The 144,179-nt window shown below is 39.7% G+C and overlaps 4 protein-coding genes and 2 pseudogenes across 12 annotated transcripts; 3 read left to right on the top strand and 3 right to left on the bottom strand.

Moving 5' to 3' along the window:
• The first annotated feature begins 4,480 nt into the window (after window positions 1-4,480).
• LOC100392702 (RNA-binding motif protein, X chromosome-like) lies at window positions 4,481-6,057 on the top strand. Its single transcript, XM_035253659.3, has one exon. It carries the CDS (start codon window positions 4,523-4,525, stop codon window positions 5,867-5,869), a length of 1,347 nt encoding a protein of 448 aa, XP_035109550.2. The 5' UTR covers window positions 4,481-4,522; the 3' UTR covers window positions 5,870-6,057.
• Window positions 6,058-35,585: 29,528 nt separating this feature from the next.
• KLHL7 (kelch like family member 7) lies at window positions 35,586-107,296 on the top strand. Of its 5 annotated transcripts, none has more exons than XM_009002286.6 (12): window positions 35,586-35,943; window positions 36,695-36,786; window positions 54,991-55,093; window positions 55,960-56,053; window positions 56,319-56,443; window positions 70,137-70,312; window positions 73,212-73,386; window positions 82,448-82,590; window positions 96,985-97,225; window positions 98,510-98,711; window positions 104,815-104,912; window positions 105,894-107,296. In XM_009002286.6, the coding sequence occupies exons 3-12, from the start codon at window positions 55,015-55,017 to the stop codon at window positions 106,175-106,177; spliced, it is 1,617 nt and encodes a 538-aa protein (XP_009000534.1). In that variant the 5' UTR covers window positions 35,586-35,943; window positions 36,695-36,786; window positions 54,991-55,014; the 3' UTR covers window positions 106,178-107,296. The 5 variants fall into 5 exon arrangements, with proteins under 5 accessions (XP_009000534.1, XP_002751540.2, XP_078198696.1 ...); XM_078342570.1 differs by lacking the exon at window positions 35,586-35,943 and adding an exon at window positions 36,242-36,571 and having other exon boundaries at window positions 36,707-36,786; XM_035253658.3 differs by lacking the exon at window positions 35,586-35,943 and adding an exon at window positions 36,242-36,571.
• On the bottom strand, window positions 73,925-74,889 carry LOC103794783 (signal recognition particle 19 kDa protein pseudogene; annotated as a pseudogene).
• Window positions 107,297-114,377: 7,081 nt separating the features above from the next.
• NUP42 (nucleoporin 42) lies at window positions 114,378-133,849 on the top strand. 2 transcript variants are annotated; one of them, XM_009002285.4, is made up of 7 exons: window positions 114,378-114,600; window positions 117,680-117,773; window positions 119,760-119,854; window positions 126,213-126,289; window positions 127,054-127,140; window positions 131,106-131,190; window positions 131,756-133,849. In XM_009002285.4, exons 1-7 carry the CDS (start codon window positions 114,480-114,482, stop codon window positions 132,331-132,333), a joined length of 1,137 nt encoding a protein of 378 aa, XP_009000533.1. In that variant the 5' UTR covers window positions 114,378-114,479; the 3' UTR covers window positions 132,334-133,849. The 2 variants fall into 2 exon arrangements, with proteins under 2 accessions (XP_009000533.1, XP_002751544.1); XM_002751498.7 differs by having other exon boundaries at window positions 117,545-117,773.
• On the bottom strand, window positions 127,460-128,397 carry LOC144578351 (small ribosomal subunit protein eS1 pseudogene; annotated as a pseudogene).
• A 2,636-nt stretch (window positions 133,850-136,485) lies between the features above and the next one.
• On the bottom strand, window positions 136,486-139,046 carry LOC144578352 (ATP synthase F(1) complex subunit epsilon, mitochondrial-like). 4 transcript variants are annotated; one of them, XM_078342568.1, is made up of 3 exons: window positions 138,703-138,937; window positions 137,659-137,774; window positions 136,486-136,819 (listed from the first exon to the last, which is right to left on the bottom strand). In XM_078342568.1, exon 3 carries the CDS (start codon window positions 136,816-136,818, stop codon window positions 136,663-136,665), a length of 156 nt encoding a protein of 51 aa, XP_078198694.1. In that variant the 5' UTR covers window position 136,819; window positions 137,659-137,774; window positions 138,703-138,937; the 3' UTR covers window positions 136,486-136,662. The 4 variants fall into 4 exon arrangements, with proteins under 4 accessions (XP_078198694.1, XP_078198693.1, XP_078198692.1 ...); XM_078342567.1 differs by having other exon boundaries at window positions 138,674-138,905; XM_078342566.1 differs by lacking the exon at window positions 137,659-137,774 and having other exon boundaries at window positions 138,674-139,046.
• Between the last annotated feature and the right edge of the window lie 5,133 nt (window positions 139,047-144,179).

Below are 144,179 nucleotides of genomic sequence, written 5' to 3'. Positions count from 1 at the left end.
CAGACTCCACTTTTCTTTCTTCTTTCACTTCCGCGCACTCTCTCCCTCAGGTTGAATGAGACATCTACATTGGTGGTCTCAGGGAGTCCCGCAGGTCAGTAGCCCCCCAGCAGATGTGTCGGACCCCAACATCACACATTTCTGCAAGTGACTGTGTTTTGTATTACTGTGAAGATAGGAAAATGTAGTTAATTAAAATTTGAAGAGTGTTCCACATAACTTCTTAATTTCCACTTTCCCTCCCTTGCTCCTCAGGGGTTTCCTTTAGATAAGCCACTTTTCCATGTGCTTAATGTATTCCTTTTTAGTAGGAATCTAGACGTATTAGATTGAATGGAAAAGCGCTTGCCATCTCTGCCTAGAGGTAACAAATTGAAATGCCTCCTATGTCACATAAGGAGGTCATGTATATCTGTGACAACAGGAAGTTTCCTTATTCACTCTTTATTTGCTGCTGTTTAAGTTGACAACCTCCCTTCCCAATAAAAATTCACTTACACCTCCTGCCTTTGTAGTTCTGGTATTCATTCACTTTACTATGTAATAGAAGTAGCATGTTGCTGCCAGAGTACAAACATTGCTTTTGGCAAATTAAAGTACTTGTCATTTCTTAATACACTAGAAAGGGGAAACAAAGTACACAAGTCCAAGTTAAAACTTTAGTACTTTTCGTGCAGATTTGTGCACATGTGAGAGGGTGTCCAGTTTGTCTAGTGATTGTTATTCAGACAGTTAGACCACTATTGCGTGTTGCTAATCATTGACTGTAGTCCCAAAAAAGTCTTGTGAAAATGTTATGCCCTATGTAACAGCAGAGTAACATACAATAAAATTACATTTTATAAACCATTTACTACAGCTTTGTAACAATTGCATACCCATATTTTAAGACAGGTGAATTTACTACTTTCTAAAGTTTATTGATACTTCCCTTTTATGTAAAATGTAGCAGTGATACCTGTATTTCTGCACTGTGCATTGTGAAACACTTGTCTAGGGATGCCTGGAAATGTATAAAATTGGACTGCATTTCTTAGAGTGTTTTACTATAGATCAGTCTCATGGGCATCTCTTCTTCAGATGTAAATGACATCTGGTTAAGTGTTATATGGAATAAAGTGGACATTTTAAAACTTAAAAAAAAAACAAAGAGTTTGAAGGTGGTAAGGCTGGGCCACTTTTGGTGTTGGCCCATTAGCCAACAAATTGTACATCTCTCCAAAGAGTACAACATAAGGAATGGCCATAGCCTGTGCTGGGGTCTACAATAATCCTGGTGGTAATAATTAGAGTAGGTGGCCCAGCTTGAGCCACAGTTACTTGGCTCACCCTATTTAACAGCAACCTTGAGGTTCAGCTTCAGCAACAGTAGCCACAGTATGGGTGATCACAGGGCAATGGGAGTATGGCCTGGTTAGGGCACATCTCCAGACTGCCAGTATTACAGGAAAGGGGTCCTGATCCAGATCCCAAGAGAGGATTCTTGGATCTTGTGCAAGAAACAATTCAGGGCAAGTCTGCAGTGCAAAACTAAAGTAAGTTTACTAAGAAAGTAAACTGGTAAAAGGACAACTACTCCATAGACAGAGCAGGACGTTCCTGAAAGTAAGAGAAGAAATGCATTCACCCGAGGTACAATGCTTGTATACATGGGGAGATGTGTTTGTGAAAAAGGATTGATTTTCTTAATTACTATATTTTGAAAGAATCCATATTATTCTCTCTCTCGCTCTCTTTTTTTTTTGAGACAGTTTTGCTCTGTCACCCAGGCTGGAGGGCAGTGGCAGGATCTTGGCTCATGGCAACTTCCGCCTCCCAGGCTCAAGCAATTCTCCTGCCTCAGCCACCTGAGTAGTTGGGACTACAAGCATCTGCCACCACGCCCAGCTAATTTTTGTATTTTTAGTAGAGATTGAGTTTCACCATGTTGGCCAGGATGGTCTCAATTTCCTGACCTCGTGATCCACCCACCTCAGCTTCCCAAAGTGCTAGGATTACAGGTATGAGCCACTGAGCCCAGCCAATATTATTATCTTTAAAGCAAAATTAGGAATGCCTTTGTTTTCCAGATATCAGGATACCTGGACCCTCCCAAGTCTTGGTCTGTTTAGTAAACAATATTCATCTATTCCCTTAACCATAAAGTTAGGAATGCCTAACTTTCTGAGAATGCAGCCCACCAACTCCCAGCCTTATTTTCCTAGCCCTCACTCGAAATGGAGTTGCTCTGTTTCGAACTCTGACTTCCTCTTACATATCTCCCTGTTCCCTTTACAAGAGGACCCTTAATCCTAAGGGTTGCAGAGGAATGAAGATCCATCTTCTGTAACTTCGTCACCCTGAATAGGGGTGATTATATGCCTGCCTAACTATTAGGGTTTCTTGCGTTCAGGGTAGACAGGAGCTCAGTCAGAGAGCATTGGTATGGTGAAGGTCATTCATAACTCTAAATTCTGTCAAAAGGTGATATCTGGAAGATTAGTAGTTGTCCAATTTAAGAAAGCGTTGAGAAACTTGTCTTGCATTTCTACACAAAGAGTACAACCACAATATATTCCACAACAGCAAAGCAAAATAAGTAAAATCATTCCAAGGAAACTAAACAAACAAGAAGGCTCTTGGAGAACTGGGCAGTTGATGGAACCACACCGATATAGGGTGGACTGATAGTGCAACAATGGTAGAGTGTCTAAAGCTTCCATAGCCTGGGTAATATTATGTGAATAGTCTGGAACATACACACAACATTTGGTTTTGATCAGAGCACAAGTTCCCTCTTGGGCCACTGTTAAAATATCCACATACCCAACAGTTTGTCTGATAATGTAGAGAGGCTAAAGCCTATTTCCACTCAGTAAATAAGTTACTCTCTGCATGATTCCAACTTGTACCCAAAAGTAGAATGTCAATCCATATCTTTATGTTACCCATCCCTTTCATTTCTTCTGAACAGAAGTCGGAGGTCACTGATTGGCTCAAAGGAATAAACGGGATCTTTCTGTTGTGTTCCATCGGACTGTGAGACTTCCTAAGAGACAGGTTTAATGCAAGATAAGTGGACGGGGCTATTTATTCCCAGAAGTTTAACTGCAGTTGGAGTACTAAGGAGAACTTGAGAGGGTCCCTTCCATTTTGGAGAAAGTTGATCTCCTCGGGATCCTTCCTTCCAAGTTTTTAGTAGGACCCAGTCTCCTGGCTGGGCTGTAACAAGATTCTCTTCCTTAGTTGGGGAAGGGACTCTGGTTTCCATATTCAAGGACGGTGTTTTGCATTTGTCCTAAGTTGATCACATAATTCCGTAGCTTGAAAGTATCTATATCTATTAGGAGGTCTGTCATTAAGCAAGGCCTTTCATACATTATTTCAAAAGAGCTGAACTGCAGATTTCCTTTAGGGGCCACTTGAACCCTTAATAGGGCTACAAGTAATAAAGACAGCCAAGTTTCTGACGTCTCTTGGCATAGTTTAGCAAAAGTCCTTTTTAGAATTTGATAAGCTCTTTCTACTTTTCCCGAAGACTGTGGCCTCCAAGCAAGTGAAGACAGTATTGAATTCCTACGACTGAAAATGTGTTTTGGGTAACTGTCACTGTGAAAGATGGGCCATTATCACTCTGTGAGCTCTTAGGCAGCCAAAATCTTGGAATTATTTCCTTTAGTAAGAGTTTAGAAACCTCAACTGCCTTTTCAGACTGGGTAGGAAAAGCCTCAATCCAACCAGTAAAGGTGTCAACAAATACTAATAAATATTTAAACATTTTACGTGGGGGCGTCTAAGTATAGTCTATTTGCCAATCATCCCCTTTGCTGAACAGGTCTTACTAGAGGTAAAGATTGGTTATTTGGGCCAAGGGCCGTGTCTCATGCCTGTAATCCCAGCACTTTGGGAGACGAAGGCAGGCAGATCACAAGGTCAGAAGATCAAGACCATCCCTGCCAACATGGTGAAACCCCATCTCTACTAAAAATACAAAAATTAGCCAGGTATGGTGGCGTGCACCTGTAATCCCAGCTACTCAGGAGGCTGAGGCAGGAGAATCTACTGAACCAGGGAGTCAGAAGTTGAGTGAGAGTTGAGATTGCGCCACTGTACTTCAGCCTGGTGACAGAGCAAGACTCTGTCTCAAAAAAAAAAAAAATTACTTATTTGGGTTATTCCAGGCACATGGTTCAGGTCCAAGTTAGTTACGTATATTCTTGTTTTAAGTAAGCCTTTTCCTATAAAATGCCAAGACATTAACTAAAACAGGGAATCTCTTCCCAAATGAGTAGAGTCCTGCAAATGCTGAACTATTTTCCACTGATTAGCACCTGGTATTGGCAGTTTGTTGTTCTGTTTCCCTGGTGCACAAAGCTACTTCCATCTGTAAACCACTCTACCTCAGAATTATCTGGAGGCTCATTCTTTACATCTGCTTGGCTGGAGTAAACTGGCTCTGTAACTTGTATGCAAGAATGATCGGCCAGGTGTGGTGGCTCAAGCCTATAATCCCAGCACTTTGGGAGGCCGAGGCGGGCGGATCATGAGGTCAAGAGATCGAGACCGCTCGTTGCGCAGTAGTGCTAGCGAGTTCGCGTTTCGGTTGTCGGACCCGGCAGCCGCTTTTGGTGCTAAGCTGCTAGGAAGCCCCTCTCGGCCAGCTCGTTGGAGCTTGAACCCATTGTCACCCCTCCGACTCACCGGCAAAAAAAAAATGGTTGAAGCAGATCGCCCAGGAAAGCTCTTCATTGGTGGGCTTAATACAGAAACAAATGAGAAAGCTCTTGAAGCAGTATTTGGCAAATATGGACGAATAGTGGAAGTACTCTTGATGAAAGACCGTGAAACCAACAAATCAAGAGGATTTGCTTTTGTCACCTTTGAAAGCCCAGCAGATGCTAAGGATGCAGCCAGAGACATGAATGGAAAGTCATTAGACGGAAAAGCCATCAAAGTGGAACAAGCCACCAAACCATCATTCGAAAGTGGTAGACGTGGGCCACCTCCACCTCCAAGAAGTAGAGGCCCTCCAAGAGGTCTTAGAGGTGGAAGAGGAGGAAGTGGAGGAAACAGGGGACCTCCCTCACGGGGAGGACACATGGATGACGGTGGATATTCCATGAATTTTAACATGAGTTCTTCCAGGGGACCACTCCCAGTAAAAAGAGGACCACCACCAAGAAGTGGGGGTCCTCCTCCTAAGAGATCTGCACCTTCAGGACCGGTTCGCAGCAGCAGTGGAATGGGAGGAAGAGCTCCTGTATTACGTGGAAGAGATAGTTACGGAGGTCCACCTCGAAGAGAACCACTGCCTTCTCGTAGAGATGTTTATTTGTCCCCAAGAGATGATGGGTATTCTACTAAAGACAGCTATTCCAGCAGAGATTACCCAAGTTCTCGTGATACAAGAGATTACGCACCACCACCGCGAGATTATACTTACCGTGACTATGGTCATTCCAGTTCACGTGATGACTACCCATCAAGAGGCTATAGCGATAGAGATGGATATGGTCGTGATCGTGACTATTCAGATCATCCAAGTGGAGGTTCCTACAGAGATTCATATGAGAGTTATGGTAACTCACGTAGTGCTCCACCTACACGAGGGCCCCCGCCATCTTATGGTGGAAGCAGTCGCTATGATGATTACAGCAGCTCACGTGACGGATATGGTGGAAGTCGAGACAGTTACTCAAGCAGCCGAAGTGATCTCTACTCAAGTGGTCGTGATCGGGTTGGCAGACAAGAAAGAGGGCTTCCCCCTTCTATGGAAAGGGGGTACCCTCCTCCACGTGATTCCTACAGCAGTTCAAGCCGCGGAGCACCAAGAGGTGGTAGCCGTGGAGGAAGCCGATCTGATAGAGGGGGAGGCAGAAGCAGATACTAGAAACAAACAAAACTTTGGACCAAAATCCCAGTTCAAAGAAACAAACAAAAAGTGGAAACTATTCTGTCATAACTACCCAAGGACTACTAAAAAGAAAAATTGTGTTACCTTTTTTAAATTCCCTGTTAAGTTCCCCTCCATAATTTTTATGTTCTTGTGAGGAAAAAAGTAAAACATGTTTAATATTATTTGACTTTATGACATTGCTTTTCAACAAGCAAATGTTAAATGTGTTAAGACTTGTTGTACTAGTGTTGTAACTTTCCAAGTTAAAGTGTCCCTAAAGGCCACTTCCTATATGATTTTTCCCAGTAAGTGAGGCAAGCAGTTCTAAGATCTTCCACAAAACATCTAGCCATCTAAAATGGAGAGATGAATCATTCTGCCTATACAAACAAACTAGCTGTTAGAGGGTGGTTGGGGTATGCTACTCATAAGATTTCAGGGTGTCTTCCAACTAAAACCTCCATGATCTCAGTATGAAAAACCTGAAATCAGATGCCTATGTAAGGAAATAATCACCCAGTAAACCCAAAAATGCAAATGGATAATGCTGGCCATTTTGCCTTCCTGACATTTCCTTGGGAATCTGCAAGAACCTCCCCTTTCCCCTCCCCCAATAAGACCATTTAAGTGTGTGTTAAACAACTACAGAATACTAAATAAAAAGTTTGGCCAAAACCAAAAAAAAAAAAAAAAAAAAAAAAAAAAAAAGAGATCGAGACCATCCTGGCCAACATGGTGAAACCCTGTCTCTACTAAAAATACAAAAATTAGCTGGATGTGGTGGCGTGCACCTGTAGTCCCAGCCACTTGGGAGGCTGAGGCAGGAGAATTGCTTGAACCTGGGAGGCAGAGGTTGCAGTCAGCCAAGATCATGCCACTGCACTCCAGCCTGGTGCCTGGTGACAGGGCAAGACTCTGTCTCAAGAAAAAAAAAAAGAATGATCTAGGGTGCCTATGAGTTCAGGCAAATAGGTAGCTGGATTCAAAGTCTGACATACTTTAAAAATTTTATCAGGATGTTTAGCAACAAAGCCGGATACTTACTCACAGGAAAGGAGTAATTCCTCAGCTGCTTTGTGATTTCCAAAAGATACTACTATTTTCGGCTGAGTTAACAAATCCCTTCCCAACAAAAGGTGGGGCATTCAGGAGAAAACCACAGTCCCCGAAGAGCAGCTCAAAGGATAGGTAAATGTCGTCTGGGGGCTTATCCATTTATTCCCGTGACCATACAGATTTGGGGTGACAGAGGCCCCCAAATTTATAATGGGTCAAAATAGAGTAAGCACTTTAGAAGGAAGTTAATATTCTTACCTGCCATGTGAAGGGTTGCCAAGGACCCTCCGGAGATATGGCTAGTTGTCCAACAGAAGCTATGACAGAAGGTCTCAGGCCCGCCCCATCACTCTTGGGTTTGACTGGCTATTTCAGCCATAATTGGTTCAAGTGCTGATGGCTCCCTTCAGAACCATCCCTCTTCCACTGGCCAGTTTCCTTACAGTGTGCACACTGATTCATGCCCAAGGCACAGTGACTCAGCTGTGGGTTTCCCACTTTTCAGCTTCCCTTGTTCAGGCCAAGAGTAAAGAGGACAACCCCATGTGGAAGGTGAGCTTAAGGCTGCAGCCAAAAACTGCACCTTGTGGGAGGTCCTTCTTGCTCTTTCTGCTTCCTCTGCTTTGTCCCTATTATTAGAAATTTAAAATGTCATATCCAAAAGCTGTTCTAGGTTGGGCACGGTGGCTCATGCCTGTAATCCCAGCTCTTTGGGAGGCCGAGGTGGATGGATCACCTGAGGTCAGGAGTTCGAGACCAGCCTAACCAACATGGGGAAATCCTGTCTCTACTAAAAGTACAAAAAAATTATCTGTGCATGGTGATGCATACCTGTCATCTCAACTACTTGAGAGCCTGAGGCAGGGGAGTAGCTTGAACCCAGGAGGCAGAGGTTGCAATGAGCTGAGATCATGCCATTGCACTCCAGCGTAGGCAACAAGAGCGAAAATCTGTCTCAAAAAAAAAAAAGCTGTTCCATAGGAGTCTGGCGACCCACAGCTGCATCTGCAGTAATATCCTGTGGATATTAGGGGCAGACTGGAATATAAAATGTACTCCCAAAAGGGTTTGTCTCTCCCTTGAGGCAGGATCAGTGTTAGTATATTTCCTGACTGCCTCAACTAAATGCCCTTGAAACAAAGCTGGATTCTTATCTTTGCCCTGGGAAACTTCTTTAACCTTTTCATAGTTAATAGGCTTTTTCATACATTTCTTCATCTCTTCCGACAAACAAATGACCATATAATCTCTCCTCCCCAAGTCCTCACTGGCCCTTTGATAGTTCCATTCTGGATCTTGATCTGGAACTGCTATACCTCCTGCCTGATATATATAACGGTTAGAGTTACAAACCAATACCTCATCTGCATAGGTCCTAGCTGTCCCCAAAATGTGTTGTTTTGGCCGGGCGCAGTGGCTCACACCTATAATCCCAGCACTTTGGGAGGCTGAGACGAGTGGATCACAAGGTCAAGAGATAGAGACCATCCTGGCCAAGATGGTGAAACTCTGTCTCTACTGGAAATACAAAAATTGGCTGGGTGTGGTGGCACGCACCTGTAGTCCCAGCTACTCAGGAGGCTGGGGCAGGAGAATCGCTTGAACCTAAGAAGCAGAGGTTGCAGTGAGCTGAGATCGTGCCACTGCACTCCGGCCTGGCAACAGAGCAAGACTGTGTCTCAAAATTAAAAAAAAGAAAAAAGCATTGTTTTTCTTCCACTGTACAACACAGAGACAACAAAACATGCAGATCCTGCCAAATTCAACTATAGGTTGGAGTTAATTTCTCAAACTCATCTATGAATTTTCCTGGATCTTCAGGGAAATGACCAAACTTCTCTTAACATAGAGCCAAATCAGACATCGAAAAGGGAACGTGTACTCTCACAGTGCTGTGGTTCAAACGCCTCTGACACCAGGGATTCAGAAGGCAGCACACTGGGTGCCTTAGTTAACACTGCATCAGCAGCACCTTCTGGAGTTATAGCTTGGTAATGGCTCTGTGGAAGCCTTCAGCCTCAAGGGGGTGCACTGAGTTTGGGGTTTGCCAAGAGGAAAATAATAGCTAGCTGAACAGACACTTGGACATGAATCAGCACCCCTGGGGCTTTTTGGAAATACTTGGGGAGGCAAACTCAAAAAAAAAAAAGACTGGACTTCCTGCAGTCGAGCATGCACGCTAAATAAAAAGTAAAAGGCAGTGTGACTGGTAAGGGTCATATAAGGACATGTTTTTCCAGGTCACTCTGAATACTTCTTTGCCTTCACTGGATCTGTTTCTTCTTTGAACTCTGATTCAGTAATCTGCTTTTGCTCATTTGTTTTCTTTTCCTTGGAGACCTCATCCTGCATCTTCAATGACTTACTGGACATTTTTATACGTACATTATCTCCAACTCAATTTGTCAAAAATCCACCTCATCAAAAAATGCTTACAAATCAATAAAGAAAAAAATACAAAAGAAAAATGAACAAAAACATAAACAGGGAACTCACAAAAGAAAAAATGCAAATAGTCAATAAATGTATGAAAACATGCTTAATCTCATTAAGAATTTTAAAAATACAAGGAAGCTGGAGGATTGCTTGAGACCAGCAATTCGAGACTAGCCTGGGCAATATAGTGAGACCCTGTCACTACAAAAAAAAGTTATCTAGGCATGGCAGTGAACATCTATAGTCCTAGCTACTCAGGAGTCTGAGGCAAAAGGACTGCTTGAACACAGAAGGTCAAGGCTATATTTAGCTATGATTGTAGCATTGTACTCCAGGTGACACAGGGAGACCCTGTCTCAATAATAGTAATAATAACACTGAAAAGTCATTTTTTGTTATATTGACAAAAATTTCCAAAACCTAGGATTCCATTGTCATAATATGTGAATATTATGACTATATATATCTCTATATCTATATATATATAACTCCTTTTAAAAAAGTGATCCCAATGTCTCCAAGCTTGTTAGCAGCTTAAATCTGTTAAATCTTTAGATGCTTTTAAAAGTACTAAGGCAGTTCAAATAACATTTATTGCTCAAATGTACAAAATCCCCCATGGCCTCATAGTTGTTGTTGTTGTTGTTGTAGTTTTTTTTGAGATGGAGTTTTGCTCTTGTCACCCAGGCTGGAGTACAATGGTATGATCTTGGCTCACTGCAACCTCCCCCTCCCAGGTTCCAGCAATTCTCCTGCCTCAGCCTCCCAAGTAGCAGGGATTACTGGCACACACCATCATGCCCCGCTAATTTTTGTATTTTTAGTAGAGATGGGGTTTCACCATGTCAGCCAGGCTGTTCTCAAATGCCTCACCTCAGGTGATCCACCCACCTTGGCCTCCCAAAGTGCTGGGATTAAAAGTGGGAGCCATCACCCCCAGCCCAGTTGGTTTTTAAAAAACAATTTTATTGAGGTATAATGGACATACAATAAACTGCATATATTTAAAATGTACGATTAGATAATTTTTGCATCCATGAAATCATCACCACAATCAAGATCATGAACATATCCATATCCCATAATGCTTCCTCTATCCCTTTATCCCTATCCTCATTTTTTTTTTTTTTTTTTTTTAGACAGAGTCTCACTCTGTTGCCCAGGCTAGAATACAATAGCACAATCTCGGCTCACTGCAACCTCTGTCCCCTGAGCTCAAGTAATTCTCATGCCTCAGCCTGCAAAGTATCTGGAATTATAGGCAAGCACCACCACGCTGGGCTAATTTTTGTACATTTAGTAGCAATGGGTTTCCACTTTCCACCATGTTGGCTAGGCTGGTCTCTAACTAGATGGCCTCAAGTGATCCACCTGCCTCAGCCTCCTAAAGTGCTGGGATTACAGGTGTGAGCCACTGCACCTGGCTTCACACCTGTTTTCAATTCTGTCTTCTTATTCCTCCTTTTCTTAAACCCATGTCCCAGGCAACCACTGATTGCTTTCTGTCACTAAATATTAGTTTGCATTTTCTAGAACTTTCTATAAATAGAATGAAACAATGTGTACTCTTTTTGTCTATATTATTATATATATATATATATTTTTTTTTTTTTTTTTTTTTTGAGATGGAGTTTTGCTCTTGTTACCCAGGCTGGAGTGCAATGGCACGATCCTGGCTCAGTGCAACCTCCGCCTCTTGGGTTCAGGCAATTCTCCTGCCTCAGCCTCCTGAGTAGCTGGGATTACAGGCACGCACCACCATGCCCAGCTAATTTTTTGTATTTTTAGTAGAGACGGGGTTTCACCATGTTGACCAGGATGGTCTCGATCTCTTGACCTCGTGATCCACCCGCCTCGGCCTCCCAAAGTGCTGGGATTACAGGCTTGAGCCACCGCGCTCAGCTATTCTATATTATTATAATTATCTTGATATTTATGTATTTTTTGCATGTATCAATAGTTCATTCCTTTTTATTGCGGCAGAGTGTTTCACTATATGGATAAAGTACTTTTGTAAAAATCCCTTTGCCTACTAATGGACAGTGGGTGTTCTCAGTTTTTGGCTATTATAAATAAATCTGTTTGAACATTTATATACAGGTCTTTGTAAAGACATACATTTTATTTCTTTTGGGTAAATACCTAGCAGTGGCATACAGGAGGCATATTGTGTAACCTTGATAACTGCCAAACTGCTTTCCAAAGCAGTTGTACATTTTGCATTCCCACTTGGCAATGTATGAGAGCTCCAGTGCTTCCATATTTTCATTAACACTTGATATGGTCACGTGTTTTAAGTTTAGACATTGTTTTAGTTGTGAAGTGGCATCTTACTGTGGTTTTAATGTGTAATCCCCTAATAAATAATAATGATGAACATCTTTTTATGTGCTTTTTTTCCTATCTGTGTATATTCTTTGGAGAACGATCTGCTTAAATCTTTTGCCCATAGTTTCCCCAAATGGTTTGTTTTCTTCCTACTGAATTCAGAGTTCATTATATGTTCTAGATACAAGTCTTTTATCAGTATGTGATTTGCATATATTTTCTCCCACTATAGTTTGTCCTTTTGCCCTCTTAACAGTGCCTTTTGAAGAGCAGATGTCCTTAATTTTCATAAAGCCCAAATTAACAGTGCCAAGCTCAGAGAGGCATGTAAAGGTAAAGGGGGACTCTATAGAGAAAATATGTAACAATGATTGGCACATAGTGGGTGCTCACTAAATGTTAGTTTTGGTCCATTTTACTGAAGGAAAACCCGGCTTAACTACTTAAGACTAGATATCAGCTTAAATCCCTCATTTTCTTACTATATATGATTGTGAGCCTTGTGTGCAGGAATTGAGGATCAAGGCAGTTTATTTGGTTCTAATACGTGAAAATTCATAGCCATGGGTAATTCTCTTTCATTGACAATGATAAAATTCTGTTTGGTAGACAAAAGCATATACTAAATAATTTCAAAGCATTTTATTTTAAGAGATATGATCTAGTAGAGATACTGACAACTATTTAACATTAATCTAAATAATACTGAAATAAAAAAGCAGACCAAACTTGTGTTTTCCATTACTGGGTGTTATGATGAATGTAAATGAATTATTTCTAGAAGGGAAATCACTTAGTGTCAATTATATTTATCAAGAAACATTAACTCCTATTCACATTATTCTTTTATGTCACATCAAACTGCTTTTATCTTTTATCACTGTCATTTTCTGACAGTTATATGTGATAAAGTTGTAGTAGCTGGTGAAATAGATAAAACAAAACAAAAAAAGGTAGTAAAATGGACAGAGTAGGAAGCACTATATGTTACCCTTGAGTCCTGAAGAATAAAGAGCATGTTTATTCCCTGTCATGCCAGGGCAAAAGGAGTAATAACAATTTGTTTTCACTGAGAAAGGAGGAATTGATGAACAATATGTGCCAATTTGGGTGCTAAATGGTATTAACAGTTTTGAGTTGAGTTTTGAAATTCCTACCACTAACCCACTGCCCTACCAGGCAGAGTACCCACATATAAAAGCCATCTGCAGACATAAGAAACAAGAGTCAGAAGGGAGAAAATACCATTTTATGAATAGCTAGAGAAGCACTCATAGCCCCTCAAGGCAGAGCTCTGGCAGAGCCAGGCTGGAGAACAGAACTTGGCAGAGAGCCGCCTTCCTGGCCAGCACCTGCTAAATCAGAAATGGCCCTGTCAGAGGGGCAGAGCTCAGACTGACTTACACATCCAATTGCAGGCTGGAAGAAGCTCAAATAAATAGACCTGCCCAAAAAATACAGCCCCTGCCTGGACATTTTTACAACTTCATAGAATTAGATGATGAGTGATGAGTATGGGTGCTGTTTTTTAAATGCGTAGTGGCCCTGCCCACCAGTAAAACAGTACCCAGTGACTATTAGGTTCTGACCAATTAGATTAGCAACTACTCCTTCCTTGGGGCAGAGCAATTTTGAAAGGTAAAAGAAGTGGATATCTGGGAAAGAGGCCAAATATTTTGGCTGGTTAGGCAACAGTAGGCAGACATTTCCCCCATTCATGTTCCCCATCCCGTCCCCCATAAGGAGCACCTTTCAACATGAGCAGGAATATTGAAGCTGTGACATTTGGTGGGAGAAAACAGTAGTTAGTGTCCCAGTGGATTAAAAATTAGAAACTGAGATTTAATCCTGCTTCAACCACATGCAAAGTGACTTTCAAAAAATGACTTAGCCTTTCTATGATTATATTCCCACCCTTAAAAAGAGAAATACATGTATCGTAAGAAATAATAAATATGTTAATATCCTATGAACAATAAAATAATATAAAAACATAAGGAATATTGTTTCTGATGGAGCAGACATATAATAGGGGAAAATGTTAATTTGTAATCTGAGAAAAAAAGAAGGGACAAGAGCAACTACTGGGCCATGCTGTTTGAGACTGATAAAACTGTGACATTCACAAGTGGAAATTTTAAAAAAGGAAATAACTGGGAAAATTTTAGATTCTGGACTATAAATACTGTCAGAATCATACGCCTAAAGTGACGTAAGGATAGTGATGTTTGTTTTTAGAGTGGTAAGACTTTGAATGATATTCCTGGTTTCCAGGTTTATTGCACTTTTTTTGTTTTTTGCTAATCATTTATTTGTTTTGGTTTTTGTATATAAATTAAACTTAAATAAACCTAATATTATATAATTAGATGATTAGATATGCAAAATGCATAATAAATAGACAGGTACCTAGCATCTTGCTTAAGAAAAACAAAACAAAAATAAAATACACATTACCAAAAGTGTCAAAGCTTCAAGTGAACTCATCCTAAAATTCACCCATCTCCCTCCCTCACATGTCTAACCATTGTATTATTTGGTGTTTATCATTCACATGGTTTTTAAAAAATAATACTTTTACTACCTATGCATCAATTTATTTTTCTTTTCTTTTTTTTTGGGACAGAGTTTTGCTCTTATCACCCAGGCTGGAGTGCAGTGGCCAATCTCAGCTCACTGCAACCTCCACTTCCCAGGTTCAAGTGATTCTCCTGCCTCAGCCTCCAGAGTAGCTGGGATTACAGGCACACAACATGCTCAGCTAATTTTTGTATTTTTGGTAGAGATGGGGTTTCACCATGTTGGCCAGGCAGGTCTCAAACTCCTGACCTCAGGTGATCCCCCTGTCTTGGCCTCCCAAAGTGCTAGGATTACAGGCCATGAGCCATCATGCCCAGCCCATATGCATCAATTTCTAAACAATATATTGGTTTACTATTTCTTACACCTCAACACCATTTTATTATGTGTGCATCTTTGTGCATCTTGCTTTCTTTCCTTTATGTTATTGAATCCAAGCTATGTTAATCCATGTGGCTCTAACTCACTTTTTTACTGCAATATAATTGATTATGGTATTAGTGTTCATTTTTTATTATGTTCCTATAAGTGGACATTTAGATTGTTTATAACCAAAAAATACTACCACAAATGTGCTATTCCCATATATCTCTCTTTGTATGAGCCCTGTCTGGGTGAGGAATTGCTTAGATGGGGAGTGTGCATTGTCAGCTTTACTAGATTTTATCAAATTGTTCTCCAAAGTGACTGTACCAAATTATAATATTGTCAGCAATGGATAAATGCTAAACATCCTTAGCAATATTTGATATTGTATCCCTGTAGAATTTTTGTCAATCAGCGGGACAGATGGATGCCAAAATCTATCTCATTTTTTTTTATATTTATTTAATTTGCATTGAAGTCTTGCTGTGTTGCCAGGCTAGAGTGCAGTGGCATGATCTTGCCTCACTGCAACCTCTGCTCCTGGGTTCAAGTGATTCTTGTGCCTCAGCCTCCTGAGTAGCTGGGATTACAGTCACCCGCCACCACACTTGGCTAATTTTTTTTTTTCTCATAGAGACGGAGTCTTACCATGTTTATCAGGCTGGTCTCAAACTCCTGACCTCAAGTGATCCACCACTTCAGCCTACCTCATTTTGGATTTAACATGTACTTCTCAGATTACTAGTGATGTTGAACACATTTTTATATGTTTATTGGTCATTCCAATTTCCTTTTGAGTACAGTTTCTAACTATTTTGTCTATTTTTAAAGATTTTTTATGGATTTGTAAGCATTTTTTATATATCCTAGATACTAATTCATTCTCAGTCACATGTGCTTCTGGGATCACAAGAATTTATCAGGATATGATGCATTATATTGTTAAGATGTGGTCCAATATGCTGAGATGCATAAAATATGAAACTTCACACACAGACAAACTCACTGTTGGTAGGACTGTTATAAAAACATAGTAATTCTGATAAAGTCTATTTCATGCATTTCCCCTCAAAAATGAAAAAAGTTTACATTTATAATTTTAAAAAATATGCCAGACACAGTGGCTCACACCTGTAATCCCAGCACTTTGGGAGGCCAAGGTGGGTGGATCACTCGAACTGAGTTTGAGACCACCCTGGGCAACATGGCAAAACTCCGTATCTACAAAAAAATATTAAAAAGTTAGCTGGGCATGGTGGCACACACACCTGTAATCCCAGCTTCTTAGGAGGCTAATGTGGGAGGATCAATTGTGCCCTGGTGGCAAAGCTTGCAGTGAGCTGAGGTCACACTCCTGCACTTCAGCCTCAGTGACAGTGAAATCCCATCTCGAAAAAAAATAAAATAAAAACAGCTATATTAAATATAATTTGCATACCGTAAAGTTTACCCTTTTACAATATACAATTCAGTGGTTTTTAGTACATCACAAAGTTGTGCACTCATCACCACCATCTAATTCCAAAACATTTTTATCACTCCAAAAAACAAGGCATACATGTAAGTAGCCAATTCTCATTGCCTCCTCACCACCCACCAATTCTGGCAAACAATATTCTACTTTCCGTCTCTTTGGATTTGTCTATTTCAGGGATTTCATATGAATGAAAACACGGAAGTTGTGGTCTTTTGTGTCTGACTTCTTACACTTAGCATTATGTTTTAAAGGTTCATTCACATTATAACATGTATTGGAATTTCTTTTTATGATTCAGTAATGACTAATGTTCCATTTTATGGAACATTACCATTATATGGAATATACCACATTTTGTTTATCCATTCATGAATTGATAAACATTGGAGTTGTTTTCACTTTTTGGCTATTATGAGTAAGAGTGTTACAAACATCGATGTGCAAGTTTTTGTGTGGACATGTTTTCAATTGTCTTGGATATATATCTAGGTGTGAAATTGCTGGGTCATATGATAACTCCTCTTTTTTATTATTATTTTTTTTAACATTTTGAGGAACTACTGAACTGTTTTCCAAAGTGGCTGCATCATTTACAATCCCACAGGCAACGTATGGGTATTCCAATTTCTCTACATCCTGCGAACACTCGTTATCATACATGTTGAAAATTACAATCACACTAGTGGGTGTGAAGTGGTACGCTATAGTTCTGACTTTTTTAAATTTAGTCTCAGATGACTAATGGAGCTGAGCATCTTTCATTTGTCTGTCTTTTGGGAAGAAATGTCTCTTAAGATCCTCTACCCATTTTTAAATTGGGTTATTGGTGTTTTTACATATTCTCGATACAAGTTCCTTTTCCAATATATGATCTTCAAATATTTTCTATGTTAATATATGGGCTATCTTTTCACTTTTTTGATGGTATCCCTTGAAGAACAAAAGGTTTTTTGTTTTTTGTTTTTGTGTTTTGTTTTGTTTTGTTTTGAAGCGGAGTCTCTTGCTCTCTCGCCAGGCTGGACCACAGTGGCGCAGTCTCGGCTCACTGCAACCTCCGCCTCCTGGGTTCAAGAGATTCTTCCGCCTCAGCCTCCCGAGTAGCTGGGATGACAGGCACGTGCCAAACACTTGGCTAATTTTTGTATTTTTAGTAGAGACAGGGTTTCACCATGTTGGCCAGGATGGTCTCGATCTCTTGACCTCGTGATCCACCCGCCTTGGCCTCCCAAAGTGCTGGGATTACAGGTGTGAGCCACCGCGCCCAGCCTAAAAGATTTTATTTTTATAAAGTCCAAATTATCTATTTTTTTTTCTTTCGTTGCTTGTGCTTTTGGTGTGTAGGAAGCCACTGCCCAATCCAAAGTCACAAAGATTTAAGCATATTTTTTCTTCTAAGAGTTTCACAGTTCTTTTCTCTTAAATTTAGTTCCCATTCGAGTTAACTTTCGTATATAATGTGAGATAGGGGTGTCAATTCATTCTTTTGTATGTGGATATTCAGTTATATTAACATCATTTGTTGAAAAACAAACTATTCCTTCTCTCATTAAATGGTCTTGACACTCTTCTTGAAAATCAATTGACCATAAGTCCAAGAATTTATTTCTGGCCTTTCAGTTCTATTTCCATTGATCTATATTTTCATTCTTATGTTAGTACTACATATTAACTTTGTAGAAAGTTTTAAAATATGGAAGTTTAAAATTTTCAACTTTGCCTTTTTCTTTCAAAATGTTTTGACTATTCTGGGTTTTTGGCATTTCTTTGAGACTGAGTCTTGCTCTGTTACCCAGGCTGGAGGGCAGTGGTGTGATCTAAGCTCACTGAAACCTTTGTCTCCCAGGTTCAAGTAATTCTTCTTCCCCAGCCTCCCCAGTAGCTGGGACTACAGACACGCGCCACCACATCTGGTAAATTTTTGTATTTCTAGTAGAGACGGAGTTTCACCATGTTGGCCAGGCTGGTCTCAAACTCCTGACCTCAAGTGATCCACTCACCTCGGCCTCCCACGTTCTGTGATTACAAGCATGAGACTCCATGCCTGGCCTCTTGGCATTTCCATATGAATTTTAGAATTATCTTGTTGATTTCTGTTAAAAAAAAAAATAGAAGCTGGGATCTTGATAATAATTACATTAAATCTGTAGATCAACTTGGAGAATACTATTATTTTAACAATGTTTTGGAGAGTACTATTATTTTAACAATGTTAAGTCTTCCACTCCATGATCATGGGATATTTTTCATCTACTTAGGTCTCATTTAATTTCTTTCTATGATGTTTTATATTTTCCAGTGTATCAGCCTTTCACTTCCTTTGTTAATTTATTCCTATTTTCTTTTTCTCTATGCTATGATAAATGGAATATTTTAATTCCATTTTCATATATTTTTTAAGTTAGTATAAACAACTGATTTTTGTATCTTGATCTTGTATCCTGAAACATCACTGAATTTGTATTAGCTGTAATGGTGTGTGTGTTCCTTAATATTTTTTATGTATAAGTTCATGTCAACTGTGAATGGTTTTCCTTCCTGCTTTCCAAGCTTAGTGTCTTTTAAATTTTTTTTCTTACATAATTGCCCTGGCTAGAACCTACAGCACAATGTTGAATAGAAGTGGAGAGATGAGATGAGACATCTTTGTCTTTTTCTTAACATTAGAGGGAAAATTTTCAGTCTTTCAACATTAAATATGATGTTAGCTGTGGGATCTTCGTAGATGCTCTTTCATGGGTTGAGGAGGTTCCCTTCTATTCATAATTTACTGAATGTTTTTGTCATAAAAGGGTGCCATATTTTTTCAATTGCCTTTTCCATATCTATAATCATGTCATTTTTTATTTTATGCTATTAATATGATATATATATTACACTGATTTTTTTATATGTTAAACCAACCTTGCATTCCTGGGATAAATCCCTCTGGGTCATGGTGTATAATCCTTTTTATATATAAAAAATCCCTTAAAACAATAATTATTTTACTCTGCCAAGGGGTTCTACATGTGTGTTGGGTTGCACCTTTAATGGTCCAGCATTATAATTCTGCCTTACCTATCACTTGTTGCTTGCACAGAGCCACAAAAAAAAGTCAGCCAGAGGTAGGTCAGGCCTTCTCAGTCAGGCCTTCTCAGGTTTCTCCTGGCCTTCTAGATTCCCAAGTATATGCCACAGTTTTTAAAGCCAACTATGGACATCTCATTACCTAATTTGGTGATGAATTTAAGGTGTTAATTTGACTAGGCTGAGGGACTAGGTAGCTGGTAAAATATTATTTCTAGGAATACCGTGAGGATGTATTTGCATCAGTAGATTGAGTAAAGAAGACCCACAATCACCAATGTGGGCAGGTATCATGCAACCACTGATGACAAAACAAAAAGAAAATATTTGAATTATTCTCTCTTCTGAAGCTGAGACATCCATCTTTTCCTGCCTTCAGACATCAGAACTCCAGATTCTCAGCTGGATGCAGTAGTTTACACCTATAATCTTAGTACTTTGGGAGGGACCTTACCTGAGGTCAGGAGTTCCAGACCAGCCCAGTCAACATGGTGAAACCCTGTCTCTTCTAAAAATACAAAAATTAGCCAGGCATGGTGGCACATGCCTGTAGTTCCAGCTACTCAGGAGGCTGAGGCAGGAGAATCACTTGAACCAGGGAGGTGGAGGTTGCAGTGAGCCAACACTGCACCACTGCACTCCAGCTGGGGCAACAGAGTGAGACTCCATCTCAAAAAACAAAAAAAAGAACTCCAAATTCTCAGGCAATTGTATTCAGACTTACATAAGCAGTCCTTCCAGTTTCTCAGTCCTTCAGCCTTGGGCTGAGAGTGAAACCTTCTGCTCCCCTGGTTCTTAGGCTTTTGTACTCAGACAATTACACCAACAGCTTCCCTGTTTTTTAGTTTGCAGACAACATATCTTGGGATGTCTTAGCCCCCATAACTGTATGAGCCAATTCCCATAACAAATATGTATATATTTATGTAGGTATGTATGTACGCATGCATTTATGTAAGTACATGTGACAGCAGCAGCAGCCCATCTGGAGTAACCACTGTGAAGACACGAGCTGCAGGAGGGGAGGTGCAGTTGGGGCTGTGCACTCCCCAGAGCTAGTGGGGACCAGGAATAGTTGGGAGCCCCTCGCTCTACCAAGTTCCATGGCTCCAGACCTGGGCATCCCTGTGCTCTCAGGGACCAGGAAGCTCCCGTGCTCCCACAGGTTTGGAAGTACCTGCTCCTGCTCCCTGGCCTCTCCCTGCTCCCAGCATGTACTCTGGGGCAGAGTAAAGTTATGGTTGAGCCCAGGCATTGCCACAACCTGGCCAGCTGTACATGTGCTCAGGGTCATGCTGACACACCAGCCCCCAGCCACCTCGGTCCCCTCCAGATTTTGGGCACCAATGAGTGTGGGAGGGAGGTGGGAGGGGGCAGTGACTGAGGGAAGCTTGGCATGGGCCTGCAGGCACCCCTCAGTGTGGGCAGCCAGGGTGCTGTGTATGACACAATGAGGGCAGGAGGCAGACAGTTTCCTGGATGGGAAGGGGTGGGTCCCCAGTGAAACCCCTCTTTCAAGCCAGGAATCACCTGAAGCCTGGGGGTCAGGCTGCCAGTTCTGGGTAGCATCTGTGGCCAGGAGTGAGAACTTATGGTACTTTTTCTGAGCCCACCCATGGCTGCCCGTGGACATATCCGCATATACTTCCTCCTTTCTGGAGGCCATAAAAACGCCAACTCAGCCAGACTCACACAGATGTCAAGACTACCAGCTGCAGGAAGGAGCTACCCACTTTGGGTCTTCTTGACTGATCAGGACGACCTGCCTGTGGAAAGGAGCTACCCGCTGTATGTCTCCTCTCTGCTGAGAGCTGGACACTCATCAGGATGACCTAACTGCAGAAAGGAGCTACCCACTTCAGGTCTCCTGAGAGCTGTTCTGTCACTCAATGAAGCTCCTCTCTGCCTTGCTTGCCCTCCAGTTCTCCACATACCTCATTCTTTCTGAATGCAGGATAAGCCTGAGCTGAGCACAGCTTGCCAGGCCAAGTAGGCAGAAAGAGCCCAGCAGGTGCAAGCAATACTCAGACAGAAGGTGCCACCAGCCACAGAGGTTTCTGGCTGGTGAAGCAACACTCTAAGGTTCTGTGATTATATATGTGTGTATATATGTATCATCTATCTGTTTATCTGTCCATCTATCTATCTATTCATCCATCCATCCATCCATCCATCTTAGTGCTTCTGTTTCTCTGGATAACTCCTGATTAATATACTCAGGTTTTCCTTTTAAGTGTTTAGGTCAGTCTTTTGCTAGCCCCAAATGACAATACTGCCTTTGGCAGCTGCAATATTAAACAACTGCGACTTACTGTCTTTGTTAAATGCCCTGCTGGCAGATCTCTTTGCACAAAGTGAGCTCTGAGTCATGTCAAATAAATACAACCCATGAGAATGGAGCTTTTCAGTAAGGTGTCAGACAGGTTAAATACTAAAAATACCCTAGGGATGAGGCTTTGGAGGACCTCTTAACGTGTTCTGTCTTCTCCAGTGACTATGGGCTGGTGGGTTTCACAGCTACCATAGTTGTGAAGCTGTTGGTTTTTAAGGCTACTGCAAAGCTTGGGAGAAGGAGAAGGGATTAGGAAGACTTAAAATACCACAAGTCTCATTGTTCTTACTGAGATTCAGCCATTTGTCTTAAATAAATACTTCTTGGATTGTTAGAAGCTTTTAGTTTGTTTCTAGCATTCTGAAGAGTTAATTTCGACGAATTCCCAGTGTTCTTGTTGCTTTTATGAAAGAGTAGATTTTCAGAGGCCCTTACTTCGCCATTCTGGAAGTTGAGGTCACACTTATAATTCATGTGTTATATTGTAAAATATATGCATGACTGGCTGAGCATGGTGGCTCATGCCTATAATCTCAGCACTTTGGGAGGCCAAGGTGGGCAGATCACCAGAGGTCAAGAGTTTGAGACCAGCTTATCCAACATAGTGAAATCCCATCTCTACTAATAATACAAAATAAAAGATAGCCCAGTGTGGGGTGTGGTGGTAGGCACCTGTAATCCTAGCTACTCAGGAGGCAGAGGCAGGAGAATCACTTGAACCTGGGAGGCAGGGGTTGCAGTGAGCCAAGATCACACAACTATACTTCCTCCTGGGCAACAGAGTGAAACTCTATCTCAAAAAGTATATATACGCGGGCATTGTAGAGGGGAGGACTCAAGATGGCGCTGTGAGAACAACCCAGGATTGGAGTTCTTGTTGTGTCCGCGGAGAGGTGAGTCTGAGCTGCATTTCCAGACTGATCTTTGTTGCCCACGGAACGGGGAAATTCCCAAGTGAAGAGGAGACGCGGGACGCCAGGCAGAACCTCCGCCTGGCGAAGCCGGCAGCCGGGGTGGCGGCGGCCGGCCCCACCCAGCGCTCCCCACAGGGCGCGCTTGTCCGGGTACCCCGTTGAACCGGCAACCAGAGACGTGAGAGGGCTGGACTTGAGACTTAGCTAGACTTGGACAGTTGGCCAGCCCAGGGGATTGCCGGGACAGAGCGTTAGGGGTGGCCCAGTGGGACGAACAAAACCGCGATTTCAAACAAGCCCCGTGCAGACGGCCCGAGACGCTCTGAGGGGGAGGGGCGGCCACCATTACCGAGGCAACCCGCCCCAACTGAGATACACGCCCATTGCTGACGCAGCCAGCCGTTGCCGAGGCAACCCGTCCCTACTGAGATACACGCCCACTGCTGACGCAGCCTGCCGTTGCCGAGGCAACCCGCTACAACAGAGAGACTCCACCGCAGGGCGTGGCGGAGAACAGCAGAACAGCAGAGCCAGGGCGAGCCTCACAACAGCAGGGCGGAGCCTCGGCAGGCAAACAGTGGCTAGTCTGCGTCCTAGCTGGGCAGGACCTCAACGGACATCCAAAAATAAAGCCCAAACCCCTCAACACAGAGCATTTGAGAAAAAAAAGGGTTTTTTTATGAGCTCTGTTGCAGCAGAATGAACAACAGAGCTCACAGCTCAGCAAGTAAGCCCCTATAAAGTACAAACTGTCTCCTCAAGCAGCTCCCTGACCCCTCTATATCCAAAAGACTGACATTAGGCAGGCACCATCCTGGGACAAAGACAGCAGAAAAAGAAACTGGTAGCATCCCTCGCTGTGCCACAGCTGCTAGAGGTGCACCCCAGACAAGCAGGGTCTGGAGCGGACCTCAGCAGTCATACAGCGAAGGGGCTAGACTGGTAGAAGGAAAACCAAGCAACAGAAATACTTCATCATCAATATTCAGGGTGTCCACTCAAAGACCCAATCGAAAAGTCAGCAACTACGCAGACGACCAGCGTACAAATCCACAAAGATAGGAAGAAACCAGCGCAAAAAGGAGGAAAACACCCAAAACCAGAACACCTCGCCTCCTAGAAAGGACCAAAACTCCTCACCAACAAGGGAACAAAGCTGGACGGAGAATGACTGCGACGAAATGACGGAATTAGACTTCAGAAGATGAATAATGAGAAACTTTTGTGAGCTAAAAGATCATGTATTAAATCAATGCAAAGAAACTAAGAACCTTGAAAAAAGATTTGAAAAAAGATTCGAGGAAATGATAACAAGAATGGATACCTTAGAGAGGAATATGAATGAATTAAAGGAGCTGAAAAACACAATACGAGAACTTCGCGAAGCATGCACAAGTTTCAATAGCCGAATTGACCAAGCAGAAGAAAGAATATCTGAAGTCGAAGACCAACTCAATGAAATAAAACGAGAAACCATGATTAGAGAAAAAAGCACAAAAAGGAATGAACAAAGTCTCCAAGAAATGTGGGACTATGTGAAAAGACCTAACCTACGTTTGATAGGTGTACCAGAAGGGGACGAAGAGAATGAATCCAAGCTGGAAAATACTCTTCAGGACATCATCCAGGAAAATTTCCCCCACCTAGCAAGACAGGCCAACACTCAATTGCAGGAAATTCAGAGAACACCACAAAGATATTCCGCAAGAAGAGCAACCCCAAGGCACATAATCGTCAGATTCAATAGGGTTGAAATAAAGGAGAGAATACTAAGGGCAGCCAGAGAGAAAGGTCGGGTCACCCACAAAGGGAAGCCCATCAGACTCACAGCAGATCTCTCGGCAGAAACTCTACAAGCCAGAAGAGAGTGGGGGCCAATATTCAACATTCTTAAAGAAAAGAACTTTCAACCCAGAATTTCATATCCAGCCAAACTGAGCTTCAGAAGTGAAGGAAAAATAAAATCCTTTGCGAACAAGCAAGTACTCAGAGATTTTGTCACCACCAGGCCTGCTTTACAAGAGCTCCTAAAAGAGGCACTACACATAGAAAGGATCAACCAGTACCAGCCATTCCAAAAATCACACTGAATGCTAAAGAGCATCAACATAATGAAGAATCTACAACAACTAACAGGCAAAACAGCCACTTAGCATCAAAATGGCAGTATCAAATTCACACATAACAATATTAACCCTAAATGTAAATGGACTAAATGTACCAATCAAAAGACACAGACTGGCAAATTGGATAAAAATCCAAAACCCATCAGTGTGCTGTATCCAGGAAACCCATCTCACATGCAAGGATACATAAAGGCTCAAAATAAAGGGATGGAGGAAGATTTACCAAGCAAATGAAAAGCAAAAAAAAGTAGGAGTTGCAATTCTCATCTCCGATAAAATAGACTTTAAAGCAACAAAGATCAAAAGAGACAAAGAAGGCCATTACATAATGGTAAAAGGAATGATACAACAAGAAGAGCTAACGATCCTAAACATATATGGACCCAATGCAGGAGAACCCAGATACATAAGGCAAGTTCTTAAGGAGTTACAAAAGGACTTAGACTCCCACACAATAATAGTGGGAGACTTTAACACTCCACTGTCAATACTAGACAGATCAACCAGACAGAAAATCAACAAGGATATCCAGGGCTTGAACTCAGACCTGGAGCAAGCAAACCTGATAGACATTTACAGAACTCTCCACCCCAAATCCACAGAATACACATTCTTCTCAGCACCACATCACACCTACTCTAAAATTGACCACATAATTGGAAGTAAAGCACTGCTCAACAAATGCAAAACAACTGAAATCATAACAAACAGCCTCTCAGACCATAGTGCAATCAAGTTAGAACTCAGAATTCAGAAACAGACCCAGAACCGCACAGCTTCATGGAAACTGAACAACTGGCTCTTGAATGTTGACTGGGTAAACAACGAAATGAAGGCAGAAATAAAGAAGTTCTTCGAAACCAATGAGAACGAAGACACAACGTGCCAGAACCTCTGGGACACATTTAAAGCAGTCTCTAGAGGAAAGTATATAGCAATAAGTGCCCATATGAGGAGAATGGAGAGATCCAAAATTGACACCCTATCATCAAAATTGAAAGAGCTAGAGGAGCAAGATCAAAAAAACTCAAAACCCAGCAGAAGACAAGAAATAACTAAGATCAGAGCTGAGCTGAAGGAGATTGAGACACGAAAAACCCTTCAAAAAATCAATAAATCCAAGAGCTGGTTTTTTGAAAAGATCAACAAAATAGACAAACCACTAGCCAGATTGATTAAAAATAAAAGAGAGAACAACCAAATAGATGCAATAAAAAATGATAAAGGGGAAATCACCACAGATTCCACAGAAATTGAGAATATTACAAACAACTCTATACGCATAAACTAGTAAACCTGGAAGAAATGGATAAATTACTGGATTCCTGTGTCCTCCCAAGCCTAAACCAGGAGGAAGCTGAAACTATGAATAGACCAATAACAAGGTCTGAAGTTGAGGCAGCAATTAAGAGCCTACCACACAAAAAAAAGCCCAGGTCCAGACGGGTTCACAGCCGAATTCTACCAGACACACAAGGAAGAGCTGGTACCATTCCTTCTAAAACTATTTCAAACAATCCAAAAAGAGGGAATCCTTCCCAAATCATTTTATGAGACCAACATCATTCTGATACCAAAACCCGGCAGAGACCCAACAAGAAAAGAAAACTTCAGGCCAATATCCATGATGAACATAGATGCAAAAATCTTCAATAAAATATTGGCAAGCCGATTGCAACAGCAAATCAAAAAACTTATTCATCATGATCAAGTAGGATTCATCCCGGGGATGCAAGGCTGGTTCAACATACGCAAGTCTATCAACGTAATTCACCACATAAACAGGACCAAAAACAAAAACCACATGATGATCTCAATTGACACAGAGAAGGCATTTGACAAAATTCAACAGCCCTTCATGCTAAAAACCCTCAATAAACTCGGTATCGATGGAACGTATCTCAAAGTAATAAAAGCTATTTATGACAAACCAACAGCCACTATCATACTGAATGGGCAAAAACTGGAAGCATTCCCTTTGAAATCTGGCACTAGACAAGGATGCCCTCTTTCACCACTCCTATTCAATATAGTACTGGAAGTTCTAGCCAGAGCAATCAGGCAAGAAAAAGATATAAAGGGTATTCAAATAGGAAAGGTGGAAGCCAAATTGTCTCTATTTGCAGACGACATGATAGTATACCTAGACGACCCCATCGCCTCAGCCCAAAAACTCCTGAAACTGATAAACAACTTCAGCAAAGTCTCAGGATATAAAATCAATGTGCAAAAATCACAAGCATTCGTCTACACCAATAACAGACTTAAAGAAAGCCAAATCAAGAGCGAACTGCCATTCGCAATTGCTACAAAAAGAATAAAATACCTTGGAATACAACTCACAAGGAACGTAAGGGACCTCTTCAAGGAGAACTACAAACCACTGCTCAACGAAATCAGAGAGGACACAAACAGATGGAGAAACATTCCATGTTCATGGTTAGGAAGAATTAATATCGTGAAAATGGCTATACTGCCCAAAGTAATTTACAGAATCAACGCTATCCCCATCAAGCTACCATTGACTTTCTTCACAGAACTGGAAAAAACCACCATGAACTTCATATGGAACCAAAAGAGAGCCCGCATAGCCAAGTCAATTCTAAGCAAAAAGAACACAGCGGGGGGCATCACACTACCGGATTTCAAACTATACTACAAGGCTACAGTAATCAAAACAGCATGGTACTGGTACCAAAACAGAGATATAGACCAATGGAACAAAACAGAGGCACCGGAGGCAACACAACATACATACAACTATACAATCTTTGATAAACCTGACAAAAACAAGCAATGGGGAAAGGATTCCATGTTTAACAAATGGTGTTGGGAAAACTGGCTAGCCATGTGCAGAAAGCAGAAACTGGACCCCTTCCTGACACCTTACACTAAAATTAACTCCAGATGGATTAAAGACTTAAACATAAGACCTGGCACCATAAAAACCCTAGAAGAAAATCTAGGCAAAACTATCCAGGACATAGGAGTAGGCAAGGACTTCATGAACAAGACACCAAAAGCATTGGCAACAAAAGCCAAAATAGACAAATGGGACCTAATGAAACTCCACAGCTTCTGCACGGCAAAAGAAACAGTCACTAGAGTGGATCGGCAACCAACAGAATGGGAAAAAATTTTCGCAGTCTACCCATCTGACAAAGGGCTTATATCCAGAATTTACAAAGAACTCAAACAGATTTACAGGAAAAAAACAAACAAGCCCATTCAAAATTGGGCAAAGGATATGAACAGATACTTTACGAAAGAAGACATATATGAGGCCAGCAATCATATGAAAAAATGCTCATCGTCACTGGTCATCAGAGAGATGCAAATCAAAACCACATTGAGATACCATGTCACGCCAGTTAGAATGGCGATCATTAAAAAATCTGGAGACAACAGATGCTGGAGAGGATGTGGAGAAAAAGGAACACTTTTACACTGTTGGTGGGAGTGTATATTAGTTCAACCATTGTGGAAGACAGTGTGGCGATTCCTCAAGGCCTTAGAAATAGAAATTCCATTTGACCCAGCAATCCCATTACTGGGTATATATCCAAAAGTCTATAAATCGTTCTACTATAAGGACACATGTACACGAATGTTCATTGCAGCACTGTTTACAATAGCAAAGACCTGGAATCAACCCAAATGCCCATTGATAATAGACTGGATTGGAAAAATGTGGCACATATACACCATGGAATATTATGCAGCAATCAGAAATGATGAGTTTGTGTCGTTTGTAGGGACATGGATGAATCTGGAGAACATCATCCTCAGCAAACTGACACAAGAACAGAAAATGAAACACCGCATATTCTCACTCACAGGCGGGTGATGAAAAATGAGAACACATGGACACAGAAAGGGGAGTACTAAACACTGGGGTCTATTGGGGGGAAAGGGGGAGGGCCAGTGGGAGGGGGAGGTGGGGAAGGATAGCCTGGGGAGAAGTGCCAAATGTGGGTGAAGGGGAGAAGAAAAGCAAAGCACACTGCCATGTGTGTACCTATGCAACTGTCTTGCATGCTCTGCTCATGTACCCCAAAACCTAAAATCCAATAAAAAGTTTAAAAAAAAAAAGTATATATACGCATTATATATATTCCTTCCACTTCTGACTAGAAGTGAGTACCAAACCTTCTGCTTACAATTTTACATACTTGATGACTGAAGAATTCTCCACAGACCAACTGTGGCTTAGCTGATGAAACCTGTTTAAAACTAGCTTCTCCTCCACTACTTACATATTTTCAGTGCTGGGTACTGTAAAACATATTAGAAGATCTCAGGGCCTGCATCTTTACCTCACAAGATAGGGTTGGCACAGTGGGACTAGGGACTATTCCTGGATGCCATTCTTACATTAGAAGGGCTAGAAATAGCTTAACTATCTGGAAGTAACTGTGATCTACAAATATATATCCTGCTAGATACCAAAAAATACATCCCCAACTTAATTTGTGATTCATTCCCAAAGTTATATATGGCCATTTCAACACCACCAGATAGGTTTTTTTTTTAAAAAAAAAAAGTATGATAGAGGGAAATCAGGATGAAATGAGACAACAGACTCAAGCAATTGTGGTTAAAATATCTTTTATAAATTTTACAAAACCAAATTGCTATGTGAACACTTTGCTAGGCCCAGAGCTTTGAAATCAGCCTCTTCAAGTTAGAGACTCTGAATTTTAAGCTTAGATAAGCTCAACTCCCTGCTGCCGCCACTACCTGGTCTTTTGTCTGATTTCTCCCTGGGTTTCTGCTTTTTTTTTTCTTTTTCTTTTTTTCATTCTGCAGTCTCTGCAGACTGCCGGCTTTCTCTGCTTATCTACATACACTCTCCAGATTGGCTGGCTAAGCCCCCTGCATGTACTTCCAGTAGAACCGCTGCACACCAGCTCACCAACATCCATCTGTCCAGTGTCCAGAGAGAACTTGATGCTCTTTACTTCAACTTATTAACTGGTTCGCTTTGGTTTAGGTGTTCAACCTTAATCCAATAAACTGAGACCAGGTAGAGGTTAAGTCCCACAGAACAGGTACAGCTTTAGGAATTCCTCCTGTGGGTGAATAGAGGAGTGAGTAATTCACAGAAAATGGGAATTGGCTAAGTTGACACTTCAGAAAGTACTGGACTACAGAAAAGTTGAATAGGTTTAAGTAACAGGTACCGAAGGGCCGGGCACGGTGGGTCAAACCTGTAATCCCAGCATGTTGGGAGGCTGAGGTGGGTGGATCACAAAGTCAAGATATCAAGACCATCCTGGTCAACATGGTGAAACCCCGTCTCTACTAAAAATACAAAAAAATTAGCTGGGCATGGTGGCGCGTGCCTGTAATCCCAGCTGCTCAGGAGGCTGAGGCAGGAGAATTGCCTGAACCCAGGAGGCGGAGACTGCAGTGAGCCGAGATCGCGCCATTGCACTCCAGCCTGGGTAACAAGAGCAAAACTCCATCTCAAAAAAAAAAAAAACAGGTACAGAAAATCTTCTCTAAACACTTAATATGCAAATCTATTTTGGGATTTTTCACCAAGAAGGATATATTTTATATGGCTCCCAAAGTTGTTACAAAGGTTCTCTACCAATCCCATGAGTCTAGTGAGAGAGACAGGACACTCACACAAGCTAGGCAAACAGGTTTATTATGCACAGACAGATAAGCAGCAGGAATAAAGAGAAGCCTAGGATCCACAGCAAGCCAGTCCTCTAAGGCTCAAGAAAGCTGCTGAGTGTGGAAAGACTCTTATTTGTGCGTGCCCCACATCCCACTGCAGCTGAGGGACACTAAAAGCACTGGGTTTTATATTCTACGTGGCACTAGGATCACTGAGAACAAGCACTGAAGTACACTATGTTCTGGGAGGAACAAGGACACAAAATGGATTATTCTGGACATTACCTCTCTATCTCAGAATGTTGCATTCTATTGTTGTTATTCTGAGGACTCTAAGTTGCTTGGAAAACTGGATTGGCCAAGATCATCCAAGGACCTATCCTCCTGTGGATGTATTCCCAGAGAACCAACTCGGGTTAGGGGAATCATAAGACTAATAGTATTCCAAGAAACACATTTTGGGAAAGTCTGGATTAAATAGTAACAAAGTTAATATAGGCACACCTCATTTTATTTACAGTTTGCTTTACTGTGCTTCACAGATACTGCATTTTTTATTTTGTTTTTTGCAAATGAATGGTTGTGGCAACCCTGCATGGATCAAGTCTATCAGCAGCATTTTTTGAACAGCATATGCTCACTTTGTGTCCTTGAGTCACATTTTCATTAACTCTTGCAGTATTTCAAATATTATTATTATCTGTTATGGTGACTTGTGACCAGTGATGTTTGATGTTACTATTATAATTGTTTTGGAGCACCATGAACCAAGCCCATTTAACAGCAAATTTAATCAATAAATGTTGTGTATGTTCTCACTGCTCCAATGACCAGCTGTTCCCCATTTCTCCTTGTTCCCCAGGCCTCTCTATTCCTTGAGACACAACAATTTTGAAATTAAGCCAACTAATAACCCTACAATGGCCTCTAAGTGTTCAAGCGAATGGAAGAGTTGCACGTCATTAACTTTAAATAAATAGCTAGAAATGACTATGCTTAATGAGGAAAGCATGTTGAAAGCCAAGACAGGGAAGCCAGGCCTCTTGGCACCAAGCAGCCATGCTGTGAATGAGAAGTGAAAGTGCTTGGAGGAAATTTAAAGTGCTACTCCAGTGAACATACAAATGACAAAAAGGCAAGCCAGCCTCAATGGCTTGAGATATGAAGAAAGTTTTAGTGGTCTGAATAAATCAAACCAGCTACCACATTTCTTAAGCCAAAACCTAATCCAGAGCAAGGCCCTAACACTATTCAGGTCTATGAAAGCTGAAAGAGGTGAGAAAGTTGTTCTCAAGAAAAGCCAGAAGATAGCAGTGGTTCATTCATGAGATTTAAGGAAAGAAGCCATCTCCATAACGTAAAAGTGTAATGTAAGGCAGCAAGTGCTGATGTAAAAACTGTAGCAAGTAATCCAGAAGAGCCAGCTTAGATCACTGATGAGGGTGGCTACACCAAACAACAGATTTTCAATGTAGATGAAACAACATCTATTGGAAGAAGATGCCATCTAACACTTTCATAGCTAGAGAGAAGTCCATGCCTGTTTTCAAACCTTCAAGAACAGGATGACTCTTCTTGTTAGGAGTTAATGTAGCTGGTAACTTGAAGTTGAAGCCAGTGCTCATTTAACATTCCAAAAATCCTAGAACCCTGACAAATTATGCTAAATCTGCTCTGCCTGTGCTCTATAAATAGAACAACAATGCCTGGCTGGCAGCACCTCTTTTTACAACATGGTTTACTGAATATTTTAAGTCCACTGTAGAGACCTACCACTAAAAAAAAAAAAAAAAAAAAAAAGTTTTCTATCAAAATAGTATTGGTCATTGACAATGCATCTGGTCACCGAAGAGCTATATTGGTGCAGTACAAGAAGATTATTGTTGTTGTCATGACTGCTAATACAACATCTATTCTACAGCCCATGGATCAAGGAGTCATTTTGATTTTTAGCTGTTACTATTTAAAAAATACATTTCATAAGGCTAGAGCTGCCATAGATAGTGATTCCTCTGATGAAACAGGGCAAAGTACATAGAAAACCTTCTGGAAGAGATTCACCATTCTAGATGCCATTAAGAACATTTGTGACTGAGAGGAGGTCAAAATATCAACATTCACAGAAGTTTGGAAGAAGCTGATTCCAACCCTGATGGACGAATCTGAAACGTTTTGAGATTTCTGTGGAGAAAGTATCTGCAGATGCTGTAGAAAAAGAAAAACAACTAGAATTAGAAGCGGAGTTTGATGTGACAGAATTGCCACAATCTCATGATAAAACTTGAATGAGTGAAGAGTTGCTTCTTATGGCTGGGCAAAGAAAGTGGTTGTTTGAATAGGAATCTACTCATGGTGAAGACTCTGTAAATATTGTTGAAATGACAACAAAGGATTTAAAATAGTGCATAAACTTAGTTGATTAAAGCAGATACAGGGTTTGAGAGAAGTGACTCCAATTTTCAAAGAAGTTCTACTCTGGGTAAAATGCTGTTTAACAGCATTGCATGATATGAAGAAATCTGTTGTGAAAGGGATTTAAATCAATGCCGCAAATTTCATTGTTGTCTTATTTTAAGAAATTGCCATAGCTACTCTCAACATTCAGAAACTACCATTCTCATCAGTCAGCAACCTGACCCTGATCAGTCAGCACCTATCAACATTGAGGCAAGAGCTTCCATAAGAAATGTGACTGTGAATCTAGTGGGCATGGTGGTGTGGGCTTGTAGTCCCAGTAACTCAGGAGGCTGAAGCAGGAGGATTGCTTGACCCCAGGACTTTGAGGCTGTAGTGTACTATGATCACATCTGGGATTAGCCACTGTACTCAATCCTGGAGAACATAGCAAGACTCCATTGCTTAAAAAAACAGAAACAAAAATAAATTTAAAACTTGCAACTGGCAAAGGCTTAGATGATCATTAGCAATTTTTGGCAACAAAGCACATTTTAATTAAGGTATGTGCATTGCTTTTGCAGACGTAACACTATTGCATACTTAATAGACCACACTATAGTGTGAACATAACTTGCATGTTTTGGGAAACCAAAAAATTTGTGTGACTCACTTTACTGCAATATTTACTTTATGTGGTGGCCTGGAACAGAACCTGGAATATCTCTGAGGTATGTGTGTATTAATAACTCGGTAAAGTAATTGTAAGTGTCTTATGCTGGTACTCCTCTAAGCATTTTTTTTTGAGACGGAGTCTTGCTCTGTCATCAAGCTGGAGTGCAGTGGTGCAATCTCGGCTTACTGCAACCTCCGCCTCCCGGGTTCAAGCGATTCTTCCGCCTCAGCCTCCCAAGTAGCTGGGGCCACAGGTGCGTGCCACCACGCCCGGCTGATTTTTCTATTTTTTATTATTTATTTATTTATTTATTTTAAGATAGGGTTTCACCATGATGGCCAGGCTGGTCTTGAACTCCTGACCTCAGGTGATCCACCCACCTTGGCCTCCCAAAGTGCTAGGATTACAGGCATGAGCCACCGCGCCCAGCCTAATTTTTCTATTTTTAATAGAGACGGGGTTTCACCATGTTGGCCAGGATGATCTCCATCTCTTGACCTCGTGATCCACCCGCCTCAGCCTCCCAAAGTGCTGGGATTACAGGCATAAGCCACTGCGCCCAGCCCCCTCTAAGCATTTTTATAATCCTCACGCCACTTCCATGTAGTAGGTTCTATTTTCACAGATAAGGAGATTGAGTCATAAGAGAAGTTAAGCAATTTGTCCAAAGTTGCACAACTAGAAAGCTGAGATACTTGTCTTTGCATCCAGGCAAAGTCTCATGCTTAACCCCCGTACTATATAACCTCTGTGGTCTCTTTGAGCTCTGAATCCTGTGGCTCTCCCATGAACTTAGATCTTTTACATTCAGCAATATGTAGAAAGGCTGTTCTAACATCAAGTACTAGGGATGCTGTTCCTTGTTTCTTTTTTGCCTTATTACAGAATAGCACTCTTTTTCATCACTTACATTTCTGCCTTTCAATCACAGATCCTTTGTCTCCCAAGGCCTTAGAGTTAGAGGACAAGTTTCTACTTCACTTCTAATTTTATTAACAATAAATTATTCCTATTGCCAGGGTTCACCTTAAATCCCTAAATCAACTAGTTAAAATAGAGGCACATCTGAGAACCTCTAGATTAAAAGAAGAATGATAAAGTGTACAGATACATAAATATCTTACTCTTTTGTAAAAATGGAGGAGTATATACAGCTTGCTCTTTTATGCTATATTGTTTGTCCTCAACAAGAAAAGTATAATGTGTGGGACAGGCCTGGCAGCTCATGCCTGTAGTCCCAGCACTTTGGGAGGCATAGGCAGGAGGATTGAGTAACGCCAGGAGTTCAAGACAAGACTGGGCAACATAGTCTGACCTCTTCACCACCATCACCAGCAACAAAAATTTTTTTAAATTAAAAATTACCCAGAGTGGTGTTGCAGGCCTGTAGACCTAACTACTTGGGAGGCTGAGATGGGAGGATTGCTTGAGCCCAGGAGTCCTGAGGCTTCAGTCAGCTATGATTAGCCATTGCACTGTACCTCCAGCCTGGGTGACAGAGCTGAGACCCTGCCTCAAAAAAAGAAAAAAAAGCCTCAATGCCTCAATGGTGTAAATTATTTTACATAAAAGATGTTTCTATATAGTTCTATATAGACTGAGGAAGAAAATCAATGTGATATAAAGTTTTCAGAATGTTAAAGAATGCACAATTTCAAATAATCCTGTACATTACTATACACTAGAAAGAATATGGTTACAAAAAGCATTTCCATGAAGGCTGTGATTGAGTTCCGTGTTCCCGTAAAAACACTTAGAAAGCCTAACTGAAGATTTCTAGAACTGACTGACACCTGATTTCAGCTGTAAACATAGTAAGCCAGCCTAGTTAGGCAGACATTCATGCACGCCAAGGAGATACCAACGGGGCTGTGTGCTCTTGCTTTATGAATCCCGCGAAAATAAATCTTGTGCTCCGTGTAACAAGACTTTAACTTGCAGTAATATCCTTTCATCACTTAGTATTTTCTGAGCGCCTACCATACACCAGGCTCAGATACCGCACTGAACACGGTCCCTATTCCCAGGAAGCCTTACACTGATGGGAGGCACCTTTGCATGTCCCACCGCCCAATTATTAAAAAAAAAAAAAATCACGTAACCGAAACCTGGAAATCTGCCTCGGGCACACAGAAGGGCAGGCGCAACCTCCGAACAGCTCCCAGGCAAAATTCACCCAGCGCCGGACACCAACAAGGGAACCGGCCGCACCTGTGCCCGCAGTCGTGTTGCTCTGAGCGGCGCGCGACTGTGACGCATCAGACCGCGCCCCTGCCCTTCGTAGCGCCCCCGCCTTCTTCCGCGAAGTGCGCAGGCTCCTCGACCGGTTTCGGGTTCTGTGAGGGGACGCAGCCCAGCTGGCAGCGTCGCTCCCTGAGCGCGCCTGAGGGGGCCGCCGGGCCTTGTTTTTCGGCAGTGGTCGAGCCGCCACCGCCGCCGGTTCCAGAACTGAGCGCTGCAGCCGCAGTCTCGATCGCCTTGTTTGGTCGACAGGATCCCCGGAGTGCCCAGAGAGTGCGACCGCTCGCCTAGCCCGGCGAGCTCCGGGCGTGAATCGAGCTGAGGGAGGATGGCAGCCTCTGGGGTGGAGAAGAGCAGCAAGAAGAAGACCGAGAAGAAACTTGCTGCTCGGGAAGAAGCTAAATTGTTGGCGGGTTTCATGGGCGTCATGAATAACATGCGGAAACAGGTACCGCCTCTGTGGGAGTGACGAACGACGGTGGGAGGTGGTCCGGGGTTCCGACCCCTGAGACCGAACCCCGCGCCCTGTGGATTGCGCCCCTCTTCCTCTGTTCTCGCCCCTCCTTCCATTTTCGCGGCGAAGGAGTCCGCAGTTGGTAGAGGGGCGCGTAAGACAATTCTCGAGCAAAAGTGGCTCCTCGTCTGTCGAGGATGTCGCTCCCAAGTCAGACTCCTGGGGGCCTCCTCGGGCTGCCTTTCGCCGTCGGGTATGGGTTGTGTAACAGCTCTGCCCTAGTTATCCCTTTGTGAGGCGAGGATCCTTCCACTGGCGAGTCGTTTTAAGGTGTCGTGAGATCTTGTGTAAAGAAGCCCATTGGCAAAGCCCCGGAAGGGAGGAGAGTTGCTGGCCTGAAATCAGCCGCTCTTGATTAAGGATCCCAGCCCCCTCCTGTGTTCCTGGTGGAGCTAGTTGAAGACTAGTCCTTCTGTACGTGTTAATTTAGAGCAGAAGCAGCTATCCATAAATACCATGCCACCTTCTAAGGGCACTGTGCGCCTCTTTTATTAGGAGGGGCTCTTTGTTCTGTCTTTGGCGTGTGTTGCATTCATGAAAGTCTGCAGCACATCGGCGAAAGGTGGGTTATGAAAAGAACGGATTTTAACGCTGGCGAAGGTCAACTAAAGAGGCTTTTTTTTTAATTCCATAAATCTACTGTACCGATAAGCATAGAAAGTCACTTGTTTTTCTTTTCTGTAAGCTTTATTTATAGATAATACACAACTAAGGAGATTTATGGGAATGTCTGGATTTTGTTGACTGGGATCCTGTTTGAAGAGGACAAAGCAGGATGTGAGTTATGTGTAACTGCAAAACCTAGTTTGCTTTGTCTAGTGGTTCTGCTGGGAATATGGACAACGGTAGAGGAATTTAAGATGTTTATGAAGTTACTAACTTTCGGTTTCTATTATCAAACGCTAACTGCAGGGATCTTGTCTTTGTTCACCAGCTCTTGCTGCAGTGCACCAGTGCAGTCTATAGGAATGCTTTTAAATCTTTCCTGGCCTTTGTGGTGAAGTACTGTGAATGTCTGAATTCGTTAATTTATGTAACTTATTTTCATGTATCTATTTTCAAATTCATGTTCCTTTCATGTAAACCTTTTTTTGTCTGCAATACCACAGACTTCAAATTGCTGGTTCATTTAGCTATTGTCTGCCTGTAATGGTAGTTGAACATAGTTTAGCAGTGCTCAAACTTGTTGAAGACTCAGTAGGTTCCCTCCCACTCCCTCAAATAGATGTTTTCATTTGCAGATCATAGCATTGTAAAGCATTGCCTCAATCCCTAAATAGATAGGGTGCAACCAGATTGCAGCATCAAATATTTACTTGAGGAGAGGATTGTCTGAGACTGTCCATTTAGATCTTCGGATTTAAAAATCTGACTCACATTTCTTAGCTTTGGGATATATTAACATAATTTATTTACTGCTAAAATAGAAACACAGTTACTGAAAAATCAGGGTTCTGTTACTGAGTAGGAAGGAAAAAATAAGTTACTTGGTGAACAACCAGGGATCTCCTCCACAATGATTAACTGACCTTAATCTGCCAGGTTCTCCTTTTGTCAGTGGTTTTGTTTGTGATTCAAACAGTTCTCCAATAGCACTTTATCAGCTTCATGGAATCATGCATCTTTTGCAAGATGTGCAGATTCACTTTGTGATTGACTTACATTATGGTTATATTGTATTGTCCTGTTTAACATCATAACACAGGAAAGAATTCACCAGGAACAACTGACAAGGGCAGTTGATGGGAATTGGCAGAAACAATGGCTGGTCGGAGGCAGAGGAGGAATGTCTAAGTGAGGACCAACTTTATAAGTGTTCTTGTTCTTTTTTTTTTTTTTTTTTAACTATTTTTTTAACTGCTCTTGTTCTTTAGTAAATGTTTTTGTTTTATGACAACTTTTGCATCCCTTCACAATCTCACTGCTTTAAGGATTAGAATAATGAGTGCCTAGAAGACAAGGACCCCTCTGTATACATTCAGAAACATTCCTTCAAGAATTTGAGAACACTGTGAGATTAGCATACCTCAGTTCCAATCCCTGCTCTCTCATTATTTCATTTAGTTATTTTAGATAACTTGATATAGGTCATTTCATCTGTCTGTAGCATAGTGGCCAATTCTATATGTAGAGGCAAAGGGGATCCTGAAAAAGCCTTTTCATTGTTTTTGTCATTTCTAGCCTTTTGTTTTTAAACTGTTCAATGAAGTATGGGATACATGCAAGAGGGAACAAATCATAAATGTACAGCTCAATTAATTATTTCAGAGTCACATCCCACCAACAAGACTAGAACATGATCAGTACACCAGAGGACCCCCTTCTCAGTCACCAACCCCGCAGTGGTAACAACTATTTTAATTTCTGTAACCATAGATTTTTTTTCCTGTTTTTTTAACTTACATAAATGTAATCATATGGCATAAACTCTTGTGTTTTGATTTCTTAAAGCCAACATTGTTTGTGAGATTCATCTGTGCTCTGTGAGGCACTACTTCATCTTTCTGGTATATAGTATCCCATTGTATGAATATATCACAATTTATCCATTCTGTCATTATGGACATTTGGGTTATTTCTAGTTTGGGACTATTAAGACTAGTACTACTTTGAACATTTTTGTACACTTTGTACCTACCTTTTGGTATTCATATGTATTAATATTTGTGTTGGAAAATAACCAAATGGGAATTTTTGAATCATAAGCTTTACATTTAGCTTTAAAAGATATTGTCATATAGTTTTCCAGAGTGATTGTATCACGTTACATTTCTGCCAGCTGTGTGTGACAGAGGCTTTTGCTTCGCATCCTTGCCATCACTTGATGATGTCCATCTTATCACTTTAGCCATTCTAACTGGGTGTATAGGAGCATTTTATTTAATTGAGTTTAATGCCTTTTCATTTCTTTCTTTAACTTTTTGTTTAGATTAACCTTATTACATGATATGTGAAATAGAGAATTTACAAGGCAGGTCTGGGCCACAATTACTATTGCACATGCACATTGCTATTGCCATACTCTTCTTTTGTGTTAATGAAGTGCAGGAGTCCCTTCACATTGGAGGCAGATGTTTTAAAACCTTCCTGAATACACCATAGTTTGTAGTTTCCCCACATTAAATGAATTAAAGCATAATTGGAACTTGGAAGCTTATGTTAAAGTTCTTACTGAGAGTTATGTGAGAGAACCACAAAGCTGATTTGATGATTAGATACTGGGCAGTTAACTGGGCTCACTTGCCAGCTAAAATGACTTTGCTTCTGTATTCTCATCTGTCTGACATGTCTGACTGTAAATTACTACGTCATTATATTTAGGTTCTCTTGTGAATAATCTAAACCTTCAGTGTTAAACCCTGGTTAATAATAAGACTTCTTGAGCACTTATAACTGTGTTTCAGTCACTCTGCAGAGTGTTTTACGTGCTTTGTCTCATTTAATTCTCTTCCATTGACAACTCCAGTCATCCAAACCTTCCTATTCTTTTTCCTGTACTTTACTCTTTTCTGTTTTCCTTTTCTGTCTGTAGAGCTTAGAAGCTATTGTCACTCCACTCTCTCTCCAGTGCCCCAGCTTTCTTGATCCTCTGTCCCTTTTTCCTGTCCATTTGGCAAACTTCAATATTAATGACTGTTTACCTTCTTTGTGGAAGGTTCCAAGCACAGCTGGAAAATCTCTCATTATTGGGCAACTTCTGCCAAGTAAGTACTTGGCCACTAATTTCAACTAGATTATCAGTCCCAGTGAGCAATCTTACTTTTTGTTTTACTACTTTCCTCCAGTGTGAGTCCTTTAGATCCTCACTTTCAGCAGATCACTCCTCTTTTGACATCTTAGATAAATAGAAGTCATTAGAACTATCTATCTTTTCACTTTCTACCACCAGATCTATAAACTATTTTGACACTTTCCCTTTTCTCTTCTTATCCTGCTACAATGGAGATGCTGCTGCTTTTTCTAAGGCCAGTAGTTCTACCCAGGCTTCTCAGAAGTATTATACTGTTGGTTATTCCATCTTTGTTGAGAATCATTTAACTTTTCTTCTTTGCTGGATTCTTGCTATTAGCACTTAAGCTTGTTTTAGCCTCTCCAGCTTTTGAACCAACCAACTAGCAAACCCATTCTTAATCTCAACATATCCCTCTAAATACTTTTCTCCCCCCATTAAAATCAAAAGTTGGGTAAATTCACTATATTTTCTTACTATCTATTTATTCCCTTAGTTCAATTTGGCCTCCAAGCTCATTCATTGAAATGAATACTTACTGAGAACCCACCATATGCTAAACATTTTGCTAGATACTGGGGTTGCAATGATAAGCAAACCCTGACAATCTATCCTCATGTGATTTATAGTCTAGTAGAAAAGCAAGACATTAGTCAAGTAATCACACAAATAAAGGTAACATTGCAACAGTGGTAGGTATTACACAGAGTATAATATGGTACAACAAGGGCATATGTGTGGGTAATTTGACCATCAGGAAGTTTTCTCTAAGGAAGTAGTCATTGAAAGCTGAAATAAGAGCAGGTGTTAACTAGGTAGAGAGAAAATGGAAGAGTATCTCTAGTAGAGGGAACAACATATTCAGAAGCTCTGAGTTGCAGACCTACTTTATTATAGAATGGCAAGTTTGAGACTGATTAAAGGTCAGTGTAACTGGAGCACAGAACATAAAGGGGACGATGGTGCAAGATGAAACTGGCGAAGTAGCTAGGGAGCTGCCCATGCATAGCTTCATAAGTCCTTAGGAGATTTTGCCCTTATTCTAAAATCTGTGTGTGTGTGTGTGTGTGTGTGTTTGTTTGTGTGCATGTGCATCCATGTTTGTAGAGGTGGGGTGTTTTTCTCTTTGAAAAAGGTTACTAGGACTGGCTCAGTGGTTCACACCTGTAATCCCAGCACGTTTGGAGGCCGAGGCAGGTGGATCACTTAAGGTCAGGAGTTTGAGACCAGGCTGGCCAACATGGTAAAACCCCATCTCTACTAAACTTATAAAAACTTAGCCAGGTGTGGTGGTACATGCCTGTAGACCCAGCTACTCAGGAGACTGAGGCAGGAGAATCACTTGAACCTGGGAGACAGAGGTTACAGTGAGCTGAGATTGCGCCATTTGCACTCCAGCCTGGAGACAGAGTGAGACTCCATGTCCAAAAAAAAAACACTTACTGCTCTGTGGTGAATGAATTAAAGAGTTTTCAGAGTGGTTGCTGGCAGACCAAATAGGAAGTTGTAGTCGAATGTGACATGATGGACCTTTGGACTGAGGTGATGACAGTGGCAGCCACAAGCAACATCAATGAAGAAAAGGTGATTAAAAAGATGACAAACTTCTTTTATTATCTTATTTAAAAGATAATAAGTCATCAACAGGACTTGGTAATAACTACCTTATGTAGTTGTGATAACTAATTTAGATAACCAAATTAAGATAACTTAAAATAGGACCTAATAACAAGTAACATCTCAGTAAGTGTTAGCTATTTGTGTGGTGATGCTGGCACTTGATTGGATGTTGAGGGATCCAGTATAAGGTGTCACTTATGATCTCTAGGGTTAGGGAATGCGTTACTAAATGCATGATGACACATTCACTGAGAAAGGAGATACTGGAAAAGGAGCAAGGCCTTGGGGAAAGGATTATAATTTATGTTTTAGATGTGTTTAGTTTGTAATGCCATTGGGACACTGAAGTATACATGACAAGTTGACAGGTCTGGAAAGTTGTCAGTTAAATGTATACATTTGTGAATTTTCTGCATGTAGAAGATAACTTCTTATTTGGAGCTGCGAAGAGTCAAAAGTCCAGGATAAAGGATAGGGAATGGGCCTATGAAGGCGATAACAGAGGAATCACCAAAAGAGTAGGAGAAAAATGAGAATTTTGAAAAATTGAGAAGAAATTGTTTCAGGAGGAAGATCACAGGAAGTCAGGATGGCCAAATGGTATAAAGCACTCTGTTCAGAAGGAGTATTATTGCAAATGTTGAAGCTGATAAAAGGTCAGAATAAGATTAAAACTAAAAATACTTATAGGACATAGCAACAGAGTGGTATTTTGACTGTAATGAGACTTATTTTGATGGGGAGGCAAATGGGAGTCAGATTGATGCAAGCTGAAGTGAGTAGAATATGAGGAAATTCAGGCAGCTTTTTGAGAAATTGGGCCTTGAAGGGAGAGGGAGTCAAATGAAGGTTGCTGGGTTTTATTTGTTTAAATGGGAAAGATATAGGAGTCCTTAAAACTAGTGGGAAAAAGAGATATAGAGGTTGAATATATATGAGACAGAGTGGGTAATTAATAAATAATTCCTGAGATGAGATTCAAAGCAAATGTGATTAATCTCAGACAGGGGTGGGGGGCAGTTCACCATACTTCCATAAGAAGTGGGAAGAAGGAGGGGATTGATAGTAGGTGTGTTTGGAATCAGAAGAATGAAGGAGTTTCAATCCAGAGATTTCTCTTTTCTCTGAAAAAAAAAATAGGAAAATGAGATCCTATGCTAAAATGGAGGAAGAAGGCGAAGCCGGAGGTTGAAGAAAGTAGTCTTTGCAAAGAATAGAAATGGTATTATGGCTGTCAGTATTTTAAAGATTCTTTTGAGGTTGTGATGAACTTACGTTGAATATTAAGCAAGGCTTCAAAGCCCTATCTTTTGTTCTTTTTATCCGAAGAACAGGCAAAAATTAGGAGGCGAATATAGGCAGGTCACTTTTTTTTTTTTTTGAGACGGAATCTTGCTCCTTCACCCAGGCTGGAGTGCAGTGGCACGATCTCAGCTCACTGCAGCCCCCATCTACCCCGTTCAGGCGATTCTCCAAGCAGGTCACAGTCTTAATTTTCAATCCTAGGGAAACATTTTTCTATCACTTGGTTGAATCATTTTTCTCTTGGTTCTCCAAATCTCTGTAACAGAACTCACTAGTAGAAAGACTAATTGGTGAGATTAGAAGCAAAATTATTTTAAGTGAATCATTAAGTGTAATATTGAAGGGAGCCTCATATTTCTTGGTTGCCAGGCTGTTAATTCTTGCTACAGAGAGACCATTCTGTCTATATAAATTGTATCAGATTAGCTTATTTGAGAATGGATTCTGCTACCTAAAAAAAAAACTTGAAAAACACTACTTTAAAAAGCTGAAAGGAAATGAGGCATATTGAGCTCATATCTATCTCACTCCCTCACTTTATCCAATGAGAGAGGGGTGTTGATAATCTAATCAAGTTAAAATTGAAGACAGTGCTGTTTTTTGTTTGTTTTTAATTTATTTTATAATCTGTTCTCCAACTAGAACCTTAGGTAGGAGGTCTGAGCTCTGTGTCTATTTTTTTTTTTTTTTGAGATGGATTCTTGCTGTGTCACTCAAGCTGGAGTGCAGTGGTGCGATCTTGGCTCACTTCAACCTCTGCCTCCCGGGTTCAAGTGATTCCCCTGTCTCAGCCTCCCATATAGTTGGGATTACAGGTGCCCACCACCATGCCTGGCTAATTTTTTTGTATTTAGTAGAGACGGGGTTTTACCATGTTGGCCAGGATGGTCTCGATCTCCTGACCATGTGATCTACCCCCGTCGCCCTCCCGGAATGCTGGGATTACAGACATGAGCCACTGCGCCCGGCTGACACTGCTGTTTTATTAATGGTAAAGTTACTCTGTTGAGAGCTACCTTGTTTTTTGTTTTTTGTTTTTTTTGAGACAGTATTCACTCTTGTTGCCCAGGCTGGAGGACAATGGCGCGATCTCAGCTCACTGCAACCTCAGCCTCCTGGGTTCAAGCTATTCTCCTGCCTCAGCCTCCCGAGTAGCTGGAATTACGGCCTACACCACCACACTCGGCTAATTTTTTTATTTTTAGTAGAGATGAGATTTCTCTGTGTTGGTCAGGCTGAGGTCTCAAACTCCCGACCTCAAGTGATCTACCCACCTCGGCCTCCCAAAGTGCTGGGATTACAGGCATAAGCCACAATACCCAGCCTACCTTGTTGTATTTAAGGACTCCATCTGCTGAGTAGGACAAGTAAGGTATGTGTTCTGATGGACTCCATAAGGTGGATTTGGGCCAAGCCATCTCTTTCATTTTTTTCCTGTAGAACATATGAATATGCAGATTCCAAGATTTAGATTATTGGTGTATGTAAGGGCAATTTAAAGGTTGGCTTATCAAGCAAAGCCTCATTTTCCAACTTTGTTTTATAAGAGAAGACTGCATATGGGAGATTAACAAGTACTTATCCTTCAGTCAAAAGCACATCTTTTTATGTCTCATTTGGTTGTTGATCCTTCCTTATGTAAACTCCCTGAGTTGAGAATCTCAGTAGGCTGAGTGATAGAATTCAGGCACTAAAGTCCCACCCCAAACCTCCAACACAAAGTAGCTGGACCAAGTAGCGCTGAGTTCTTTTCTCCAAGATGCCTTGTCTTTTGGCCTATTTTCTTATTAGCTCAGGGAATGCTTTGATCTATCTTAAATGCTTATGCAGCTGCTCTCCTCTACCAAAAACTGTTGTTTTTTTGTATCCTCCAAGACCAGGTTAAGAGGTTATTTGAATTTTTACCCAAGAAAGCTTTGAAATGGGTAGATAACTATTAACACTAGGCCTTGAGATATTACAGGCTGGCAGTTCACTTCTGTTTCCCATCTCAAAGTTTTCTAAGCCAAGGTGTCATTCATAGCTCTCTGGATGTTCTATGGTGAACCAAATGATGGCCTAAAGCACTCCTTACAATTCTGTACTCGCAACATAAATTATTCCATATCTGACTGTTGTGAGCCCTCTCATGATTAAATTCCAACATCTATGCTCTTCCTCTGAATTAAAATGAAAGGCAATTGAATGCCAAATATGTGCTCACTCTGATTTCTTACACTGTTCAGTTTAGTCAGCCAGAAAGCATTTGCTTGAGTGTTTGGGTACAGTCAGGGTAGCTTCTTCAGCAGCTGCAATGTGGGCTGTCTTCCACTGGAATGGATTTAGTTAGCTTAGCACCTCCAAAGCTGAATTTCTCCAATTTCAAGGTAGTTGATGCCACTTTTTCAGTATGTCAGTATGTCCCTAGGATTGATACAAGAAGATCTCTCATCTCTATACCAAACATCCCAGATGTTGACATGTTATTTATACAATCCTAACTCACATTATTTTTCCCGGCCAAAAACAGAATATAAACTTTGGTTTCTGGGGAACAGAAAACCCTAGGCTTTTGGCTTGCCAGTCTGAATCAGCTTTCTATAATCTACAGAGTAGCACTAACATAGTTGGGAGGAATCTTCTATCAAGAGGCTTATAGGGGCACTGTTTACCATCTACAGAAGAGATTTCCTCAATGTATGTTGATGCTTCTCTGGCATAGGACTCATTCTTTTTCTTGGACAGTTGTTAGAAATTTGCTAGGGTGATAATATTCAGCTACCAGGTATCATAAGAGTTCCCCTTCTTTCCTTATTGTCCATCCCGCACATTTAAAGCTTAATTAAAAGCAAGGTTTAAATGTCCATCCTGCACATTTAAACCTTGCTTTTTGTCAGTATTTGAATCTTCAATGCCTTGCAAACGCAGCAGCAGACATGCTTCTTTCTGTCACCTATTTGTGTCAAAACGGGCTATGTCTCCAGTGTTACATCTTCCTCTGTGGTACATCTGTTCCTTTCACACAGCCTCAGCTGACTTGCTAACCTGCTTAAGTTGGATCTTTTCCTTTCTCCATCAAGTAGCTGACATGTTTAGAATAGAATAGCTTTCTTTTTCTTTTCCTTATGATTTTGGTGTTTGTTTTGCTTGCATACTTATTCCTCTAATGCCTTTCTTATGGAGCTTCCCCTAGTGGAAAATAAGAGAGCCCATGTAGTCAGAATTAGTTCAGTTACTGCCAGCCTTCACTACTTTCAGTAATTCTAATTTTGGGGATGTCCAGCATCTAACTTAGAACTGGACTACTTTTGGGTTATTTGACTTCCTTTAATGTGATCTAGTACTCTCCCTTAGTTCCACAGACTTCCCAGTTTCGCTATGTAAGCAAATGTGAACCTGTCTTCCCAGCAATATCCACCTTGAAAATTACTTAATAATGCAAGAAATACTCTTGCTCATCTTTCTCCTTTTCAAATCTATCTGAACTTAACTTGTCTTATTTTTCAAAGAAGTCCTCTAATTTTCTCTTAATTTCTTTAGCGTTAAGAGGAATCACAAAATTTTCCTAGATCCAGGGTTTTTTGTTTTTTGTTTTTTTAGATCAAGTCTCTCTCTGTGACCCAGGCTGGAGTTCAGTGGCACAATCTTGGCTCACTGCAACCTCTGCCTCTGGGGTTCAAGTGGTCTTCCTGCCTCAGCTTCCCAAGTAGCTGCTATTACAGGCATGCACCACCACACCCAGCTAATTTTTGTATTTTTAGTAGAGTCAGGGTTTTGCCATGTTGGCCAGGCTGGTCTTGAACTCCTGTCTTCAGGTGATCGCATGCCTTGGCTTTCAAAGTGCTGATCCAGGCCTTTCTGAGAGAACCATTTTAATCTACTCCTGAATTCTTACTTCTCTTCCTATGTTCCTGTTTGGTCCATAACACCTCCCTTGAATAAATAACAACAAAAATAGCTTTTTTTTTCCTAGTACCATCTCTTAAAGGGCAATTATGCCCAAGTCTCTTTTTCTTTTCACAGTTGTTTGTCCTCACCTGGCATATGGTTCCTTTAAGGAAAGCAGTCCCCCTTTTCCTTCTGCTTAGTCTAGGTATCTTCCTTTGTTTTTCTTTCATATCCCACTTGTCTTATTCTAATTGTGTATGTGTTTAAGTTCAATTCTGTTTTTCTTTGCTTTTCTGACAAATGTGATTTCTAGAGAAGTCTTTTTAATGTTTCTGAGCCTTTGGGTTTATTATGACTTTATTGAGGCTTTCTAGTAACTAATCCAAGAAGATTATTTACCCCATGTAATAAGGGCCCCATTCCCCTTTATATTTTTAGTAATTTAAATCTACCACCCAGCTATAGTTGAATCTACAATCTGCTCAGGGATTTATACCCGATGCCAATTTGATATCATGCTGGGAGGGAGTGATTTCAGAACCTTGTTGACAAGCCACATAAATCTAAAGGTTAATCATTCCTCAGTCTCCTCCTTGGGATATGACAAAGATTAGAATGTGGGGCAGTTGATTGCATGCTTCCTGCTAATGACAGCACATATGATTAAAAGCTAAATCCTCATACAGTGCTTTAGCACTTATGTGGACCTAGCTGCCTTTTGTAATCCTGTCTGGCAAACTTGATAGAGAGCAAAAGGTCACGGTACCAACAGATGCCCAAAATGTCTGCCTCTTCCAAGATGAGGCTTTCCTGGAACCAAAGGTTTCTTCCTGTAAAAGGCCCCAAATCTTGCAGGCACTAAAGCAGCACCAAAGTTTCTGTCTTTCTCTATGATGCCTTGAGTACCAATGCATACAGATTTGAGGACCCTTCACTAGTAGTTCTAAACAATTGAGCAGTAGACACAGAAGACAGATAAATTAATGATGAAGACAAATTAGAGAACATTGACTGGAGCATTAAATTGGGCTCTCTGTTCTTTCTCCCCTTAACTAAACTTACCTACCCAGTCTGAGGCAGAACAACTGATGAGCAGGAACAGTTCTCTCCTGCCAAACAGGCAAGCCTGCCCCAATGAGCAATGTCCCACTTTTGGAGCAGACCTAGGAAAGAAGAATGAGCCAGAAGGCCTGGCTATGTGTTATCAGTGATCTCTGCTGCAGTCTTGTTTATCCTGTATTCACTTTTCCACATGTGATGAATAGAGACTGAAACTTCCTTCTCAGTACTTACCCTCCCAGGGGAAGAGGGATTACATTATGAGTGAGGAATCTAATGTTTTCCCTAAATGATTAAGTTATCTCAGTATCATTTTCAATTATCTGATCTCTTACCACATTATTTAATAGACTTTTTTTTTTTTTTTTTTTTTTGAGATAGAGTCTTGCTCTGTTACCAGGCTGGAGCGCAGTGGCATGATCTCGGCTCACTGAAACCTCCGCCTCCTGGGTTCAAGCAATTTCCCTGCCTCGGTCTCTCGAATAGCTGGGACTACAGGTGTACACCACCATGCCTGGCTAATTGTTTGTATTTTAGTAGACATGGGGTTTCATTCACCATGTTGGCCAGGATGGTCTCGATCTCCTGACCTCATGATCTACCTGCCTCAGCCTCCCAAAGTGAGCAGGTGTGAGCCACCACTTCCGACTTAATAGACTTTCTTTTTTAAGAGCAGTGTTAGTTTCATAGGAAATTTGAGCCAGGTGTGAGAGCTCACTCCTGTAATCCCTATATTTTGGGAGGCCAAGGTGCTAGGTAAGATTGCTTTAGAACAGGAGTTGGAGACCAGCCTGGGCAACACAGTGAGACCTCGTGTCTACAAAAAATAAAAAATTAGCCAGGCATGGTAGCACATGCCTGTGATCCCAGCTACTTGGGAGGAGGGGGTGGAAGGATCACTTGAGCCCAGGTGTTTGAGGCTGCAATGAGCTGAGATTGCACCATTATACTCCAGCCTGGCAGACACAACAAGACCCTATCTCAAAAAAGAAAAATTGAGAGCAGAAAGTACAGCATTGATATTTATTCCCTCACCTCCTTCTCTACACACAGTTACCCCTGTCATTAACATACTGCATTAGTGTGGTATGTTTGTTACAGTTGATGAGTCAATATTGTTACTTTTTTGCTTGTTTGAGACAGAATCTCACTCTGTTGCCCAGGCTGGAGTGCAAGTGGCACAGTCTCTGCTCACTGCAACCTCTGTATCCTGGGTTCAAGCAATTCTCATGACTCAGCCTCCCAAGAAGCTGGGATTACAGGCGTGCGCTACCATGTCCAGCTAATGTTTGTGTTTTTAGTGGAGACGGGGTTTTGCTATGTTGGCAAGCCTGGTCTTGAAATTCTGGCCTCAAGTGATGCACCCGCCTCAACCTCCCAAAGTGCCAGGATTACAGGGGTAAGCCACTGTGCCTAACCCCTAATATTGTTACATATTATTAATTTTCAGAGTTTACATTAGGGTTCACTCTGTGTTACATGTTACAGGTTTTGACAAATGTATAATGACATATCCACCATTACAATACCCTAAAGAATAATTTTACTACCCTAAACATGTCCTGTTCTCCACCACCTCACCACATTTTTGAAATGGTATCTTTATCATATGTCAAATTGCCACTTAAGATCCCTCGCATTTCTTATGTTTCTCAATGCTATTTTGTTGCTTCTGTGACAGGTTTTTGTTCTTGTTTGTGTTTAGGCTTATTACTCATACTACATAGCTAATTGTGTTTCAAAATTTATCTTTTTTGTGTCTGGCCATTTTACTGACTTTGCTTCTTATTTCTATAAGTGTTAAGTTGATTTATCTTTATCTTCTTACTGATTTGGCTGAGATTTCCAGAGCAAGTTTGAATGATAGTAATGACAAGAATATGTATATGTGGTTTATTTTATTATTTATTTTTGATGGAGTGTGACTCCCTCACCTAGGCTGGAGCGCAGTGGTGCAATTTCAGCTCACTGCAACCTTTTGCCCCTGGGGTCAAGAGATCCTTTCACCTCAGCCTCCCAAGTAGCTGGGACCACAGATATGTGCCACCTTGCTTGGCTACATTTTTGTATTTTTGGTAGAGATAGGTTTTACCATGTTGCCCAGGCTGATCTCAAACTCTTGTCCCCCTCTGCCTCCCAAAGTTCTGGGATTACAGGCATGAGTCACCACACCCAGCACTGTATACCTTGTTTCAAGCTTGAAACGAGAACACGTCTGATGTTTCACCATTGCATGTGATGTCTGCTGTTGATTTCTTTTTAAAAAAAATTTTTTTAATTGACAAATAATAGTTGTACTTACAGGGTATACAATGATGTTTCATTACATATAATGTATAGTGAACAAATCAGGCTAATTAGTATAATCATTCTCTCTAACATTTATTTTATCTTTTTGTTGGGAACATTCAATATCTTCTTTCTTGAATCTAATGTTTATTATTTTATGAGAAACAGGGTCTTGCTCTGTCACCCAGGCTGATAGCTCAGTGCAACCTCAAATTCCTGGGCTCAAGTGATCTTGCTTTTTCAACCTCCCAAGTAACTGGGACTACAGACGTGTGCCACCACACCTGGCTAATTTTTTATTTTTAGTAGAGCCAGGATCTCATTATGTTGCCCAAGCTGGTCTTGAAGTCCTGGCTTCAAGCAATCCTGCCTCAGCCTACCAAAGTACTGGGATGATTATAGGTATAAGCCACTGTTCCCAGCCTGAATCTAATATTATTGTTAATTATAGTCACCCTACAGTGATATAGACTACTAGAACGTTTTCCTTTCATCTAGCTGTAATTTTGTGTCTTTTAACAAACCTCTCCTTGTCCCTTCTTTTCCCCTCCCCTTTCTCCACTCCTTTCCAGTCTCTAGTATCTTCTATTCTACTTCTTGCTTAGATAAGGTCAACTTTTTTATCTTACACATATGAGGGAGAACATGTAGTATTTAACTTTCTGTTCCTAGCTTATTTCAATGAACATAATGTCTTCTAGTTCCATCCATATTGCCATGAAAGATAGGATTTCATTATTTGCTATGGCTGAATGGTATTCCATGGTGTATATATACCACATTTCTTTATCCATCTGTCATTGGACACCTAGGTTGACTCTATATCTTGACTGTTGTGAATAGTGCTGTAGTAAAAATGGGGGTACAGATATCTCTTTGTTATAATGATTTCCTTTCCTATGGATAAATGTCCAGCAGTGAGATCGCTAGATCATAGGTAGTTTTTTGAGTAATTTCCATACTGTTCTCTATATTGACTGTACTAGTTTACATTCCCACCAACATCTATAAGAGTTCCCTTTTCTGGCTGGGCGTAGTGACTCAAATCCTAGCAGTTTGGGAGGCCAAGGTGGATGGATCACTGGAGTTCAGGAGTTCAAGACCAGCCTGGTCAACATAGTGAAACTCCATCTCTACAAAAGATTAGCCAAGCATGGTGGCACTCACTTGCAGTTCCAGCTACTTGGAGGACTGAGGCAGGAGGATCTCTGAAGCCCAGGAGGTTGAGACTGCAGTGAGCCAGAATCATGCCACTGGACTCCAGCCAGAGTAACAGAGTGAGACCCTTTTTCAGAAAAAGGTGGAGTAGGAATCGATTCCCTTTCTCCATATCCTCACCAGCATTTGTTAATTTTTGTCTTTAATAATAGCCATCCTAACTGGGGCGAGACGATACCTCATTGTGGTTTTACTTTGCATTTCCCTGATTAGTGATGTTGAGCAATTTTTCATGTTTGTTAGCCATTTACATGTCTTGTTTTGAGAAATGTCTGTTCAGATGGGGTCTCCCTCTGTCACCCAGGCTCTAGTGTAAATGACTCAATCATTTGCCTGTTTTTTACTGCTATTGATCTTCAGCATACAGACCAATCATTTTATTTATTAAAGAGTCTTAGGAAATGAATCTTTAATTTATCACACACCCTTTTGGCATCTATTAAAGTTTTTCTACATTAAGGTTTTCTCTTTTAGCATACTAATATAATGAATCACATTAATAGAATCATTGTTCTTGAGCCCTCTTTGCATTCCTAGGGTGATATTTGATTAATGCCCTTCTGGATTCAGTTTAGAAATATTTGAAAGATGTATAAAAAATGTGCAAAGAAAATGATCAAAATAGCAACTGATACATCGACTGTCAGTTAAAGCAAAAAAGACAGCAAAATTGATAATAGCATACAAGAAGATGACATATATACGATGAAACATGTTACGATGAGTATAAAGGATTGAAATAAAACGCTACCAGTAATTTTAGATGATGAGAACTTCAGACTAAGTCACAACAAAATCTATACTGTTTATAAGAGACTAAAGAAAATACAGATAACGATCATAAATACAAGGGTACATATGGGAGGGGACATGGACAGAAGAATTGCAGGAATTTTTTTCCCGTCAGGTTTAACCAGTGAACATGTATTGTTCAGAAGTTAGGTTTTTGTTTTCAGGTTTCTCACTCTTCAACTCACCAAGGATTTGTTACCTTTCAAATTCTTCAATTTTGCTTGGTCTCTGTCTCTTTCCATTTCTTTTTATTTCTTTGTATCTTTCTTTTATTTCTTTCCTTTTTTTGAGACAGGGTCTCACTGTATTACCCAGGCTGGCATACAGTGATGCAATCCCTACTTACTACAACCTCTGCCTCCGAGGCTCAAGTGATCCTCTTACCTCAGCACCACCTACCTCCCCCAGTCACTGGGACTGCAGGCACACACCACCACACCTGGCTAATTTTTTTTTTTTTTTGGTAGAGACAGAGTTTCATCATATTGCCCAGGCTGGTCTCAAATTCCTGGGCTCAAGTAATCCACCTGCCTTGACCTCCCAAAGTGCTGGGATTGCAGATGTGAGCAACCACACCCAGTCCCTATTTCTTGTCTGGATGTACCTTTTTTGAGCATATTGATAACAGGAGAGGCCTTTTGCTATAGGTCAGTCCCATTATTATTGGAAATTATCAGTCTGTTGTAGTACAGGCAAATAAGTGTACCATTTAGATACAAAAGATTTCTCCCACTTAATCTCCCCACTCCTCAAAACATTAATATCCAGCTGGAGATTGATCTTAGACTAAAACTCATTTGTTATATAAAGATCTGCATTTCTTCAACCTCCTTCAGTGCCTATAAAGTCATTCTTATAAACTCTCTATCATTGAGTATGCCTTGGAGATGTTTTTGCTGTATTTTGGTTTAGCCCTATGTTTCATAGATGTTCTCATCGCCATGGTGGCTCATGCCTGTAATCCCAGCACTTTGGGAGGCCGAGGCAGGTGGATCACAAGGTTAGGAGTTCAAGACAAGCCTAGCCAACATGATGAAACCTCGACTCTACTTAAAAAAAATACACACACACACACACACACACACACACACACACACACACACTGGCCGGGCATGACCGGCCGGGTGCGGTAACTCATGCCTGTAATCCCAGCAATTTGGGAGACCGAGACGGGCGGATCATGAGGTCAAGAGATTGAGACCATCTTGGCCAACATGGTGAAACCCCATCTCTACTAAAAATTCGAAAACTAGCTGGACTTGGTGGTGCATGCCTGTAATCCCAGCTACTCAAGAGACTGAGGCGAAAGAATCGCTTGAACTCGGGAGGCAGAGGTGGCAGTGAGCCAAAATTGCCCCACTGCACTACAGCCTGGCAACAGAGCAAGACTCTGTCTCAAAAAAAAAAAAAATTAGCCAGGTGTGGTGGCGGGTGCCTGTAGTCCCAGCTACTCAGAAAGCTAAGGCAGAAGAATTGCTTGAACCCAGGAGGTGGAGGTTGCAGTGAGCTGAACATGCCACTGCACTCCAGGCTGAGTGACAGAACGAGACTTTGTCTCAAAAAAAAAAAAAAAAAAGTTCCCATCACTAGCCATAGATTCCTTTCCTATGATCTGATATAATCTGAGTTGCTTGCTGCTTTATCATCTTTATTCGTCACTTCCCACCCCTTTCTCCCTCTCCTTCTCTCCCTCCCCCGACCTCCAAGGCAACTTAATCGCTTGCTTTTTGGTGGTAATCAAATAGTTAACTTGGTTCTGCTACTTGGTATTTGTTGGTGTAATATGTAGCAAAATCACCTGAGAGCTCCACCTCTGTGTCCCTCCCCAAATGAAAGGAAATAAAATTTAAAACTTCAAGACACTATGAGAATAAATATAGCTTTAGCTATAACTCCGTGTATAAATTTTAAATAATAGTCAGTAGACCTTATTTAAAAATCTTCAAATAAGCTGTAAAAGTGAAATTTTGTTCATTTGTTAGCCTGCTGTTTGGGGCTTATTTTCTCTATCATTCTAAACATTATTATTTTGTTTTGATTTTTCTTCACAAAATAATATAGTAAGAAATAACAGGGTTTTCTCTTTCAAATTATATTAACAGTTTTAGTAAAATACTTAAAATTTGCAAATCCACTGAGCCATGAAGCCAATCTTAGATTTGTGATTTTTTTTTACTCCGAATATATTATTTCCCTCATATTCCCAGTGCCTAGGACAGTGCTTAACATATTGCATGTGCTAAGTTTTCTATAAGCCTGACCTTTATATTTTATCTTTAACTTCGTTAAGAAATTAAAATTTTATTTGGCAAAAAGGACTTTTTTTCCTTGATATTCATTTTTAACGGTTCTAGTAAGCCTTAAATGTTTTTCTTTATTATTCCATTTTCCCCACATTTTAATTAAGTATTTACTCAGAGCTGCTTTTTTTAAGCAGCTGAGGGTGATACTATTTTGGCCTTGGTCAGAAATCACAATTTAAAACTGGCTGCTATCCAACTTCTATCAGAAGTGCATTTGAGAGAAGTGTTATTTAAGGAAAGATTGCTAAAGAGACACTTAGTTCATCTACTCTCTGTATTCTGAGCTGTTTCTGTTTCAGGTTAGATCTGTGAATGCTACTTTCTTAGGAAATGTAGAGTATGTTTTGGATTTCACAAAGGATAAATAATTTAAAATAAATCCTATAAAAACTAATTGCTGTGTTTGAAAAACTATCAGGGGCACTGCGATGATGTCATTTCATTTCCCCAGAAAAGTTTACCATGAGAAATTATCTTAGAATTTGTGTCAGAAAAAAAAAAAAAGACTTCTCTGAAGGATTAGTAGACTTGTTTGTTTCTGATTATGAGGAACTTTTTCTTTCCTCTTGACTGTTGGGAAACTTAGTGCCGAATTTTTATACTAAATGTCAGCAAGTCCTTCCTAAATATATCTTTAAGTCCTTCCTAAATATATCTTTAAAAGAAAGTCTGTGCTGGAAAAAGATTGGCTTTAAATAGAAAATAGAAATAAGGCATTTGGCAAGCACCTTTTTAATATGTATTGCCAAGCTAGGCTAGTGAGCCTCTATTTATTTTCTGTATTTTTCCTTTGATTAGAAAACATTGTGTGATGTGATCCTCATGGTCCAGGAAAGAAAGATACCTGCTCATCGTGTTGTTCTTGCTGCAGCCAGTCATTTTTTTAACTTAATGTTCACAAGTAAGTATCTTAAGGGAAAACATGGCATTATTTCTTCTATGAGAATGAACTAAAATCTAAGAGAATATGTCATTTTTCTAGCTTTTAAAGTTAAGAACTTAAGGTCACAGAACAATGAAAAGATTGAAAAAGTGGTCAGCTGATAATCAAAGGAAAAAATGTCCTTTCGTTAGACCTAAAGGCCTGATGCCTTTATTGATGGAGGTACAGCTTCTACTTAAAAGCCCAGGGTTGAGGTAGAGGTTGTAGTGAGCTGAGATCATGCCCCTGCACTCCAACCTGGGCAAAAAAAAAAAAAAGCCCAGGGTTTTCTTTTTAACATCAGGTGGAAAGGCAAAGAGGTAGATAAATCTCATGACATTTGAGCCTGCAAGCTAAACTTAAAAAAAAAAAAAAAAAAAAAAGATACAGCTTATTGTGCTAGAAAGAACCCTGGATTTGGTGTTAAGAACTGGGTCCAAGTCCTATTTCCTCTACCTAATGCTATTTTATGAGCTTGGGAAAAAAACAAAATTTAGTTTTATGTCTCTGTTAATATGGGCTTTAAAAAAATACATTAATTCACTATTTTCTTAGCTTAATTTAAGGCACATTTTGTGTGGAGAATTAATTTGCATTTACTATAGGAATGTTGGGCTTGCCGGGGTATTTTCTTCCAGACAGAACGGTCCTGTTATTTTTTTTCCACATTTAACAATAACAATAAAGGCATCAGGCCTTTAGGTCTAATGAAAGCATATTTTTTCCTTTGATTATCAACTGACCACTTTTTCAATCTCTTCACTGTTCTGTGGCCTTAAGTTCTTAACCGCTTTAAAAGCTAGGAAGATGACACATTCCATTTATGTTTTTTCTCTTCATTGTAGCTAACATGCTTGAATCAAAGTCTTTTGAAGTAGAACTCAAAGATGCTGAACCTGATATTATTGAACAACTTGTGGAATTTGCTTATACTGCTAGGTGAGTTAACAAAGATGATTTTTATTTCAAAAAAGTAATATTGGTATCTACCATGGCAAAGCATTGCTGTAACAAATTGGTGTGCTACAAACTCTTCAGAACAAAAAACCACAAGGATGGAAGAGTTTGGGTATCCTATACCATACTAATTCAAGGACTGAAAGTTTAATTTTGTGTTTAATTTCAGGGGCTGTTAGAGTACATTCCACAGGAACATTTAAATAAAAATCATGGGTAATTAATATTTCCTCTAACTTATTTGCAGAATTTCTGTGAATAGCAACAATGTTCAGTCTTTGTTGGATGCAGCAAACCAATATCAGATTGAACCTGTGAAGAAAATGTGTGTTGATTTTTTGAAAGAACAAGTTGATGCTTCAAACTGTCTTGGTAAGAAATATCAGATTCGTGTGTGTGTGTGTGTGTGTGTGTGTGTGTTTATCCTCAATGTGTGATTTAATTTTTAAAAAGGCTGGTTATAAGTATCCTCATTTAACCTTAGAGACATTGTCCACTAAAACATTCTTTGGTAATAAAATTTAAGAGGAGGTTAGATGCATATTAACCTGGGCAGCAGCAAGCTTATTAAATATTATATCAACATTTTCTAAAACACAAAATGGCATTTATGATGGTTTTTCATGGATTTAAGACAAGGAATAAGGATTGCATGTGACAGTAACATGAATATGAATGTTTTCTTTTTCTTAAGCTCTTATGATATGCTAAAGTCTATCATAGATGAGACAACTTATAGTTACATAACTTGCAGGAGATCACATAGCTAGTATATGAAGGAGCTGGAATTGGAACTCAATCTAATTCTTAGCTACTACACCTTGCTGCCTCCCCATGTTGTCAGAATGCTGTTTTATACTAGAAAACATAACCCTAGTCTATAAATTAAGATACTGAGGGAATGCTATAGCCATTCATTTTGAAGCTATTAATATTTTCTGTTTTGCAATAGGAGAAGCATAAAAAGTTGATCAGAGCCTTCCAGAGTGTGGTATGCTTTTCACTGTGTGATGATTCTTAGTGGCACGTGAATGAACATCCAGATCTTTGTCCACTAGCCCACCCTTATCTGCAGAGTATGTTTCAGGATCCCCAGTGGATCCCTGAAGCTGCAGTTAGTACTGAATCATATATATATATATACTGTGTTTATATGTATATAGATAGATAGATAGATATGCCTATGATGAAGTTTAATTTTTAAATTAGACAGTAAAAGATTAGCAACAATAACTAGTAATCAAATAGAACAATTATAACAATATGCCAGCATCACTACTCTTGTACTTTGGGGCCATTATTAAGTAAAATAAGGGTTACTTGAACAAAGCACTGCAATACTAGGGCAGTCCACTTCATAACCAGGACCGTTACTTAAGTGACAGACAGGCAGGTAGGTTATACAGCATGGCTATGCTGGGCAAAGGGATGATTTATGTTCCAGGCAGGATGGAGCAGGATTATATAAGATTTTATCTCACAACTCAGAGCAGCACACAATTTCAAACTTATGAGTTGTTATTTCTGGAATTTTCTATTTAATGTTTTTGAACCACAGAGAAATAAAACCATGGATAGTGGGACTGCTCTAATTCCATTTTCCTACCCTTGCTGTGATTCAGGAGCTTTAAAGAAAGGGAAGAGCACTGGAATAGGAGTGCTAAGAGAGCAGGGAGGAAAGAAAAGTAGAATGAAGGAGAGTATAAAGAGGGATCTGAGAATCCAGTCAGTGCTAAGATACTTGACCCAGGGGAAAAGATGAGCGGTGCTAATGACAAGAAGGCAAATCCTAGGGCAAAGGGTTCCTGGAGATGCTTCCGAATTTTGGCAGATGTCCTCTGTCCTTACTTTTCCTAGGCTTCCCTCCTGAACACTACTACTACTTCTGGCATACCCCCTCACTGTAAGCACAGAAAGAGAGATCTTGAAAGGCAGGTAGGAAATATGCAGACTAAATTTCAGGAGGGAATAAACGCGAGGTGAAGGGAATAAAGAGACTTAGCCTAATATCCAGAAAAGGAATTGGACTAGATGGAGCAGGAGAAGAAACAGCTATGCAGGTGAATATACTGATGGAATTTTTTTTAATTTAATTTAATTTTTTTTTGAGACAGAGTCTCGCTCTGTTGCCAGGCACCAGGCGCCAGACTGGAGTGCAGTGGCACAATCTCAGCTTACTGCAACCTCAGCCTCCCAAGTATCCGAGACTACAGGCATGCGCCACCACGCCCAGCTAATTTTTTTATTTTTTGGTAGATTCAGGGTTTCACCATGTTGGCCAGGATGGTCTCGATCTCCTGACCTCATGATCCACCCACCTTGGCCTCCCAAAGTGCTGGGATTACAGGTGTGAGCTGATGGAATTTTTAAAGGTAGCCATGGGTCTATGTATTGAAAAGATCCCTATGTTAAGAAATAAAAGGCCAATCTCTAATCCTGGCATGAGTCCTTCCATCTCTCTGGGCCATAGTTGGGGCTGCGCTCATCAATAAGATTTATATTCCTAAGATTTAAGCTTCCATTACATAAATAAGCATCTTCAGACAATGTACTATAAAAAGGGAATTACCTTAATGAAGTTTTTGTAAGATGATGGCTTATGTATGTTTCTATAACTCCCTGGCAATCTAAATTTCCTCCTGGGGTGGTTCAACTACAAAGAAAAATGGCCGAAATATAGGTAGGGTGTAGATGTGGTGGTGCAAACCATAGTGTGGAACCTGGAGTGAGTCTATGCTAAGCACATATTAGGCTTTGGGCTTCTGAGGAGACAATTTAGCAGTTTTGCCTCTGGATACCTTCTGTCCTCATTGTTTACAAAGCTGGGAAGAAGGGCAGCCCAGCAGCCTGGAAAGTTGCCTGATTCATGGCTAAGCCTGTGGCAAAGACAGTGGCCCAGTCAGGTGAGCCAAGTCGCATAGCCCAGTAACTAGGGAAACTGCTTGAGCTTGCTTTCTGTTTAGCCCTGAGCATGGCTCTCATTGTCAGCTGACTGAAGAATTCCTATCTTAGCTTTCACCACCTGTCAATCATCTGCTGCCCAGAAGAGTCCAACAATCTGACTCCACAACTGCTAAAGGAACCGGTGGCAGCTGATAGAAGTGGGCAAAGATCATATAAAAAATTAAAAGAAACCCAGTACCAGCCTGGCCAACATGATGGAACCCCCATCTCTTCCAAAAAACCCAAAAATTAGCCAAGCGCAGGTGTGGTGGCACACACCTATAGTCCCAGCTACTCCTGAGGTGGGAAAATCGCTTGAACTGGGAGGCAGAGGTTGCAGTGAGCCAAGATTGCACCACTGCCCTCCAGCCTGCCTGACAGAGTGAGACCCTGTCTCAGAAAAAAAGAAAGAAAAAAACCCAGTAGTTTGAGGAGCAGAAAACCAAGCTAAACAGCCAAAATGAATGGCTCCTGTAAGGCAAATTTAATGTAAGAAATAGAAGGGAACAAATTAACTGGCCACGGTGGCCCAGCTACTCCAGAGGCTGAGGCGGGAAAATCACTTGAACTGGGAGGCAGAGGTTGCAGTAAGTGAGCTGAGAATGCACCACTGCAGTCCAGCTTGGGCTACAGAGTGAGACTCTGTCTCAAAAAAAAAAGTGGGGAGGAACTTAAAAATACCCTATGTTTGAAGGGGGAAAAACATGGTTTTACAGTTTTTGACTTTCAATTGAATTAAAAAATAGAATGGATACTCTTAAAAATCAAACTTAAAAAGATCAAACAGAAAGTTGCCTCATGATACAAAACAGAAATGCAAAGAAAAGGAAGCTACTAGTGAGAAGATAAAAGACAGTGAAAGAAGATACAGGAATTCTAGGAGTTCCAGAAGGAACAGATGGAGAAAGCAGTAATCAAATAAGACAACTTCTTTGGGCATAAAAAAAATTTTTAACTTTCGGACTAAGTTATACTGAGTACTAAACCTGACTGATGAACTAAGATATTCCTCCCTCAGATATATTCTAGTGATATTTTTCACCTTCAAAGACCAAAAGAGAGCTTACATGTGGGGTGATAAAAATATTGTGGAACTAGATAGTGGTGACTGTGGTACAACATTGTGAATATAGTAAATGTCACTAGCAGTAAGTTTTATGTGTATTTTACCACAATAAAAAAAGTGACCCTACAGTTAGCTAGTCCCAAAAGAAATTCCCACATCCATTAGCAGTCATTCCCCTTTCTTCCTCCATTAGCCCTGGCAACCACGAATCTGCTTTCTGCCCCTATAAATTTGCCTATTCTGAGTGTTTCATATAAATGGAATCATACGAAAGGTGGCCCTTTGTATCTGGCCTCTTTGAACACAATGTTTTTAGGGTTCATTCATATTGTAGCATTTATCAGTACTTCATTTATGTTTATGGCTCAGTAACATTCCAGTGCATGAATATACCAAAATGTGTTTATCCATTTACTAATTGGTGAATGTTTGAGTTGTTTCCAAGAGAGCACATTTTATAGCGGAAAGAAAAGCACTGATTAACTTGGAAAAATAAAATTAAAAGTGCTTTCTGCCACCTAGTACCCTGGCTGTGGATCAGGTGAGCGCACAGGCCAGACCAAAGCCCTACAGTTGGCACGGCCTAGGCCTCTGTCCATGGTTGCGGGGGCATCCCCGCAGCTACTGCATGCAGTGATCATTATGGCCCCAGCCCTGGGCTTAGGCAAGGGCACTGTGTTATTGTACATCACCAAGCACTTCAAGCTGGGGTGCCTCTCTAGCAGGCACTACTCCAGGACAACTTGCTACAGGGCACAGAAATTGGTATGTTAGCCAAGGCTTTTCTTGACCGAAGGAAACTCATCCCAAATGGCGTGACGACTTGGCCCTTCATGAACCGAAAAATCTTACCTAATATAGGTGGTTTTCCAAGGACACTGCTATAGGCAGAAGGCCTAGATGAGCTTAACAGATAGGTACAATGATTAACTTGTATGTGCCCTTGGAGGTCATTTAAAAAACACTTCACTGCTTGTTGTTCATCTAGCCAATGAACTACATTGAATTTAACCCTCCCCAAACTGTTGACATTGCTGATCTGACTGGGAAGCCTCTCATTCAGCCTAAGGATGATAGACCAGCGACAGTTATCAGACAGTTATCAAGAGACTGAAGACTATCGGAGCCAGTCCTGGAACATTACCAGGAAAAAAGGGATGTTGGAAACATTCTCCAGAGCAGAAACCAACAAGATTTAACCCTATGTATATGCTTTCCTACAAACTAAAGTTCCACAAAATAAATCAGAAAGCCCCAGTTACTCCATGAGGAGAAATGATTTTAACTAGTAAGATGAGCAGAACGTCCTTGTCCTTGGATTCAGAAGCTCCTTTTCCTAAGAATGTATGCACGTATAGATTCTTTGAAAAATATTATTTTTACAGATTTTATTCTGGATACTAATGATTTGCCAAATGAGTCAGGTACTGATCCATCTTTTGAAATCATCTAATGTGTTTCATCCAGTTACCTTCTAGAAACGTGCAATTCAGAAATATCAGCGGTGTCTAAACTTTTAAAACATCTGTTAGAGCAAAATTAAAAGAGCAATTAGTATTTTTCTTCAGAAGAATAAGTGGTTGATAAAATTTTCATATTTTTCTGGAAAAAATTTTTAAAAATTACATGTCATTTGGGAAAATATCTCATAAGTTTTTGCATGGAGATATTTCTCACCCTGTAGAACGTGGTTTTGTGAGACATCATATCTATAAAATTTCAGAAAAAAAGCAACTGGATTTACAGATCTGTTGCAAGATGCAAATTCATTGCTGCCTTTACACTAAGAAATTTATAAGCTAGCCATATGTGATGTATTATTTTGTTGTTAAACATACTATCAGTTTACAGAATTTTCAATTTGCCATAGTTATGAATGAGTATATGGGAATATATGCCATAAAAGACAGTGGAGTTTTACCATCACCTCTCATATTGTCCCACTTCTCCTGCCGAGTCGCAGTATATAAGTATACATCCTTGCTGCCCCACTAAGAAATCTAAAATGATTCAGATTTTTAAATGGTTTCTCAAATGACACCAGCAGAGTTCTTTCCCCTTAAGGTAGGGTGGCAGTGAACGCTACCAGGTATTAACGTGATCAGGAATAAAGAACTGTTTCAGGAAAGTCACTGTTCTGATCCCTGTTAATGTATTATGTAAATTCTTTTTATGCCTATACCTGTTTGCTAATTATGTTTGTTATTTATGCCAAGGGAATACTCCCCAGACATGCCTGATCTATTATTTCTATTTAACTTTATGTGATCCTATTTGTCCATCTTTATTTTAGTTGCTTGTGCTTATGGGATATTGCTAAAGAAATCTTTGCCCAGACCGGTATCCTGGGGAAATTCCCGCAGTGTTTTGTTATAGTCAATTCCTAGTTTGAGGTCTTAGATTTAAGTCTTTAATTCATTTTGATTTGATTTTTGCATATGATGAGAGATAGGTCTAGTTTGATTCTTCCACATAGGGATATCCAGCTTTCCCAGCACCACTTACTGAAGAGACTATCTTTTCCCCAGTGTGTATTCTTGGCACCTTTGTTGAAAATGAGTTCACTGTAGGTGTGTTGATTTGCTTCTGGGTTCTGTATTCTGTTCCATTGGTCTATATGTCTGTTTTTATGCCAGTACATGCTGTTTTGGTTACTATGGCTCTGTATTATAATTTGAAGTTGGTAACGTGATTCCTCCAGTTTCATTCTTTTTGCTTAGGGTAGTTTTGGCTCTTCTGTTTTTTTGTGTGTGTGATTTCATATACATTTCAGGATTGTTTTTTCTACTTCTGTGAAGAATGTCATTGGTATTTTGATAGGGATTACATGAAATCTGTAGATTGCTCTGGGAATTATGGATATTTTAGCAATACTAACTCTTACAATCCATAAACATGAAATATTTTTCCCCTTTTTGGCATTGTCTTCAATTTCTTTTATCAGTGCTTTATAGTTTTCATTATAGACATCTTTTACTTCTCTGGTTGATTCCTAGTTATTTAATTATATGTGTGGCTACTATACATGGGATTACTTACTTTATTTCTGTTTTCTGTTTTGAGACGAAGTCTCTCTCTGTCACCCAGGCTAGAGTGCAGTGGCATGATCTTGGCTCACTGAAATCTCCACTTCCCGAGTTCCAACAATTCTACCACCTCAGCCTCCTGAGTAGTGGGGACTACAGGTGCACACCACCACACCCAACTACTTTTTTCCTATTTTTAGTAGAAACGTGGTTTTGCCGTGTTGGTCAGGCTGTTCTCAAACTTCTAACCTCAGGTGATCTGCCTGCCTCAGCCTCCCAAAGTGCTGGGATTACAGGCATGAGCCACCACACCCGGCCCTTTTGTTTCTGTTTCACATTGTTGTGCTGTTGGTGTATAATAATGCTACTGATTTTTGTATGTTGATTTTGCATCCTGCAGCTAAACTGAATTTATCCATTCTAATAGGTTTCTCCAAATATAAGATCATATTGTCTGCAAACAAGGATAATTTAAATTCTCCCTTTCCAATTCATGATGCCCTTCCTGTCATTCTCTTGTCTTATTGCTCTAGCTAGGACTTCAGTACTATGTTGAATAACAGTGGTGAATATGAGCATCCTGGTTGTGTTCCCGATTTTAGAGGACAGGCTTTCAGTTTTTCCCCATTCAATATGATACTAGCTGTGGGTCTGTTGTTTATGGCTCTTATTATGTTGAGGTATGTTCTTTCTTTTTTTTTTTTTGAGACGGAGTTTCGCTCTTCTTACCCAGGCTGGAGTGCAATGGCACGATCTCGGCTCACCGCAACCTCCGCCTCCTGGGTTCAGGCAATTCTCCTGCCTCAGCCTCCTGAGTAGCTGGGATTACAGGCACGCACCACCATGCCCAGTTAATTTTTTGTATTTTTAGTAGAGACAGGGTTTCACCATGTTGACCTCATGCTGGTCTCGATTTCTTGACCTCGTGATCCACCCACCTCGGCCTCCCAAAGTGCTGGGATTACAGACGTGAGCCACCATGCCCGGCTGGTATGTTCTTTCTATCCCCAATTATTTTTAAGGTTTTTATTATGAAAGGATGTTGAATTTTTTCAAATGCTTTGTTGGTGTTGACTGAAATGTTTATATAGTTTTTATCCTTCATTTTGTTGATATGCTGTATCACATTGATTGATTTGTGTATATTGAACCATCCTTGCATTCCATGGATAAATACCACTTGGTCATGATATTATCTTTTTAATGTGTTGTTGAATTTGGTTTGCTAATATTTTGTTGAGAATTTTTGCTTGAATGTTTATCAGAGATATCGGTACCTGTAGTTTTCTTTTTTTGATGTGTCTTTGTCTGGTTTTGGTATTAGGGTAATGTTAGCCTCATCAAATGAGTTTGGAAGTATTCCACCCTCCTGTGTTTTTTGGAATAGTTTTGGTAGGATTGGTATTAGTTCCTCTTGAAAGAAATATTTGGTAGAATTTACCAGTGAAGCCATCAGGTTCCAGGCTTTTCTTTACTGGGAGAATTTTTATTATAGCTTCAATCTCATTTACTTGTTATTGATATGTTCAGGTTTTGTATTACTCCCTGGTTCAATCTTGGTAGGTTGTATGTATCTAGAAATTTGTTCATTTCTTCTAGATTTTCCAGTTTATAGGCATATATTAATTGTTGCTCATAGTAACCATTAATGATACTTTGAATTACTGCAGTATCAGTGTGATGTCTCATTTTTCATTTCTGATTTTATTTATTTGGATCTTCTCTTTTTTTTTTCTTAGTCTAACCAAAGGTTTGTCAGTTTTGGTTTAACTTTTCAAAAAACCAGTTTTTTGTTTCGTTGATCTTTTGTGTTTTTTTTCATTTCAGTTTTATTTCCTCTCTGATCTTTTTTGTTTCTCCTACTGATTTTGGATTTGGTTTGCTCTTGCTTTTCTAGTTCTTTAAGATACATCATTAGATTATTCATTTAAGACTTTTCCTCTTTTTTGTTGTAGGCACTTACAGCTATAAACTTCACTCTTAGTACTGCTTTTGCTATGTCCCATATGTTTGTGGATATTATCATTATCATTTGTTTCAAGAAACTTTTAAGCTTTCTTTTTAATGTCTTTACTGACCAACTGGTGATTCAGGAGCATATTATTTAATTTCCATGTATTTGTATAGTTTCCAAAATTCATCTTGTTATTAATTTCTAGTTTCATTCCATTGTGGTCAGAGAAGATGTTTGATACTATTTAAGTTTTTTAAATGTTTTAAGACTTATTTAATGACTTATTTCATTCTCAAGGATAGGGTTTATCCTTGAGAATGATCCATGTGCTAAGGAAAAGGATGTGTATTCTATAGCTCTTGGATGAAATATTCTATAAATATCTGTTAGATCCATTTGGTCTATAGTGCAGATTAAGTCTGATGTTTCTTTGTTGATTTTCTGTCTGAAAGATCTCTACAGTGCTGAAATTGGGATGTTGAAGTCTCCAGCTATATAATGCCCTTCTTTGAATGATACATGCTTTCTAAAAATGTTATAACCTGCTAAACACGTATTATCACTAGGCTATCAGGCATACATTAGTCTTTATTAGAATAAAACAAAATTTCATAACTGTGGCTATTTGTCTTTGGTCCTTCACAGGACCCACTCTATTCCACCTTCCTTTCTGCTGCCTTGTTGTCTCACTGGCTTCTGAATGAGTGACTGTGTAATAATAAGTTGGTCTTAAAACAGTAAAAAAGAAAAAAGAAAGAACATCAATATAAAAGAATTTACAGACTTTCAAAGAGAAGCAGTATAGTATATTACCAAAAATAACCATAAATTATTTCTATCCATAAATGTACACCCTTTTGCAGTGTGACTTGGTAGCTCCTCCCATTAAGAGGTACAGTCTGTTTTCCTTCCTTATAATCTGTGTGTGGCCATGTGACTTGCTACAGCCTGTGGGACATTAGCAAATGTGATGTTAGCAGAGAATAGAAAAATGTTTGTGCTTTGAAACTTGCTCTCTATTATTGTTGCTGGGAACTCTTCTGCTACCATGAAGAGAGAGCTAGAGACCATATGGCAGAGATAACTATTCCAGCTGTTATCTATAACAAGTTACTTAGAGAAGGAGAATCAGAATGGCATTAATTTTTTTCAGCAACACATAATTAGAAGATAATATAATGAGGTTTGCAAATGAGAGATAGAGAAAATTGATTTTCAAGGCATCATTCATTTGGATATTGCAAGGAAATAATCACATGTCCCTTCTGAGAAAAGTATTGGAAGAAGTACTGAAGCTAGCTAAGTGAGAGGTAAAGAGCTCAAGATAAGGATGTACTGGTTAGGTTTTATATTTGCAAGCAATATAAACCACATTTTGCTGGTTCACACAGAAAGGGAATTTATGGAATGGCCAGTGAATAACTCATAGCATTGCCCAAAATCTCAAATCAGATTTTTAAAAAAGTAGGGATTTGAACAACACAGACGTATTTAGCTAGATATCACAGAATGTTTTACCTAGTGATCAGAGAACACAGATTGTTTTCAGATACCCTTGGAGTATTTACAAGTACTGATCAGCCACAGAATAGCTGGAGCATCTAAAAAAGAGGAGACACAGGCCACATCCCCTGATTACAGTGCAGTAAAACTAGAAATTAACTATGGAAGGATAGTTGTTCTCTCTCAACCTATTCTGAACACTTGGAAATTTAACCAAGAATTATTTAGAAAATTATTTTTTAAAGTGGTATTAAAAATAAACTTAGAAGCTATATAGAAACATGGCAGTAAGCACACAATAAACTGAAATCTTTGGATTATAACCAAAGCATTTCTTAGAAGAAAATTTATAGTCTTAAATTTTTTTCCAAATAAATGTATTTATTTTTATTCTTTATTGACTTACATATTCTGCTCAGAGAGGTAGAGAAAAATAATTTATAAACACCTAATAAAAGTAGAAGAAAATATTATTTAAAATATAAATTAGGCCAGGTGCAGTGGCTCACGCCTGTAATCCCAGCACTTTGGGAGGCCAAGGTGGGCAGATCACCAGAGGTCAGGAGTTGGAGAACAGCCTCTCCAACATGATGAAACCTCATTTCTACTAAAAATAAAAAAATTAACTGGGAATGGTGGCATGTGCCTGTAATCCCAGCTACACAGGAGGCTGAGGCAGGAGAATCACTTGAACTCCAGAGGTGGAGGCTGCAGAGAGTTGAGTTTGCACCACTGCACTCCAGCCTAAGTGACAAAGTGAGAATTCATCTCAAAAAGAAGAAAAGAAAAATAAATTAAAATATAAGTCAATAAAGTAGATAAATAAAACTATTAGACTGTAGATTTAGAAAAACCAAAGCTATGTATTTCAAAGAATGGTATAAAATAGCCCCAGACTTAACAAGTCTTATCAAGAAGACAAGATCAAAGAACAGCATCAAGAATTAGAACTATAGATAAGAAGGCAAAAGACAGTGACCAAAATTATCTTTTTTTTTTTTTTGACAGTCTCACTGTCACCCAGGCTGGAGTGCAGTGGTGTGATCTTGTCTCACTACAGTCTCCACCTCCCAGGTTCAAGCGGTCCTCCTGCCTCAGCCTCCTGAGCAGCTGGGATTACAGGCATCTACCAGAACACCCAGCTAATTTTTATATTTTTGGTAGAGACAGGGTTTCACCATGATGGCCAGGCTGGTCTTGAACTCCCCAACTCAAGTGAGCCGCCCGCCTCGGCCTCCTGACATGCTGGGATTATAGCCATGAGCCATCGTGCTTGGCCCAAAATTGTCTTAAGAAGCATAAAATCTGGCCAGGTGCAGTGGCTCATGCCTGTAATCCCAGCAGTTTGGGAGACCGAGGTGGGTGGATCACTTGAGGTTAGGAGTTCGAGACCAGCCTGGCCAACATGATGAAACCCCGTCTCTACCAAAAATACAAAAATTAGCCAGGCATGCTGGTGGATGCCTGTAATCCCAACTACTCAGGAGGCTGAGGCAGGAGGACCACTTGAACCTGGGAGGCAGAAGTTGCAGTGAGCTGAGTTTATACCACTGCACTTAATCCTGGGTGACAGAGTGAGACTCCATCTCCAAAAAAAAAAAAAGTATAAAACCTGAAGCCAGTAACCTCAGAAAAAATCAAAAAAGTAAAGATGCATTTGTTTTTTCTTTTTGAGACAGAGTCTCACTTTGTCACTCAGGCTGGAGTGCAGTGGCCCCATCTCAGCTCACTGCAACCTCTGTCTCCCAAGTTCAAGCAATCCTCCTGACTCAGCCTCCTGAGTAGCTGGGATTATAGGTGTATGACACCACACTCAGCTGATTTTTGTATTTTTAGTAGAGAAGGGGTTTTACCATGTTGGCCAGGCTGGTCTTGAAGAACTCCTGACCACAATTGATCCAAGTTCAAGACTGCCTTGGCCTCCCAAAGTGCTGGGATTACAGGCATGAGCCACCATAAAGGTGTATTTCTAATTAGTGCTCCAGATTTTTGAAGACTTTATGGGTTAATTCTACCAAGCTTTCAAAGAATAGATTAATGCTTATGTTATTTAAATTGTTCTAAATCTCTAGAAAGGGTAGAAAACTTGCCAGCTCATTCTACTGGGGTAGGGTTACCATAATGCCAACATTGGATGAAGAAAGTGTGTGCATGTGTATACATGTATGTTTACAAACACAAATGAAACTTTAGTTTCATTTAAATACATTGATTTATTAATCCAAAAAAAAAGTCAAGAATATGCCTCTTTTGTAGAATGGTGATATTGGGAAAGGTTATGCATGTGTGGTAACAACAGGGACATAGGAACTCTGTAATGTTCTTCAGTTTTGCTATAAACCTAAAACTGCTCTGAAAAAATGAAGTTTATTAATTTAAAAAATACTAATACTTTGTGACCAGCTAGGATTTACTTTTAAAATGACACACTGGTTCAATCATTTCAATGTCAAGGAATCTAGTAACATAATTTACTATGCTAACAAGCTGTAGGAGAAAAATTAGTACATAAAATTATAGCAACAGATGCTGAAGGCACCTTTGTGATTTCAATACCCATTTCTGTTGTTTAAATAAATGAAAATAGTAATCCTTAAAATAGGAATACTACTGGTTAAAAATATTAGAAGTATACAGATAAAGCCAACTTTTCACCATGATCATCAAGCATGTCATGGCGTTGATTAGTACATTTTACAAAGGAGGTGGAAAATGCCAGCTAATTTAAGTTGGTAGCAAGCATTAGCTTTGAGAACCTTTATGGTACAAATGTGAAAACATCAAAATTCATTAAATGAAGACAATTGTGAAACTGAAACATGGAAAAACAGATAATGAATTTTTAAAAGTCAATATGATTAAGGATGCCTGCTGCAAGATCACATACAAAAATAATTCATAGTTTTGTATAGAAAAAGGAGCAGACTTTTTCTGTAAAGGACAGAAAAGTAAATATTTTAGGCTTTATGGGCCACATGTGGTCCTTATCTCTCCTTTCCTTTCCGTCTTCACTTTCTCCTTCCCTCCTCCTTTTTTCTTTTTTAGCAGCCTTTAAAAAAAATGTGAAAGCTATTCTTAGCTGTTGACCCTACAAAACAGGCTATGGGCTAGATTTTCCCCATGAACAGTACTTTTCAGACTTCTGATATAAAAGTGTATCAATAAATTTGATGCATGTCATGTTTTTATGTAGAGCTCCTCCATGCTGCAGAAGTTGTCCCAGAGTAATCCAAAAATTCAGTGCAGTTCTGATTAATATCACATCAAGATTTTTGTAAAGTAGACTGTGATAAGCTTATTTTAAAATTTGTCTGCAAAAGGAAATGTTTAACAGTAGCCAAGAAAAGTTTGAAAAAACATTGAGGGGGGGCTTCTCCTACAGAATATAAAAACCAGTTCTTTTATAAGACAGTATAGTATTGGCACAAGAATAGACAAATCAATAAAACAGAAAAGGATCCAGATTTATGAAATTCATTCAACTAATTTTCCTGAAGTCATGCCTCATCTTGAATGTATACTTGGTTTTTCTAAAAATCATTTTGTATTATTTAACTTTTTTTCTGTGTTTAGGTATAAGTGTGCTAGCGGAATGTCTAGATTGTCCTGAATTGAAAGCAACTGCAGATGACTTTATTCATCAGCATTTTACTGAAGTTTACAAAACTGATGAATTTCTTCAACTTGATGTCAAGCGAGTAACACATCTTCTCAACCAGGACACTCTGACTGTGAGAGCAGAGGATCAGGTGACTAAAATACCTTCTTACATTTTTCTTCATGAAAATGACTTTATTGATTTTATAACTCATGTTTGGACACATGAAAAGGGAAAGAGTCTATTAGGAAAGAATATGTTTCACTAAACAATGAGTATTGCAATCTTAGATGCTTGCCAGCCTGGCTCTTTGAGAAAGTGGCCACTTCATAGAGATGAAACCATTGGGTACCATGGTAGGCACAACAATACCATCCCCAAAGATGTCCACTTCCCAATATCCAGTGTCTGGAATATATTAACCTATGTGGCAGATAGGACTTTGCATATGTGACTGAGTTAAGGATTTTGAGATGAGATTATCCAAATAGGTCCAGTGTAATCATAAAGAGCTTTACATTTGGAACAGGGATGCAAAAAAGGGCAGCATTAAGTGGTGCAATGCGAGAAAGACTTGACTAGCCATTGCTGTCTTTGAAGGTGGTAGGAGACCATAAGCCAAGGAATGCAGGCAGCTGCTAGATGCTGGAAAAGGCAAGGAAATGATTTCCCTATAGAGTCTCCAGGCAGACATGTTGGTTTTAGTCCACTGAGACTTATTTTGGACTCTGACCTATAGAATTGTCAGATAAACTGTCAGAAGTGTAAGCTGGGTACAGTCAGGTGGGAGCTGGGTGGGGGGGACACTTTATTTATTTGTTTATTTAGAGTCAGAGTCTTGCTCTGTTGCCCAGGCTAGAGTGCAGTGGTGTGATCTTGGCTCACTTTAACTTCCACCTCCTGAGTTCGAGCGATTCTCATGCCTCAGCCTCCCAAGTAGCTGGGATTGCATGCATGTGCCACTATGCCCGGCTAATTGAGATGGGGTTTCACCATGTTGGCCAGACTCCTCTTGAACTTCTGACCTCAGGTGACCTGCCCACCTTGGCCTCCCAAAGTGCTGGGATTACAGGCATGAGCCACCTCGACTGGCTGTGGGAATACTTTACTATGTAGACTCACTTAATCTCTATTTTCAGCCCCACATCCTTCTCTGTATTTTAAGCCACTAAGTTGGTGGCAATTTGTTAATAGCAGCAACAGAAAACTAATATAGGTACTATAAGATCATATGTTTTAGGTTACTTTTGTTCTAAAAACAAAAATTTGCACTTAGTAATATTCTTTTGCCCATTTGCAAGTTGACAGATTGGACCTGGAGGGCCTCAACTAGATTTCCTTCTATGATCAAAATTAGTTGACTTATATATAATATGGAAAAGGAATAACAGATGACTTTACACTGGAGAGATATGATAAACACTACCTACAGGTGGTCAGCATTAGCATCATCTGTGATGATGTTAATAATATGTTAGCATCATGTTAATAATATGCACATTTGATGTAATGAAAATGGCATTCACCTCTCTGATTGTCCTCCTAAAAAACCACAACCTCAGTCCAGTAAGTAACACATCAGACAAACCCAGCTTGAAGGACATTCTCAACAAAATACCTGACCAGAACTCAAAACTGTCAAGGTTGTCAGAAACAAAGAAAGGTGGAAAAACTGTCACGATCTAGAAGATTCTAAGGTTTAATGACTACATGTAATTTGTCCTTTATGTTATTGTGGAACAGAAAAATAACACCAGATAAAAACTAAAGAAATCCCCCCCAAAATATGAAATTTAGTTAAATGTATCAATTATTGGTTCATTAGTTGTGACAAATATACCATACTAATGCAACATCTTAAGAACTATTGCAGGGTATATGGGAACTCTTTGTGCTATCTATCTCTGCAACTTTTCTATGAATCTAAAACTATTCTAAAACAAAAAAATTGTTTAAAAAAAAAAAAGATTAATTCCCGGCCAGGCACAGTGGCTCACGCCTGTAATCCCAGCACTTTGGGAGGCCGAGGCGGGCAGATCACGAGGTCAGGAGATGGAGACCATCCTGGCTAACATGGTGAAACCCCGTCTCTACTAAAAATACAAAAAAATCAGCTGGGCTTGGTAGCACAAGCCTGTAGTCCCCACTACTCTGGAGGCCGAGGCAGTAGAATTGCTTGAACCCAGGAGGCGGAGCTTGCAGAGAGCCGAGATCACGCCACTGCACTACAACCTGGATGACAGTGCAAGACTCTGTCTCGAAAAAAAAAAAAGATTAATTCCCATAAAAAATTAACTCAGAAAGAGATTAGAAGTTGGGTCTTATTAATATCACCCCAAAATTAATTTAGTTCAAACATCACCCCAAAATTAATTGTGTATGGGAGATGTGTGTGTATATGAAGTATTGATTTTGGGGGGTGTTTGATGATTTGTAAGTTAAATTATGTTGATGAACTTGGACTTGTTCAGTGCAGTTAAATGAAACTGCAGTATTATTTTGGAAAACAATTCTTTTAAATATCCTGTAATTTTTAAGTATTGAATTATTTATATTTTAAAGTTTCTAAAGGTAGATAAGTCTATCAATTCATAATGCAGGAATATAATATTGAAATAAAATCATGGGTGACCTTCATATCTGCTGGAATGGATGGCCTCTTGAGAAATTAACCTGTTTTCCTGGTCCTAAACTAAATGAGTGTTGTATGTTGAAACTTTTAATGACTGATAGTTGTTTGTTTTTCACTGCAATGTATATCATGTCTTTGTCTGAAAGGGAAGCTATCTTTTTTTAATCATAAATATAACATCTTCCCTGTCATTACATTACATAATATAGTTAGTTCTAAAAAACATGTTACCTGCAAGACTTACTAGAGCAGTGTGTAAACTGTTCTAAAGTGCTGGCAAGCATCCAGGGGTGAAAAATATTGGGAATAAGTGGTTGTCTCCTTATGAGGTCCTCTCCCTTCAGTGTGAGAGTAAACATGGGTAATTGGAAATGTTGCTGTCTTCTAAGAACTTTACTGTGCTGTTTTTCCCCCTTAGGTTTATGATGCTGCAGTCAGGTGGTTGAAATATGATGAACCTAATCGCCAGCCATTTATGGTTGATATCCTTGCTAAAGTCAGGTTTCCTCTTATATCAAAGAATTTCTTAAGTAAAACGGTACAAGCTGAACCACTTATTCAAGACAATCCTGAATGCCTTAAGATGGTGATAAGTAAGTTGCCTTAATATCTATTTGTAACCTGATCATGTAGCCAGTTTCTCATGGGTTTGGTTTTAAGCATTCAAGATTTTGCTCTTCTAGAAGTTAATCTCTTGGGTTTCTGAACTGTACGCCTGGAAGGCACTTGACCTCAGCCCTTTTTTTATAGGGGTATATTTGATAGAAGGTACAAATTACTTATGCTTTTTCTACTCATATACAATAACTTTCATGTACTTTGTTTCTAGTGTTTCCTTTTTATTTTGCTTAGCCAGGTAGTGTACTCTGATCACTTTTTCATTTTTCTTCTCAGTTTCAAATTTTATTTCATTAACTTAAAACATGTACCAAATGTTTATTTCAAATCTAATTGAAATTTATCTGAAACAAGTAACTTATTTCAAGTAACTTATTGTACAGTCCATTCTCCATTTAAAAATATTCTTTCTTCCAAAAAAAAAACTGCATTGAAAGACAAAAAAAGTCTTTTATACTGCATAAAAGCGAGATGCAGACTTCTGATGTAAATTTGTTTCACTGTCTACTTCGATGATAAAGATGAGAGGCACAAGTGTTGACAGTTCAGTTCAATGATGCAAACATAAAGCTTCTGTTTTCCTCTGATACAAATTAGAAGCCTCCATTCATGTCTCCTAAGTAGTACCACATACTTGATGCTGATCCTAGGTTGCTTCTTTTTCTTTTCTTTCCCTTTTTTACTTCCTGCTCCTTGTTGAAGACTTTGGTCACCACCTCCTGTTTTTTGTGTCCTTGTTTTTAGTTTAGGTATCATTTCTGCTGCATACAACAGCACTGACTTACCTAGGAACCAGAAGTTAGGCTTAGTGTATAATGTGATGGGAACTGTACAAGGCAAAGGCTGCCATGTTGTTAGAGCTGGACCCAGACTGTGCCTCTGTTTGGGACATCACAATTCCATTCTCTGGAGTACATTTTATTTTTCTCAAGAAATACATTAAGTCCGACTGCTGAACATACATCTTGAATCTCTGTAGCTGTAGAATTTTCAATAGCCTTACTTATGGGGATTTGCCTTCCCTCTGTGATGGTCTTCTTATTATTTAAATAAGCAGGATAGATACAAATAAACCTGTCCTGGTTGGCCAGGGACCGTGGGGCAGCACAAGCCATCTTACAAGAGTCCAAACATCAACAACCCAGAAGCTGCAGGGAGAAACCCAGGAGGAACTCAGCTCTCCACATTTTCTTTCTTAAACAGTATTTTATCTTTCTTTTTTGACCCAGAACTAAAACTTGCCACATTGTTTCATTTGCTTTGATTTTTTTTTTTTTTTTTTTTTGACTTGCTGGCTAAGTCTCAACCCCTCCATACCTTTGTAAAATGCCACTTAATAAAATTGTCTATACAATTAAAACAATCTGTTGTTTAAAATTGTCTATATAATTAAACAGTCTGTCTTGGAAACCTGTCTTGTAGAACCTTCCTTTTGCCTATTCCAATATGAACTGTTTGCTCTCTAGGCCTGAGGCACAGTTCCTGTCCTAGGGCTTCCTTCTCCACAATCCTGGGAAGCCTTTTCACTCCTCTTCTGTTAGATCTGTTGTCTTCTTGGATCCTGGCTTTCCTCTATCTTAATTCTTTTTGTTTGACGCAACATATCCTCTAAAAAGTTCCTAATAGAGAATATAATCAGTGAATATTTGGAGACTTGACAAATTTCATGTTTATTTTACTGTAAAATATTGAAGGAGGCTGGACACACTAGCCCACACCTCTCATCACAACACTTTGGGAGGTCAAGGCAGGAAGATTGCTTGAGGTCAGGTGTTTGAGATTCACCTAGGCAACATAGATTCCAACTCTACAAAAAAAAAAAAAAAACTAGCTGGGCATGGTGGCATGTACCTGTGGTCCTAACTATTCCAGAGGCTGAGGTAGGAGGATTGCTTGAGCCCAGGAGTTTGAGTTACAGTGAGCTCTGATACTGCCACTACACTATTCCATCCTGGGCAACAGAGTGAGACCCTGTCTCTTGAAAAAAGAAAAAGTTAAACTGAACATAGAGTTATGCTGAAAATCATTTTCAGTTAGAATTTATCCACTGGCTTCCAATGTTACTTTTGAGAAGTCTAGTGCCAATCTGATTCTTTTCATTTTTTTTATTATCCATCTTTGTCTCGGCCTTTTTCTGAGAGAGAGCTTGATTTTTTTCAACCCTTTTATTTCAGCTATAATTTTTAATTTCTGGAATTTTTATTCTCTATTCCATGGCTGCTATATCTTATCACTCTAAAGTAGTCTATGTAGTACTTTTGAAAAAGTTTTCTTATGTTGTCAGTATTTTCTATATTATTTTGTGTTTTCCTTTTTTCAGTGAAAGCTTAAGTATTTGATTTTATATCATATGAGAGTGAGTTATTACAAAACTGTTAGATCAGACTGTATATATGAGTGGGCGTCTCAGTTCTTGTGCTAAACTGTAGCATAATCAGAATAGCTGGTTATTTTTTAAATTAGGGACCCGCAGATGTTAATATTTGTAGATACTGTCTCAGGGAACTATAAGCTGGGTGTAGGCATTTGGGAAGTGGATAAGGTAATATTTTGCTATGCAGACTTTCACTTAATTCATATTTTTATTTTACTTTTTTTTTTTTTAGATGGAGTCTCACTCTGTCATCTAGGTTAAAGTACAGTGGTACAATCACAACTCATTGCAGGCTTGACCTCCCCAGCACAAGTGATCCTTTCATCTCAGTCTCCCAAATAGCTAGGACTACAGACTCATGCCAGTATCCCCAGCTGATTTTTTATTTTTTTGTCAAGATGAGGTCTCACTATCTTACTCAAGCTGGTCTGAAACTCCTGGGCTCAAGCAATCCTGCTACCTAGGTCTCCCCAAGATGCTGGGATTATAGGTGTGAACCACAGTGCCTGGCCTTAATCCATGTTTCCAGACTCCTGTCCTTCTCTGTGCTGTTCCCTGAGTCTGGAACATTTCTGATTCAATATTTCCAAAGACCAATCCTGTCTCCTATGGTGGTACAGGTATAGTGGATACCTGACTGTGCAACAGGGGAAGGAAAACTGGAAGTTCAATTGTGGTTTGTTCGGTATTTTAGAGTTCTCTTATTTTCTTTCCTTCCTGCACTTCTGGGTACTTACTATCTCCAATTATGAGCCATTTCAGAATTCCACAGGGTAATTTGCCTTGCTTTTCGTTGGTGTCTCCTGGCACAACCATTTAGGTGTAACAGACACTCCATCTGCTAGCTGTCTTCATTAATTTTGTTTTGGGGTTACAAATCTCTTAATATTATCAAAGATAGAATTTGTGTTTCTTATTTCTTTGTTGTTTGAGATAGCTTTCAAGAGAAGAGGAGAAAAAAGATATTAAAATGGCAAGTCTGATCTCATATTGTTTTTATATTGTTAAGTCTAAACCAGTCTTTTCCTTTATGATGTGGTTGGAAAGATCTTCCTTGTTCCAAGGTGATTTTTAAAAATTATCTAAATTTTCCTGTTGTACATTTATCACTTATAGATTGTTTCTTCTTTTTCTTCTTCTGCTGCTGCTGCTGCTGCTGCTTCTAATTTTAAGCCTGTATCTTAATGTAATCTGTGGTGTAAAATAAATAATATTTTGTATAATATATCTGATAAGATGGCACAATACCATTATTGACTAATTCATTTTTTTCCCACTGATTTGAAACACAGCAGACTGAATTTTCACATATCTGTGTGTATATATATATATATCACTTCTCAGTCTTGGCTAGGATCAAGTGTAATGTAGGTATACATACCCATAGTCAGTTTCTTTTCTACTTCATTCTAATACCTTTTAATTATTATTGTACTTCATTTAAAATGCCATGTGTCTCTGGAGAATTTGTAATTCTTACTAGTCCAGTGGCACCATCTCGGCTCACTGCAACCTCTGCCTTCTGGGTACAAATGATTCTTGTGCCTCAGCCTCTCAAGTAGCTGGGGTTGCAGGCACATGCCACCACACCCAGATACTTTTTGTATTTTTAGCAGAGACACGGTTTCACCATGTTGGTCAGGCTGGTCTCAAACTCCTGGCCTCAAGAGATCCACCTGCCTTAGCCTCCCAAAGTGCTGGGATTACAGGTATGAGCCACTGTACCTGGCCCAGGCTGGTCAGTTTTTATGATCTTTTTTCCTTGCTTGTGTTTTCAGCTCTTGCTTTACTTTAAACTGTTCAAATGTTATTTTATGTTCTGTGTGTGATAATGCCAGTATCTGAAGTTCCTGAAGAACAATGATGCTATTTATTAGTTCTATTGACTTATTTATGGTGGCTTAATTCCTTATATGTTTTGTAATTTTGAATGGTGTGCTTATATTTGATTGACCTTAATCACCAGGAATATTGGGAGGCTTAGGTTGTGTCTTCTCTGTTCTCTGGTAGGTCGTCTTTGTTCTCCTCAATAGGATAATGGTGTTTGCTTTTGCCACATTCCATAGGGAACAACAACCCAGGACTACTTTGAGTTTTCTTAGGCTTATGGTTTCCTAGACTTGCAGATAGGGTAAATTCACACTTCAAACCTGCATAAGGGTAGGGCTGTAAATATAAATTATCAAAAGAGGGAGACTACCTCTACCTGAAGCTGAAGTTGAAACAGACTAATTATTGCTGCTGCTTCTGCCATCAGGCAGATATTTTTCTTAGCCTATCTTTTCACTCAAAGTATAACCAAGTGATCCAGCTTTATCCCAGTTCCAACTGAATTTATCTTGAGCAGATCCAAGACTATCTTCTCTGCCTTATACAGCCAAAAAAAAAAGCAATTTCTAGGTTTCCAGTATTTTCACTAGACTTATCACATAGCTACTGCTTACTAGTATTATGCAGTTTTAGGTAAGTAAACTCAATGTTATCCCTAGATTGGAAAAAAATATATCCATGCAATGTAGTGTTATATAGTTACTAAAAATATTTTACATGAATATCTAGTAATGTGGAAATTGTTCATAAGTGGCAAAGGAATAAAATTGTATTTTTTAATTAAATGAAAACAAAACTGCAAAAGACTATGTTTGAACCTAGTTGAGGTTGTCAAGGGAAAAGGAGAAGAGGTGTGTGTCAAGGACACATCCTTACGAATACCTATATTTAAGGAGTGCAAGAAGATTTTTTTTAAAAAAAGGGGGTGACCACAAAGCTACTTGAACCAAAGACTGGTGTCTTGAAAAACCATGATGTAAGAGAGTATTTAGAAGGTAGAACATAGGTGGCCACTTGTCTCTTTAAATGCAGAGAGGAAAGAAAATCAGGACCAAGAAGATACCTTTACGTTAGGACTTTCATTTCTCAGATTTTGTACATGCTAATATCAGGTTTTTTTGTTATGCCCAATTCTCAAACTGTGTGTTATTTTTCTGGCCTTAGAGTTTCATTGGGTAGGGAACTGCTCCTATTTCTTCATACATGGTCTGGGCTGTTGAAAACAACCAGCCAGTCTCAGAATCTAGTGTTTAGTTCTTACATGGATTCTGAACTGATTTAGAAACAGGATAGCAGCATTGTTTCAGAAATTCTGCCAAGTGTGAGGATTAGACACTGGAGCAGGATGCCTTGTTGTACTAGTCTTATTACATTTTTTTTATTTTCCTTTCTTAAAGTAAAGAATAGTGGGTTGTTCTATTACTTCTTGACTAAGCACAAGCAGATAAGATACTTCCAAGCTTTGGGGCCTGGGCACAGCTAAATTGGGGAAAGGCTTCCAGCCTCTCTTTTTCAGACCATCATTTGTCTTCCTACCACCTGACTTTGTTGCCTTTCCAGAGTAGAAGAAAAACAGAGAAGACAATTGAAAAATAGAATAAAACTTTGAAGTGCACAAAGCCTCCAGAAAGGGCCAGGCCAACTTGGTGTTTTATTGTTGTTTTTTTGAGATGGAGTTTTGCACTGTCACCTAGACTAGAGTGCAGTGGCACTATCTTGGCTCTCTGCAACCTCCGCCTCCTGGGTTCAAGCGATTGTCCTGCCTCAGCCTCTCGAGTAGCTGGGCTTACAGGTGCCTGCCACCACACCCAGCTAATTTTTTGTATTTTTACTAGAGATGGGGTTTCACTGTGTTGGCCAGTCTGGTTTCAAACTCCTGACCTCATGATCCACCAGCCTCAGCCTCCCAAAGTGCTAGGATTACAGACATGAGCCACCATGCCCTGCCCAGGCCAACTTCTTACTAAAAATTTACAAATCATTATACCTAAATCTGGAAAGAATAACTCCCAGAGGAATAAGCCTAAGCAACAACAAGCTCCTCAGAGAAAGGCACCAAAGTGTCCCCCAATACGATTCTGGGGAGGAAAAAAGGCCCGTCAGTGTAGGAGACGAAGGCGTGCTTCCTCCACTGTGTCAGCACAGTTGACCACAGTCAGCCACTTTTATCCCATGGCCTGTTGGCTGGAGGGAAGGAGAGAGAATAGTTTTCTCTTGTCTCTTTCCCTCCCTCCTACCTTTCTCTTACTGGGAGTATTGCGTTCATAGACTACACAGTCCACCTTCAAACTGTGTGGAACCCTCCAGAGCAGTGGCTCTAAAACCCCTCCCTAGAGTTACTGATTCAGAAGGTCTGGGCTAGTGTTCATTAATTAGGATTTTCAACACAGTTTTAGGTGATACTGATGCTTCTGGTTATGAAACCACACTTCAAGAACTATCCACAGGCTACATGCAGACTTGAGCTAATATGGTTTTCAGTTGTAAAGGACTGTAAAATAAACAAAGAACATTCTACAGAAACCATATGTGGTCTGCGAAGTCTGTCCCTCTACAGAAAAAATTTTCAGACCTTTGACCTAGAGCATGCATCAGCATGCCTTGGCCTCTGAAATATCCAGCTGTTGAATGCAAAAGAGCTTCTACTCAAACTGCAATGGGAGAAATGATAAATATTGATGAAGATGTTCATTAATTCACCAACTATTGTCTGAATGAGTTTCCTTCCTCTATCCTTTTTATAAAGACCCAACATAGCCTCATTTATAGAAATGTTTTGCGTGTATCAGGTATTTTTGGGCCAGCCATGCTGGCCGAGGCCTGCAGCCCCAGTGCTTTGGGAGACTGATGTGAGAGTATTGCTGAGCCTAAGAGTTGAAGGTTATTCTGAGCTGTGATGGCGCTACTGCACTCTAGCCCAAGTGACAGAGCAAGACCCTGGCTTTAGAAAAAAAAAAATGGCCTGATTTTATTTTTAGATTGATAATATCTTACAATTCAAAAGGTATTAAAAGGATACATCGTAAAAAATAAGTCTCCCTATACATCTTTTCCTTACTCTTGTTCTCTTAACCTGGAGATTAACATTATTATCTTGTATATGCCCTTCCAGAGGTAGTCTTGAGATTGTACATATAGTCATTTACTTATATATCCGTGTATACATTACATGCATAAAATGTGTATTGTTGCATTAAAATATACATTTTTAACACAAACAGTGTTGCACTCTGCATACTGTTCTACCTCTTGCATTTTTTTATTCCAAATTATTTCTTGGAAATCATTCCATGCATACATACTAACCTTTCTCATCTTAACAGCCACATATAATGTTCTGTTATATAGACATGGCATAATTTTTAACCACTTCCCTAACAGTGAACTTAGGTTGATAAACTCCTAGAAAGGGAATTCCTGGGTTTAAGGGTATGTACATTTATAATTTTTGTAGATTGGGCTATATCACCTTTCCCATGGTTCTACCCATCCACATCCCTACCATCAATGGAAGAAAGTGCTGCCCCCCATGATACAACCATGTTATACCCTGTGATCCAGGCAGTTTGATATTGGCCAATCTGATAAGTGAAAAAAGTATGGTTTTAATTTGTATTTTTTTAACTGGAACACTCAAGCATTTTTTCATATGTTTAGGAGTTATTTATACTTCTTTTTCTGTAAACTATATTGAGATACTTCACCTAATTTTTTGTTAAGTTGCTGGTAATTCTTGTAAATTAATAAAGTGTTTTTTAATAGTATTTTTTATTATTTATAAATAATTTTCTAGTTTGTCATCTTTTAATTCTGCCTTTTATTTCTGCTGTACACTATTTTCACTTAAAATTTTATACAGTTAAGTCTTAACATTTTTCATTTTTTTCTGGCTCATGTTTTTGGTCATTCTTAGGCTTCTAAGAAGAAGGGCTTTTTTTTTTTCTTTTTTTTTAAGCTTCAGTACATTTATAAGATTTTTAAAATATATTCAGATTTTTACTGATATGGAATTGAGAGCGAAATATGAGGTAGGGGTATAATTTCTTTCTTCATATTGTTGTCTAACATAGATAATCCACCTTTCCCACACTGACTTGAAGTGATACTTTAACAGTTTTTGATTGTTAAGTGGCACTGACAAAATTAAGGAATTGCTGAAGGAAAAGGATCGTGATAGATCACAATAGTTCTGACCTTACTGTATTTTTAATCATGTAAGACAGTGCTTCTCAAAGTTTTATGTACATCCTGATCACTGTGGGGTGTTAAATATGCAGATGCTGATTCAGTAGGTCTGGGATAGGGCCTGGGATTCAGCATTTTTTACAAACTCCCAAATATTGAAGCTGCTGGTCTTTGAACCACATTTTAAGTGGCAAGATTTAAGAAGCCCTTTAAAATACCAATTCTAGACTCTACCTAAAGGTTTTTATTTAATTGGTCTGTGGTAGGTCCCAGGTATAAATAGTTTCAGAGATTTTCTAGGTGATTCTAATGTACAGTTAAGATTGAGAACCACTGGGTTAGGAGATCTGGATTTCAATAATTATTATTTTGGCACCTGTTGCTTGAGGAGCCAGATAATTCACTGTTACATAGTAAGTTGCTTACTGGGTGGGCAGTCTTAGAATAATGGTGATTGCTAAGAATAATGAATTGGTTAGTACTCAAGTTCTTATTTCTTCTTCCTCTTCCCCCTCACTTTCCTCAAATGCAATAGAAAGATGATAAAAGAAGGTTACTGAAAGGCACTGTTATGTCTGGGTATTTCCTTTTCAAAGCACTGGTTAGTGCCGGAAGTTCTTGAAGAGTTGCCATGTATTTTACTACAGGTGGAATGAGGTACCATCTACTGTCTCCAGAGGACCGAGAAGAACTTGTAGATGGCACAAGACCTAGAAGAAAGAAACATGACTACCGCATAGCACTATTTGGAGGCTCTCAACCACAGTCTTGTAGATATTTTAACCCAAAGGTAACTAATTTTTATTATTGTTTTTTGTTGTTGTTTTTGAAATCACTGAACCATAAGACACTAACCATAAGTAGTAATAACTCATACCTTTAAAGATGTTAGTTTATGATGTTCTTTCACTTACCTTATGAGATATATAGATCATTTTACAGATAAGGAAATCAGGCTTAGTCACAGTCCAGATGTTTTTCCTTAATTGTTCTGGAATGCTGCATGGTAACCACTGTCAAAAAGGGAAGCTAGTTCTCCTGACTTCTTTTTGTCAGCAGCGCCTTGCATTCATTACAATGTCAGCTCCTTGCATTCATTACAACGTCTTCCTTTCCTTATTTACCATTTTCAATGAAAATTTGCTTCTGGGGCTATATTTGTTTTTTCTCCTTTGTAATTTTAATATGAAATAGTACATATTCTAGAATATTTGGAAAACCTAGAAAACCACAAAGAAAAAAGATTAAATGACCTTTATTTGAACCATCTAGAAATGATCACCAAGTTTAGTGAACTTTTCATTATATCATGCCAATTGGGTCAGGAGAGCTTGAGTCATAGGTAATAAGAATACAAATTTTTTTCAATACATCATTACTTACATCCTTTTGAGATATTTCTACTCCTTGTTTCTTAGACCTCTGTGTTTTTGCTGTGGGAGAAAGGATACCATATTTTCCTGGTACTACATGTATTACGGGGGAAAAGCAAACACCACAATTCTAAAGGATAACACCCCAAACTTGCAAGGTGGTATCCATAAGTGGTGCTGAATCCAAACACATAATGATTTTTTTTAATTAAGTGAGAGAATACAGAAAGGTAGAATCCAGGAGAGGAAAGCAGCTTCCACATTGAGTGGAAGGGAATAGAGAGAGATGGAGTTTGGGAGGAGAAGACAGGCTTCCACGAAGGGAGTGTTCATGGAAGGGGACTCCAGAGAGAAAATCCAGGTTAGAGAAAAACGGCTTCCATGAGCACAGGAGTGTTCGTGGAGGGGGATCCAAACATGGAGTCCCACACATGATGATTTATTTCATCATTTTGCAAACCCATTTTTGGTTGGCTAGATACCTGATGAGACCCAGAGCATTATTTCAAACCTACATCCATCTAGATAAACCACTAGTGACTGCTCAAGACTTGATAAAAACTGACCTTAGGCTTTCTCTCCTAAAAGGTATGATGGACAGTAAAATGAACTGCTTGGAATTCTATCAAGTCAGAACACTTTCCTTCATATTGTCCTTCAAAACAATTCCCGAGGGGGTGCTACAATGCTTTTACCACTCATTATTGGCTATTACTATCAAAAGTGAACCAAACCCAGTTCTCTCAAATTTGTTAGCTGATGTATAGTGAACACTTCCATGAAAGCATAGTCCTGGTTGAGGGAGAAAAATAGTGAATTAGGTGAAGGGCTACTGGATAAGTGTTGTCATTAACCTATTTGGGTATTTTATGCCTTTGGAACCTCTTTAAGCCCAGTCTTGCATTTACATGCTACATTTTTGGTTGAAGGCATGCTGTATTTGTGGCTTGGCAGGTCAGGTAAAATTGTAAAAGATGGATTAATGACATGGTCACCTGGTTTCCTTAGTGTTAGACATTTACCATCAGAACCTCGTGGCCAGCTGGGAATTGTCTACTGAAAGAATGATACCTGTATAAAGGAGGTTGGCCTTGCTCCAGAATTTGGGGCATGCTCCGATTATATCAAGAAATGCCTCAAGCTACATGCAATATCCTAATGCCCCAGGGTCACAGGTAGCTGAGCCATACTACAATAGCCTGGTCTGCCAAGAAATATTTCTCCTCGGCCAGGCGCAGTTGGATCACAAGGTCTTGGAGTTCAAGACCAGCCTGGCTAAGATGGTGAAACCCTGTCTCTACTAAAAATACAAAAAAATTAGCCAGGCGTGGTGGTGGGCACCTGTAATCCCAGCTACTTGGGAGACAGAGGCAGAGAATTGCTTGAACCCAGGAGGTAGAGGTTTCAGTGAGCCAAGATCACACTACTGCACTCTGGCCTGGGCAACACAGTGAGACTCTGTCTCAAAAAAACGGAGACAGATTTCTCCTACTCTAAATTTTACTTGTAACTGATAGCTTTTCTATTTACCCAGAAGTGTAATAACCATATGCCATCTCTAATATGTAGGAGTGCTTGGGAACAGCAAGCTGTCCTTCATTTCCAAGGGATTGTACCAACATGCTGTAGATAAAGGGCAGAGCAAATATTTTCAGCTTTGCAGGCCATCCATTCTCTTACCCAGTAGCAGGAAAGCCGCCATAAATAATACATAAGCAAATGGTCATGGCTGTGTTTCAATAAGACTTTATTTACAGGCCAGGTGCAGTGGCTTGTGCCTGTAATCCCTGTACTTTGGGAGTCCGAGGTGGGTAGATCACCTGAGGTCAGGAATTCTAGACCAGCCTGGCCAACATGGTAAAACTCTGTCTCTACTAAAAATACAAAAAATTAGCTAGGCATGGCAGTGCATGTATGTAATCTCAGCTACTCAAGAGGCTGAGGTAGGAGAATCGCTTAAACCCAGGAGGTGACTTTGTTTACAAAACCAGCTAGGGGGCCAGATTTGGCCTTCAGGCCATAGTTGGCCAACCTCTGCTCTAGACCTGAGAACATCTACGGACTTTGATGCAATCAGCACTGTATTCTAGGCTAACTTATCTTCTGTCCTGTCAAGCACATTTCTTACCAAGACATAGGATCCTTTCCATTTTCTGGTCTCCAGAACTGATTAGCATTATGTGCATCAACATAGGAGACTAGTATGTGACCTTGGGAAGGTGAGATGGTCCAGGATGCCTGCAGCTTAGATTATGGCATGGAGCTAGAGTCAAGGGATCCCTGAAGTCAAACCATGACATTTAAAAATTTTCCCTGCAAGCTGAAAAGATATTCGATCTAATGGTCTGGGTAGAGAGAAACAGAGATATGCATTAGCCAAAGGGTTAGCTATATGCCAGGTTTTCCTGGTTATATTAATCTGATCCAGTAAGAAGACCACATCTGGTCCTGTTGCAAAAAAGTTACCAGTCTCAGCAGTTACTCCAAGGCCACTGTTCCTCTTATATTTTGGCAGAGAAGACTTCCATCAGCTTCTCTTTCTTACGTAACATTTAACACCATAACCCATAGAGCAAATATGCTGCCAGATAGCAAAATCACCTCAACAAGGATGGAGGATCATTTAGATTAGTTAATCACCATCATATTTGGACTGTTCCTATTGGGTCACTCTTGGCTCAAGACATCGATTTCTGATCTATTCCTTCATCTCCAGAATATAGGTTGTTTTTTTTTGACCTAAAGAAATCTGGCTTTTTCAATAGAAGACTGGGTGACTAGCAGGTGCCATGAGAATTCATGGCCTCTGTAATATCCAGTAAGCACAGTGTCCTCACTGTAAGGACACTGGCAATGGCTATTTGTTTTTTAATTTTTCAGGATTCTTTTGAGTGAAGAACAGGAAAATGATAAACTTTTTTTTTTTCCAAGCAAAAACGGATATGATAGTTAAAATTGTAATGTTAGGCCAGACGCAGTGGCTCACGCCTGTAATCCCAGCACTTTGGGAAGCCAAGGTGGGTGGATCACCTGAGGTCAGGAGTTCGAGACCAGCCTGGGCAACATGGTAAAACCCCATCTCTATGAAAATTACAAAAAGTTAGCTGGGCATGGTGGCAGGCGCCTGTAATCTCAGCTACTTGGAAGGCTGAGGCAGGAGAATCACTTGAATCTGAGAGGCGGAGTTTGCAGTGAACCAAGATCGCACCACTGCACTGCAGCCTGAGCAACAAGAGAACAGCAACCAAAAAAACAAAACAAAAAAATTGTAATTCTAAAAACCACAGCTTTCAGGTATTAATAATTATTACACCCAATTTGTTTCTCAAAGCCTAACTATGGCATTGATTTTGGCAGTTAAAAAGCAATTAAGACAAGTGTTGGTGAAAAATATTTTATTTTAAAATAAAGTAGATAGCTGTTTTGATGTACAGATGGGCAAGAAGAATTCTGATTTCATTTAGGAGGCAGGGAGCACTGTTCCTAGAATAAGGCAAATGTGAGATGACTCTTAGCACTTTATTTGTAGTCTGTAGTTCTAATTCTTTCCTTGATTTTTTTTTTATTGGACAGTTGAAAAGAGATGGATATTCTACACGAGCCTGGAAGTGAAACTGTAACTTCAGAATTCTCATTTGTTATCTTGCCTTGCTCTTATAAATGACTCATTCCTAATTGCACTTTGAGAATTTATGGAAAAATTCAAATAATTGAGGAATGAACTACCAATAAAAACATTTTCATTCCATCAATTATAGTTCTTGTATTTTATCGGTGACAGGAGGCAAATATTTGTTTTTATTGATGACTAAAAAGTTTTAGCAAGTAAAAATCTTACTTTTTCTGAATATTAGCAGAAAAAGAAGGCTTCGGTTGCTATATTGAATTGAAATGATATTTTTCTTGTTATCATCCTTTTATAAAGCCTGTCAAGCTTCCTGTATCTGTTTTTAAATTCTCAAGTGCTTAGTAATTTCTAAAAGATATGTATTCAGTGTTCTATTTATATTAGTATTGGTGTTCTTTAATTTGTAGCATGGTAATGTCTTATGATATTGATACCTAAATAAAAGTTGACTTAAGTGACCAGTTTTTATTTGGATTCCTCCGGCCAGTGAAATGATCAGCTGGGGCTTTGTAAGGATCTTGGCTTCATATGGTGGAGAAATGGGAGACTATCCCCTGGAGAAAAGGGGACTCTGCGTATTCCCTGCCAACAGTAAACTAGTAGGAATAGCAGGGCAAGGGCCAGAGCCTATAAATTACTAACACAGAAAACCATATGTCACCCTTTTCATGGAATGACCAGGATAAGAAGGTTTATGCTGAGTGCATCTGCATATTCAGAACTCTAAGCTAAACTCATCACTGATCTTAGTGCCTGGTGCAGGATGAGTATGTAAGTTTATAAGGATGAATGAACCAATATAACTGCATATAATTTTCTCAGTTGGTTTTATAAGACTGGATCTAAGACCAGGCGTGGTAGCTCACACCTGTAATCCAAGCACTTTGGAGGCCAAGGCGGGCAGATCACCTGAGGTTGGAAGTTCAAGACCAGCCTGACCAACATGGTGAAACCCCGTCTTTAAAAAAAGAAAAGACTAGATCTAAATATAGAGGGGTATAAATAAAAGAAAAAGAAGTTATTTTTATCTTGGGACACATTTTCCTCTCAGAAATATGTTATATTAAAGGCATTGCAATGCCTGTATCATAGCCACTTTCCCTCTTAAACAGGTCCTCACTAAGGAGGAAACAGTCTCACCCTGCGATCATGGCGGAAATCAGCAGTTATAAATTGGTATGATTTTAAAAGATCATGTCCATAAACAAAGTATAAACCTTTAAAGGAAAATGGGGTTACATTTTTAAAAATCGAGAGTTTTATAACAGGATATCAGTAGTGTTTGTCACCAGCAAAGAGTTCTAGAAGTACTACACAGAAGTAAAAATGCTACAGTGATCCAAAAGAAGCACTTACAAGAAGAAAATACCTAAAATAGGCAGCAGTCAGACCTCTAGCTGCAACCCTCAGCAACTGACATTGTTGAGATGTAAGTGTGGGTCATTATGAGTAACCCTTAAGCTTCCTTAGTTGTCAGCATCATGGGAACCCAGGGATAAAAATCAGTGTCCTCTGCAGCTAGTGCATGAAGGGTATTCTCCCTGATTCTTTGAAGGCAGTTTGGTTAGACAGGTGATCTTCATGTTTTAAAAAGAGAATAGATCACATCCTGAGGTAAGTTCTCAGTTATATCCTCTTGTTTCCTAGAATGTCTTTCAAAGTAGGAATATTGAGAGTCTCAATTTCTTTTCAAGTACCTCCATAACACACTGATTTGTAGTTTTGTTCTAAACTCAACTTCACAGCCCCTTTCACCCCATCTTGGTACAGTGCCTGAAGTTTCCACCTTCAAAGATTTGTTTGTCTTTGTGTTATGTCACTGTATCTGCAAGAAACCCCCAGTGAAAAATATGACTGACACTGGGAGTTATGACATCAGACTCATTCTTCATAGCCACAGCTAGCCTTAATTATCATAAATTAACAGATCACTCTAAAAAGGCTCAGGGAGAGTGGAAACAGAGTTGCACATATTTGATTGAAGGCTGTAAATGGGAAGAAGTGAGGGAAATGGGAATGACATCTCCCTGAGGTTGTGTTTTGTTGTGTTTTTGAGACAGGATCTTGTTCTGTTATCCAGGCTGAAGTGCAGTGGCACGGCCATGGACCTGCCAGGCTCAACCAATCCCCCACCTCAGCCTCTCCAGTAATTGGGACTTTGGCACTTGCCACCACACCCCACTAATTTTTTTTTTATTTTTTGTAACTACAGGGTTCTTGCTATGTTGCCAGGGCTGGTCTTGAACTTTTGGACTCAAACAGTCCTCCAGCCTCAGCCTCCCAAAGTTCTGGGATTATAGGCGTGAGCCACCATACCTGGCCTGGGGTGTGGTTTTAAGGGACTGCAGCCTTTGGGAGGTAGCTGGAGAGCAGTGGGCCCATGAGCACAGGGATAAAGGGATAAGTCAAGTTGAGGATAACTAACAGGGAAGGAGATGAATTTGCACTCTTTACTAGACCGTGTAACCAATAATTACTATTGGTTACCTTTAGTAATTGTTCATATGATGACCCAGAGCTGCATTAAGATCTGTCATCATATTCAGTTAGATTTGGAATGGATTGTTTTCTTTGAAAATGTGGTGTTCCATGTATAAGAGAGAATTATCATTAGCTGTTACTAACAGGGTGTGTTGTATGGTTAGCTGGTTATAAAAGTATAGTTTAAGCAAATATTTTAGCATATATTACCAGTATCATGTTTCATCTAGGATTTGAAATTTGAGGGTTGGACACCAGCAGGGGATATGAAAGACACATACAACAGGACCCTGTCCTCACACACACAGTGCATGAGGTATACACATCGCACAGCAGTTAGCACAGAGGTGGGGGTCAGCACCTCAGCTCAATTTAAGGGTTACTTGTCCTGATAAGTGGTAGACAATGACTGTGTTGGTGGTACACAAAGAAGAGAGCTCCCTGGGTTGGATTTGTCAACCAGGAAGCCTCTGTGGAAGTTTCATGGATGTTTTATTGAGGGAGACTTATTGGTAGTGTTTGGGTAGGAAGAAAGAGAAAAGACTTAAAGTATATTGAATCCTGGGTATGAATGCATCCTGACTTGGTAAGTATGATTATTAAAATTTTTCATAAAAGCCCCCATAAGTATTATACAACTGAATGGAATCTAACTTGATTTTGCACTATAAAAAAAAAATTAGACATAGATGGAAGAGCTGAAGGATTAGGTCATTGGTCTTGTGTGTGTGTGTGTGTGTGTGTGTGTGTGTGTGTGTGGTCTCAGTGTCTTGCTCTGTCACAGAGTGTAGAGTACAGTGGTGATCGCTTCAGCCTCAAGCTCCTGGGCTCAAATGATTCTCCCACCTCAGCCTCCCAAGTCGCTGGGACTACAGGCACGTGTCACCACCCTTGGCTTTTTTTTTTTTTTAATTTCTGTGGAGACAAGGATCTCACTATGTTGCCCAGGCTGGTCTTGAACTTCCAGCCTAAAGCAGTCCTCCTGCCTTGGCCTCCCAAAGCACTGGGATTATAGTACATGAACCACCAAGCCTGGCGGAGACCTTTTTTCCTTTTTTTTTTTTTTTTTTTTTTTTTTGTCATCTTCAAGACAAGCTCTCACTCTATTACCCCCAGGCTGGAGTACTGCGATGTGATCTCAGTTCCCTGAAGCCTCAACCTCCCAGGCTCAAGCATCCTCTCACCTCAGTCTCCTGTGTAATTGGAATTATAGGCATGTATCACTACACCTGCTAATTTTTAGATTTTTTTGTAGAGATGGGGTTTTGCCATGTTGCCCAGTCTGGTCTCAAACTTCGGAGCTCAAGCAATCCATCTACCTCGACCTCCCAAAGTGCTAGGATTATAGGCTTGTACCACAATGCCCTGCCATCAGCCTTTCTAAATCAGTTTTCTGGTCTAAAACCAAAAAGTTTAAATCTTCTCAGGATTTGTGTGAGTGTTGGTTATGTTCATCTGACTCTTCATTTCTTGGCTCTTCCTTCACTCCTCTGTCAGATTTCCTTGCCACCTTAGGTTCTCTAATCTTTCCATATTTAAATATAAAAATGCTTACCACACTTTGTTTTTCCCTTAATCTTCTGAACTCTTCCAGACACCTGGGTCATCTCCTGTACTCTGCACAAAGAGTAGATGTTTGTTTTATTGGTGAGAACATTTTATAAATGAGTATACGATTGCTTTCTGGGATTTGAGATAATTTAAAGCATAATATACCTTGCTGTGCTAAGATTTAAAAATGCATGGCAAAGTTCATTTAAAGACAATCTTCTGTTGAGATAACTGGCAAGGTACTAGCACCAGGGATACTATATACTTCCTAATATGTTATTTCTACTTAAAGGACAAGTACTATTATTAAGCATAATATCCATGTGATGCTTCATTCATCTTTAGACTGAGTTTTATTTAATGACTGAGTTTTAGAGTATCTTAGGTTTGAATTTTTTTTTTTTCATGGTGTGGTTTTAATTTGAGAGTGGAAATGGGAAGAACATTTTGTGACTTTATAGAGCAGCATAGATTCTTAATTCCCTTTCAGTTTGCCTCTGTCCTCACTTTGGACTCTGCTAATTTTAGCTAATCATTAACAGCTAAGAAATGCCCATTTGTTTATTGTTTGTTGCTAATTAAGCCTGATTTTATCTAGCAGCCTGCAGTAGCACAATCTCCCTCCTCCCCACCAACTGTAGAAGCTACGGAGCTACAATGTTATTGCTGTTGAAGAATTTGAGTTACAAGAGTATTTTTCCTAATGGCTGATTACTAAGTTTCTTTCTGGACTTCAGGAGGTTAATATGTTTCCAGTAATATTTGTGTGACTTTACTGAAAATGAGCATATTTCAAAATATGGATGCATCCTGTAGAATTACTTGACATGATGTTTGCTTATAGAAAACCAGAGTGCCCTTAAGAATGTGCTATTTGGAAGGAAAGCAAGGACTGCCTCTAATCTGTCCTGTAGTTGGAATTTAGTCTCATAATAGCTATTTGTGTTTCTCAATTCTTAAAGCCTTTAAATTAGTTTTAATTAAATGTTCCTGTTAAAACATTTAGCACTAGTATAGGCTTCTGCTGAGAAAATCAGTTACTTTCCTGGTACCATATTTTGGGTACCATTCATTGCATTTTTGTTTTTTTTTTTAAAAAAAATACATATTCGTTGTAGAAAATTCAAATATAGAAAGATATAAAGGAGAAAGCCAAAGTGCTCCCAGTGTCCAAAGACAGTCATCAGTAGTTAGTGAACATTTCAGTCCTCACATTTTACAAATACAGGATCATGCCTACATGCTATTTCACAAAGTATATTTTACTCTCACCATTTTATTAGGGAAATATTTTTACATCAGTGAGAATATCGTTTTGAAGGGCTGTAGAGTATTCCTTCACAAAGATATACCATAATTTAATACTCATCTTCATCAAACACATTTGGTCGATTTACAGGTTTCTGTTTAAAATACTCCTGCAGTGAAACATCTTTATATCTGGCAGCTTTGCATACTGTCCAGTTTTTCCTTTAGGATAAATTCCTAGGAGAAGATTGCTCTAACAAAGGATAAAAGTGGAAACTATTTAGATTTACAAAAACAGGAGATGAAAACCTGGCCCCCAACCCCAGGTACTTGCTGGTTAGTTACAGGTCCCCCTGGTCTTCAGTGGTGCAGCCACCATAGAACCAGGAGCCATAGAGACAAGATGCCAGCTGGAGCCAGTGTAATATAAAGATAGTGCTGCAGTGAAGAACTGGTACAAACCAGGAGCAGAGTGCAGCATCTTCAGTCTCTGACCTTTGCAAAGTCAAAAATGAAGGTGGCCCAACTGGATGATACATGTGAACTGAGAACATTCCCTCAGTATGCTGAGCCCTGGGCCAAATACTATACAAACACATGGAGAAAACCTCTATTTTTATATTAGCTGTGCTTTTGGTGGCTGAGCATTGTGTTTATAAGTGATAAGATAGGGAGATTGTGCAGGACCTCAACAGCCATCCTGCTATCCTCCTGATTTTATAGATGAGGCTGTTGAGATCCAACAGTGGCAGTTCAAGTGCCCAGAATCACTTCGTTAGAAACACAACAGTGACAAGAGGAAACCAAATCACTCTACTACCAGTCCTGTGTTCTTTCTAGTAGGCCATGGAATACTTTTAGAGAAGCAGGGCAGCATAGGGCTAAAGACACAGCTTTGGAGTCGGATGGATTTAGATTTAGATCATGGGTTCACCATTTTCTAACTATGTAACCTTTGATAAGTTACTTAATATCTTTTAGTTTTCTTATCTGTAAATGAGTATATTACCTTATAGAGTTATTAAAGAAATTAAATAAGATTATGTTTTAAAATATTTCAGCATAGTTCCTGGAAAGGTAAGTACTTAATTAACTAATAAATTAATAGTAGCTATTTGGCTAGGGATACATTCTAAATCATTTGGATTCTAAGATAACTGGATGATAGGACTGAAAGGCAAGAGACCTTTGGTCATCTAGTTCAGTCATTTTGTTGTACAGGTAAAGAAACTGAAGTCCCATAGAAATTAAGTGACTCTAACTCAGATCCATAGCTCCTCCATACAGAGCCTGGCTTCGTACCCAAGTTTCCCAGTTCCTTTGAACTACATTCTTTGTGTCCTTGTGAAATGAATGAAGCCAAAAGTGTTTCTAATGAAACTACTTCTAGGAATGTTCTGGCATCTGGCATAAACCTGCTTTTTATGTAGATTGTCACCATAGGTGTATGACCTTTTTTAAAGCCCTTAGAAACTAAGATAAACCAGATAATGGCTAAAGAGAAAATACTTGTAATTTGGTCATCTTAAACTTAGGTTGGATTGATTCCCTCTGGTTTCTGTAAGAAATCTTAAAGTTTTAATAATTTTGCTTTCTTTTTTCCCTAAGACTCTGCCTTCCTTCATTTTCTCTCAAAATGATCAAAAATAAAGTTCTCAAGTTTTAAAAATGAAAAGTATTTCCTTTTGGATTGTGGTTGCCTTGATTTTTACTACAGCATTTCTATTATTTGAGAATCTATATGTTTTCAGAATATATTATGTAAAATTAGTCCTTACTTTGAAGGAAAATAACGCACTGATCTTTTGCCTTGAGGCACTTAGAGAAAATATTTACAATTTCTCACCCCAGGAAGCTTTTACTCTTTTTTTTTTTTTTTTTTTTTGAGACAGTTTCACTCTTGTTGCTCAGGCTGGAGGGCAGTGACACAATCTCAGCTTACTGCAACCTCTGCCTCCTGATTCTCCTGCCTCACCCTCCCGAGTAGCTGAGATTACAGGCACGTGACATCACACCCAGCTAATTTTTTTTTTGTATTTTTAGTAGGGACAGGGATTGTTGGCCAGGCTGGTCTTCAACTCCTGACCTCAGGTGATCCGCCCACCTCAGCCTCCCAAAGTGCTGGGATTATAGGCGTGAGCCACTGCTCCCAGCCCAGAGCTTTTACTCTTGAAGGAGCAATGAGTACTATTACAGCTGGAAAATCATACAGGACAAGTTATAATGGAGTGCTCAGTCATCAAGTCTGGACTTCGAGTGGTAAGGATTCAGAAGAAAGAAATCAGGAAAGTCTACAAAAAGGAAAGCAGTCTTGAGCTTGGAAAAAAATATAGCATGGCATATGACAGCAGAGGCAAGAAAGGCTGACTAGGACCAAGGAATACAAGATTTTATACATGGATGTGTCTATATGTGTACATTTGTATAATGAGAGATACGTCAAAATTTAAGAAATCCTTCTACCTATATCTTTTCCAGGCTTTCAAATTTTCCCATGTTCATAGCATAGCACCTAAGCCTAAGAACTTTCATGGAATAGATACTCAGTAAAACTTAACTGAATTAAATCATATTTTTAGGGTAACAGTTCCTTAACCCTGCCCATACACATACACCTTCCCGTCTATGACTCTAATGTTTTTTGTCCATCTTCTTTCTAACACAAAAACTGTGTTCCTCTCAATTAACCTGTAGCCTAGTAGTACAGGGAGCAATAAATAGCACTGCCTTCACCTGCAAGCCTAGGTTAGATCTGGTTTCATCACTATAGTAATGCCCAACTGTCATACCCACTGAGCAGATGACTTTCCATCTATTCTTTTCCCCTCCCTCAACTACATACATTATCCAGTTACTGTAATCAGGAAAAAAAAAAAGGAAGTTTCCCATATAGCTCTCCAGTAATAAATGTCAAATAAATTAGGGGTAAGAGTGACAAGGTTTGAGATTCACTGAGTTGATGCAATTAATGAAATCACATTTCTTTGCTACATAAACCTGATCAAATAGGAATTATGAGTAGATGAACATTTAAGAGAATGATTTAGTTTATCTTTGAGGGATTATTTTCTGTACAATATGATTATTATTTTATCTCTTGATTTCATTCTGTAGTGTACAGTTTCTCCAAGAGAACAAGTAAAAATATTTTCCCCCAGTTTCTCAAGTGTTCGTTGAGTGGAATTGAAGTCTCAGGAGCATGTTATGTTTATCCCATTGTTTGGTGTGTCCACCTGTTGATACTAACTTGAGAATAAAATCCTAAGCTATTAAGGCTCTATTTACCGGGTCACCTAAAAAGCAGAATGTTTATCTTTGTCAGGCGTCAGAGTGTTCTACATTAGGGGCTCTTCCTTTCCTAAGAGACTATTCCTGATGTTCTGTGATACTGTGATCTAATTCAATGAATGCCTGAAACACTGGATACAATCATAGGTTACCAGTCAGATTTTCTCAAAGGAAGCCCGACATTAATATTCACACATAGTGCTTTGCTTGGTGAGATTGGGAATGGTATGAATTCCTTTCTGATCCTGATTATTTTCAGAAAATAGCAAGAACACTGTAGCTTCCTTTCTCAAAAAATGGGATGGTCTCTTGGATGCTATCAAATATAGTGAAGAAACAGGTGCTGTGAACAGCACTTACCATCAAATACTGATAGGTGTATATTTCTTTTTATTTTATTTTATTTATTTAATTTTTTATTATTTTTGTTTTGAGATGGAGTTTTGCTCTCCTTACCCAGGCTGGAGTGCAATGGCGCAATCTTGGCTCACCGCAACCTCCGCCTCCTGGGTTCAAGCAATTCTCCTGCCTCAGCCTCCTGAGTAGCTGGGATTACAGGCACGCGCCACCATGCCCAGCTAATTTTTTGTATTTTTAGTAGAGACGGGGTTTCACCATGTTGACCAGCATGGTCTGGATCTCTTGACCTCGTGATCCACCCGCCTCGGCCTCCCAAAGTGCTGGGATTACAGGTGTGAGCCACCGCGCCCGGCCTTATTTTATTTTATTTTTGAGACAGAGTCTCGCTCTGTCGCCAGACGCCAGGCTGGAGTGCAGTGGTGCGATCTTGGCTCACTGCAACCTCCGCCTCCCGGGTTCAAGCGATTCTCCCGCCTCAGCCTCCCGAGTAGCCGGGATTATAGGCACCAGCCATAATGCCTGGCTAATTTTTGTACTTTTAGTAGAGACGGGGGTTTCATCATGTTGGTCAGGCTGATCTCGGACTAGTGACTTCATGATCTGCCCGCCTTGGCCTCCCAAAGTGATAGGTGTATATTTCTAATTGTTGGGGAGAAAAGTGAGTATCCAGAGTACTCAGAACAGGTTATTCAAGTATTTCCTCATAAACATTAAGTGTTAAGAGTCCAGCTGACTACATTGGCTCAACTGAATATAGAAAATTAATAAAGTCCACAAAATACTTTCTGGCTTTAGGTTAGCAGTAGGATAATGGCAATTTGAGCTTTATGTTATCTATTGGTTATTTATATCACACTGTATAATCTGGCAGGGAAGGGATGGAGACCTTTACATTTGAAAAAGAGGCTTTTTAAAAATAATGAAACAACTTATTTTAGAATCTTCTTGTATTATCTCCAATAAAAGAAGGAATAGAAGACAGGGTGGTGGTGGTATATCCAAATATATTTAAGTTTATTTTAGAGCTAGAAAGGACCCAAAGCACACATGTGCCTGCCTTCTGCCCTCTGCCCCATGTAATCAACATTCTGCAGAAATCACACAAGATTAAATTGTTAATACTCTCAAGCCAAACATTTGTATGTGTAGCCTAATAAAATTAACGTATTATATATATTTTTGACTATATCTTTGTATTGTCCTTTTCAATTATATTTTTTCCTTACTGAAAGCTTCCTGTCCTTTTCTGTTACAGGATTACAGCTGGACAGACATCCGCTGCCCCTTTGAAAAACGAAGAGATGCAGCATGCGTGTTTTGGGACAATGTAGTATACATTTTGGGAGGCTCTCAGCTTTTCCCGATAAAGCGAATGGACTGTTACAATGTAGTGAAGGATAGCTGGTATTCCAAACTGGGCCCTCCAACACCTAGAGACAGCCTTGCCGCCTGTGCTGCAGAAGGCAAAATTTATACATCTGGAGGTTCAGAAGTAGGTAAGGACTTCGTAAGTATTTTGGTTCGGGGCAAATGCTTTAAAGCCAACTATCTTGGCTTTCACATTTAAATAAACAGCTAGTATTATCTGTCCAGATACTCTCTTGGTAATTTAAATACATGTTTGTCACATTTTAGAGCCCATCTCCCTAAAGGTGTATCTATCTCATTCCTTTATAAATCATTAAATTACAGAACTTTAGCTTCCTAGATTAATCTCCCTTTTTTTTTATCGTAATGAAGCGTTAGTTGACACTATCTGAATTATAGTTCTAAATTAGTTATTTTGGATACATAATTGTTTTAAAGATTTTATAGTTCAACTTATAGACTCTTTAAGAACTCATTACCATATTCAGGCTTTTAAAATTTGTATTATCTTCGCTTTCTTTTTATTAGAAAAAAGAATGATCTTTTTTGTTTTAAGTTTTTAATCTAATGACTGTTAGTGGTATTTATGCTTATTGAGCGAATGGGTAGTGGGTGTGGATATAAAAACCTTTCTGATTGAATAGTGTGTTCAAGTCCAGTAGTGATCTTTTTCTAAATGAATACTTTTTCTAAATGACTATTCTAGTGCAGACTAGACACATAATAGCTTTTGTGTGCTTTCATTTTCAAGAAATTTTTTTAGTTTAAATAATGGGCTAATAAAACTAGGAAGACCATGTAAACTGTTTTACTCTTGGTCTGTGTACTTATGTTTTTACCCCCCACTATATATCAAAGAATACAAAATAGTGTTATTTCCTAAATGGGACCATTTCCTCTCTTTAAAAGCATTCTTCACAGACCGTTGTGATGTAGCTTATTTCAAATACAATAAATCCTAAAGGTGATAGATGGTAACTGTTCTGTGGTACTGCAGATAACTCCATTCCTTCAGCCTCTGCTAAGTATGTTTTTTACTTAAATAGACTTTTCCACTTTATGTAAACATTTGAAGTTTAGATAATTCTCATCATGCATTACAGGGCTTGAAGACATATATAAGGCTTCTTATTTAATTTTTTTTTTAAATCACATTTCTTTTTCTAAAGTTTAATTACCAACAAATAAGTCTTTCCAACTGATTCTTTTAAGGATGTTTTCCAGGGTCTATACAAACAGGATTATTAGCATTTTCTTAAACTATTCCTACACTTTGTTGTTGTTGATTAAATATGAAAATGACCCTATGACCCTAAATTCTTCCTTGCTTAACTAATAAACTCTGTGGTCAGTTCTTTCCAAACCCCCACACACAGTGAAGTTAAGCATGATGGGACTTTTTTCTTTTACAGGAAACTCAGCTCTGTACTTATTTGAGTGCTATGATACAAGAACTGAAAGCTGGCACACAAAGCCCAGCATGCTGACCCAGCGCTGCAGCCATGGGATGGTGGAAGCCAATGGCCTGATCTATGTTTGTGGTGGAAGTTTAGGAAACAATGTTTCTGGGAGAGTTCTTAATTCCTGTGAAGTTTATGATCCTGCCACAGAAACGTAGGTATCAATTTAAAACTTATTTTACAGTTAATTATATTCTATAAGCTCTGTAGGAAATGTCTGTCAAAAGGCCAGAGGAACCCAATAGAAGAATGTTGTCCTTGAGCAAAGAATATATATAAAGTTTGAGTGTGCTAGGGACAGTTGCATGTTTATGATCTGGACCCCTCCCTTACACCAGAAATGGCTTGAAAACCTTTTTCTTTCTGGTTCTGCTTGTGCAATAAATGCCTACAAATGAGACACATCTGAATGACTCATCAACTCATAAAATGTTTTTGTTTGAGCAGTCAGGAAATGTAGGGGAGGAGGGGGAAAAATTTATGATCAGTAAAACATTTGTCCTGAAGTAGAAATGTTAGATATTGGCCCATGGCATTAATAAATCATGCCTCCCTAGTTCTTTTTAGGTGTAAACTTCCTAAGTATGTTTGGATTCATGCTTATTAAATAAAATTCTTCTTAAATCAACTCCTTTTAAAAAAGCAAAGTGTGTCAAAAAGGCAAAATGCTAAAGAAATAACTGGTTAGTCAGTTTTTCTGACCTTGTTGTTAATGATGGAATACATTCAATATAGCCAAAGGAAATGTGCCAATCATTGAATAATGGAGAGGAGACAAGGGCAGGGGCTCTGAGTATAGTGATTAAAGCTGATGAGGACATAAAACAAATGGTACCCTAGTTGTACCTTTTGTGGAAACATCCAGAGAGCTTTGATAAGAAACGTCACTTGGTCATATGGCTGGATTGCCCATTGTTCTTCCCTTACCTAGAACAAGTTATTGGATAAATATGTTCAACTAAAATGTTATGCCAGAGTTGCATCAAAACTCTTGTGCTTTGAGTTTTATGTTTAGGAAATACTGCCAAACTATAAAACATGAAAGTCTTTAGCTACTGCTTTTTTAAAAATTAAGAAATATTGGGAGGCCGAGACGGGTGGATCATGAGGTCAAGAGATCGAGACCATTCTGGTCAACATGGTGAAACCCCGTCTCTACTAAAAATACAAAAAATTAGCTGGGCATGGTGGCGCGTGCCTGTAATCCCAGCTACTCAGGAGGCTGAGGCAGGAGAATTGCCTGAACCCAGGAGGCGGAGGTTGCAGTGAGCCAAGATTGCGCCATTGCACTCCAGCCTAGGCAACAAGAGCGAAACTCTGTCTCAAAAAAAAAAAAAAAAAAAATTAAGAAATAAGAGGCCAGGCATGATGGCTCATGCTTGTAATCCCAGCACTTTGGGAGGCTGAGGCGGGCAGATCACTTGAGGACAGGAGTTCGAGATCAGCCTGGCCAACATGGCAAAATCCCATCTCTACTAAAGATACAAAAACTAGCCGAGTATTGTAGTGCTTGCCTGTAATCTGCTACTGGGGAGGCTGAAGCAGGAAAATTGCCTTAACCCAGAAGGCAGAGGTTGCAGTGAGCCAAGACCATGCCACTGCACTCTAGCCTGGGTGACAGAGTGAGAGTCTGTCACAAAAATAAAATAAGAAATAAGAGCTTAATTATAAAATATGACTAATGTGCATTTATCTATTTATAATTCCCACCTATTTTTAAAATATTTAAGAAAGCATAATCAATAACTTATTTCCAATGCAAATAATAGAAGAGCAAGTTGTCTTGAAATTTATCTTTTGCTAAAGATGTTTACCAACTTTGCTCCCTTTTATGTGAACCTCTACCTTACTTCCCATAAACCCTATGCTCAAAAAGTGTTATAGCATATTAGTTGGAAAACTGATTCATTCTGCTAATTATTTTTTATTTCATTTTTTTTTTTTTTTTTTTTTTTCTTGAGATGGAGTTTTGCCCTTGTTACCCAGGCTGGAGTGCAATGGCACAATCTCCACTCACTGCAACCTCCGCCTCCTGGGTTCAGGCAATTCTCCTGCCTCAGCCTCCCGAGTAGCTGGGATTACAGGCATGCGCCACTGTGCCCAGCTAATTTTTTATATTTTTAGTAGAGACAGGGTTTCACCATGTTGACCAAGATGGTCTCGATCTCTTGACCTCCTGATCCACCCACCTCAGCCTCCCAAAGTGCTGGGATTACAGGCTTGAGCCACTGCGCCCGGCCTATTATTTTTTATTTCTAAAAAATCTCTTAAAAAGTAGAAGCCATAACCATATAAACTCCAGGTTTCTAAATTTTTATATCTTTATTCAGGCACTATCAATGTAAATTAATAATGTATTTTTACTTACTTTTGTTTAAAGTAACAACATAAAGGAATTCTGCATCTTCTGTATTTTTTAAAACTAGGTGAATATTCAGTTTCAGGAATATTTAAAAACTTACAAGACCGGCTGGCTGCGGTGGCTAACGCCTGCAGTCTCAGCACTTTGGGAGGCTGAGGCGGGCAGATCACAAGGTCAGGAGATTGAGACCATCCTAGCCAACATGGTGAAACCCCATCTCTACTAAAATACAAAAAAATTACCTGGGCGTGATGGTGCGCACCTGTGGTCCCAGCTACTCAGGAGTCTGAGACATGGGAATCACTTGAACCTGGGAGGTTGAGGATACCGTGAGCCAAGCTCATGCCACTGCATTACAGCCTGGGCAACAGAGCAAGACTCTGTCTCAAAAAAAAAAAAAAAAAAGAAAGAAAAAAGAAACTTACGAGACCTAGTATTTCTTTCATTTTGTACATATTGATCTTAAATGTTAAATTTGAATTCTCTAGGCTCCCTTCAATTCCTTTAAATTTTCACAAATGAAAAGTTAGTGTGAATATAATTATCCAACTCTCAAAAAAATGTTATATTATTTCCTTTTAAAAATGTTATCAAGTGCAGGTGTGGTGGCTCTCGCCTGTAATCCCAGCACTTTGGGAGTCTGAGGCTGGTGGATCATCTGAGGTCAGGAGTTCAAGACCAGCCTGACCAACATGGTGAAACCTCATCTGTACTAAAAATACAAAATTAGCTGGGCTGGCCGGGCGCAGTGGCTCAAGCCTGTAATCCCAGCACTTTGGGAGACCGAGGCGGGTGGATCACGAGGTCAAGAGATCGAGACCATCCTGGTCAACATGGTGAAACCCTGTCTCTACTAAAAATACAAAAAAATTAGCTGGGCATAGTGGCGCACACTCGTAATCCCAGCTACTCAGGAGGCTGAGGTAGAATTGCCTGAACCCAAAAGGCAGAGGTTGCGGTGAGCCGAGATCACACCATTGCACTCCAGCCTGGGTAACAAGAGGGAAACTCCATCTCAAAAAAAAAAAAAAAAATTAGCTGGGGCTGGTGGCACATGCCTATAATCTCAGCTACTTGGGAGTCTGAGGCAGGAGAATCGTTTGAACTTGGGAGGTAGAGGTTGCAGTGAGCTGAGATCACGCCATTGCACTCCAGCCTAGGCAAAAATGGTGAACAAAATCTGTCTAAAAAAAAAAAGTTATCTAGCCAACCCAGTTATTTTTTATAAGAATTTCTCCCCAGTTTTGATGTTTTACATGTTTTTTGTTTGTTTGTTTTTTTGGGTTTTTTTGCAATGGCGTGATCTCGGCTCGCTGCAACCTCTGCCTCCCGGGTTAAGTGATTCTCCTGCCTCAGCCTCCCGAGTAGCTGGGATTACAGGCATGCATCACCATACCTGGCTAATTTTGTATTTTTAGTAGAGATGGGGTTTCTCCATGTTGGTCAGGCTGGTCTCGAACTCCCGACCTCAGGTGATCTGCCAGCCTTGGCCTCCCAAAATGCTGAGATTACAGGTGTGAGCCACTGTGCCTGGACATTTTAAGTGTTTTATAATTAGAATGTGTTTAATTGGAAACGGAAAAATTAAGCGTATGGACTGCAGAAACACAAATAACACATGTTCTTACTCATGTGGGAGCTGAAAACATTGATCTCATGGAGGTAAACAGTAGAATGATGATTACCAGAGGTTGGTTAACAAGTACAGAAATACAGCTAGATAGCATAAGTTCTAATATTCAGTAGTAGAGTAGGGAGACTACAGTTAACAATAATTCATTGTATATTTCAAAATAGCTAGAGAAGAACTGGAATGTTCCCAACACAAAGAAAATATATTCCCCAGTAGCCACATGGGAAACTTGAGTTCCTTCCCTAGCCCAAAAAAATACAAGGAAAGATAAATGTTTGAGGTGGTGGATTTCCCAGTGACTCTGATTTGATCATTACACATTGTTATACATGTGTCAAAATATCACAGGTACCATAAAAATATGTACAAGTATTGTGTATCACATTTTAAAAATCAATTTTTCAAAGATGGAGAGGAGCAGAAGCTCATAATAAAAAAGTAACAATCTGAAGAAAGAAAGAAATTATGCCTATGAAAACAGTGTGACACAGTTTGAGCAATCAGAATTTTAAGAAACACTTCTAAACATTAAACTTCAGATTGCAGATAGCAGGGACTTAGTATGTATTCTGCATGTGAATTATAGAAGGAAGGCGGATTTGTGAAACTTGTTTTCTAAACCTTCAGGAGATTTAGATACACATAAAAACATGCTCTCTTTTTATGTCATTAACATAGTATTTGGAGAAGAAAGTGGTATGTAAATGGCATTTTTCCAAGTGAAATACTATATTTAATGCATGATGATAGCTCGGTCTATAACTCTCACTATGTGCAGGGCAGTGAAGACCTAGTTTTTACTGCTCTCCCACTTCCAAGCTGTATGTCGGTCATTTCACCTGGATGAGCATGTGTTTTTTTCCTAAAAACAGCAGCCATGCTGTCCACCACAGCTTAACAGAGTGCTTTGAAAATGTGATGACTGTCAAACCATTTTTAAAACAATACATAAATATAAGACAAAAGAATTGTTAATATTTCAGTTAATCATTGTGCCCTAATTAGGTTTTTTGTTTTTTGTTTTTTTGAGACGGGGTTTCGCTCTTGTTACCCAGACTGGAGGGCAATGGCACGATCTCAGCTCACTGCAACCTCCGCCTCCTGGGTTCAGGCAATTCTCCTGCCTCAGCCACCTGAGTAGCTGGGATTACAGGCACGCGCCATCATGCCCAGCTAATTTTTTGTATTTTTAGTAGCGATGGAGTTTCACTATGTTGACCAGGATGGTCTCGATCTCAACCTCGTGATCCACCGGCCTCGGCCTCCCAAAGTGCTGGGATTACAGGCGTGAGCCACCGCGCCCGACCCCTTAATTAGGTTTTATAAAGTTAAATTTGCCAAGTTGTTTTAAAGAAGAAATATAAATAATAATTACAGAGAGTTACACTTATGCCAAGTTTCCATTTTGTTGTTGTTACTGTTGTTTGGAGTCTTTTGGTTTAAATTAGCTGCTAAAAGCACAAGACTGTGTGCCAATACCAGTTTCGCAATCACAAATGTCAGACTTGGGAGTAGATGCAGAAGAAGGTATTGAATCTCAGAAAAAAATAACTAAACCCTGTTGTCTGTGTATATATGTATAATGCTGCTATCTGTGAATTAATATCCTTTAACACTTGTGTCCACATTTATATTCTCAGTTTCATTATTTGTAATAGTGGCTGTGAACACAGCAATGTGAGTTATTAAACTTGACAGAATTATAGTACTTTTTTGTTACCAGAGCAGCATAAAGTTCTTAGTGTAGATTTAAAGATGGACATGTGAATAGAAACAGATACTATTAATTTCCTGATTACCTGAGGTACATTATAAGTTTATGTTTTACTTATACATACATTAATAATTAAAGCTATATGTGATAGAACTAGTTCATTTTTCCTGCCAGCAGAGTTGTGAACAAAGAGAAAAGAATTACTTCTTTATCTTCTAGTATCTTCCTCTTGTTTTTTGTTCCCATATTACAAGATTTTATAAACCTCTCAGGAAAAGGATTTCCTTTAAAAATATGTTTTTTAATAGTCAGATATCCTCATTTTCTTATATCCTATCAGAATTGAAAGGAGTAAAATCCCTGTTTACCCATACATTGATAAATTACTTGTAATCATTGTTAAACTTGTTTTCACCCTGCTAGACATTTTATGTGTATATATACACATGAGTAGTAAACGAGCACTTAATTAGAATAGACCTTTCTTATTAGTATGAGTTATTTTACTTCCTATAAACCAGCACAGTAAAAACTGTAATTTTTTTCAGATGGACTGAGCTGTGTCCAATGATTGAAGCCAGGAAGAATCATGGGCTGGTATTTGTAAAAGACAAGATATTTGCTGTGGGTGGTCAGAATGGTTTAGGTATGTGATGTTAATTCACTGTTTCACTTCCCTGATCAGCTTGCTGATAGTTCCTTAAATTATTGAAGCATTTTTTAAAAATCTAGATACAAGCATTTACCATGTATATTATTATATCTATTTTTATAGTTTTCTGGTAACTAACATCGTTGGTAAACCATCGCAGAATGTTAAACGTTCTTGTTTATGAAACGTTGCCGTGGTCACCAGTCATTATGACAATTTTAGATGGCTCCTATACATTTCCACATACTTCCTGGGGAATGATGTAGAAGCAGCTTAAGAACTTTTGAGCAATGGAAATATTCAAACTTTTAAAAACCTTTAAAAAACTTTTTAAATACAAGTTGTAAGGCTTGTATCCAGGTCCTAAACAGTAAAGTTTTCTAAATATTTTTAAACATTGCATGAAATTATCAATATTATAATTTTTAAATGACTAAATTTGGCATTTTGTTTTCATAAATAATGAAGTACTAAAGAATCTTAAATGATTGTCTTAAATGAAAGGGAGTCTGAACTGAATCTAGAAACAAGCTTTATTTTAGTCAGTACATTTAAGCATTACTTAAATGTAGCAAATAATTTATTTTCCTTTTTCTGTCCCTGTCCATTGCTATTTTCCATAAGCTGCTAAAAGATAGGAGGAAAAAGAAGGACATCTGAATAATTATAATCAAAGTTAATCAGAAAGGAAATCACTGATCAGTTTATTTTGCACTTTTCCAGGATAGATAGAACATTTTTAATTTTATGGAAAAGAATCAGTATTTTAAAATATTAAATTTCTATTGTGTTAAAATAAGAGTAAGAATTTAGTTGGTGGCTATGTGGACATTCCTTGTAAAATTACAATTTTCTGTGTGTTTGAAAATTTTTATAATAAAATATTGGGAAAATACAAAAAGTTACTACTTTAAGAAATCTTCGAATTGTTCATATCGTTTTTCATGTTGTTCATTTTGTTTTATTCTTTTGAAGGTGGTTTGGACAATGTGGAATATTACGATATTAAGTTGAACGAATGGAAGATGGTCTCACCAATGCCATGGAAGGGTGTAACAGTGAAGTGTGCAGCAGTTGGCTCTATAGTTTATGTCTTGGCTGGTTTTCAGGGTGTTGGTCGATTAGGACACATTCTCGAATATAATACTGAAACAGACAAATGGGTTGCCAACTCCAAAGTTCGTGCTTTTCCAGTCACAAGTTGTTTAATTTGTGTTGTTGATACTTGTGGAGCAAATGAAGAGACTCTTGAAACATGAAAAATGAGTGAACGTCAGACTCATCAGAGACTCAGAAATACAGCCACCACTGCTTTGTTCCAAGGGTTTGGTGACAAAGTTTTGGTTTGGTGTTTTGGTAAAGAAAGTATCAAGTGAAATGAGGTCCCTATAAAATAGATGTTTCTTTTATATGGATTTCCTTACTTAATTCAAAGATCATATTTTAGCTGGCCATAAAACCAAGAACATATTTAGCAAGAAAAGTTGAAAAATTATAGGCATTTGTTGAAAATATGAATTTCTTGAATGAATTTCACATTTGTAACTATGATTTTGGCAGAATGAGAGATTGGCTCATCAGTGAAGCAGCAGCATCTTAGCTCTAGATTCTATTTTCATGCATCACAGAAGCACTACGTGGTTAGATCTGTTTGTACTCAGTCAAGAACTAAGAAATAGTATGAATTGTAAGTCAAGATGGGCAACTCAGATGGAGCAATTTAGTCTCACATAGTTGGCTTGTCTTTATTTTATTTAGTGCCAAATGTATTCCATTTTAAAAGTAAGCCACAGTGAATCAAGGCATATACACACTTACTCACAACTTCCTAAACAGATTTGGAATGTGTTCAACTTCTCATGAAATGTATTCAATCCACTTTATACATTCCATCTTTTTAACATAAAACGTAAAGCTTAGCACCCATCATTAATTTATGTCACTGCTTTATCCAGTGGTTAAAAAAAGGATTCTGCCTCTTTAGTCCTCACTGTTAAATAAAATCCAATCATAATAAGTGATTAACTAGCAAAAGGTAAAGCTATTTATAGCAAATTTCTAGATCATTAGAGAAGCACTGGTAGTTGAACCACAATATCAGTATTGACTTTTAACTTCTTTAAAGAGATCATGAATTCTTTTCCCTTAGCCAGAATGTGAGATACTTAACCTAGTTGTCTCTAAAAATTTTGTAATCATGAGTTAAATGTTATCTCCTAGTCATTGCTTTTATGTGATCAATAAATCTTTTGCAAACCCAACTACTTATTTCTTTCATAGTAATACTTTGCCTTTTTCACTGTGTATGGAATGAGCCATGTAAAGCTGTCACCATAAATGTTTTTATCTGATAATATTAAATATTTTTTAACTTAAAATAATTTTATTCGTTCTTCAAGTATGTTAGGTAATGGTTGTTTTTAGAATTTGTGAAGCAGTGTCTCTTAATTTTCAGTTTTCTTTCTATAGAGGTTATAATAGTCTTAAACCCTAAAAATGTTTAAATCAAAAACAAATTAGGAAAAACATAATGATAAGTATCTTTCTATTTGTGTAGGTTTTTTTTTTAATGAACATAACAGCTTTACTGAGATATAATTCACATACATACAATTCACCATTTAAAGTATACTATTCAGGCCAGGCATGGTGTCTCACGCCTGTAATCCCAGCACTTTGGGAGGCTGAGGCACATAGATCATCTGAGGTTCGGAGTTCAAGACCAGCCTGGCCAACATGATGAGACCCCATCTCTAATAAAAATACAAAACTTAGCCAGGCCTGGTGATGCATGCTTGTAATCCCAGCTACTCAGGAGGCTGAGGCAGAAGAATCACTTGAACCCGACAGGCAAAGGTTGTGGTGAGCCAAGATCAAGCTACTACACCCCAGCCTGGGCAACAGAGCAAGACTCTTGTCTCAAAAAAAAAAAAAAAAATGTGTACTATTCAGTGGTTTTTAGTATATCCACAGAGTTGTGCAACTATCACAATTTTAGGACATTGTCATCACCCCAAAAAGAAACCTTGCACTGATTAGCAGTGGCCCCCTGTTCCCCCACACAACCCTGTATTAGTTTCCTAGGGCTACCATAACAAATTGCTGCAAACTTGGGGTGGCTTTAAATAAGAAATTTATTCTCTCACAATTCAGAAGGCCAGCAGTCCTAAATCAAGGTATCGGCAGGGTTAGTTCCTTCTGGAGGCTCTTCAGCAGAAACTGCCCGTGCCTTTCCCCTTGCTTCTGGTGGTTGCCAGCATTCCCTGACCTGTAGCTACAGCACTTCAATCTCTGTCTCTGTCTCTGTCTTCCCATGGGCTTTTTTCCTGTGTCTCTGTATCTTCACATGGTATTCTTATAAGGACAACATAAGAGCTGGACATAGTGGCTCAGGCCAGTAATTTCAACACTTTGGAAGGTGGAAGCAAAAAAGGCTGGGTGCTATGGCTCACACCTGTATTCCCAGCACTTTGGGAGGTGGGTGGATCACCTGAGGTCAGGAGTTTGAGACCAGCCTGGGCAACATGGCAAAACCCCATCTCTACTAAAATACAAAAATTAGACGGGTGTGGTGGCACACACCTGTAGTCCCAGCTATTTGGCAGGCTGAGGCAGGAGAATCGTTTGAACCCGGGACGCAGAGGTTGCAGTGAGCTCAGATTGTACCTCTGCACTCCATCCTGGGTAACAGAGCAAGACTCCTCAAAAAGAAAAGAAAGGACAACATAGGGCCCCTAATCCAGTATGACTTTACCTAGTTACATCCGTAAAGACCCTATTTTCAAATGAGATCACATTCTGAGCTTCTGAGTAGACATGAATTTGGGGAGACACTGTTCAACACACAAAACCTCCCAAACACCATAGCCCTAGGCAACCACTAATCTACTTTCTGTCTAGATTTGATTATTCTGAACATTTTTAGTAGGGTTTTCAGTTTTGCACTCTTGAAAAACGTGGCTAGTTTGAGAGTGAAATATCCATTTATTATATTACAACATAGCTATATATGACAGTCTCCTATATAGAATATACAGCACCTGTTTGAGATATTTTAAGTACACTAGCATTTCTTTTTAGGCTGTGTCATCTGACTAGAACACACTATAGTAAATATATACACAGCTTTGATGTGGATTATAATGAAGTGTGTTTTTTTCCTTAGTAATTTGTATTATAATTCCTAATTAGTGTTTTTTTCTGCCTTGGAAATTTCTACAGAATTGTCAGTATCAGGATAGTGGGTAAAAGTGCACCCACCATACTGACAAGGACATTTTCTATTTTGTTCCCCAAAACTTCCTGTCCTGCAAAGTGCTCTACTTTCTTTTTAGTAGACGTTTGATAAGTTAATTATATCCGTTGCAGTGATACTATTTTAATGACAAAGTAATTCAGTTTATGCCTTCAAAAATCACAATTTGGACATAAAAGTTTAGCATCTTAAAAAACATTGTTGCTATTTTAAAAAATTACATTTGTTTGGGAGGCCGAGGCAGGTGGATCACCAGGTCAAGAGATTGAGACCATCCTGGTCAACATGGTGAAACCCCGTCTCCACTAAAAATACAAAAAATTAGCTGGGCATGGTGGCACACGCCTGTAATCCCAGCTACTCGGGAGGCTGAGGCAGGAGAATTGCCTGAACCCAGGAGGCGGAGGTTGCAGTGAGCCGAGATCGCGCCATTGCACTCCAGCCTGGGTAACAAGAGTGAAACTCTGTCTCAAAAAAAAAAAAAAATTACATTTGTGACTTTGTGGCCTAGTTGGCAAAAACTTGACATATTATTCCATGAAAATTTTGATTCGGCTGGGCACGGTGGCTCAAGCCTGTAATCCCAGTACTTTGGGAGGCCGAGGTGGGTGGATCACGAGGTCAAGAGATCGAGACCATCCTGGTCAACATGGTGAAACCCCATCTCTACTAAAAATACAAAAAATTAGCTGGGCATGGTGGCGCATGCCTGTAATCCCAGCTACTCAGGAGGCTGAGGCAGGAGAATTGCCTGAACCCAGGAGGCGGAGGTTGCAGTGAGCCGAGATTACGCCATTGCACTCCAGCCTGGGTAACAAGAGCGAAACTCCATCTCAAAAAAAAAAAAAAAAGAAAATTTCAATTCATTAATTATTTTGACATGACAATATTACTAACAAAATCAGTCATTTAAGAGTTATTCCACCAAGCAGTCTATATTCCTTTTGCCATGTATACTGTTAACAGCAAAAATTTTAGATTTGCTACATATGCCAGGGTAAAGGAGGTATTTAGAGGAAATTTTGCTTTCTACGATTAACACTATTAAATATACCAAAGACTTGAGAAAATCCAGTTTACTTCCACATGGCACCAAACCATCTCTCACTGAGTCATTATTTGGACTCTAAGTCCAAATAATTTGTCATTTTAATGAAAAGACATTTTACAGGTGGCATCATTCAGCATTTGATAAATCCTTTCTTTAAATATCCTCCTCCCTCTTTACAGTTGCCTCAGAAGACTTTAAAAAGCTTGAATCCACTTTTATCTTCCTAACCTTCCTCCTTCCCAAGATTCACACTACTTTAGAAAAAATAAAAATTAGGCCGGGCGCGGTGGCTCATGCCTATAATCCCAGCACTTTGGGAGGCTGAGGCGGGTGGATCACGAGGTCAAGAGATCGAGACCATCCTGGTCAATAAGGTGGAATCCCGACTCTACTAAAAATACAAAAATTAGCTGGGCATGGTGGTGTGCGCCTGTAGTCCCAGCTACTCGGGAGGCTGAGGCAGGAGAATTGCTTGAACCCAGAAGGCAGACATTACGGTGAGCCGAGATTGTGCCATTGCACTCCAGTCTGGGTAACAACAGCCAAACTCCATCTAAAAAAAAAGAGACATTTGAAAATTGATAATTCAGGGTTACAAGGGTGAGCTTAATCAGTGAACTTCATTATATGATGAGGAGATGGCCAACTATTTGTTGGTGGTCCATAAGAGATCCATAGGTATTTTTCTGGGATGTTTGACTCACCATTCAATAAACATAAGCTCTCTCTGTACCTGATGTCCTGGAATCTGAAGTCTCTCTTGTTCCCTTTTATTGGGGAGGAATCCTAACTCCTATCATGTTGAGACACTTGTTTCTTCCAATTGGAAGAGGAGGCAGCAGTATTTTTACTCTGCCATTTGAAGAAACCAGAAGTTTCCTTCCTGTAACCCCACTCTCTTAATTTCCACCTACACCATCACCAACCAATCACTACTAAGTTCTCCAAGCCCTAGGGTTTTATTGTCACACACATTCTACCTAGACAGTCTCAACCAGCATTCTGGCCTTGCCCCTCTCTACATTCACCAAGTACTGGGCTTACCCTCACTTAAGTTTCAGCCACCATTGGTATTATTTTAGGTCTTTGATCCCCGCAAAGTCCTTACACATGCTGACATTTGCAAGAAGAGAAGTCAGTGGCTACAAAGCAATACTGGTTCAGACAAGAAGATAATAAGGGCCGGGCGCGGTAGCTCATGCCTGTAATCCCAGCAGTTTGGGAGGCCGAGGTAGGTGTATCACGAGGTCAAGAGATCAAGACCATCCTGGTCAACATGGTGAAACCCCGTCTGTACTAAAAATACAAAAAATTATCTGGGCATGGTGGTGCGTGCCTGTAGTCCCAGCTACTCCGGAGGCTGAGGCAGGAGAATTGCCTGAACCCAGGAGGCGGAGGTTGTGGTGAGCTGAGATCGCCCCATTGCACTCCAGCCTGGGTAAGAAGAGTGAAAACTCCATCTCAAAAAAAAAAAGAAGATAATAAAATAAATACATTAAGGTTAATGAAAGCCAAGTTTCTAGTTATCAAGGGAGTTAAAAATATAGGAGGAAAATAAAAATGAATCATGATTTTGGATTGAAATTGGAGATCATTAGTGTAAACTCAGGTTTTTTTTTTTCATAGCCTTTGACATAGAAGGCATAATTTTCAATGTATAGAATATAGAAATATGTTTGGTGTAAATGGTTTCTTTTTATTATATATATGTATTTCCTAGCAATGCTTATGAGAGCAAAGACATCCCAGTAGCAATAAGCACACTTAAAGTTCAGATCTTGGTTTCTAAGTAGTACCAGAAAGACCCCCGGAAAAGAACTGACTCCAGAACTGGAGTAGAGAATGTAAAAATAAGCCTGGGACAGCTCTAGGCCAGAAACTAAAAAGCACTCAAGTAATCATGAGGATTTTTTTTTTTTTTTTGGTCCTTTTTCAAATGTGCAAAGGAGCTTAAAGGGGCTCCCACTGGCCAAACTGGAGATGACTGGAGCATCAAAATAAATGATACTAATGGATTATAACTCACTGAATACCTCTGGAAGTCATGAGTCCATACTGATATGAATAAGTGAATGAGCTAATAGTTGGATTTTTATATACTTACAGCATACCTCCCCACAAAATTCTGATTAATAAAAAGGAAAAGAATAACTTTATGGTAGAACAGCTTGGCAGACACCACCGTAAGCAAGTGATCGATTGAGCATTACAGGTAACAGAACAAATTGAAAGTGTGCACAACCTGCAATGAATGTGAAAACCACAGCATCATTTCTGTGATAATCCTGCCAAAGATGCATAACCTGAATCTAATCAAGAGAAAACATCAAACAGACATGCACTAAGGAACTTCTGCAATATAACCAGCCTGTAGTCTTTAATAGTGTCAAGGTCATGAAAAGGAAAGACAGTCTTCCAAACTGAAGGAGAAACAAAAAATATGGCTAAGCAACAATGATTCTGAACTGGACCCTTTTCCTAAAAATGATAATATTGGGACATTTAGCAAAATATGAATGGAGTCTAAGGATTAGATAGTAGTAGTGCATCAGTATCAATGTCCTAATTGTGTTGTGGTTATGTAGAATGCCCTGGTTTGTAGAAAATATACAATAAATATTTGGGTGATGAGGTATTAGGTCTGCAACATAGTCTCAAATGGTTCAGAAAAAAAAAGTTACTTGTACTACAAAGGAAATCTTCTCTGACCACAGGACAGAGGACAAAAAAGATTTTTAAAAGTTCTTTGTACTGTTATTTGTAACTTTTCCATATATTTGTTTCAAAATAAATGAATTACATTGATTAAAGAAAATAAAAAACTAGTTTGGACAAGTAGTTCCCAGTCCTGTAGATTCTAGTGTCTTCAAAATCCAAACAAATTACATGAGCAAGAATGATGGCTCACTTCCACTCCAATACTCCTAAAACCACCAGCACAAATCTGTAATCCAACAAAGTCAGATTTACTGACTTATTGCAGGCACTGAGACTGCACACCAGAGGAGCTGTGGGGTGTCTCACTGTACAAAATAAAAGGTAGTTATTGTAGGGTTTTTTTTGCGGGGGGGAGTGGGGAGAGAGAAGTTTAGGTGAAATTTAAACAAAATCTCAAAGCATAGCTGTGTGTAAAGGCATTAACATCAGGTCCGGACCGAGAATTGAATGTAGGGCATGTTTTCTTGGAAACTGCAAGATTAAGAAAATATAGAATGTGGCCGGGCGCGGTGGCTCACGCCTGTAATCCCAGCACTTTGGGAGGGCAAGGCAGGTGGATCACGAGGTCAAGAGATGGAGACCATCTTGGTCAACAAGGTGAAACCCCGTCTCTATTAAAAATACAAAAATTAGCTGGGCATGGTGGTGCGCGCCTGTATTCCCAGCTACTGGGAGGCTGAGGCAGGAGAATTGCTTGAACCCAGAAGGCGGGCGTTGTGGTGAGCCGAGATCGTGCTATTGCACTCCAGTCTGGGTAACAACAGCGAAACTCCGTCTCAAAAAAAAGAAAATATAGAATGTTTTCAGAAACCGTTTATCTGAAGCTCTACACCTGCCTAGAAACTGAGGCTGCTTCTCTGCGTCAAAGAGACTTAGAGCCTCCAGGTAAGTATGGGACGTTTCACTTGTTCTGATATAATTTCAAATAGCAATGTTTATGTGGACTTTCAAGAACACGGTTTCTCAGTGAGTAGTAAGAATATAGTACTCACTCGAAGAAGTAATAGTTTTCCCTTGCAGTATATTCTAAAAGAAACATTGTTTCCTGTTAACGTCACGTCTAGCTTTATTTGACTCTGTTATCCATCCAGATGAAAGGCCGGGCAGACTTACTAGAACGACTCGGTCTATCAAATCACAACTAATTCTCTCAGGGACTTGCTGAATTCCGCATTTGCCTGCTCCGCCTTCCTCTCATTTTGAACCTCAAACCTTCCTGTAGTCCGAGGCCCTGCACTGGGGTCAAACGCGCCTCCCGTTCTTCGCCCTAACCATTCAAGTATCCCGCCTTCCCAGGACACCCTCAAAGCGACAGAGCGGTCGCTCTTCTCAAGTTCAATTGGCTCAGATCCTATTGGCTCAAGTTCACACCTCTCATGGCACCGGGCGAGACAGGAAGAAAAAAAGCCTTCCCCAGGCGCGAGAAGATGACGTCACAGTAGCTCGGCCGGGCGCCGCGGACGCCTGGGGTTTTCTGCCTACTGACTGGCGTTGACCGGTGCCGACCGAAGACTCCTCCGTCAGCGACGCCATCGAAATGGCCATTTGTCAATTCTTCCTTCAAGGCCGGTGCCGCTTTGGAGATCGGTGCTGGAACGAACATCCAGGTGCCAGGGGTGCAGGAGGAGGACGGCAACCACCGCAGCAGCAGCTTTCAGGTGACTCTCCTCCGACTCCTCCGCGGTAGCCAAGCCAGGATGGGCCCGCTGGCGGGGACCAGGCGACCCGCGTGTGTCCCGGTGCTGGTGACCCCAACGTGCCCGCGTCGCAGCCTTGCCGGCCCCATTCAGCGGGCCCTGCACGATGTTTGTAAACCGAGGGTTTTATCTGCTTATTATTATTATTATTTGAAACGCAGTTTCGCTGTTGTTACCCAGACTGGAGTGCAATGGCACGATCTCGGCTCACCGCAACCTCCGACTCCTGGGTTCAAGCAATTCTCCTGCCTCAGCCTCCCGAGTAGCTGGGACTACAGGCGCGCACCACCTTGCCCAGCTAATTTTTGTATTTTTAGTAGAGACGGGGTTTCACCTTGTTGACCAGGATGGTCTCGATCTCTTGACCTCGTGATCCACCCGCCTCAGCCTCCCAAAGTGCTGGGATTATAGGCGTGAGCCACCGCGCCCGGCTATGTGATCGGTTTTTATTGAGCTTCTGAGAACTGGGGTTTGGGCCTGGATGCTTGTGTACGAAACAGTGAGTTTTTAAATCGGAAGCACCTATCGAAATTACTTTGTAGGTGAATGACCGTCATTGAATATAATTTTTACTAAGTTGTTTTTTCGATGGTGAGGCTAGCAGCTTGGGTCAGAATCAGGACTTCTCATTTTAGAGAAGTTGTGGCCTTCTTTGAAGATTTGATAAAACCTATAGAGGCATACCGCAGAAAAATTCACCTGCTCATAAATTTGGGGTGAAATTGGGAAGGTGGGACGCCCAGTTAAGAATTCTCCTGGTTGCCGGGCGCGGTGGCTCAAGCCTGTAATCCCTGCACTTTGGGAGGCCTAGGCGGGTGGATCACGAGGTAAAGAGATCGAGACCATCTTGGTCAACATGGTGAAACCCCGTCTCTACTAAAAATACAAAAAATTAGCTGGGCATGGTGGCGCGTGCCTGTAATCCCAGCTACTCAGGAGGCTGAGGCAGGAGAATTGCCTGAACCCAGGAGGCGGAGGTTGCGGTGAGCCAAGATTGTGCCATTGCACTCCAGCCTGGGTAACAAGAGCGAAACTCGGTCTCAAAAAAAAAAAAAAAAAAGAACTCTCCGGGTTACGTAGAAAGGGGAGATGGGGGCCACGTCGAATCTACTCCCTGGGCCTAGATCATTGTCAGAACTTTTTGTCTTAAAGGAGAGTTCAGACATGAAACCTTAGAACAACACAAGATTTTAAAGACCGAGTTAATAATTTGGTGCTGTCTCCCTTCCTTCCCCTCCTTTAGGGCTATTCATCTGACCTTTATTTTTTTTATTTTGAGACGGAGTTTCGCTCTGGCTCCTAGGCTGGAGTGCAGTGGTGGGATTTCAACTCACTGCAAACTTTGCCTCCCTAGCTCAAGCGATTTTCCTGCCTCAGTCTCCCAAGTAGCTGAGATTACAGGTGCCCACCAACATGCCCTTTAGAATAAGATACTATTAACTCCTACTTGAGGGATCTAGTGTAGCAATCTCTTTTCTTTGTCGATTTATTAAGGTAGTTAGAGTTGCAGGATGAACTTTCACATGTGGGCATATATGTCATTCCAACTTTTAATATATTTCATGCTGTATCACCTAATTCAGTTAGAAACAAGATGAGTTACCTTACTCTTGACACTAACTAGGAAGTGATAAGTAAATGAGATTACTAAAGTGGTTAAGTGTGTGTGTGTGTGTGTGTGTGTGTAAAGGAGAAAATCTTTTTAGCTCATTTTTATATTTATGAAATATTGGAAAGCTACTCATAGAGGAACTACATCCATTTTGTTCACATGTGAATACCTGGTATAATCTCCCTATGAAAATAGCTGTGTAGGTGGTTGCCCAAAGAAAAGACTGAATCAAATAAACTTAGGCATCTATCCAAAAACGGGGTAGAAGCTAATCTTTCATGTTCAAAAAACTTTCATTCAGTGTCTATTTTTCAGCCTTTACTACAATACAAGGCCTGGTAGGGGAGCAAAGAATGATGAAAACACAAGTTCTTATCCTGAAGGAGTTTATGATTTATGATGCATGCCCTCTATCAACTTCACTATCTGCAGTTGTTTAATAAGTTTATGTTAGCTGAATATAGTAATATCATTATTTTTCTATATTTCGCTATATTATTTTCTTCTCAATCTCAAACAAAAATGCAGTTGACCACTATGTGATTTGTTGATATTACAACCTAACTATGTAAATCAAAAATGAAGAGATTGTCATTTAAAATGAGTGGAAATGTAATGCTTGTTAAATCTTTCTATAATGTCTAGTCATACTAAGACACAATTAGGATTTTTTTTTTTTTTTTTTTTGAGACCAAGTTTCACTGTTGTTACCCAGACTGGAGTGCAATGGCACGATCTCGGCTCACCGCAGCCTCCTCCTTCTGGGTTCAAGCAATTCTCCTGCCTCAGCCTCCCGAGTATCTGGGACTACAGGTACACACCACCATGCCCAGCTAATTTTTGTATTTTTAGTAGAGACAGGTTTTCACCTTGTTGACCCAGATGGTCTCGATCTCTTGACCTCGTGATCCACCGCACCCAGCCCACAATTAGGATTTTTGAGATTTAAAAGAACAATTGCTGGGCACAGTAGCTCACACTTGTAATCCCAGCACTTTGGGAGGCTGAGGCGGGTGAATTGCTTGAACCCAGGAGTTAGAGACCAGCCTGGGCAATATGGCAAGATCCCATCTCTACAAAAAGTACAAAAATTAGCCAGGTGTGGTGGTTTGCACCTGTGGCCCCAGCTGCTCAGGAGGCTGAGGTGGAAGGATTGATTGAGCCTGGGAGATTGAGGTTACAGTGAGCCAAGATCATGCCACTGTACTCCACCCTGGGTAACAGAGTGAGATCCTATCTCACTTAAAAAGAAAAGTTGCTAGTAAAATTATTTTGTTTTATTGTTTATTTCAGGTAATAACAGACGTGGATGGAATACCACTAGCCAAAGATACGCTAATGTCATCCAGCCATCCAGTTTTTCCAAATCCACACCATGGGGGGGCAGCAGAGATCAAGAAAAGCCATCTTTTGGTTCTTTTGATTTAGGAGCTTCAACTAACAGGAACAAGGGCTTTGGATTGTCTGAGAACCCGTTTGCTTCACTTAGTCCTGAGGAGCAGAAAGACGAAAAGAAACTTCTGTAAGTGAAAGCTTTCAGGAAAATTAATGTCCATTTGCTTATGCTTTTTTCAAAAGCACCTACAATCTTTGGTTTTTGTTTTCTCTTTTTTTTTTTTTTTGTAACATCTTTTCACAATACAGAATTTTCTTTTTTAAAAAAATGCATTATTTTAAAATCAGAGTGGGCCAGGTGCGGTGGCTCAAGCCTGTAATCCCAGCACTTTGGGAGGCCGAGGCGGGTGGATCACGAGGTCAAGAGATCGAGACCATCCTGGTCAACAAGGTGAAACTCCATCTCTACTAAAAATACAGAAATTAGCTGGGTATGGTGGTGCATGCCTGTCTAGTCCCAGCTACTCGGGAGGCTGAGGCAGGAGAATTGCTTGAATCCAGGAGGCAGAGGCTGCAGTGAGCCAAGATCGCCCCATTGCATTCCAGTCTGGGTAACAAGAGCGAAACTCCATCTCAAAAAAAAAAAAAATCAAAGTAAGCAAAAAGAAGAAAAACCACCTACCATCCTATCACTCATAGATAGCCACTGTTTTGCTTTGTATTATCCTAGACTTTATTTCACTTAAATATATATCATCTTTCTATAATAGTAGAGTGCATTCTTAGGGGTAATTACACCTTTTCCACTTTCTGTTGGTAGCACTATATTGTAATATCTTCCTAAGATTAGTCCTGCTTAAGTTCATTCTAACTTACAAGTCCTTTACAAAGTATGATGTAATTTAGAACAATTTGTGAACTTGGAAGTCACTTATATACCATCTCTTTCTTTTTTTTTTTTAAATGGAGTCTTGCTCTGTTGCCCAGGCTAGAGAGCATTGGTGCAATCTCAGCTCACTGCAACCTCTGCCTTCCAGGCTCAAGCCATTCTCCTGCCTTAGCCTCCTGAGTAGCTGGGATTACAGATGCCTACCACTAAGTCAGCTAATTTTTTGTGTTTTTATTAGAGATGGGGTTTCACCATGTTGGCCAGGCTGGTCTTGTGATCTGCCAACCTCAGCCTTCCAAAGTGCTAGGATTATAGGCACGAGCCACCATACCCAGCTGTGTATCTTGTTTCTTTCTAAAACTTTTACTTAGATTATCCTATTCAAATCAATCTCATTTGATTTCCTACATTTACTGTGGAGTAGATACATGACATTTCTTGAGAATATTTATGGTAAAATTCATGACTTGTATCAAAACTGCCTGGTTATCTGTAATGTTTCCTCAACTCATGGTGCCCAGGATGGAATTTAAATGTAATTGGTTAGTCTTTTACTTTTCCTAATTAAATCAGAACTAGTGGTAGACATTTAGAGCCAAGTACTATATACAACCAATTTTTTTAAGTAAATGAACAAACAAAACACTCCTTTCTGTATTTGTTGCAATCCTAAATTTAATACCGTTTTCTCTGTGATAATTCTCCTTTTATTGACACAGTCTGACTAGGGGGAAACTTGAATTTAGAGCCGAATCTACCTATGGCTTTACCACAGATTCATTGTATGGATGTGGGTCTGTTTCTCCTGTTGCAAAATGTGAGAATTAGATAAAATGATCTTTGAAGTCCTATAACCCACTTTTAAAATATTATGATTCTGTATCATGTAAGTGCTACTTTGTTCTCAGTTAAATGATTATTGATGTTTGTGATAATTAACACAGAAAGATTAAAGTTAGTATTTTAGATTTTAATTCCTAAAAGAAGTATGGTATTTATGATTGTTTTTAAGGTAAGTATAGTGGTTAATGGTTCAGCGTATTGGAAAACCAAACTCATTAACTTCTCTGACATTATAATACTATGTATAACCGTAAAATATATTTCACACTTCTACAAACTTGTGTTTTAAAGAGCACTCTTCAGAAAACATAATGGAAAAGATTTTGAACTATGTATGTACCAGAATTTAAAATTTCAGTTGTTGAAAATCATTGACAATAAATTTTACCAAGCAGCTAAGAAGATCCTTTACTTTTTATTGTTTTTTTGTCTTTTTTGCAGGGAAGGAATTGTAAAAGATATGGAGGTTTGGGAATCATCAGGACAGTGGATATTTTCTGTTTATTCACCAGTGAAAAAGAAACCTAATATTTCAGGTAACTGAAAAATTGTGCATTTTTAAAATATGTTCTAAAACTATTATTTTCTAAAACCAAAAGAATGACAAATAAATTAACTACCAACTAGGAGACTTTGGACATTGTTTAAAGTATTTGAGTATTCTAGCCAAACTTCATAATTTAGAGATTAAGGTTGGAGAACACAGTCTTTTAAGACATGTAGTTCTTGTGAGAAAACATTTAAATAAAGCCGAGGAAGGGGTTCTGCATTCTTGTTTCCTTGTGTGTCCAACTTTGGAACCTCTTAGCTTCCTGTAGTGAATAGAAGAGTCACACACTGCCTGTCATCAAGGCCTTGGCTGCCTGATTCCGTTCTTTCTTCCCTATCTTTCTAAGAATAGTTATTTTTCATGAAGTGTGTTGAGACCCGTTCTGGAGATAATGTTTAATGTGAGGAGGCTTTGCTGGGCTACAGGGATAGCATTTCTTTTTCTTTTCCTTTTTTTTTTTTTTGAGACAGAGTTTTACTCTGTCGCCCAGGCTGGAGTGCAATGATGTGATCTCGGCTCACTGCAACTTCCACCTCCCAGGTTCAAGCGATTCCCCTGCCTCAGCCTCCCGAGTAGCTGGGATTACAGGAGTCCACCACCATGCCTGGCTAATTTTTGTATTTTTAGTAAAGATGGAGTTTTGCTATGTTGGCCAGGCTGGTCTTGAACTTCTGACCGCAGGTGATCGCCCACCTAGGCCTCCCAAAGAGCTATGATTACAGGCGTGCGCCACCACACCTGGCCTGGCATAGCATTTGCTTTAGAATACCACTATTTGTATATATTTATTTTTTTAATTTTATTTTATTTTTGAGACAGAGTCTCACTTTGTTGCCCAGAATGGAGTGCAGTGGCATGATTTCGGCTCAGTGCAGCCTCCACCTCCCAGGTTCAAGCAATTCTCCTGCCTCAGCCTCCTGAGTAGCTGGGATTACAGGCACACGCCACCATGCCCAGCAGATTTCGTTGTATTTTCAGTGGAGACAGGGTTTCACCATGTTGGCCAGGATGGTCTCGATCTCTTGACCTTGTGATCTGCCCACCTTGGCTTCTCAAAGTGCTAGGATTACAGGCATGAGCCACCACACCAGGCAGGCGTTTTTTTTTTTTTTGGTCCATAGTCCCTAAGTCCTTTTTGGGCTGAAATCTAGACTGCCAAGCCCACTGTGGTATTCCTGGGCCTCCACCCTTTTGAGGAAACAGTGAGTACCTTGTAGCTGGGAGCACTTGGAATCAATATCACAGAACCTTGGGATCTTTCCTCTATCTCAGTTCTAGTTGCTCATTTTCTGTGAGCATTTGCATTACAGCATTTCTTAGTTATTTATCACTTGTCCATTTAACAAATATTTACTGAATTTCTTTTGTGCTGCATGCTAGGAATATAGTGATGAGCAAGACAGACAAGATCCCTTCCTTATGGATCTTACGTTCTTGAGGGAGGAAGACAATAGATGCAAATAAATTAAGATAATTTCAGATGGTATTTTCTATAAAGAAACAACAAAGTATTGATCCCTCAATCAGCTTAAATATTAGTACTTGAGAAATAATCTATTCCAATTTGAATTTAATGCCTCTTGCCCGAAAGCAGTGGTTCTCAAAATGTAGATTCCTGAATACAGTTGCCAGATGAAATATGGGACATCCAGTTAAATTTTAAATTTCAGATAAACAGTATTTTTAATATATGCACATCCCATGTAATATTTGGGACACATTTATACTAAAAAAGTATTTGTTGTATATCTGAAATTCAAATTTAACGGGGCCTTCTGTATTTTTATTTGTTAAATCTGGCAACTTTATCCCTGATAACCTTTTAGAAGTTGCATAAGTTCAAAAATATTTCATAATAATACTAAGTGATTAATTGCCATTTTCACTGTGTTGACCTTTGCATTGTTGGTACAAAAGCATTGATGAGTAGAACTTCTTGTATTTTAGTATGAATCAAGGCAGAGACAATAAATTACTAGTAGACTATAGTCACAATAAAAAACATTTTTAATGCCATTTGAACATTTAAGAAGTTCCTTTATGAAGAGATAAAATTTATTAATTTTGTTAACACTTGACCCTGAGTACACACCTTTTTAATATTCTATGTGACAAAATGGGAAGCACACACCAAGTGTGTCTGCCCCATGCCCAAGTGTGATGGTTATCTTACATGATTGTTCGAGTTGTGACTGAGTTAGCCACTTTTTTAAAAAACAGTATTGATTTGAAAGGAATTAGAGCTATGGTTATTTGGAAGCAAACAGTTGCTAGTGTTTATTGCCAAAGACAAAATTAAAACTTTCAAGCAAAAGTTGGAATTTTTGAAAACTTTTTGTCATCCTAAGCATGATGGCTTCTCAGTACTTAAACTCTCTTCTGATGAAACGAATGGCAACATTCACAAATGTGAGGGCCACATGCAACAGCTCATACCTGTCATCCCAGTGCTTTGGGAGACTGAGGTGGAGGGATGACTTCAAGCCAGGAATTCAAGACCAGCCTGGACAACATAGCAAGACCCTGTCTCTACAAAAAAGACAAAAATTAGCCTGCGCATGATGGCATATGCCTAGAGTCTTAGCTACTTGGGATGCTGAGAAGGGAGGATCACTTGAGTTTAAGAGTTCAAAGTTATGGTGAGCTATGATGGCACCACCACACTCCAACCTGGATGACAGAGCGAGACTCTGTCTCTATACATTTTTTGGTGTTGTATATTAACATGCTAATGTTTGGAAGTTCTGCATAACTCAGTGAACTGAATCTCTCAAATGACTTGTGATATTTCAAAATTATGCATGGCTGAAAGTCTATTCTACATGCATGATAAACCAGCAGATTTTAATATAGCACAAAAAGTTCATTAGTATGGCTTGAGTCTATGTTATAGTTAACCTTTAAGAAACTACCACTTGTCAAATTTTGGTGTAGTATCAAAGAAAAACATCTGCAGTTATTTGAAAAAGCCATTTAAGTCTTCCTTTTCCAATACATGTGTATGTGAGTACCCATTTTCTTTATATACTTCAGTCAGAACAACGTATTTCAACAGAATGAATGCAGAGGCATATATAAGAATCCAGTAGTCTTCTATTAAGCTAAACGTTAAGATATGTATAAACATAAAGCATGGCTATTCATCTTACTAAACTTTTATTTTTTGTTTTGGGAAATAGCTTTTTTATTTATGTAGATAGATAATTGGTTTCTTATTTTTAAATGAATTAATACTAAGTTTCTCAGTTTTCATTTCAAATGTGGTAATTATCAATGTAAGTAACCCATGTAAACATTCTTCAGGGTCCTTAATGATTTTGAAGAATGTAAAGGAGTCCTGAGACCAAAAAGTTTGAGTACTTCTGTCCTTAGGCATCCATTGTACGTAATAAATTAACTTTTTTATGCAGCCATAGAATGATACTACTTTTGCCTCATTTTGCAAGACTTGAGAAAATTGACACCCAAATTATTGTCTGTGTTCTGTGGTTCAGACGAAGAACTTTGGTTGAGCCTGGCTGTAAGGAATAGGAGGCAATTAGGGGGACAATGTTTCTTTAGATAGAGTGGCTATCTATTCCTGGGAGGCAGTATTGGAGCTGAGTCCTGAATACAGAGAGGGTGTCAGTTATGGGAAGATTTGGGGGAAACATTCCTGGCAATAGGACTAGCTATTGCAAAGGCCCTGAGGTAAGAACAAGGTTGTCAGTGTTTACAGACTAGTGGGGCCTGAATCACCGGAGGAGAGTAAACAAGGGAAAGTAATATGATAATAAGGCCGGAGAGATAGCCAGGGGCCAGATCATGTTGGGCCTAATTGCACTGGGCAGGCAGCCATGAAGAACTTTAAGCAGGAGAGGGACGTGATCTGATTAGAAAAAGCTAATTCAGCATGCTGTGTGAGGGGGGAGAAAAGGTTGTTGGGAGCAGAGGCGAAGTTGAGGCAGGGAGACAAGTTAGAAGACATTGCTCCTCATGACTAGGTTAGAGTTCATAGCAGTGAATACAGAATTGGTCATATTTGGGTTCTCTGTTGGTGCTTGAACTGGCAGGATGCTGATTAATTAGATATAGGGAAAGAGAAATCCAAGATGATTCCTAGGGTATTTTGGCCTTGAGTAGTCAGTAAAGATGGGAAAGACAAGTCACTAGAAGGAAACCAGGGTTCTGCTTTGAAGACTTAGTCTTTCCTTTATTCCAAAGCAGGCATCCTTGGAGTTAATTGTCTGTGTTCTGTGGTTTATTCCTTGTAACTGGGTTACAAGGAATTCTTTTAGAAAACATCTTGAACATTTTTTTCCTTTCTTAGTAAGTTTGCCCAATTACAAAAGTTACAGCTTTTAGGCCCGATGTGATAGCTCATGCCTGTAATCCTATCACTTTGGGAGGCCAAGGCAAGTGGATCACTTGAGCCCAAGAGTTTGAGACCAGCCTGGGCAACATGGCAAAACCCCATCTCTACCAGGGTGTGGTGGCACATTCCTATAGTCCCAGCTACTTAGGAGGCTGAGATGGGAGGATCACCTGAGCCTAGGAAGTCAAGGTGGCAGTGAGCCACTGCACTCCAGCCTGAGTGACAGGAATGAGACCCTGTTTAAAAAAAAAAAAGTTACAGCTTTTGCTATAGAAAGCTTGGAAAGTACAAAAATATGTAAATAAAATTAAAATAACTTGATATCACAGAGATAACTACTACATTTTAGTCTATTTGTTTCAAAATATACACACACAAGCATATTTCTTATTTATGTATACAATTGACCCTTGAACAACATAGAGTTTAGGGGCACTGATCCTCTGTGCAGTCAAAAATCTGCATATAAGCTTTGACTCCCCAACAACTGGACTACTAATAACCCACTGTAAGAGAAAAGAAAGTGTAACAAAGAAAATCATAAGGGAAAGAAAATATGTTTACCATTCATATAGTGGAAGTGGATCATCATGAAAGTCTTCATTCTCATTGTCTTTATATTGAGTAGACGGAGAGGTGGGTTTGGTCTTGCTGACTCAGCAGTGGCAGAGGCAGAAGAAAATCCATGTATAAGTGACAAGTGGCCCTGTACAGCTGTGTGTACAGTTGACCCTTGAATGGAACTGCAAGGGTCCACTTGTACAGGGATGTAAAAGTTGTTCATATGTGTATATCTATATATATGTATACCTATACACATATACATATACATATATATAATTAGGATCATAATCTAGTTGTTTTCATTTTTGAGACAGAGTTTCACTCTTGTTGCCTGGCGGGAGTGCAGTGGTGCAATCTTGGCTCACTGCAACCTCCACCTCCCGGGTTCAAGTGATTCTCCTGCCTTAGCCTCCAAAGTGACTGATATTATAGGCATCTGCCACCACGCCCGGCTAATTTTTGTATTTTTAGTAGAGACAGGGTTTTGCCATGTTGGCCAGGCTGGTCTTGAACTCCTGGCCTCAGGAGATCCACCCACCTCAGCCTCCCAAAGTACTGGGATTACAGGTATGGGCACCCAGCCCATAATCTAGTTTTATATTCTAATTTTTGCTTTCAGTTTGTCATAGTACTAAAAATACTAGAATGAGCATCCTTATACATAGCAACCTTTGTTTACATATGTAACTATTTCCCAAGGTTAAATCCTAGAAATTGTATTATAAGTCACAGGATGTAAATGTTCTTCAGGCTTGTGATGCTTATTAACAATTATCCCTCCCAGAAAACTTGTACCATTTTAATTCCCTTAACAGTAATTTAGGAAATGATACATTTCACCATATTTGGAACAACAGTAAATATCAGCTTTTAAAATTTCTGCCAGTCTGATAAGTAAAGCATTTTATCTCTATTTTAAGTTGCATCTAACTTTATTAAATTTATTTACTATTTGATTTTTTTGTGAATTGCCTGTTCATTATCTTTGCCCAAATTCATTTACTTTTCTCCTTTATTTGTAAGAGCTATTTATACATTAGGGCATTAGTTCTTCTCTTATCATATATGTTAAAATTATAATTTTCCTAGTGTACCATTTGCCTTGTAATTTTGCTTAGTTTTTGGCAGAATTTTTTAAATAAAAGTTTGAATATAAATGTAGTCAAATCTATCTCTTTGTTGTTCATTCCACTCCACTTATCTTTAGAAAATTATTCCCCATTTAAAGATCAAAATAACCAACTATATTTTACTATAATTTTATACTTTATTAAACATTCAAGAGTGCAGGCTTTAGGTTTCTTTCTTGTGATTATGAAAATTTTCTAATAGTCAACATTAGGTATTTTCTTGTTTAGCACCTCTAGCTGTACTATCAGGATTATTGGCATTTATTTTAAAGATTCCAATTGATTCCTCACTTCAGGTTTTACAGACATTTCACCAGAGGAATTGAGGCTTGAATACCATAACTTCTTAACCAGCAATAACTTACAGAGTTATGTAAGTTTGTTTCCTCTTCACCTACCGAAATAACAGATGGGCTGTTCATTACTGCTTTCTTTATCGTGGCTTGTGTTTCGGCAAAACTGATGAAGTCTATGATCTTTTTTCAGGAGAAGGCTATTTTTCTTTTCTATATTATTTTCATTAAAGTTGGTTGGTTATTAAAATGGTAATATATTTTTACTGTAATAATTAGGAATATTACTATTTTTATTATAAATTACCCAACAGTCAGTCCCAGAAATCAAACCCTTTTATCATCTGACAGACATCTATTGAACATATGTTAGGTGCAGATCCAATGATAAATGCTAGAAAAACAAAGTTAAATAAGATACAGTCTGTAATACAGTTAACATCCTCATATATCAAATATCAAAAAAAAAAATTATTGACTAGAATAAGTTGGGTACCTGAAGTTTAAATAGTTTAAATAGTATGTTTTTCTGTTTCTACAGTCATGATTATACATTTCAACTAGTACATGTGTTCACCTCCCATCCAAATACAACTAACTGCGTGTTGCCAGGTACTTGTGATATTAACCAGGTGATACAAGGAGTTGAACAGGGAGAGGGAACTGGAGCTGGAATATCTTTGACAAATAGGCCAAGTCAATGCATATTTTGCAAGTTATGAGCCATAAAATTGTTACATAAACCTTTTGTGATTTTGGCAAATAAATCCATGAAGTTTTTATTGAAGAAACTAACCTTAAACATACAATATTGAACTGTTATTTTTTTGTCTTCCCTTTTCAGCTAAATTCTGTTCAACATTTAATAAATCAATGGAGGAACAGGGTAAATGAACTGAAAAGTCTAAATATATCAACTAAAGTAGCTTTGGTGAGTATGGGAGAGTTTTTTGGAGGGAAGTGTCTTACCTATTGCTTTTTTGCAGAGTATATTTTACCTTAGATTTGGAAAGTAAAACAAAAATTTTTCATCAAGAATTATGATATACACATTCTCATAATAGCATCACAAGAGTCAGGGTCTTGAAATAGTTTTCTCTGTGTTCCTTGGTCAGAAAAGCAGAAATAATTATGCTTTTTTTTTCCCCCCCACAAATAGGACTTTTTTTTATTTTATTTTATTTTATTTTTAAAAATAAAGATGGGCTTTCACCATGATAACCAGGCTGGTTCTGAACTCCTGACCTCAGGTGATCCACCCACCTCAGCCTCCCAAAGTGCTAGGATTACAGGCGTGAGCCACCACGCCCGGCCACAAATAAGACATTTTATTTGCCACACATTTTATTTGCCAATATTATAAGTCTGAACTTTAAACAGATTCTTGGACTGGTGGTTCATATCCATCAGCTCATTCAACTTTAGCACCTGTCTCATCCCCAGTGGCTTTTCCAGAACTACTGCCTTCACCATGAAGCTCCATGAGTTTTCCAAATTCAAACTTGGGCTTCTTCAGCATTTTTACTTTTCTAACAAAGACATCATGGAGAGGATAAATAGATTGGCAAGGCTTTTCTATGTCTTTCCCAATGCTGTCTGGAATCAATTTATTGACCACTTCTTTCAAGTCATTTGTCTGCACCTCTCGGGTCATGATTTCTATCATCTTCTTCCGGATTTGGCGGACCTGTTGGTGCTGAGCATAAGAGGTCTTCCGTATCTGATTGTTGGGTTTGTTAGTAAAACCAACACAGAACAGACGAAGCAAGTAACCATCGGTAGTCTTGACATCAACATGAGCTTCAATCATTGTCTGCCATTTTTGACCATGGAACACATTTTGTCACTGGTAAGATCCATGCCATGGAAGTTAGTCAGGCAGTTTTTGCCCTGAACATCTTCAGTAACCAGCTTGAATTTCCTAAATGCAACTTCATCATTCTGCAAATCAGCAAGACTAACTTCAAACACTCGACCCTTGAGGCCATCAGATGCAATTTTGGTTCCTTGGGTCCTGGTGACTAGCATCTTTCCAATATTTCTTATATTGAACATAGCGGGTGCTTTCACATCATACCAATCTTTCTTAGAAAATGGATCAACCACTTCTTGGCTCCCTTTTTGCCGCCTTTCGTAAGGCGCTTGTTCTTGCCAACCGCCATGGTGCTGCTCAGAGAGCCAAAAGGGCAATTATGCTTTTTAAAAGCTTTTTAGGGTCAAGTTTTTAACTTTGGTAGTGCTGGTTTTGAAAATGGCAAAATATTACATGAATTTAAGTATTTAATGTTATCTGTATGTAAAAAGAAATTAAACAATTATATGAATGCACATTCAAAATATAATGTATAATTTTGTGACTGAAGAACACAGTATATTCCTTGTCTTAAACAGAAATGCCAGCCAGGCGTGGTGGCTCATGCCTGTAATTCCAGTACTTTGGGAGGCCAAGGTAGGCAGATCACCTGAGGTCAGGAGTTCGAGACCAACCTGACCAACATGGAGAAACCCCATCTCTACTAAAAATACAAAATTAGCTGGGTGTGGTGGCACATGCCTGTAATCTCAGCTAAATCAGGAGGCTGAGGCAGGAGAATCCCTTGAACCCGGGAGGCAGAGGTTGCAGTGATCCGAGATGGTGCCATTGCACTCTAGCCTGGGCAACAAGAGTGAAACTCTGTCCCAAAAACAACAACAATGACCAAAAATGCCTTTGGAAGATGTCTACCACCTGTCTCCAAAGATCTATGGTCCTGACTGTAGCAAGTTTATTTATCTTTGAAAATAAAGTTATGAGGTTTCTACACCCATTAAAAAGTTCTTAAAAACTTTATTTTAAAACAAGATGTTCACATTTATAATTTTAATATTTCCAGTTTCTCAGGTGGTTTGTTTCTACTCTGTATAAAGGATATGCGAGTATTATCTGCCTAAAGTTAGTGGACATTTGACAGTCCCAACACCTTACCCCTTTCTTAAATATGTGTTTCCTGAATAACTAGACTCTTGTGCAAGCTAATTTTTCACCTTTCAGTTGTTGTAATGCTATTTGAATTTAGTGGGACTTCTTGGAAGTAATCTGTCCTTGTGTGAGAGGTGGCCCACCATCACCAGGGATGAGAGCTTATAGAGAAAGGATAACCAAGTCCATAGAACTGCGGAACTTCCCTTAGGGCTGGAAGGCCCCCAGTCTTTGCTAACTGCCCAGGGCCCCTCCATAAGTCAGGCTCTGGGACAACCCCCCCCATAGCTGACTTAACATGTATCAGTAGTTCATGCCTTCTTTATACTGAATGGTAATCCATTGTATGGATATATTATGATTTGTTTATCAACTGCCTTTAAATGAATATTAAACTGAGGGAGAGAAGCCAAACCAAAAAATAATAATAATAATGTAGACCATGTGATTTCATTTGTGTGAAACTCTGGAAAAGACAAGTCTCATTGGTAGTGATAGAAAGCAGATAGAGTGGTGTCAGGGACCAGGACTAGAAGGCGATACAAAAGAACTTTTAGGGAACGGGAATGTTTTCTGCCTCGATTGTGGTGATTGTGAGTTTGTCAGAACTCACTAAAGTATAGAAATAAAATGGATGCATTTTGTTGTATTAGACTATACCTCAAAAAAGTTGATTTTTTTTTTTTTAGGGGTTCCAAATGAAATAAATCACTTATGGGCCAGGCATGGTGGCTCAAGCCTGTAATCCCAGGACTTAGGGAGGCGGGTGGATCACGAGGTCAAGAGATCGAGACCATCCTGGTCAACACGGTGAAACCCCGTCTCTACTAAAAATACAAAAAAAAAAATTAGCTGGGCATGGTGGCGCATGCCTGTAATCCCAGCTATTCAGGAGGCTGAGGCAAGAGAATTGCCTGAACCCAGGAGGTGGAGGTTGCCGTGAGCCGAGATCGTGCCATTGCACTCCAGCCTGGGTAACCAGAGTGAAACTCCGTCTCAAAAAAAAAAAAAAAGGAAAGAAAGAAATCACTTATATTTGCTTGGGATGATTAAGAAACACTTCTTGGAAGGAAGGAGCAAGTACAAAGTTCCTTGAAAAGAGAATTAAGATTTCTGTAAGCAGAGATGAAAGACATTTCTAGAGCATGGAATAGCAAGAACATAAAGTACTTTCGGGAATGGGAAATGTTTAATGGATTTTAGTTGTAAGCTTTTAATGGTATACTTCTGGATTTACTTAATTTCGAGTATTAGAGTAGACTGGGTATTCTATAAAGGTCCCTTATACCTAATAACTAGATTTCTCGACAAATGCAGATTAACCTTATAGACCTGAAAAAATGTTACTAAAAAATCTTTTTCTGATTATAATATCTGCTCATTGTAGAAATTTAGAAAGTATAAAAAAGCATAGATAAAATTTAAATTACTCATAATTCATCAGCCAGAGATAGTCACTGTTAACTTACCAATGTATTTTTGTGCATATTCATATTATTATTAGTTGTGATTATACTGTTTATTCAGTATTATATCATATCCTTTCAACATCATATTATGGGCATTTTCCATGTTAAACATTTAACTTTGCATTTTTTAATGCACTTTTTTTTTTCTTTTTTCTGAGTCAGAGTGTCACTTTGTCACCCAAGCCCCAGTGATCCTCCTACCTGAAGCTCCCAAGTAGCTGGGACCACTGGCTAATTTTTTGTAGAGATGGGGGGGCTCACTGTGTTGCTGAGGCTGGTTCCAAACTCATAGGCTCAAGCACTCCTCCTGCCTCAGCCTTCCAAAGTGCTAGGATTACAGGTATGAGCCACCACACCCAGCCTTTAATGCACATTTTAAAAAATTGAATTTGGCCATAAAGTTTATAGAAAAGGTACTGGAGCGTTATTCATCAAGCACTTTATTATTTGCACACTTTTTTTTTCCAGCTCTCTGATGTAAAGGATGGAGTAAATCAAGCAGCATCTGCATTTGGATTTGGCAGTAGTCAAGCAGCAACATTTGTGTCACCAGGTAAGTGATAAAGTAATGCAGGACTTCACTGATTTAGAAAAATTAGATTTTATAGGTTTCAAATTACAAGCCTGAATCACCATTTTAAATTTCTTTTGTAAATTCTAGAACCTTCCATCATAGAGCCTCAAAAAGACATTTAGGCTTTAGAAGTACATTTTATGAATGGTTTTTCAGGAGTTTCATAGAAGTACATAGCTGTGAAAGCAGCACCTTTGAGAACTTTCTTGTCACTGCGTATAAGAGCATAGCATTGTCCTCAACTGGCTGCTCTGGTGAGGTAAATAGAAACCAAAGTAAAAGTCCATTCCCCAGTCCCTGAAGTTTCTCCTTGGGTGATGATAGGTCAATCAAGGTGAAAATGGGATTGTTAGCAGGAAAGACAGGAAGCAGAGTTTAGGGGGTTGTTCTAGCCTCTCATTTTTACTTTTCTCATCTCTTCCTTCCAGTAAGCTTCTCAGCACTGAAACGTGACAGAAATAAGAAAAAAAGATGGGGGGAGGAAATAATTGTGACATTTTTCTGACTGTAAGAGATTATTTTTTTCTTTTTCTGTGTTTTGTAGGCTTTCCAGTCAATAATAGCAGCAGTGATAATGCTCAGAACTTTAGTTTTAAAACAAACTCTGGATTTGCCGCTGCCTCATCTGGAAGTCCTGCTGTTTTGGGGAGTTCCCCAGCATTTGGAGCTGTAGCCTCTGCCAGTTCAGCTATCTCTACTTCTGCTCCAGCTTTTGGATTTGGGAAACCTGAAATCACATCTGCTGCATCATTTTCATTCAAAAGCCCTGCAGATTCCAGCTTTGGATCACCTGGATTTTCAGGACTTCCAACTTCCTTGGCAACAGGTCCTGTCAGTGCTTCAGTGCCCCCGGCCTTTGGAGGTGGCAGTTCTGTGGCTGGTTTTGGTAGTCCGGGCTCACATTCTCACACTGCTTTTTCCAAGCCATCCAATGACACTTTTGGAAATAGCAGCATATCTACTTCTTTCTCAGCCCCAGGCAGCATCGTTGCCACAGATAATGTGTTATTCACACCCAGAGATAAACTGACAGTACAAGAACTGGAACAATTTCAATCCAAGAAATTTACTCTGGGAAAAATCCCATTAAAACCCCCACCTCTGGAGCTTCTAAATATTTAAAAGGACAATTTTAAATACAAAAAGAATGATGTTTGAAATTGTTTTTTAGTGATTCATATAAAGGTACATATATGCATACATATATTCATAAGGAATATAAGTTTCCAATAATTACTAGTGATTTTTAATTTTATTTTTTTCTTAAGTCTAAGTATTTAAGTAAAAAGAAAAACTCAGCAAGGGAATTGTTTTGTACTATAATTATGAATGGAACTGAAATATTGTGCACGAATGAAATAGCTTTCTCATGCTATACCACTTTACTATCTCACCATTTAAAGTTTTAAAAAAAATTTTTTGGGGGTCCGGGCGCGGTGGCTCACGCCTGTAATCCCAGCGCTTTGGGAGGCCGAGGCAAGTGGATCATGAGGTCAAGATATCGAGACCATGTCTCTACTAAAAATAAAAAAAAATTATCTGGGCATGGTGGCACGTGCCTGTAATCCCAGGTACTCAGGAGGCTGAGGCAGGAGAATTGCCTGAACCCAGGAGGCGGAGGTTGCAGTGAGCCAAGATTGTGCCATTGCACTCCAGCCTGGGTAACAAGAACAAAATTCCGTCTTAAAAATTTTTTTGGAAGGAGATAATTTCTGGAACTATTTTTTTATTTACTTATTATTATTATTTTTTAAGACGGGGTTTCACCATGTTGGTCAGACTGGTCTTGAACTCCCAACCTCAGGTGATCCGCCTGCCTTGGCCTCGAAAGTGCTTGGATGACAGGTGTGAGCCATTACGCCTGGCCTAATTTCTGGAACTATTAAGGGGAACATGCTCAAATATTTAGCCTACTTTTAGAAGACACATTAATAGCATGACTTAATGTTAAAGATTGTCTCAAAGATAAATCACAGTTTGTAAAGAGTGACAAGCTTTTATGTTTAGAACCTTGGGGGCATTTCCCTCCATAAGTTTGTTTCCTTCTCAACTTTGGCGGTCTCATAGACTGCCATTTGAGTTTTCTTCAACAATCTTAGGCTGCTTTTTATTTTGGCCTCACTTTTATATAATTCTGTTTATTCATCACATTAGTCTGTCATGGTTGAGTTGTAAGAGAAAGAGAAATTGTGATCTCATGTGAATTAATAATGTGTGTAGTGGGGTTAGGATTCACCAGTTTGTTTCTAGATCTTCTCGGGCATGGCCAGGTACGGTAACTCACACCTTTAATCCCAGCACTTTAGAAGTCCAAGGCAGGTGGATCACCTAGAGGTCATGAGTTTGAAACTAGCCTGGTCAATATGGTTAAACTCCATCTCTACTAAAAATACAAAAAATAAGCTGGGCATGGTTTTGGATCTCCCTGTGTCCTCAGATTGAGGGAGTAAGATTTATATCTTATGTATGAATGATCCAAGAAACTAAAGGCCTGTCACAAGTTGAAGCAAGTATGACAGAGTTCTGTGCTTTCTCAGCCCCCAAAAATTACATAGGTAGCACTACCACAGCATTTACTAACATGGGTCTGGCATTTAGCTGATTTTTCTAAGTGAAAATAAAACCTTACATAATAAAAGATGTGCACTCCAAATGATTTTAACATATGCAAAAGATTCAGTCCTCAAAGGACCCACATTCTCCATTACACTTTCTGAAGAGCTGCATGACTCATCTGACAGTTCTGGAACCCCAGTGTTTGGGACAGAATCTATACCAGGGGCATATATGTTTAAAACCATGGTGGTTGTAGAGATGGTAAATAGAGCATAAGTTCCTTTAGAAAGAGCAAGATTAAAACAAAAAGAACATAAATTTCTTCTTTGGTCTCGAGCTCTAAAGACTTTCCAGTATCTGAACTAATACTTGAATCCTAGAATTTTCCTGCTCCAAGGGGATGAGCCGTACACTACCTTTAGACTGGTTACAAGCTCCCTGAGGTCCTGGTTGAACTTCCCAGTGTCCTGGAAGCTCTCAGAGAATGCAAGTTAAAATCCCACTGTTTCCAAGAATCACCTGGGGTATCTGTTAAATAATATAGCCAGATAATATATCCGAAGTATAGGGGCTGCCCATCGGGATGGGCTTGGGAATATGTCAACAGGTATTCCTTGTGATCCTTCAGGCAAGTTTGGGAAACGGGCCTATCCAACTGCATTTAGGCCACTTAGTAACACCTGATTGGGGAGTTTTAATTGTTGAAGTCGGTTTTCTGTGCTTCCATATACACAAAAATGTGGGAATTTAACAGGATCCAAAGTTTATTTATTTAATTTTTTTTTTTTTTTTTTTTTTTTTTAAGACGGAGTTTCGCTCTTGTTGCCCAGGCTGGAGTACAATGGCACAATCTCGGCTCACCGCAACCTCCACCTCCTGGGTTCAAGCAATTCTCCTGCCTCAGCCTCCCGAGTAGCTGGGACTACAGGCGTGCACCACCGTGCCCAGCTGAAAGTCTTTTAAAAGCACAAATAGGCCAGGTGCAGTAGCTCACGCCTGTAATCTCAACACTTTGGGAAGCTGAGGTGGGTGGATTACTTGAGGTCAGGAGTTCGAGACCAGCCTGGCCAACAGGGCAAAACCCCATCTCTATTGAAAAAAAAAAAAAAGCCTGGCACGGTGGCTCACACCTATAATCCCAGCACTTTGGGAGGCCAAAGCGGGTGGATTACGAGGTCAAGAGATTGAGACCATCGTGGTCAACAAGGTGAAACCCCGTCTCTACTAAAAATACAAAAATTAGCTGGGCACGATGGTGCACGCCTGTAGTCCCAGCTACTCGGGAGGCTGAGGCAGGAGAATTGCTTGAACCCAGGAGGCAGAGGTTGCGGTGAGCCGAGATCGTGCCATTGCACTCCAGTCTGGGTAACAACAGCGAAACTCCATCTCAAAAAAAAAAAAAAAGAAAATAGAAAAAGCACAAATAAGCGCTATGCAGAGGCTACTTAAACAATGTGAGAAACTAAAGCAGAGAAGCCCGCAAAGTAGAATCCAGCAGCATGCATACTGGTGTCAAAAGTCAAGAAGACCAGTAACTCCCAGACCTAGGCTACGGGGCAATGAGCCTTCAGAAAATCAGAAACAGTAAATAGTGAGGTGGCAGCGGTTGGGCATAAAGGCAGGTTAAGTGTTCGGATCCTGAGGGAGGGAGTAGACGGGAAAAGGCACCTACAGCAGGAGGATGTGCCGCCATCTTCTGGGTGGTATCTCCTGGTCTTATACCCAGTGAAACTAGGAGAGCTGGACTAAGAGGCATACCCTAAAATAGACAAAAACAGCCTCCCTCACAGCTACTACAATAGCTGTCCCTTTTGCCTAGGGCCTAGAGCAAGTGACAGAATTGCAGATAAGTTATAGCAAATAAACTGATTTAACTCACTTGATTATCTGATCACAGATTAGAAGGGTAACAGCTGAAAGATGACTAGAAGGGGAAAGAAAATGAGCTGATACTAAAAGTTATAAAATTATTTAGCTACATAGTAAATATAATTCAACTTGAAGCATCAAACAATGATTTAATTGTGGTAGATACATACATTGGAATACTAAACAGCCTTTCTAAATGACTTAATAGAGAATAACTTGGAAATGTTTTCATTCTGCAATTAGTGGACAAGAGTTTGCCATAAAAATAACATGTATGGTGTGATCCGATTTGGAGGGAAAGAATACATTCATGGGGGGGAGCGTGAAAGTTAACAAAAGTAGCTCAAATTTTAGTGAGTTTTTGCTATGTGCCAGACAATATTCTAAGCACTCTGTCTCTATTATATTAGCAAATTGTCTCATCACAACCATATAATCTGGGTGCTATTTTAACAATCCTCATATTCTAAAAGAGAAAACCAACCAAGATTTGGAAATGTTAAAGGACCTATCCAAAGTCACCCAACTTGCAAATAGTTGAGTTTTAATTCAAACTCTGAACTTAAGGGGGCCATGCTTTAAACCATCCCACTATACTAGATACTAGATTCTAGATTGTGAGGACACTTTGTCTTTTTTTTTTTTTTTTGGTATTTTCTACAATAGCATTACCTTTAAGATACATGTTTCCCCCATTTTTTCTACTATGATTATAATTTGCAGGTCCCACCCCAAATTTACTGAATCAGTCTGCATTTTAACAGGACCCACCAAATGATGTGTATGCACATGAACATGTGAGAAACTCCTGCATGTGTAAAGGAGATGTACAAAATGTACACAGTATTGTTTATTTTTTTATTTTTTTTTAACAGTGAAGCATACTTCAATTTATTGACATTGTCAATTTATGAACAAGACAGGATTTTTTTCCCCATAAAATAAGATCCTTTTCAATCTGCTGTAACATGTGGCTACACATCTTCACCTTGGAAATACAGCATATCAAGCTTTAGTCAGGGTAGATTATTCCTTCTTTACTTTCACGATTTTTACATTGCTGCCAGCAGTCTTCTCGGCATTTGCTTTGAATTCTGTCTTCAGTGCATCTCTCACTGCTTTTGCACAGATTTGGGAATATCTAATGTAGCTTCGTCCAACCTGTCGCCAGTAGGCCACCATGCTGTCGAGAAAACGGAGCGCATAGGGTCGAATCGCAAAGACGCTGGCAATGTCCCACAGTATTGTTTATATAATAAAACACAGAAACCACCAGAAGTCCATCCACAGGATAATGGATAAACTTTGGCATAATGGAATATAATTGTATGATGACTCAAGTTATATGTATAAACAATCACCAAAAAGGGTAAGGTACACAATAGTATGTATGATATACCATTTAAAGTACAAAAGAGCAAAATAATATTGTAGTAGTATTTATGGATACACAAACATAGGAATAATAGCATGTGGATAATAAGCACTGATATGATTTGGCTGTGTCCCCACCCAAAATCTCTTGAATTATAATAATCCCCATGTGTCAAGGGTGGGTCCAGGTGGAGATAAGTGAATCATGGGGGTGGTTTCCCCCATACTGTTACCATGATAGTGAGTTCTCATAAGATCCGATGGTTTTATAAGGGGCTTCCCGCTTTGCTGGGCTCTCATGCTGGGCTCTCATTCTGTCTCCTGACACCCTCCATGTGAAGAAGGATGTGTTTGTGTCTCCTTCTGCCATAATTGTTAGTTTTCTGAAGCCTCCCCAGCCATGCAAAACTGTGAGCCAATTAAACCTCTTTTCTTTATAAATTACCTAGTCTTGGATATGTCTTTATTAGCAGTGTGATAATGGACTAATATAAGCACCAAATTCAGAATAATGTTTACCTAGGGAAGGAAAAAAGGGAATGGGATCTCAAGGGCACGGACAGGGAGCTTTATTATGTGACAAAAAAAAAAAGCTTAATATGATAAGCATAAAATTTGACAGTGGGAGCTGGGCATGATGGCACAAACCTGTAGTCCCAGCTACTTGGGAGGCTGAGGTGGGATGATCACTTCAGCCTGGGAGGTCAAGGCTGCAGTGAGCCATGATCACACCACTGCACTCCAGCCTGCACGACAGTGAGATGCTGTCTCAAAAAAGAAAAAAAAATTTTTTAATTGACACTGGATGATTAATACATAGTAATACTCTGTTATTTTCTATACTTTCCCACATGCTTGAAATAAGTTTGCAAACTTTTAAATATTTGATTTAGGGGAAATATGCCTTTTTTCCCACACTAAATTGTGTTTGATCAAGTCACTTTAAGATTCCTGCAGTGATCACTGTGACTATGCTGGCTTGCCAAACTGTGTCCAAGCTTGTTGGATTAAATGTGCCATGCTGATGGGGCTTGTCCTTCAAACACTGAAGCACAGGAGTAAAACTACTCAAGAACAACTGACTGTAGTAGAGGTGGAAAATGTAATTTTTGCTATCAGACTAACAAAATATAAAAAGTACACATTTGTGGAGCAAAATAAAAATATATGATTCACTACTTGTGTCTGTGTTTCGCTAATTACACTGGACGAGGAAGATAATCTAGAATCAATATATTAAGTATGATATATTAAGTAGTTACTTGAGGCTCTTTCCTCAACCACACATCATCAACCACCGGGAAAATCCGGTCTTTCTTTTTTCCTTGGTTACCTCCAATGCAAGCAGCATTTAGCCCTGGCAGCATAGAAGCAGAGGAATAGGAATTCTCTCCACTACTGTGGTATCTTTTAACACAGTGGTTGTCAAGCTTTTTTAAAAAATTTATAAACCTATTTGAATCAATCTGTGACTCCTGAGTTCGGACCCCGCAGGGAGCGCAGAGCGACGCAGAGCGCCGCCAGCTACCTAAGGGCCCTCCAGGTCAGCGGCTGAGCTGTGGGGGACTGACCGGGGTGTGGGGAGGGGGTCCCTGGCCGGCGGCTGAGCTATGGAGGGTGTGAGTTGGGGGCCCCGGGCCGGCCGCGCCCTTTGCCCACTGACCAGGTCCAGGCCTTGAAGCCGCGGCTAACCTCTTCCCCACCGGCCCCTCGGTGAGTGATGGCCGCGGCCTTTCCCAGCCTGGACCCCGCTGCCGCCGAGTCTCCCGGACCAAGCCTGCCGGGCCTCGACGAAACCCCGCCGAGCCGCCGGGACGCAGCGCCTCTGGGTGGCGCCCGGAGAGGCGGGCCGGGAAACATGGCGGCCGCCCGAACACCGCTCGGCGGAGACCGCTAGGGTGTGCAGGGCCGGGGAAGGCGGTCTCGCGACGCGGGCAGGATCCGCCGCCTCTTTAGGCCACGGAGCCGCGCAGGTCCGGGCCCCGGGTGACCGCTCTGTTCCCCGTGGGCGAGACCTGCCGAGTCCTGAAGACAATGGACAAACGCCTTAATGGGCCTGGGAGATGAGCCAAGTCCCGAACTACGACGGGTGGAACGGTTAGTGGCCAAACGGCGGTTGGTCTCATTCGACCAGACCTTGCTGTCGGAAGAGAAAAATGGTAGAATGACAGGCCACGTCTGGCCCCTTGGAAATGCCCACCATCCTTTGGGATGATTTACTGGACGTTTATGGAAGGCCTGTGTATATACTATGAAAAAGCTGCTCTCAACTCCACCCCGGCCTTTTCATAGAAAACATTTGCCACATGTAGCCCTTCTGGCTGGAAAGACCTTGCTAATGTATGATAGAGGTAGAAAATCACACATCTTGTAAATTATCATTTGTTTAAAAGAAATCATAGAAAGTAACTGTCTTCTGGCGATGACTCTTGGAGTTGTTAGCCTCTGGAAGCGACACATCCACGTTTGTTCAGTGGGTTAGAGGACATGGAGCTGGGAGACCTGAGAAGGAAGAGAAGAAGGTTCTATGCCAGACTGGTCATATTTAGAAGACATTTTCATGTTCTATCCATTGCTTTGTGTGCATGTTATTCCTCACTACTGTATATAGAGTTAACAATGCTAAGCTTTTTTGAAATGTCTGTTCTTTTTAGATATTCTGAAGTTCCTGATATATGTTAAAATTAGAGGTAGAAAATTGCCTTTTGTAAATATTTTCTTGTTACAATTCATATGAAATGTTGATTGGGGAGGGAATGGCCAAATCACCTGTTGAGTAATACTCCTTGTGTTTGTGCACTGGTTCAGGGGAGGAGGGAGGAGGGGGAAGTGCAGAGAGCTCTGTGCCACTATGCTTACAGCAAGGCAAGATTAATCATTATCTCTATCTGTGCATTTTGTTTTACTTATCTGTGTATATAGTGTACACAAAGGACAAACAAGCCCTCATTCACAACACCTAGTCTTTCTAGATGTTAAAGAGGTTGCCAGTGGTATGACAAAAGTAGAGTTAGTAAACTATTATGTTTTGTACATTTTGTTTTAGAAGTCCTAGGAAAGATTGTCTCCTGAAAATCTGAGCATTCTTGCCCACTGGGTTGATGAAGATGGGAAGGGTTCTAGGCCAGAATGTTCATATTTGGAAGGTTCTTTCAAATTGTAACTGTTGTTACATGTTTGCAGTTTGTTCCAAACTGCTATGTACATAGTGGACAAATTAACTCCTAACTTGAAACATCTAGTCTATCTAGATGTTTAGAAGTGCCCGATGTATGTTAAATATAAAGGTAGTAAAATACTACTTTGTAAATATCTTTTTGCTAAAATTCACAGGAAATACTGTCTTTTGGAAATTGAATTGTGAAGCCACCCTTGTGAGCAGTATAGTATTGTCTATACTTGTTTAATGGTTTAGAGGAGGTGAGAGGGAAGACATTGCAAAAGGTCCTGTGCTAGTGTGTTCATACCTGGACATTTTCAGACACCATTTTTGGTATGTTTTGTGCATGTTTTGCTCAGTATATAAACTGGACAAATGAGTTCTAATTTTGCAACATCCAGTCTCTAGATGTTAGAGGTTGCCAGTGTATGACAAAGTATTTAGTAAAATTAGCATATTTTTTAAAAAAGTTTGACTCTCTATACCTCACACCTCCACAAAAACAAGAAGACATTTACTTGAAGTATCTATTATCTATTATTACAGAAGCTTCTCATCTCAGAGACATTTACATAATTCGGTGGATTCAGCATATAATCCAATTTAAAAAAAAGGTTGCTTTCTAACTTAGTTTTTTTTTTTTAGAAAAAAAAAAGTTGCTATTGGTTTAGATTGTTACTCCACAATATTAAGGACCTATCAAATGCTACACTTAAGAATTCAGTCCTAACACCTACCCTGTAGGTTTGGAATCAGACCCTGAAGGATCACAGGAAGTTCCAGGCAAGAGGTCAGTGCTTCAGGAACAGAGCTCCAGAGAGGAAAAGAATAGAAACATTGCATACAAATCCAAATGGTGACAAGTGCGAAGACCGAGAAAGGAGTGCATTAAAAACACCAGGGAGGAGAGTGAATGCAGTCACTAGAGGCTACAGCCTGTGGTAACTTCCCAGAGGAAATGAATTTGAGTAGTTTTGAGAGGGAAGTGAAATCATGATGGGAAGGAGAAATAGCCAAAATAGAAGTGAACTTCTCAGACAGACAAAATGAGCCTGTGGAGAGTACATTAACCTGAGATAGAGTTTGAAAATACTCTTTAGATAAAAAATCTTTACTATCTCACTGAAATTAGGCAGGTAATACCCACCATCTAGTAATTTTGTGAATATTCAATGAAAAAATGAATGCTAAATGCTTAACAGAGAAATGATGCTCAATTCAATCATTGAGAAAAATAATGCTTGTTCACTATAGAGGATTCCAGTCACGTAGAAATACAATAAAATGGGTCATGTGTGGTGGCTCATGCCTGTAAGCCCAGCCTTTTGGAAGACCAACATGGGAGGATCATCTGAGTTCAGGAGTTCGAGACCAGCCTGGGCGACATGGTGAAACTCCATCTCTATAAGAAATACAAAAATTAGCCAAGAACAGTGGTTCGCACCTGTAGTCCCAGCTACTTGAGAGGCTAAGGTGGGAGGATCACCCAAACCCAGAGGCAGAGGTTGTGGTAAACCAAGATCACACTACTGCACTCCAGCGTGGGTGGCAGAGTGAGACCCCCATCTCAAAAAAAAGAATACAGAAAATAAAAATGATATTCTACCTTTCCAATAACAGTCTTTAATGTTTTGCACACATTTCTCCAGTATTTATATAATCTCATAATTATTATCAATGTTATATTATTTGCATCTTCTCAACAGAGTATCTTAAAGAACTTTCCTTGTCAGCACAAATAGATTAACATGCCTATTTTTAACGGCCATGTAATATTCCATTATATGTCCATTGCTTAATTCACTTAACCATGCCCCTAGTTCTGAGCCAGTAATGTTTCAATAGAACTTTCTAGAATATATATCTTTGCCCAATGCAGGAATGTTTTGTAAGTGAAGTGAAAATGTTGAGTTGGAAAGTATGAACAATTTTTATTTTGATACATTTTGTTAAATTGCTCCCGGTCCCCATCCTCTCCACAATGTACATCCTGAAAACAGAAGAAACATCTCACACATTTCAACGGGAGCAAGTAATGAGTTTGTTGTAATTGAATACATATAGCAACAAGAGCCATGGGGACTGGGGGCTTGATCAGCAATGCTTCCATAAGTTCCTTGCAGGGAGCCCCTGGACCAGCACTGCATGGACATTACTCATGGACTTCCCCCCAACACCCCCATGAAAAACAAAGAAAATGCCCGGGCATGTGGTTCACACCTGTAATCCCAGCACTTTGGGAGGCCGAGGCAGGTGGATGACCTGAGGTCAGGAGTTTGAGACCAGACCAGCCTGACCAATGTGGCAAAACCCTGTCTCTACTAAAAATACAAAAATTAGCCAGTTGTGGTGGCAGGCACCTGTAATCCCAGCTACTCAGGAGGCTGAGGCAGGAGAATTGCTTGAACCTGGGAGGTGGATGTTGCAGAGAGCCGAGATTACACCACTGTACTCCAACCTGTTCAACAGAGCAAGACTTCATCTAAAAAACACAAACAACAACAGCAAAATAAGATTTGGAGGGAAAGGACTTTCAGCTGCTCTGAAGATAATATTGAGCATTAATCTGCTATGCAGACCAGTTCTTATGATATTGGATGGTACTGAATATGCAAGCCTGTCATTCACCCCAGAGATGAATCTCAACAAAACACAAAGAGGAAAAAAAAAGCTTTACTTGTAGAAAGGAACACCTTACACAGCTCACTATTCCCCACAGAAGTGGACAGAGGTGACCCTAAGACAACTCCAGCTTTCTAACTAGCCAATCAGCTACTAACAAGCCAAACCTGAGACCAAAATGGGCACAAGGTGCAACAGGGAGAAAACTCAAATAGGGGAAGAGAGGGCCATCCCCAAATGATATTGCCACCTCCTGGCCTTGCATATTTCTTTAGCTTAGATTCCATGGCCCATGGCTATTATCACTCTTGTGAAAATGTGTTCACTTCAACTCTTCTGCCTTCTCTTCCTCCAAGCACTTGGCTGACCAACCTGTGCCCTTGGGAGGCTGTCTCCTCTGCCCAGCCCACCTGTGGGGTGGAGTGCCCTGTGAAGTTGCTGTCTGCCACCTCAGTGACCCTGGGCTGCAGTCCACGAGGCACCTCCAGCGGGCTCAGCACCTGTCCCCATATCAGTGAGCCCACACGTTCACCACATCTGTCCTCTCTCTGAGGAATGGCCCACCTCCTGCTTCATAGAGAAAACAGAAGGCATCACAGAGGACACTGGTCACTGTTGCCTGCACTCCAAGGCCAGCCCTCCACACACACTGGATGACACCCACAGTCAACCCCCCTCTCCTCCTGCGTCTCCTGCTCTCTCTCTTCACTGAGTCATGGAAGGACACATGACCCAAGCTGGGCCCGAGAGCATCCTCTCTGGGACTTCCTTTCTTGTTCCCAGACTTCATTGGTCCCAGCTACTTGGGAGGCTGAGCCAAGAGGATTGCTTGAGCCTAGGAGTTTGAGACCAGCCTAGGCAACATAGTAAGACTCCATCTCTAAAAAAAAAATACAAAAAGTAGCTGTATGTGGTGGCATACACTTGTAGTCTCAGCTACTTGAAAGGCTGAGGTGAAAGAATTGCTTGAGCTCAGGAGGTTTAGACTGTAGTAAGCAGTAACCACGTCATTGCACTCCAGCCTTGGTGACAGAGTGAGAGCCTATCTCAAAAAAGAAAAGCGGCTAGGGGTGAGCTCATGCCTGTAATCCGGCACTTTGGGAAGCCAAGGCAGGCAGGTCACTTGAGGTCAGGAGTTCAAGACCATCCTGGGCAACATAGTGAAACCTTGTCTCTTATAAAAATACAAAAATTAAGACCGGGTGCGGTGGCTCACGCCTGTAATCCCAGCATTTTGGGAGGCCGAGGTGGGTGGATCACGAGGTCAAGAGATCGAGACCATCCTGGTCAACATCGTGAAACCCCATCTCTACTAAAAATACAAAAAATTAGCTGGGCATGGTAGCTCGTGCCTGTAATCCCAGCTACTCAGGAGGCTGAGGCAGGA

Source organism: Callithrix jacchus, chromosome 11 (assembly GCF_049354715.1).
Source record: "Callithrix jacchus isolate 240 chromosome 11, calJac240_pri, whole genome shotgun sequence".
Classification (NCBI taxonomy): Eukaryota; Metazoa; Chordata; class Mammalia; order Primates; family Cebidae; genus Callithrix; species Callithrix jacchus.
This window is presented reverse-complemented; position numbering and strand designations above follow the sequence as displayed.

Bases quoted from the DNA above. Each gene is read 5' to 3' on its own strand.
- LOC100392702 (XM_035253659.3), top strand. From the start codon at position 4,523: ATGAGGTCAAGAGATCGAGACCGCTCGTTGCGCAGTAGTGCTAGCGAG.
- KLHL7 (XM_002751494.6), top strand. From the start codon at position 35,824: ATGGCAGCCTCTGGGGTGGAGAAGAGCAGCAAGAAGAAGACCGAGAAG. The intron at 56,054-56,318 runs GTGAGTTAACAA...ACTTATTTGCAG, and splicing joins GAATTTGCTTATACTGCTAG to AATTTCTGTGAATAGCAACA. The intron at 56,444-70,136 runs GTAAGAAATATC...TTCTGTGTTTAG, and splicing joins TGATGCTTCAAACTGTCTTG to GTATAAGTGTGCTAGCGGAA.
- NUP42 (XM_002751498.7), top strand. From the start codon at position 114,480: ATGGCCATTTGTCAATTCTTCCTTCAAGGCCGGTGCCGCTTTGGAGAT. The intron at 126,290-127,053 runs GTAAGTTTGTTT...TTCCCTTTTCAG, and splicing joins GCAATAACTTACAGAGTTAT to CTAAATTCTGTTCAACATTT. The intron at 127,141-131,105 runs GTGAGTATGGGA...TTTTTTTTCCAG, and splicing joins TATCAACTAAAGTAGCTTTG to CTCTCTGATGTAAAGGATGG.
- LOC144578352 (XM_078342566.1), bottom strand. From the start codon at position 138,870: ATGTTTCCCGGCCCGCCTCTCCGGGCGCCACCCAGAGGCGCTGCGTCC. The intron at 136,820-138,673 runs GTCAGTGGGCAA...TTTTCTCGACAG, and splicing joins GGCTTCAAGGCCTGGACCTG to CATGGTGGCCTACTGGCGAC.